Source organism: Lipophrys pholis (genome assembly GCF_963383615.2).
Source record: "Lipophrys pholis genome assembly, chromosome: 13".
NCBI classification, from domain to species: Eukaryota; Metazoa; Chordata; class Actinopteri; order Blenniiformes; family Blenniidae; genus Lipophrys; species Lipophrys pholis.
Window position 1 is genome coordinate 6,794,301 of NC_137632.1, and position 144,179 is coordinate 6,938,479.

Here is a 144,179-nt window from a genome sequence, read left to right on the forward strand (position 1 = left end):
TGTCATTGTTCTGGGTTTTGACAGGGCAAAATATGATAATTATTCTGTATTAGTTTTCCCACAATAATGTTGGCACAACCTGAAATCAACCTTTATCAGTGTTCAAGAGCATTCAATCCATCTGACTTAAGCACTCAGGAGATCTCATCGTGGTATTTTCCATGTGAAAGCACCATTGCACACCAGACCAATGACAAATAACGCGGCTCACACCAATAAAAAATGTCAGTGTCAGCCAGTGTCTGTGGCTTATTTAGGCTTCAGTCTCATTATGGCAACCTGAGACGATACCATCCATCCCGGATATAATGCTTTTTTGTTTTTGTTTTTTTTGGCGCGGGGCTATGCAGTGCAGTCCACTTCAGCACAGAGGAAATTCAGATTTTAAACACATTTTTTTTCCCTTTTTTTTTTTTTTTTTAGAGTCAGACGTAAACGCTAATGATTGAGGGCAAGCAGGCACCTTCAGGCTAATGCTAATCTGCCTGCACACAGCTCGGAGAACGCCGCGTACATTGATTTGATCTCTCACATCAAAAGACAAACAGTGGTGCAAGTCAGCACTTCCCCAGTCAATGTCATTCCTTGAAGTGATTCCCTCACACGTGCATCTTTATGGGCCTGGGGAGGGTAGGAGGGAGGGAGGCAGGGAGGGAGGCAGGGTTGGGAGGGAATAGAGAATTAGGCAATCAGATCTATTGGCATTTCTTTAAAGGAGATTCATGGTGGGAGGAAAGAGGAAAAGTGAGGAAAAGTGCTTCCCCATTCACCTGCTAGCCACAGCCAGTTCTGAGAGGCTTGCTGTGTTTAGATTGCATTAATCCCTCTGTCTCTACCTGTTACAGAGCTTTCATTAATGTTGTCTTTTAACATCAAGTCTCCTGCAGAGTGGGGAATAAGTTGAGAGTGCTCAGAACTCTGCAGAAAGTTCAAAGCGCCACAAGAAACCCTTTATGTGTTCCCTTAATCATTCAAAAGCCCATCCTAGTATGCCACTTGTGTAGCTCCTCCATATGACGAGAAGAATTAATATTTGGCCTCTGATGCATTCTTTTTGAAAGAATAAAGGAATGTGAAGGAAAGCATTATCTATTCAAGGAGCGGAGGGACTACTCTGACTGTGTCTCAGTTCTGTTGTAGCTGCTGCGTCTCATTTTGTCTGTTGCAGATCACAGGGCTGCACACTGCTACGTTTCTGAGGGAGAATGGAGAGTGGGAAATTGTACTGTTTTATTAGAACCCTGTGGGAGAGTTTTGTAGTGGCAAGCATGCCGTTGAGCCTATTTACATCATGCGAGCAGTGAATAGATATGATAATGTTGTGATTCCGCGGATATGATGGCAGCACTCCTACAGAAGTGGTTTATGTGAGGATTTTTGTGTCGTGAAAGCCCCCCTGGCGGCGCCCCGGAACAAAATACCAGTCCAGATTGCTGGTTTAGATAACTCAATTTTACTTGAAACATGAAAGAGTGAATGAACATCTCTTCTATGTTAAAGACTTGTGATGATGATTTCACGACGACACCGATCATTTGTTCAGTACCCGTCTTAGTATTTTTTTATTTTTTTATTTTTCCGGGTCTGTATTCCTCCCCTGTGTTAATGTATTAACTCTGCTGCCTTAGGCTTTTCATTTCATTCAGTAAAGGCTCACTGCTATAGAGTTGGCCTTATGCTTACTTTATGCACCAAGGACCACACATTCAAGTTCACTAGAGCAGACCTGCGCTCTTTTTGAAGCATTTGGACCGCGTTATTATGAAAGTGTAGTGTTCCTACATTTGTAGCTGCAATTGCAGCCCAGCCATCGGTGTAAAATTTGCCATTCTGAGTTTCTTGAATGCAACGAGACAGAGAGAGGGAAAAAATGTGTGTACCCTTTGTTTTCACACATAATGCCACAACAGAGATTATTATTCAGGGGGTTAAACCAGTGAAAGGCTATTCAGAGCATTTGTTTCAGTGTCCTACTAAGAAAAAAAAGAGAGAGAGAGAGCGAGAGAGAGAGAGAGAGAGAGAGAGAGAGAGAGAGAGAGAGAGAGAGAGAGAGAGAGAACATTAACAATTAGCGTTGAGATTTTAAACATTGTATGCATTCAGCACTGACATTTAAAGACATTTTGATCTGTTTTGATGAAACCGCATTGAACGATATAAAAAGAGGGCACTGTGGAAGAAGTATGTCTGCTAGGTGGAGGGCTAAATTGTGTGGAGTGAAGAGATGTTACGGAGAGATGGGAAGCCCAAGGGACAAGCAGGAGGACAATGCTGTCTCTTGGGAGAATTTTATGCTGCTGAAGTGAATTTGAATACATAAAGGAGAACTCGGGTAGGAAGGAAAGGGGGGTACAACATAGCCTGTGTTCTCCCGGTCCCTTGTGTGGGAAAAGAGGCAGATTAGCTTATGTCTTTCGTTTTCCATTCTTCGCCCGCTCTTGGCTACTAATTTAGCATTTTTAGGTCTGCAATTGTGCCAGGAGTACATTAAGCTTGAGAACTGCATATTTAACCTCCACACACCATATTTCTTTTAGTATCAGATGTGTTTTTCCTAAGTGGTAATTAATTTCTTTTTTTTTCATCAAAGGATTCATTACCACAATACAAATGTTATATGGAACTGTTGCGGCACAAGAATTGCTTTGATTTATTGCTTCCATTAAAGAAGTTACAAGTTTCTGCCTAGTTAGTTAGTTTATTCGGCCTCATGTGAGCCACATAATTCAAAGCTTCGACAAAATTTCTCTAAAACCACAATTGGCCTTTAGGCCATGGAGCAAAGGATTAGATTTTGGTACTGCTCTGAATTTAGAGTCTCTTGATACAAGACTGTGTTATCTTAACTGTAAAAACTATAACAGGGACCTGATTTACTTACGACAATTTTAAAAGTTATCAGCGTTGAAGAAGTTTGCGTTTCATAACTCTGCTGATGCCCTGATAATGTTTCCAAAAGTTAAAATGGGACGGGCTTCGTGAGCGTTTCTCTTATGAAGCCCAAACAACAACAAAAAATATATACAGCAACACAAAAACTTAAGAAGGAATGCAATATATTCGTATCAACACATTTTCCTGCTCAGGCAGGCAACGCCCCGCACATTCTCCCTTCTTGGTTTTCCTGTTTGGTCTGCCCTCTTTACTTCGTCCCTTATCTGAGCATCATTCATTCCTCCTCTGTGATCCTGCACTTGGCTGTGGTCTGTGCGGCTTGGCACCCACCCACTCTTCCTCTACACCACTAAAGACACTGGTCCACACACTGTTCTTTGTCTCCAGCTGAAAGCCAAGCGGGGATGGGGTTTGCGAGGGCATTACTTGTTGATATGCGGCAGCCTCACCTGTTTGCGTTACACCTTGCCTTCCCCTAAAAATTCAGCCCTAATTAACCTTTGTGTCAGATCCAAGGAGATCATATGGTAAATAGCCAGAGTCGCAATTCCATACTCATCTCTTGAATAACAAGGCAGAGAGCTTTTAAGGACGTGGATATGTCTAAATGCAAAATAAATGCGATGTGCTTTTTGACAATAGCGAGCAACAGGCTCATCAAATTAGAAGGGAAAATAAGTACATTGGCATAGGCACGAATATTGGTGATTAAGTGTGTTAATTTATGGACTCAGTGAACTGGAAACATTTCAGAGATGTGTCATGACATGGTTTTACAGTGAGCATGAACTAGATTGCAGTTGATGCCCTGTGCGTTCCTGTAGAGGTCACTGTTGTGTGGTGTCTTTGTGTCAGACTGGGATACTATCAGCAGCCCCAATACCTTCTTTTACAAAGTCTGCAAGTGCTGTGACATTGAAATAGGCCAAGAGAATGTGAGCCAGAGGATTACAAAGTTAATTTTGTTTGCCGAGCCATAATGTCTCACACAAACAACACTGCTGTAAAAAGAAGAAGTTTGTTGACGCTTAATCTGCACAATGATGAACAGTAATTATTTTTTTGTGCCAGTGTTAATCACACTGTACCAGTAGTAAGTTAATTTGGACCATATGAAGAATCTTATGTACATATGTCTGAAGGCATCTTAGAGTTGTAGGATTATTTCCTCTGTGGAAGAAACATATTATGTTAATCACAAAATCCCAATATTTGTGTATCTGGGAGATGATTGTAGTGAGCAATTATGTGCGGGCTTATTATTACCAAGAACACAAATTAGGCGCTGTGAATGAGTTCATCCCAGGCATTTGTATGTGCCATTTAACTCTGAAATCCTTGTTTATTAAACACCAATTGCACATATGAATCAACTCTTTGGCATTAATCATGGAGTACAAGGGCCCAGATGGTACAATCTTAGCCAAGCTTGAATTAATACGAAATGTTGAATTGCTGCTGCATCAAGCTCCTCTCAAGGACCTTTGAAGAATGACATGAATAATCATTGTTGTTGGATGCATAGTTTATTAAGTCAGCAGAGCATAGTGACCTACTGCAAACTGAGAGATATTATAGCACATGGTGGTGCCCTGCCAAGACTTTTTGATGTATTACTGCCTGGATGCAAAAAAAAAAAAAACAAGAAAGAAAAAAGAAGAAGAAGAGGAAGAAGAATGACTTCCTGTGGTCACAAAATAAGATGTTGGTATCATATCACACAGCGTCACGTCACGATCATATGGTGAACTTGGACCTGACCAAAGTGACCCAGACGCACTGGTTACACACGACGGCTTCATCCATCAATACAGCCTGTTGAAGGTGTAAGCCAGCTGAGCAGCTTCTGTTTGGCTTGGCTTGTCTAATTGTAGATAGATTAATCTTGAATTAAGAGAAAGGTCCATCGGTGCTCATGTTAATAATACAATGAGTCGACATACTGATGGATTCCAGTGCGAGCACTGACCTTAATTAATGGAGCCGTGGCCACACACCAGCGCATTAGATAATATTTCATCCACTGGAAGAAATAATATCAATAAAAATGATGCAAACCTTTTTTTTTTTTCTTTTTGCAGTGGCAAAGAAATAAATTGTAGCGACTTGTTATAAACAAACAATAAGGTGGTTCTTTTTACAAGGGTTGCAGTGGCAAATCATTGAAACTTGCTCAGCAGATTTTGCTGGTTTTCTTCCCCCACAATCAAGGTCAAGGCTTAACTTTGAAAAGAAAAAAACAATAATACATATTAAAACAAAGATCAGTGCTCCAGTGTTGATTGCCAATACTTCACAGAACTACAATTTTACCCGGAAATCCTGAAGAAAGTAAAGAAAACAAAACAGTGGAGCCGCGGGGTTAATTCAAGTTTAAGTCACCTGCAATCATCATCTATCCGTCAGCTATAACAGTTTATGTAAGTGAGGGTGGCGGGGGTCCCGGGGCAGATCCCAGCAGGCTATGGGCGAACGCAGGGTAACTCTCAAGAGAACGCCAGTCCATCGGAGGGCAAACACACACTCATGTTCACATGCAGGGGTAATTTAGAGCCAGCACTCAGCCTGTAGGACTCCTCACAGAAACAACATGAGTTCAACTCGACATACCAATGTTTTTTTTTTTTTTACTCTTAATGTTCCGTGTCGTAATAGTGGAATGCATCTTTCTTGCTTCTTCATCTGTATTTTTTATTTTTTTAAAACCTGAGATTGAAAATGAGAAATAAGATCAAAAAAAGAGACTAATGAAAGGTTGCATGGCAAAATGTTTTCCTTTGTTAACTGCCTTGAAATGAAATCACACCTGAACATGAAAAGAAAGAAAAATAAAAAGCTTAAGTGGGATTACGACTTATTATGTGAATACTGTGTATATCCTGTCATTGTCTTTTGTTCTCCACCTAAACAGTGCTCCACTTTGCTTTGGCCTCGCGTTTAATGTATTCTAGTCGAGCTGATCTCCTGATTCCAAAGGACATTGCATCTCATTTCTTGTCACTTGTCTTCTAAATTCCTAAAGGTACAATTAGCATTTTGTTTGACGAAATGTTGAAAGGTTCATAGATTGATATTTGCAAAAAAGAAAAAAGAAAAAAAATGTACCAGAGTGGGATTTTTTTTTTTTTCTCTCCCCCAAATGCAAATTCTGACATTTATTAACGTTTATTACAGATACTCTGTTTATGGATTGTAAAACTCTGCATAGATTTAATGGGAATAAAGTAAAATTACAATGTTTAAACACAATCAGTGTGGCAAACCAGCAAGTGTGTAATTTAGTGTTGTGTGGCAATGAAATGTTTTACGGGGCCTTGATTTATGTCCTGTGCATGGCATTTCTAATGAGAGAGACCAACATTGCAGCACGCCTGTGTTCCAGGAAACTACGTTTACAGCAGATCTTTTTTCTCAAGAGTGTTTTTCCCCTGTGAAATAATGTCAGCACTTTCCCACCTTCAAAGTCCTTTTGTTTCCAGATCTATTAACAATTCTAATTGTACAGGAACACTTGTTAAGTAAGGCTGGTAAATAAAGCAGGAAACGCATTATTTCCTTTTAGTGCAGATTAAAGGTACAGCTATGCTGGGTTGAAACACATTAATGAGGTTTTAAATAAAAATGCTGGCAGGGAATTTACACCGCTGACTGGTTTAACTGCAGTAAGCAGTTGATTTTCCTTGATGTTAAAGGGGAACATTATTTTACCCACTAATGAAAAATACATCTTTCCACTTTCCTATCTGTTAATTAACATGTTTGTGTTAAGGGAATTTCAAAAAGGGATACAATTGCTTTCAATCTGATTAAAGTAAGTGATACATAATAGGGAGGTTGTTTTCCTTGGGTCCTTCTGTTAATTGAATAGCTTTGTATGACTTGGAATGTTTTTCCTAGTCACAACAGTTTGCCGGGACCTCGCCGCTCGGGATGCCCCTATCTTAATTACGGATCATTTTCCAAATGTGGTTCAATTTCCTCAGCAGGACAGTTTCTGTTAACTGCTATTTTTAAGGCCAATAACAACGTCAAAGCCAGGGATGATTAAAGCAATTAAAGTTTCCCTTTGTTTTCAAAGCACAGCGAGATAGGCCTGCCTGTTTGCACAACATTTATTAAACATTTACTAAACGGAATTGAATCTGTCATCGATGAAGTTTTCCGAGACAATTACCTTTTAGCATGGCAAACACTCTTTCACTCAGCTAACGTCTCACAGCTTATGGCTGTGATTAGCCATTTGATTTCATCAAGCCAAACTACAAATCCTCCAGCAGAAACAGAGAGAGAGAGAGAGAGAGAGAGAGAGGAGAGCGAGAGAAGGGTTTAAATATAATTTTACCATTGGAATTTCTCAATTAGCATACCACATTTTCTCCATTAGATAAACTGCCTTTAGAGAGCTGGCTGGTTTAATCTGTTTAATGTCCGTGTAAACTATAATCTCCTGATTCTAAAAAGAAATCCCTTCAGGACATCATTCGCATACACTCTTCATAAGACAGTTTTTGAAAGACATGATCGAGTGCAGCTTTTAAGAGGGGATTGAACAGTGATGGCTTGTTATGCCTGTCATGCTTTTCTTTTCTGTGGCACGCAGATTTCGCGAGTTGCGATACACTCGCTTGGATTCAGCCCATCATGTGGCATTAGGCTTTTGTAAGCTTGTCCTTGCGCGACTATAACAAACATAAAAGTTTTGCTTAATATGACCATTTTTCCGGAGTGTATGAGAGCTCATGAGCTCATCCTCTGGCTTGTTCACTTTTTTGCAAGTACGGATGTGTCTAAATCAGTGGTTTCTGTGTGGGGGGACTTCCAGCTGGGGCGCTACGGCCGGGTAGGTCTGGTGTCGGGGGTCTGCAACCTGTAGGACCAAAAGAGCTTTTTCTGTGATTTTCCACCACATAACATTTCTTTGGAGCTGCAAAACATGTTAATCACAAAACTTCTAAAACTTCTTTACATGCTGATAACTCACATTTGTGATGTTTTATGTCTATGATTAAGATACTTTTTCCCCACTTTTTTTTTTTTTTTTTTTTTGCTCTTGTTGGCAATCTTAGCAATTCCATGTCTTTTTAATGGACTTTGCACATTTTAAATATCGTAGGCATTTTAGCTATTTACAGCCTCTGTGCATTTCCTAATGGGTTAAAACAGTTACCCTTTTTTGACAGTTTTTGATGATGTTTTGCTTCTTTTGCGAGATTAGACTTTTTTTTTTAAGTAGTGTGGCATGCACATAAAATTTAAAAACAACATTTACATGTTCTGGAAGTTTCAAGGAGCCACTACAGAGGGGCTGAAGGTTGCAGATTCTTGGTCTAGTGGGTTTTGGGGGGCGAAGCCTTTACTTAAGATGATTTTAGTTATTTTTTATTTTATTTTATTTAAGTCTTGATTAAAAAGGAACAAATGGATGGTAAAACAAACGATTATTTCATAGAAACACATGTTTTATTGTTAATGTAACTGAGACTAAATGAAAAAGAAGTTGTGACAGAAATACTTATATAGAGAGTCTAACTAGCCAGCAAAGCTTTTTGCTATTTATTGCTTTTTCATTCCATCCATCCATCCATCCATCCATCCATCCATCCATCCATCCATCCATCCATCCATCCATCCATCCATCCGTCAACACTCACATTCACACCTACGATTTGTTGTGTTTTTAAGACGTTTTTTTTCTCTCTTATCTGTTTTTATCTGTTTTTACTGTGAAGCCCTTTGTGACTCCATGTCTTTGAAAAGCGCAATACAAATAAAATGTACTTACTTACTTACTTACTGACAATCAATGTCGACTGACCAAATTTCCTAAAAAGCATATTTTTCAGCAGAAAGCCGCCACCTCTGAGTCTGGTTTCTGCAAAGGTTTCTTCCTGTTAGAGGGAGTTCTTCCTTTCCACAGTCGCAAATAAATCTGCTTGCTCGTGTGGATTTGTTGGGGTTTTTCTCTTTTCTCAGTTAAAAGCACCTAGAAATGACTGTGTTGTATTTGTTGCTATGGAAATAAAGTTGAATTGAATTGAATGTTTGAGCTGTACTTGGAGAAAAGCCACTCACCCAAAAGGAAAACATGCAAACTCCACATGGAGGCGTCCTCAAGCACCGACTCGAACCAGTGATATCCCCTTCTTTTCGATGGGAGTGCTGGTAACCACTATCCAGCTATATATACTATAATCCAAAAAAAGCATTCTCAATTCTGGCATTCAACCACTTTGAGCTCAAAACCTCTATTTGGCGCGAGGCAACGCATGTGTGGCGTGAAAGTTCATACCTCATATCTCATGTTCATATCTCCCCCCCACTTTTTCACTTTGACTAAAGAGAAGTGTAATAATCAGTCCCTCTTCTGGGAAGACGCAAGTGGCTGCTTTCTGTTGGGAACGTTCGAAAAAGTTATCGTCATCGCTCGTGTTTCAAAACTCACACTCTGATGTCAGATTGACTAATCAGTGTCTACATAAACCGTTTGTGCTGGTACATCACTGCCAATCACGGAGTGGGCTGTTGGAGTGTATAGATACAGAAATCAAGATTTGTTGTTATCCTATTGAACGATGAGCAGAGAGAAATCAGAGTGTTTACATGCATATCATTGCTTTCCATCATACACTGCGGGCTGTATGAATTAGGGCCTGCAAACACAGCCTCATTCTCCTTGCATCACGCCAAGAGTCACTCCATTGATTACCCTTCTCCGCTCCCAGGAAATGGCTCATGCATCTCGTGTACATTATAACAAATGTTCTCTTTGCATTACAATTGAATTGTGATTGTTATGTTCAATCAATGGGGAAAGGTCACGGGATCGCTCCTGCCAGCGCTTTAATGGAGAAGTCGATGAGGATTCATTTTAATCACTGCGGCTGTGGCAGAATGAGCACAACACTGAGAGACTGTCAATGGCCCGGTAATTACCGCTGTTTATACAGGTTTCTGCTTTAGCAATTTAGATATCCACAAATCTCTCTGTTTCTCGCACCCCGGTTATATTGGGAGCTGCGTGGCAGCAAATGAAGTACCGGAGTATGTGGGCCGTGACTACTCTAATTGTGGCACTATTGGTGAGGCTGACTCTTCGGAAATGAATTGAGCTCCATTTGCTCCTCCTTTGAGCAGTTATGGGACGAGAAAGCTGTTATTTTGCACACCCTGTGTGAAGGAGCATTTCTATTAACTCAGCTGGGTCCGGGCCTCAGACAGTGGCGGCACGACCAACACACAACCGCTTCCATTGGACCCGTTTCTGGATCTAAATCAGTGGCCCTCAAGCGTGGGGGCGTAAATCTCTGTGATTACTTTGTTATCACATACATTTTTGTTACTGAATCTTTTTTTTTATGAAAGATATGGCAATTTATAATATAGAGTAAAGGGCACAAACGTTACTTGTAACCACTGGATCAACCAGATTTTGCTTTATAAGTTTGTAACAAACTCAAGAAGAGTTCTGTGTTTACTGCCTCTGGATCTCAACAGCCTTTAACAAATGTATTTTATTAGAGAATCCGCCATTTAACCATGTATTACCACTTCGCGTGAGACAAATCAAGAAGTTGCTATGGGGCGAGCCAGGGCTTCTCGCCCAAATCACAGTAGTCGTAAGTGTATGGGAACGCCAAACTGACATAAACAAAGATAAGTAAACTCCTGGTTAGATTTCAATCCAAGATGTACAGTAGGTGATCCTGCAGGCTTCAAACCTGCATGGCAGGAGGTGCACCGGGGGTAAAAACTAGTCCATTCCATGGTGCAGGTGGCAATGACTTGTTGGAGCAAACCCTGTAAGAATAAAAAAAGGAAAAAGGAGCCGTCAACTAGACACGAGGTAAACAAACAAATAACTAAAGAGGGAAGAAAACACATCAATGTTGCTCACGGGTGACGTTAACAAAAAAGGCAAATCCTCAAAAAGAGTCAGTTCGGAAAATATAAATAAACTCATCATAATAGTAGCGGCAATCCCCACAGAGAATATCGAGTATACAAATAACCATAATGATTAATCATTCAAATGTATGTGCATTTAAATCTCTATTGATCCACCAAGCGATTACTCAAATCATTTCTTTCTGCGACGGCAGCCGAAGGAGCTGGAGGAGGTGAAAAGTTCTGGCTCTGATGGAAACCTTTCACACACCAACTCCCGATACTCTGTGCCTGAACGTAGCGATTGGAAGCTTCTACTTTGTAACCAGAGACACATTGAAGTGGACAGTGTAGAATATTTCCCAGTCGCCCTCCAGCTTCAGTGTGGCCCCTGACATTCCCCCTTCACCCCATGTGACATGTTTGTGTTGGCCGGTGTCTAAGGATAGATGGGGTCAAGGCAGTATAACCTTGAAGGAGCAAATATTCATGATCAATAAGTGCTTTATTCCGAGCATCTAAATGATTCTTATGTCTGAAGCTGCCCCCCCCCCCCACCACCATTTGCCTGTGTGGAAAAAGCTGTTTGAAGATTTACGCAGACTGGGTAAAAGGACATTTTAAAAGACTACACAGTATCACTGCTTTCAAATGTCATGTAATCATAGGTTAGGGGAGAGTGCTGGGCACGGAGAGCTAAGTGATGTTACAGATAATGAATTGCCTCTGAAATATAATACATCGTAAGTATGATTCTTTGTTCCAAGCTCTGTACACCAACTCTGTACAATTAAAGTTATTTATCTCTCTCGTTTTTTAAGTTCATCAATTATATTGTGATACACTTAATGTCCATAAGAGGATGATGTATGATTGGTCTAATTATTTCTTATTCACCATGCTTTCTAAAGCATATCAATTTTGTTAATACCATGTAATTAAAACACGTCAGTGCGCTACAAGTTGCTGGCTGTATTAATGACTATGAAAATTATTTTAATTAAATAGCCAATTATAGAAAAATCCTAACCATGAGAATTGACATTTAAATGAATTCAATTTAAATTGCTTTTCAACATTGTTTTATCAAAGCTTTATGGGGTGAATAAATTATTACATCAAACAATATACTGTGTCATTGATCATACACAAGTCTTGTCCCATATCCATACACTTTCAAACGCTTTCCTGATGCCATACATCATACAGGGTGATTACATTTTGACATAGTCATTTGTTTACCGCAATCTCATCCACATGTACTGTACTTCTTTGTACTTTAAGGAGAACTGCGTTAACTGTTTGTGTTACTCTCGGAACAAACTTTATCCCTGCTACTTTCTTAAGCAGCACAACTTGGGTCTCCTGTGCCCAAAGAAAATACGTGACACACAAGATTTCACATGCACTATTAATGATCGCACGTTTGTGCTTGACTAGATCAACAAAGTGTACTGGTGTAAAGCACAGCACAAGTATACAGACTGCATGTTTGTGTTCTGCAGTGTTTTCTTAACTGGGGTCAGACACATGCAGCCCACCCAGTCTGTTGAAGGGCCTTTGTATCTAAAAACATCATACGTATCCTGTGGTGCCTTTTAATACCTATTAGGATACCCGGCCTCATATATTTTCCTTTTTGCCTGCATAATGTTAATGAAAGTCATTTTTCAGACATTACAAGCGCAATGATTTGCAGTTAACCCATGCAAACAAGAGAAATAGTGGGCAAACTGTTGTGACATTCATTGTATATAATGAAATCTTAATATGGTGCATATTTAAGTGAAAGGTTAGCAACATAAAGGGCAAATGGATTGCCTGGCAATGAATTTTAAGCAGCTATTGATTTTACACTACAAGCTACCTCTTCCCTGAATGATAATTTTGAAAATGGCACACTGCTTATCTTAAAGCTGATCTGACACAACAGGACGCCAGAAATACACAGAATATTTAGGCAAAAAAACACGGGCAGATAAGCAGCGCTCCCTCTGCATGGGTTACACTCATTCCCCTCAATCTGATTACATACTGAGTGCTGATTAACGCTCCAAAACTGAGTTAAGACACATGTAACAAGAACTATACAACTGCAATTTGCTGCTGTAATGCTAATCCTAAACTAATGAAACCGACATGTACTTGTATTTTCATTGTGTTTAACATTTCTTTTTTCATTTTTATTTTATTCTGGGGTTCCAAATTGCACCAAAAAAAGTTACAAAGTTTTGATAATAAAGTTTATTTTTGATACTGAATCAGAACTAATAGTGTAATTTACTAGTATAACCAGTAAAACCCGAAGTAAGGGAGTGTATGGTACTTTGTGACGTAGCTCAGTGCTTATATACACACGTGAAGTCTATATGAGCTGCAGTAATACACTGGTCCATGGCCCTGAACCCACCAAATTATACAGAGATCACTGCCCCCCCTCGCAGCCTGGATCCTTATTTCCTGCGCCGTCTGGGGCTCATATGGAGAGAAGGTTTGAGAGTTCATGGACAAGCCGGTTAAAGTTTGGTTTAATATTCGACATGATAAAACAGAACGGAGATTGTGCAATATGTGAACCCTTCCTCTTAATTCCTTTGCAGGTCATGGAAAAACAATGCTTAACTTTTTAGAACCTGTTGTTACTTGTACACTTTTTTTCCCCCATTAACTTAGTAGACTCTCGTATCACTTTCAGTTGAGGTTTCAGATGAAGAAAAAGACGATTTAATCTTAAAGTATATATAATCATTACTGCAAGTTTTGCAAAGTAGCCCGGTGGAGGTGAATCATTAATAACTGTACATCTGCATTGTTTGCTGATGTGTTACTGCTGTGTAATATATGCAGTAATCTAAAGGGGTATTTAATCTGCATACAAAGCTTGCATCTACTTAAAAACACCCATCATTAAAAGTTGTTTATTGGAAGAAGGTGCAGCCACTTGGGCTGTAAAAGGCAATAACCACAAGCGTCTCGTTGAATGAAACACATCCTTTCTCACAGACTGGGTGTACCATCACCACTGACTCACACTGGCACGCTCAGTCAGAAAATATGCCGTTAGAATTAAAGATTATAAAGCTTGTACTAAAGACAGTTCCACATGTGCAGAAATAAGAGAACAAGAACAAAAACTTTCATAACTTTAGATTGCAGTGGTAATCTGGGATTTTGTATTATTATTATTATCATTATTATTATTTTTACTGTGTTGGATAATAGAAGTGACCTGCACTGCTGCTGAGGTGTTCAAACGGGATTAACTGTTTTCTGTTTTTTTCTTTTTCTTTTTACGCACGTAGGTCCAAGCTGTGTACTCCAGCGTGTTCGGACACAAATGTATCAGACCTATAAGGAGAAAAACAATGTAATATTTTTCGCAGACCTGAAACATTTAAGTGGAAGCCGGAGCCCGGTTATCAGTTCTTCAAAGGCTTCCACTGTCCCCTAGCTCCTCCCTCTCTGTACCGTGTGACAACAACAACTCATCCACAGAGCGGAGCTGCACTTTTCAGCTCATTTTCCTCCTGTCATTCCTCCTCCTATCTTTGATCATTGTCCCGCCGCTCGCCCCCCCTCAGCCGTCACTCAGCACGCCTTTTTTCTCGGTAGCTCTTTTTACTTCCCAACTTATCCGAGGAGCTAAACTCTCGTGGATTCTTTCATTCAGGGGTGTCTCGGCAGGCTGGGTTTTTATACTTTGAACTTCGGCTGCTCTCTTCCCCTCCTTGTAGGTGACCATGGCCGTACCGGCTGCGCTGATCCCACCAACTCCTCTCGTCCCGCCGCCTCCGATCTCCACTCCCTCCGCCACCACGTCCCCGCCGTCGACAACTTCATCCCCATCTCCATCCCTGGCACCCCCATCCGGACCCGGACAGAACCTGTTCAGATCAGAGCTCCTCGCCACCAGCAGCCCGGGCATCCCGAACCCGAACGCGGCGCTCCCTCCCGGCAAACCCGTGTACTCGACTCCGTCGCCTGTTGAAAACATACCGCAAAACAACGAGTGCAAGATGGTCGAGTTGCGCGGTGCCAAAGTGGCCTCTTTCACCGTGGACGGCTGCGAGCTCATCTGCCTTCCGCAGGCGTTCGACCTGTTCCTGAAGCACCTGGTCGGCGGGCTGCACACGGTGTACACCAAGCTGAAGCGGCTGGAGATCACGCCGGTGGTGTGCAATGTGGAGCAGGTCCGCATCCTCAGAGGGCTCGGCGCCATCCAGCCGGGTGTGAACCGCTGTAAACTCATCTCCAGAAAAGATTTCGAGACTCTGTACAACGACTGTACCAATGCGAGGTGAGTGCGGCGCGTTTTTTTTTTTGTTGGGGGGGTTTAAATGTCCTTTCAGACGGCCGTGCGTAAAGGCGCAGCAGCGAGAGAGGGGGAGACATTTTCCTCTTTACGAACCGAATGGTTCGAGCGATTTAATTTGTACGCTTTTTAAAAAAATTTTTTTTTGAAATAATTGATTTGTATATTAAGCGTGTGAATATGGCTTCTAGTTTGTGTGAAACTCCACGTAAACGTGTGTGTCGGACAGGAAGGGAGCAGCGCGCTTCAGCAGCGGTGGGAAAAGTTGAGTGAAAGTTTTTTAACACGTGCAGAGCGAAGCCGTGCCATGATGGATAAGCCTGTCAGCCTCAGCACGAAGGGATCGATAATGTAGGCAACACCTCAGCTGAGTTTCACCAAGCTGTTGAATAAACTTTGGGGTGCAGAACCGTCCCCAGATATCACCCTGTCATCTGATTTTGAACCATGCACTCTCTCTCTCTCTCGTTTTTTTTTTATAAGAATTGTTAGACGGCTGAATTTATTTTACAATGATTGAAATAAAATTAGCCTGTGCCTCATTGTAAGCCCTTGCCACAGGGGTGGTGTGATTTCAATTATGATAATAACTACAAATTTTCTCGAAAGTAAACAAGAAATACCCAGATTGTTAGACGTGGAGGACAACAAATGTCTGTATAAATGTTTTCACAGCACATTTCTGAAGCAGGCACTCATGCACCTTGATGAAAATGTGTGCATGATACATTTCTCATTCCAAACCAAGGGATAATTCAGTTATATGACAGCACAGCATTCAAACAAGCCTGCTCCATTTATTAACCAGCCTTTATAATAAAACAAGAGGATAATATACACACCAAATTAAACGTATTTGTATGAAAATTAATGCACCACGATATATTATCAAATTAAATTTTTTTTGAGCCTCATGGGTTTTAAAATTGAGTGATTTAAGCCAAGATCAATATTTGATTAAAAGCCATTTTTATTGTCCTGTTGCACCTAGCTTTGATGTATCGCTCAGTCTCACTGGATGGTTCAGCCTGGTCAAATTTACCATCTCACCTGTCACTATGATTGATTCCATATTGATCTCCTACCCAGAAATGAGCTGGAAATGCAAATATGATGGAAAGGCTCCCATCACTGAGGGATAGCAACAAACACATTGAGTCTCAGTTTATAAGCAGGCTTGCCTTCGCCAAAATACACTCTGAGGAGACTGAAGTGAATTTGGAGTTTAAGCTGCACACTGACGTGAAGCACAAGCACAAGTTGGAAAAGTTTTTCTTTTCACTATATTCTTTCACGTATTATTTTGTGTCAATAAGATCCACATGAGACTGAGTGTATTTAGATTTTTAAATTGTGTATGTACATGAAGAGTTTTAATTTTTTTAGTATAGGTAAGATGACAATATAATTAAAAAAAAACGTATGCGTTATTTTAAACGAGAAGACAGCTTGATACTGTGAAAGGAAAACATTCTTTCTGAAGATTGTTTGTCTGTGGTTCATTGATTAAATCTAAAATCGGACTTAGAGTTCCTTCTGGTATCAGGAAACTCGGTTCCCGGTGCCTTGCTTCTAAACATGCGGTGCGGAGACCTTATGAATATGCTGCAGCTTCACATTTCCATTCCAGTAGCAATCGTCTCAACAACTCACCTGTGCACTTTGGTGCTTAAGCATCATTTACATAAAACATCAAGGGAGCAGAACGTCACCCCCCCCCCCCCACCCACCCTCTCTCTCTCTCTCTCTCCATCGAGAGAAACATGCCGGGCGGCGATCCCCCCCTCCAGCTTGGCGTGGGGCTTCAGGTGACAAAGTATGTGGTTGAACTCTTTAGGTTGTCAATGGGGGGATGGCCAGCGATGGGGTTAAAGGATAATGCAGTGCCTCGCGTCGCTTTAATGACGCTAAAGTGCTGGGCTATTACGGGCACACGGACAGGACTGTAATTGTCTCTGAAAGCAGCCAGGTTCTCCCGGTGCTGGGCTGAAATCAATCACTCAGACCCGGCCTGCCCGCCTGCCTGCCCCATTTGGAGAATTACATCATGGAACAGTGAGGCATCCGCTGGATAAAAGGCTTCTGTTACTTAGAAAGAGTTGATTTTATTTGCGGGGATGTGTGCTTTCCTCCGTCTGTCATTGAATTGCTGCTGACAAAATGATCAGTCGGAGTAAACAGGACACAGGTTGCCCTGTAGGTGAAAACAGGTCCCCCCCCCCCCCCCCCCCCCCCCCGCTCCAAAGTCGATGTTCCGTTTTGCAGCGACTTACTGTCAGATAAAAAGTATCGCCGGTTAACCCGCTCAGGTTACACAACAACAGCCTGCTGCCTGAGATAGTTTAGCTTTTCATCTCACCCCATTACCACAATGTCACTACTCCTTTTATACAGTGGCAGAGTGATAACAATGAAGTGAATAATACTCCTGTACAATGGGTCTTACTATTTCACATGCTGTTTTCTCCCCTCCCACAGTCTATTGTGTTAAAACAACACTCCTCTCATTTTGCACTCGGTGTGAATGTGAATAGCATCACAGAGCACCACTGCATCCCGCTGCTTTAGTTTTGATGTGGACACAAACAAGCTCCAACCAAATTGTTCCCCACCATGCTTACTTTAGCAGAACTTTTTTTTTTTTTTTTTTTAGGATACACAGCACAGGAAAGAGTGTTATTCACAATTGTATTCATGTTTTTTTTAATATTTTTTTTATGGTTTTGATAAATAATTCACAAGGGAAAAAAATATAATTAAAAATAGTGAAAGAAGTCCTATTTCAGATTTACAGCAAGTGTTTGAACCGTGCCTTTAGCACTTAGTAATTATTGTTCATTTTTAACAAACACTAGAAATTCTCGACCCCTTCATTTTCTTAAGGACTCTCGTGCCAGATTAGCAGTGTTCACTTGTGCACCCGCACTGATCCAGGGTCCGTAATCTCCCTTACATTATGACTCTGGCCCTCCAGGAGCCCTCCAGGAGCCCTCTGTTCCAGCTACTTGTTTTCCTTTTCATTTTCCCTGCGGTGGGATGAAAAAGGTTCTTATTGCTGTGTGACACTTGAACTCTCTGAAAGGTTATTATAACACGGGGGGGGGGGGGGGGGGGGGGGTGCAGAGATATCGCATATCTCTCATTGGCCTGCTTTGTGGAGGCAGGCTATCCGATGCTGGGGCGCAGAAATACAGCAGTTAATTGACAATCATTGTCTACCCCTGAAGGTTAACCACACGCCCTAGACAATGTCCCACCACTGGGAATGGGATGGCTTTTCACTTACATGCCCTTCTTAAATAGATTTTCCCCGGCTTGTTTCAGTCAAACAGATCTTTCTCTGAAATGTTACGGGTGACAGGCCACAGCCGAAGCACTTTTTCTTTAACGAATATATCTAATTGATGCTGATATGACAGCGAGTGTTATGAGAGCTATCACCCCTCTTGTTCCTATTTCAAGAGTGTTTATGCCTAAACACACATATTTGCAAATGACGGTAATTGTTTTGTTTAGCGCTCAGTGTGAGCTGCCACTGAGGGTGCCAGCTTGTCTCTCTCCCTCCTCTCCTCTGCTGAGCTCTCTTATAATATATTTGTTTTCTACAAGGCACGGATGTGTTTACAGGTACTCAGGGGAGATTTCTGGATTCCATTCAAATCATTCCCAGTCAGAGTGGGTGCTAAGATACCCGTCACCCAGCAACCACATCCAAGAGGGAGCTTGGGCGATAATAACTTCAAAAACAGAGTGACAGATGCCTGATTAGAGAGAGAGAGAGAGAGAGAGGGAGGGAGGGAGGAAAAGAGAAAGAGAGAGGGTGAGAGATAATGCTATACAAAGCTTTTTAAAATCCAAATCTATTGAAGTAGTTTCTCGAAAGCCAAATTGGCCCCTCATATTGTCTGTTGTTTCCTGTATTGAAGTAACAAAATGCAGTAAAGTTCTCGTTCCCATTTATTTTTTATTTCTTTTTTTTGAAATCCTTCACTGGGTCTCCGCTAAATTTGATTAGGTACTGTACATGTGCTCAAGTCAACTGTGCAGTTGGCAGATGGCAGCAAGGTGGTTTTTTTTTTTGTTTGTTGTTGTTGGGGGGGGGTTTTTTCTCCCGCAAACAAATAGTCTCCTTGAAAATCAGAATTGCTTTATTGACTCGACATTCACCCAGTTGGAACGAGAGCAAATTAAAGTTGTTTTTTTTTTCTAAAAAAGAAAAGTCCACGAAATAGCTCAGTTAACAAAACTACCACTCCACACCTATCCATATCTCTTCCAGGATCATATTTCTGTAGCTTGAATTGAAGCCCAGCCAGGACTGTTGAAACCACAGATTTCACTTGTTAGGGAGGCTTTGTTTGACACCGTCTAATATCATTTGTGGATTTAGAGGCTATTTGCATGGCAAAGAGGCCTGGATTGTTAATTTGTCTGTTGGATGCATTAGTTGCCATGCTCCTATCTTATTTGCATGCCTTCACTGGATCGGCAGCAGCAATTGAATTACCAATTAATTCCTTTGCAGAATGAAATGGTTTAAAACCCTCATTTGACAAAAAGGGGTTTTGTACTTCAACATTTTTAATATTATTCCTCAGCTTCATTTTGAAATAAAAGATGGTTAAAATCTGTCAACATGACTGATCTTGCATGTTAAATTAGTGACTCTCTAACATGCCAGCAGTGGATTTTTTTTTTTTTTTTTTTTGGGGGGGGGGTGGATGGCACTGATTTCTTTCCTCCTCTTTCCTCCTCTTTCCTCTGTCACAGCTCCCTGGCTTGTCTTTACTTACGGGCTTCTTCACATTACAACACATTTAGGGAGCATAGCGGAAGTCACTGACGCTTGTACCAGGATGTTAAACGCTACTGACAGAAGTTAGAGGGAGCAGATGAGATTTCCTGATTGGAGAAGGAATGCAGGCCCTTGCCTGCCTCTGTCTAATATGGTCACATAGAGAAATTGATTTTCCTCAGAAATTAATTAATTTTTCATATAGCCCAAAGCTGGAGTTTAAAAAAGAGTGCACACTTGCTGGTTTCCTATTTTCCCCCTTTTTTAAAGAATTATTGCCTAATCATATTAATACTTTTGCCCCAAGGATGAAAAGATAATTGTACAAATGCATTTGGAAATATGTATCACTGAGTATTTATGATTAAATTATGCAAATAACTCCGCTCCCATCCTTCGTGGGCCCAGATTGTCTAATTAGGATTGATATGGCGAATAGATGTTGGGGAATCTGAATACAAGCATGTCCAAAGAGCAGAAAATTGAAAATGACAAGGCTGGAATCCTTAAAAAGTGTGTTGGGTTTTTTTTTTTTTCTCTCTCGCTCTCCCTCTCTCTCTCTCTCTCTCTCTCTCTCTCCTCCTCTCTGTCTAATTCAGCGTAGCTGTATCAGGAGTTAATTTTCCCTGGCTTCATTTCTCGTCTGAGCTGACAGGAAAAGGAATCCATCAGGGAAGCAATCTCAGATGGGATTCCACAAATTTCCTCCACTTGTTTTTTCTCCACCCCCCCACTCTTCATTTTGGTGGAGGCTATCAGGGATGAATCTTCTCCTGAGTAAACATGCAGATGTTTTTTTCTCCAGTGTCAATGTTGTTGGAGCTTTATGCTCAATACAAAGGACTCCTCCTTAATAATTGAGGTATATTAAGAAAGGAATGTCATCCAACAAAAAGCCTTTTGTACTTTGGGAATTCCAGTGCAGTAAAGCTCCTCATATTATACAACTTTTACCTTCATTTCACTCAGAGTAAAGGACGTTCTCTTCCCAAGCAGGGAATTATTTGTTCAATACGGAGAAGTTTCTATTTTTCAAAAACTGCTTAATGTTGATTCAGCTTCCACGTCTTCATTATTAACAGATTTCCGATTAAATGCCAGAAGCGAGCGAAGAAAATTTATTCGAAGCATTCTTACAAGCTTTTTGAAACGTTTTAAATGTGTTGCAATTTAATAACCCCCACACAAGTAATAATCCCAGACGCGGGCAGACAGACGCACTGCACACTGACACGGGCATGAGCCAACAGTTACATGTAATTTAACAACAGCAGCGTTCCTCGCAGGGCTCAGCGGTACATCACAGCACAGAAAGCAGGGAGGAAATGACATCGGTCTCCACTCTTTCTTCTTCTGTTGTTAGCTTCAGATGAACGGCGCGGCACAGGAACGGCTCCGGTGCCTCCAACAGTATCTATTAAAGGGCTGATTGTTATCTAATCTTTACCTGGCGCTAGCTGGAAAAGCCCTGAAGCTAATGACACTTGAGACTAGCAGCACATTCTGGCGGTTCAAAGCATCTGCTCAGTCAATACTTTCTGATGAAAAACTAAGAAAACAGGCCCACAGCTATTTATGTGAATCTGAATTCACTTAGACACCAGAAACACTTTATGCAGTCAATTTGTTGCATTGAATTATAACTAACAATGTGCATAAAATACGCTCCTGTTGAGCCGGCAGGCGAGACTGCAGAGAGTTCTCTTTTGTGTCTGTTTATTAAAAAATAAATAAAAAATTTAAAAACTGCAGTGTTAATAATCAAAGTGATGTCTGAACAGATGACTTACAATTCAAGAAAGACTAAAGCAGCTTGAGTAAAAATATCGAATGATGATCATTTATTTTAACACCCTTTCGTAAGATCAGTATATTCTAATTCAAACTGCCACAAAAGACGGACTACCTCGCTACGCTCCTCGCTTCATACATTTATAGGTCATATTCAGACGACACATCTTACAGCAGCATTAAATGTTTGACACTGATTGGCACATTGTTCCAGATCTGTCTTTCAAATAGTGGAAAAACCATTTTAAGCTTTTTACTCAGTGGATGTCCGGTTATTTATCTTAAAGTAATTGTCAGCTTAACCTTTCTTTTAAAAAAGAAAAAGAAAAATCATTTTCCACATTTAATAAAAGATTTGCTGACTTATCAACTTTTTTTTTTTTTTTTTTTAAGAACACCGATCCATACTTTTTTTTTCTAAAGATTTAACTTCAGACTGAAGAAGACAAAATAAAAGAAGAATGAAGATCTGCTGTCCTGTGCATTATTGTGTTGTTTGCACAGTCGTTTTTTTTTTTCCCGGGACATAATATTTTCATTCCGTGTCTGGTGAAACGACACGGTCTGCAATTCTGGCTTCCATCCACGGCGAGAGCCACACCCAAGAGCCGCTTCCTGATGGCACTGCACACCTGTAGAGGTTATGAACGGGGTATCAATATCACCGGGTCAACACATTTTCATCTAACACTGACATCTCGCTCTGGCTTTCACCCTCTTCCTCTGCCTCAGTGTCTCTCTCTCTGTGAGCCTAGTGAGAATATCGGTGGGAGTCTTTATTGGTTGCAGCGCTTGGGTTTCTCTCCTCGTAGACTCAAATGTCACCGTCTCCCTGATGTTTCTTTAAAATCGCCTGTGCCACCACTTGCTGTGGCGCCTGGCTATTATTACCCTCCTCTTAAAGAGTGACAGTCGGGTCCTAAGAGACATGACACAAACCTCTGCGGATGGAGCTGTACTGCTGTGTCAAGCCAACGCTCCCAGCCAATCAGATAGCCGGAAGCAGACCACTGTACACCAGGTGTGCTGCGAGGTTAGTGGGAAAGGAAGGAGGCCATTTTTGGTTCTCAGCAAAATGATGCAAACCATCAAAAGTACAAATCGCCACCACAACGCTGGAGTTACTTTAACTCTCTTAAGTTGTCAAACTCCGTTAGTACCTGCAGTAATGCCTTTGAAAGCAACGTGTTGTCGCAGTTACTTGTATATGTTTCTAGTAATTCCAAGGTAGCAAAGAAAACACAGTCAGACATGTACTTTATGGAAATAAACATGGTTATGATAATAAAGCGGCAGTTGGCTGAAGTGGTCTGTCTACCTACATTAACCCTGTGCAACTTTCACATTAGGAGTGTGTGTGCAAGTATGTGAGGGGGCTGTGTGTGTGTGTGTGTGTGTGTGTGTGTGTGTGTGTGTGTGTGTGTGTGTGTGTGTGTGTGCGTGCGTGCGTGCGTGTGTGTGTGTGTGTGTTTGTGCGTGCGCGTGTGTGTGTGTGTGCGTGTGGGTGTGTGAGTGAGTGAGAGAGAGAGTGTGAAAGAGAGCGACACCCTTGCACAACTTCACATATGAATGGTCTTGTGTGAAAAGGAGGATGAATTGAGTCAAGCTGACATAGCATGCCAATAAGCTTTGTCTCATTTCCAATGCCGTATTCATTTGTGCCACAGAGAGATTTATTGCATGATTGACAATTATGAGAGGGTGACCTAGTTCTTTGTGATGGAACAAAAATGGTTTTCATCAGTTGCTTTTGCTGTCTTCTGCATTGTGTGTGTGTGTGTGTGTGTGTGTGTGTGTGTGTGTGTGTGTGTGTGTGTGTGTGTGTGGACGCACCCTACTAAAGAATAGGGATAGCCACCATGCAACGACACCCCCCCCACCCCCACCCCCCTTCCAACTATTGAAACTCATGCATTTTTCTAGTAATGGCTTCATATATTTTGCATAGAATCACATCATCCACTATGTTCCACTGCAGAAAAAATGAATTTCCTACCCCATTAAGCAATGTGAGCTGTCCAAATGGATCACGTTAAAGTGACGTTTTTACGAATGCTCTTCAATCTCCAACTTTTGTGTGGAAATAAAAGAAAAGGAAGTAATATTGCTGCCGGTGAATATACATATATGTTCAACATACACTTGGGCATTTTGTACCGCTGCCTCCTGTAATATATTATTAGCCACATTATTGTTGTTACTTGATCACCCAAATCACATCCTCTTTTTTTTTTTTTTTACTATTGTCACTGTCAGCAAAGGGCTTCATTTGAGCCATAGATTTCCTGATTCCCTTATTCCTTTATGGTTCATTCTACCTGTCTTTTAGTTGTGTATCTGTCAGTGTGCCTGTCTGTGTGTGTGAGTGCGTGTGTGTGTGTGTGTGTGTGTGTGTGTGTGTGTGTGTGTGTGTGTGTGTGTGTGTGTGTGTGTGTGTGTGTGTGTGTGTGAGTGTGTGCACGCCTAGTCAAGCTTAGATTACTACGACTGTGAGGAGGAAGTCTCTGCTCCTCCTGGGACTCCTGCTTGACTGGCCCCACAAATGATACAAGCCAGGGTTTAGTTGGGAGTTAATATCCTGCAAAATTGTCCTGCACAGCCTCGGCAGAATGTGGATGATTAAATGACACAAGCATATCAAAAACATTTTTCTCAGACTAGTGGCTGTTAAGTGTCGCGCCGGTGCAGCCCGTCTCCCAAGGTTACCATTAAAAAGAAAGGAATATTCAATGGGAAGTGGGTGTCATTGAGCTGTGATTGTGTGTGTGTGTGTGTGTGTTTTTGCATGTGTGTACCTGTGTTACAGTGTGCGTGCGTGCTTTAGATGTTTCATGTAATGCCCTGTTTGAGTGGTAATAATATCTCAATAGGATTTCAGGGTCTCATTGAGAGGTTTGGTAGAAGGTTGAGAGGACATATGCTAATTGTGCCTGAGAAGACTCGTCTCTCTCTCAGAAACATATCCCACTAGAGTTTTCCTTGTACACTGGATGCCAGACTTCCCCTAGTGACAAAAAAAAAAAAAGGCTTGAGGCTCCAAAGCGATCCATTTTATCCTTTCTTTTTCAAAGGATGCAATGCTTTGTTTTAACCTCCGCAGGAAAGGAGATGAAAGGCAGTGTAATAAAGCCGAAAGGTCTTTCTGTTGTTATCAAATGGCCTTTCACTCCTGACCTTTAAGATGCCACAGTAGGAACTGGAGACAATGCTAGAAATACAGATCGGATTTCAGAGATCAAACACCTCTTTGTATAGTTTAGTTGCACAGAGGAAGAAGAAAGAACAACCTTTCACAGCACATCATTTCAACGCAGGGAAAAATAAAACCCCAAAATATTTGTAAAAGAATGAGCCGCCCTGTCAGCACCTGCACAGATCAAACAGCCCAAGTTCAGGTAACGCACCATCGAACACCTTTGAATTTTAAAGCATTTCTTTATTTTTTCTTTTATCCAGCCTGATCTTGGCCTTTGTTGGAGCACATTCTCTTCCAGTTACAGTACAATGCGAAGCACTTTATACATTATCAATCACTATAATAGAAACTTTTTTTTCTCCTCCACACAACAATGCCATTTTGCTTTCCCTACTGGTGTACGTTAGGTCGGCTAACATTACCTCAATTGCAGCTGTTCACCAAAAAGCTTTTCACAATGTACCGTCGGACAGGTCCAACCGAAGAGTGACAAAGCTGCAGATGAAGTGTGGCTGTAAGCTCTCAGGTCTACTGCAGTTCAGCTCTATTAACAGGGGCTAATGTTAAGTTTCCTGGCTGTTCCCATTGTAGGCTGAAGTCTTAAAGCCCCAATTTACACGCACGTATTAACTGTACATTAATATGGACACTTTGGGGAGGCACAGTTTGCAGCTGGTGGTTATATGTGTGATGTGGGAGGTTTAGGTTCAGGTTATTTGAAATGACAAGCTGCTGCACTGTAGTGACAGGCCTACAATATCCAGCAGCCCATTTTCTCGATCACGTCCATAGACGGGCCGACTACAGAGACCACTAATCATGCTCTTAGATGTAAAACGTTATCAGGATTCATGATGGCACCCAGCATTCCTGTCATTCTCGACATTCTGTGAAGGGGCACTCGCAGTCTGAGCGCAGAGTGTCAGTGCCTGTGGACCCTGAAGGGCTCTGTGTGAGAGACCCAGTCGGGGCCCTGCTGGGCCAGGCCTGTTGACAGTTCCTTGGCGCTGTTGTCTCAGCAGGAAGACATCAGTTGGAGCAACAGAGAGGCTGTACATGAAGGCTGTCTGGTCAGCACGGAGAATGGAGTTGGAGAAGATTAGGCTTCACCCACGGGTCATTGTGTTCCCAGAGCAGGCCCGAGCCCAACGGCCTCAGTATTGTTAAAGGGAAAGGTCAGGTCCAACGACCAGGCTAAGCCTATTAAACAGCCCACACCACTTCTTCCTGGAAACCTGACTGTGCTTTCTCTTAACTACCGAGTGGGGGAAAAAATCAGCTTTGAACAGCTGAGGTCGGCCATATCCTGATGTGAACTGGAGACCGTGAGCTAATTGAGAAGAATATTACTGTATACTCATATAAAAGTATTGCAATCGTGCGTCTTTGTAACGCCAAGCAGTGATTTCATATCGCATGTTTCATTTTTTATTTTTTTTTTCCAATGTAGCTCTAATTGTTTCACTGAGTCCTCTGGTTGGTATGCTGCGTGTGTGCGTGTGCGTGTGCGTGTGCGTGTGCGTGTGCGTGTGTGTGTGTGTGTGTGTGTGCGCGTGTGTGTGTGTGCGTGCATAGCGGCTGGAGGTTTGCTGACGGATCCTAGCAGTGTCGAACAAATCCTCACATTTATATCGTCTCAGTGCTAAATGCTTATGTACCGCATTCATAAGGTCGTCTGAGCCCCAACACACTCCCATAAGTCTCCTTTAGCTGTAGTGATGGCTGGTGTCAGGGATGTCTGCTGAATGAAAGGAAACACAGGCAGATAGCGTTTGATCCGTGATGGAGATGAGTCCACATAGGAGTAGAGCTAGTGATTAATAACGGTGCATCTGGGTAAAAAGGATGTCATCCCCTGGACGTCTAATGAAAGCTCTTGAACATATCTGGGAGAGGCGATATGTTGACAGTGGATGATGCAAATGAGGCTAAATGTGAGAGGAAACCTGAAATGAATCACCCCGCTGTCTCGGCGGCGTCTGTGTGTGCCGCGCACGCGTGTGTGTGTATGTGGCCCGACCAGCAGCCAGCCGTTTACGTCGTACAAAGCTCGGTTTGACACTCTCCCTCCTTTGTCTCAAACTGCTAACTGTATTTAATTTCACATCTTATCGGGCCGGGCTTTGTCTGTCTGTGAGTCTCTGCACAGTGGAGGCGACCCCCGGAGATAAACTCTGTCAGGCTCTGGGGTGATTTATTAAATTCTGATTTCTGTGAAGGACTTTAATGTCGAGGGGGTGGGAAGAGTGGGAGGGTGGACAGGGATGGTGGGGGGGGGGGGGGTATTCGGGGGGAGAAAATATGTCGCAGGTGTCTCTGCCAGCTCCGGGCACTGTTCTCTCTCCATTACCAGCATTGTTAGGTATAGTGAGGCAGGAGAAAAGAGAGAAGTAGGAATCTATGCTGAATTTCCTGTCTTTGTTGTGGCAGCGGGCTTGTTTTTTCCCTCTGTTCCAGGCCAGAACAACGGTATCAAATCTTACATGTTTGGACTGGAGATAGCAGGGAGAGTGTTGAGCGTAGGTCAGTTTCTGTGCGAGCTCGACCCAGCCCTGGTTAACGGTTGGCGCTAATCTCCCTCACGAAACCTGAATGGGGCTCTCACCATCCATACAAATCTATTAGGAAAATCCTTTGACCTTATCGGCCTTCTTATCCCCGTATATTTGAATAAAGCCTGATGTCAGGACTTGGGGTGACATTTTCTGACGAGTTCAGCAGATTTTATGGGCGGCTATTATAGCCTATCTGGACCCAGTGCTTCAAATTTAGAACATTTTCTTGTTAAGCACACTTCACAGGTCAATTGTGACTGTGGCGAAGCTCAACATGTTAATTTTAATATCATTTTATTCATCTCAAATGCATCAGCTCCTCCCTCTTGAAACCTATTTTACATTTCTCTTTCATATCACCTTAATCTAAATTGATGTGTTATCATACATGGATCTTGGAGGAGGGGATCAAATAATGACTGTCAGTGGTGCATAGTGAACTGTGTTTTTGAACATAATTTGGTCCTCTACATTATAAAAATGTACTTTCAAGCTAAATCACAAGGTGCTTTTCATATGACCCTTCCCTTTGTGAGAATTGTTTTTAAACCGGGAACAGAGCCGTAAAAGTGATGTGTTGCTTCCTCTGATATCTCTGAAGCGGCTTGATGAAAAGGTAATATTGGAGAGGGCGCTGCTGCTTCTTGTCTGCTACACGTTACCTCCCAAAGGGCTCTTTTCTGTGTGACACTTCGATTCTCGAAAGTGATGAGTGGATGGTAAAGAGTTGTGGATTCTATATATTTATTTATTGCTCGTATTGAAGAAGTTAATAGAAGACTGTGGGCTGCGATGCGTGAAGGGCTGCATGGGACAGGACTTCTCGTCTTAGACGCACACGCATAGAAAGTCGGGCTGAACGCATATATCAAACCACACAGACGTGCGCATGTACAACTACCCACACACACACACACGCACACGCCAAGGCTTTATATCAAACAGTTTACCCCCTCTCTTTCTGTCTTATCCCATTTTTCTTTTCAAAAACAGGGCATCTCCCACTCTCAGGACAGCCATTAAATCAAACTCGGGAAGATGAGTTTGCAAAGCCAGAAACTCAGTCCGGTGTGTACTTGTACCAAACTAAACACTCAGGACTCAGCAGCTTCCCCGTCAAAAAATAGCTCAATAAGATCTGTTTAAATACACTTTCGCTCTCGCAGAAGCTCAGTTTATTTGGCCTAGTGCGCAGGCTCTGGTGAGCCGGTTTGATTGAGCGGTGCCGGGGATCTTAGGGCCGACTCCTCTGATACCTACATCTCCATGTCTCCATTGTTCTCTGCAAGTCAGCATCTTTTGTCTTTGCCACTGATTTGTCTTTTGATCTGTGCGAGTGATTTATCTGCATGGAATCGTTTTTCTCTCTGTTCCCCCTCAGGAAATTTGGAATGAGGCTGGCCTAACCTTGCCAGGGCCAAACAAAGCCTGAGAGCTGATCTCATGTATTTTGATGCTGTTTGTGAAAACGACACACACACACACACACACATGCACACACGGGCATGCACTCACACACACACGTACACACAACCCGGACTTGGAGAGGGATGGGGAAAAAAAAAAAAAAAAAAGAAGAGGGGAAAAAAAGCACCCTGGTGTCCGTTGTTTGGTGTTTTCCTCCAACAGATGTAAGTACCTCCAGCACAATTTCCATTTGGAAGTGACATGTTTTTCAAACTCAAAATGATTAAATGGTAGTAAGTGGATTTAAGTGGACACTTCTCATGCCGGCTACTAGACGGCTCTATCCAGAGGCCCCGCGGCGGTATAAACTCTGCTCACGGTGGCTGAGATCACCAGGTAGGGCTGATCGAATGGGGACCCCGATGTCTTCCCACTGCAACAGTTTTTCCCCCTCTGTTTGCCTGGTTAAAAAACGCCAGAGGTTGGGGGGATTCGAGTTGACAACCCTGAGGGGATTGGAGCTGTTTTCCTTGTGCGCTTTTTTTTTTTTTTTTTTTGCTTTCCACCCGCCCTCATGTGCAGCTGTTACAGCCTCCTCCTTCCTCTTACCAGCTGCCAGAGAGAGAGAGGGAGAGAGACACCCGCAGAAAGACGGAGAGAAAGGGAAAGAGAGCCTTACCGAGAGGGACGGGTAGGAGGGAGGCAGGCGGGGGGAGTAAACACAACCACTCAACACCTGCTGCCCGGTGAAGAGAAAAGGTGTGTGCAGGAGAGAGGGGAGAGGGAGGGGGAGACAAAGATAGGTGGTTAGGGAGAGGCGACATGAGTACAAAAGCTTCTGAATGTGTTAATGTGGGAGTGAGGATTGTGAAAAAACAAAGATTAGAGGAGAGACAGGTGGGGGGGATATGCAGGTAGGCTACAGTATCACACTCCCAGCGTTTGGTATTCTAAGCGCTCCCTTATGCGTGAAGTGTGGTTATCTTTAGTGGTAATCTTGGAAAAAAAAAAATATATAAATAGATATCTTTGTTCCAGTAGCAGCAGTCTCATTGCTCCAGATGTTTACGTGCTTTGATCAACATTGTTTTGGGGTAGAGGCCCAGCATGTTTGTCTGAGATCTCGGAGAGAGGAAACTTTTCCTCGGCAACACTAATTATTTTTCCATCACCGCTCCGTCAACAGAGAGAACTTTTCACGTCCACGCCGCCTTGCAGGCAGCAAATACGGCACGTAGCACCGGAGAGCTCAAAGTTGTTGTGAGCATGTTTGCACAATTAATGTTTGAGAGATAGCTCACTTTGTTCTCCAGTCTACTTCTGACTTTAACAAATACCACAGTGTGATATGAGTCAGGCGACGCAGATAAGATCGGGGCTGAAGGTTTGTGCATGCAAAGGTATTTGACTCCTGTCCAAAATATGTGTATGCATTTAAAACAAAATGAAAATAAGCAATCTTTTTAATCAGCCATTTTCCTCTGTATCGGAGAAGTGCAGAGCCTCACCCCTCCTCCACACCTCTTCTTCCCCTTGTTCCGTTTGGGACTGAATTGTCAATTGGCTGACATTATCTAAACAAGAAATATTAAAACTAATTAAAGAAATGTCTCTGTAAAATCTTGATAAGACTGAGGGTTTTTTCTCTCTCTCTCTCTCTCTCTCTCTCTCTCTCTCTCTCTCTCTCTCTCCCTCCGACGGCTGCAGTGTGCTCTGTTAGGAGACTTGCCACAGGCTTGTCTGAGCAGAGGAAGTTATGAAACTCCTACTGCCATATCATTTGCACAAGGAAGTTTCAGCCTGTTCCTCTGGCTCTGTTGACTGGAGTCCATAAAACAGCTTTATTAAAAATGACACTATTCCACTCTGTATTTGCTCAGTGGCTGCTCATCTAGATTAGGTCACATGTTGCCGTGTAGTGTGGCCAACAATAGCCAGAGTTTATGACAGATAGCAGCTGTCTGGGCTGACTGCGTTGTGATAACATATTGCATACTGTACATCTCTAAATCTGCTGCCTTCTCGTCAAGATAATCTGCTTCTGTTTCCAACAGAAAACTGTCTCGACCACAATTCAAAAGCAAGTCAGCACCGTTTCAATTTCCTGTAACCAACTGCACATGATAGTAAATCATGAAGCTGAAGTGACATGGCAAATGCGGTACCAACTCCACAGCGACGGAGGCGCGCCGCTGAAGAATTGATGTAACGTTGTTTCTTTGTGTTGCACAAGTTGAATTCTTGGGTTGTGTGCGCGAGTGAGGCAATAGCCCCACATTTCTCAACCATCGTTTCATCCTGATGAAGACTCAAAATCTGTACAATCAAGATAACGCAACGCACCGGCACCTGCAACATATATCCTTGTGCCTGTGTGTGCATGCCCATGGATGTATAACACAACACCACAGAGGAAACACAGAAAGGGAAGGGGGGGGGGGGGAGCATTCAGAATTATGTTATGGCTGCCTCCTGTTTAGCTTTTCCCAGAGCCCCAGGCAACTGGAAGGCATCAAGGACACCTGGGTGCGACTTTATTAAAGTATGAAATGAGAGGTCAGTGACGCGACGGTCCCGCACATGACATCCTGCTGCTGGCCCTTTCTTCCCTGCCTCCTCCCCTCAGCCCAGGGCTCTGATGACTCCGCTATGAAAGTCTGTTTCATTAATCCCCCTGAGGGACCCCTCAACTGCTCTTTCTGCCGCTGATACAAATTTAATTCCTGATAGGTCTGTTAGATGGAAGCCGCGTCTATCAAGGCTTTTAATTAATGTGGCAGTACTCTCTGTGTATCGCAGTGTTTATCTGAAATTCATGACCAGGGTGAGGACGGACGGGATTGTTCAAAGATGGCTTGTTTTCCCTTTTTGGTTGAAATGTGAATTTTAATTAGACACGGTTGTTACTCTAAGGGGTTGTAAAAGGGGGCTCTGTGCTTGTTACAAGGAGTCATGTGTGCATTGTGCGCGTATGTGTGTGTGTGTGTGTCTGTGAGTGTGTGTGTGTTTAACTGCGTGCTTTATGTATTCACTTACTGTCACACCTTTCCAGCATGTTTATTTTTCTTTATTAATGCGCCAGTATTTGGAGGGGAAACAATGTTTTGAATGGGTCCAGGAAACTACCTACAAAAGTGCAGTTGACTAAATTCTTTGGGCTTCACTGTAAATCCACGGCCCGACAATGGGCTGGCCCGACAACTGTTTGCATTGGCAGGCTATTTCCAGTCTAATAGCTGTACAGTATCATTGTCAGCCTCTTATCATGGCAGCCACAGCCCTTTCTGACACGCTGACACCTCAATGGTGTGTGTGTGTGTGTGTGTGTGTGTGTGTGTGTGTGTGTGTGTGTGTGTGTGTGTGTGTGTGTGTGTTTACATGCATACATCAATCCCGGGTAATTATTTTGACGTTCATATGTGCTTGTTTGTTTATGGGCGGCTTTATTTTCTTTCTATCGATGTGAGTTTTTTTTTCCTCCTTCCTAGAAAAAGATGAAGATGCCCAATAATGTCTGTTAATTTCTTTCCACCGTTGTGTTGTGAACAGGCTCGGCATGAGAGCCAGTGAGACAACGTGTCACAGAGTAAGGAGAAATCATGAAAAGCCCCTCTCCAGCTGTATGCCCACTCTCTAATAGCATGGACGGTGCCTTGAGATGACTCTGATGGAAGATTATCATTTGCTTCTTAGGCGCAGCCTTGTCCCTGAGTCTCCTTCCTGTTAAGGCTAATTTGTACGGTGTCCTTAATGGTTGTGTTTGGGTTAGTTCTGGGTAGCAGAAAGCCTGTTAATTGTAAGGTTTAACATTTTGCAATTAAAATCTCCCCTCATTGCTCTGAGGAATGAATGAGCCCTCTTTGATGTGCTTTAATCAGCCGAGATGCATTGTAGTTTAAGAAGCATAAAGATGCTAGATACATTTCTGATTTTAAATTGACACACTCCTCCACCTTTGAAGATGATAGTATTTTCTTTCTTTTTTTTTTTTTTACCCCCCTCTCGCTCTCTTGCTGGCAGAAAGCAGCGAAAGCACAGTCCCTTGAACCCCACTCTCAGATTCTGGGGCACAGATCTCTATCTTTCTCTCTAAAGTGGCCAAACAGGATTAAGAAGAGGAGCGCTTCTGTTTCACCAGGACCAAGGAAGCGTACACAATTCACAATTCACCAGAGCTTGACTAAAGATCTTAGATGCACACTGTGACTGTATCAGCTGTTATTTTCTCACCTGTTAGAGGAGCTTTTAGGCGTCCTATGTAACACATGCTGATGTGATCAAAGGAGCATTTTTAAAAAGCAAACTACTACAACTTCTTGTTTGTGATATTTACATTTTTTCTTTTTTTTTTTTTTTTTTTTCCACCTCCAATTTTTGGTGCATCATTAGCAAATGCAGAAAAAATGTAGATTATAGTGCCCCTCTCCAGAGGTGTGCTTGTTTTGCATTATTGTTGCTGAACCAAAAAAAAAAACAAAAAAAAAACCCTCATTAAGATCAGAGGAAAAAAGGAAAAAATATATGTTCTTGTTGGAGTAAAAGTGGTGGCAGTTTGATGAAGGCTGATTGGGAGCATCTGGAGGCTGTTTTCGGAGGACGTAGCCCTGAGTGAGCAACCCTGGCATTTAAGTACGGCTCGCTCCTAGAAACTAAAAATCTCCCAGCAAGCAAATTAACGGGAGCAGGGATTTGGTAATAATGGAGGTTCTCGGCTTTTGTTTCACCGTGACAGATGGACAGTGTGTGCTCAAATTGAATTTGGCTTTAATTGCATTGTGGCGTTTATAATTTATCTGCTCCACAGATTTTGTTTACAGGTTTATGGGGTCTTGAAATGCGTGTTTGCTCTCTTTTTTTTTTCTTCCTCTCTCTCTCTCTCTCTCTCTCTCTCTCTCTCTCGCTCTCTCTCTCTCGCTCTCTCTTTCTCTTACACTTTTCCTCTCTTTTTCCCTCCCTCGCTCCGTGTGTGTGCGCGCGTGTCTGTGTGTACGTGTCGGCCAGATCCTTTTTCATCCTCCACTACAGCGGGATAAAGGACACTGTAATTCTCTGAGAGTGTGGTGTTCATTACCGTAGCAGTTTGCCCTCCAGGGTGAATGTGTTCAATAAGCGAGATTGTCTTTTTTCCAATATACACTTAAACGGTATAAGATTGCAAATGTAAGCTCTGTAGTGCCCGTCTGCTCCGATGCTCAATGTTCAAATCATTTGGATCACTTGGATAGGTGAACGCAATATAATTAAATATCTCTCTCTTTGAATAACTCCTGCACGTGGACACAAGGACGTGCGGGCGAGGAGGACAGAAAGGTTAGGCCGGCTCACGCTCGGACACGTATATACGCACGCAAACGCTTTAGGTTTTTTATTTCCTCCCACGTGGCCGTGTGACTCCACGCATGCTGAAGTTCACCTGTGTCCCGGTGGGCCAGCTGGTTGCTTCCGACATTTTTTTGGGTGCCGGAAAGACGTCAGTGCAACTAAACTTAATATATCGTCTCTGACACGTTGATCCTTGCAATTCAGCCAACGCTGGAATCCCACCCAAAACACTAATAAGAAGCCTTTCTTTTGTCTCTTTAATTTGTGTGACGTTTTGCATTTTTCCACCCATGGCGGACCTCTTTGAGCGTCTTGCAGTGGTGATAAAGATTATATGCTTGTCTCCTACTCCATCTAGCTTCTCTCTTCTCTCCTTATCCTAGCCTCTGCCACCCTCTAATTGATGCACCCCTGCCAATTTACACTTCAGCCCTGGCTCTGACCCCTATTAACTACCTGGCCTCGCTCTCCCAGGGAAATCACTGTGTTCAGGGAGAATCCTCCACCCCCAATCAACTCCTCTTAAGACCGCCGCTAAACACATTTTCATACTCAGCCAGCGAGAGGACTCAGCGCTCTCGCCAACTTTTATCTGGATGAGTGAAAAGAATAAGCCAAGCCGTGCTGTTTTTTTTTTTTTTTTTTTAAACACGCACCGTGCTTTATCACTGGCAAGCCTCACGGTCATTTCACAAAGGTTATTTATATATTTATTTTTTTCCTGTCCTCAGATTACTGTCCTAGTAACACCGCGGCAGCCACTTGTCATTGTCTTTTCTTTTTCTTTTTTCTTTTTTTTTTTTTCAGTTGTCCTAGATCAGGAGTATTTTGAGGAATGTCCGCTGTGTTCTCTGTACCTGCCCCAGAAGTCGGCCCATGTGGGTTGTGAGAGAAGGAAGAGAAAATGCTCTGTGCGCTTTCGCAGTATTCAGGCAGCTCCAGCTCCATCAGCTCCTGCTTGTGTGCAGCGGGCGTTTGCCCGGCGTTCCTGCTCCAGGTTTCACTTGACCTGATGTTATGTCATCATGAACGTTCTCCGGGGGTCCGGACTCCGTGCTGATTAAAGGACAGCAGATAATGTATGTGTGTGTGTGTGTGTGTGTGTGTGTGTGTGTGTGTGTGTGTGTGTGTGTGTGTGTGTGTGTGTGTGTGTGTGTGTGTGTGTGAGAACTGTTGATTGTCTGTGTGTATAGTTAGATAATGCAGCCAACTGAAGTGCACATATTTAGAATTGCCATTGCTGGGATGCGGACACTTCAGAGGAGGAGGGGGGGGGGGGGGGTTGTCACGTAGTTGCTTTTTTTTTTTTTTTTTTTTTTTTTTTTTGCTGCAGCAGACATTATATGTGTACAGGGTAATGAAGTAGCGAATCATTCTGTGTTCTCGATTAACAGTAATCACAAAGCAATTGAAGCATGAAAAATGAATTTGTTTCTTCCAATGCAGAACAGTTTCAGAACATACACAGCAAACTTATTAATTATACAGTGCTGTTGAGGTAGCGCAATATTATTTTTAAAAGCTGTCATGTTTCCTCCGCTTAATTGTAAGCTCCTGCACATTTCTTCTCATTAAAGTTGAGGAGTGGGAGAAAGTCCACCGGCGAGTTTTTCCTGCTTTTTTCCCTCCCCGCAGCCGCACCGTGTAGCATGGTGGCTCTTTAGCCACTTTTCTCTGGGCAAATTGTTTTTGTGACCCATGGAATGTTAGAGGAAATGCTTCTTTCTCATTGGCGGTCCCCCGGGTGTGGAGGCCATGGCCCCTGTCATCGGCCCCAGTGCACACACAGACACACACACACACACGCACGGACGCACGCAGACACACACACACACACACACACACTCACACAAACCCGAGATCACTCTTTGCGAGAGGAAAGCAATCCACCACAAGAGAGGGACCTCCAGGCCTTTTTATAGCACCAGTACTTTCCCCCCCAGACTCCCAGACGTGACATCACAACAACCAGAGATCATTTTCAGGGGGATCATCATAACCACACACACTCGCTCGTACACACACACACACACACACACACACACACACACACACACACACACCTACACACGCTTCGCTAGAAACCCTCAACATTTTTTTTCTTCCCGTGTATCCATTCACCATCTTCCTTTCTTTTTTTTTGTTTGTTTTCATTTTAGTTTATGTACAGTTCTTAATTAAAACTCTCTTTGCAGAAATAAACAGACTCCAGACAGTGTTGGGTTTTTTTTCAGCTCCCTGAAAGAGAAGTTAAAAAGTAATCATGGACAGTCCCAATTCGAAAAGGATTTCCCAAGAATGTGCAGTGAAATATGCTCCTCAGATCAATTAAGTGTTTACAGCCTGTAAGAATCAGCAGCACAATAGAGGAGCTGTCTCTTCTGGACCCCGGAGGCTACCGTAGCAATGTTTCATTAAGTGCACTCACTCCTGTGGCCCCCTATAAACACACATTAATTAAGGCACACAGAAACCCAGTCTCTGAGCTTGCACTATGGTAATGATGATATGACCCCAAAAGGAGAGGTGCACCAGGGGTCAGGGAATAAAAGCAGGGAGCGTTTAATGCCAGAGCTTGGCTGATCTGCAGAAACACGGTCTTAACTGGTCCAATTCAAATTAGGCCAAGATTTGCTTAACTGGCTAATTTAGATGTGCATGAATGTAGATTCATTTCCAGCAGTGAGTATGGCTGGGGTGTGTTTTCTCCTTCCATAAAAATAATGATGAGGGTCAAGATGACAATTTTCTCTATGTCAGCAGCAGTCAGTGCCTAATATAATAATTTCTACACACTGACAAAATGGCTTAATGATAATAATAATGTGACAACCCGCCTTGTATTATCATATGAAAGTCAAAAAGAAGTTTACCACTCATTGTTAAATTTGCAGCCACAGAATGAATAGTCGCATAACCATCAAACAGATCTCCCATAAATTTATTGAAGAGCGAGGCTTAACAAATGTTTTATGTCTACTTTGACCTGCTGCAGTGTGAGATTGAAGGATTTGCAGTGCAGGGACCTGTGTTTAAACCCCAACACAAACTTCCTCTGTAGACATGCTGCGCCTGACCCCAGATCAGTGCTTGGTCATCTCTCAAATCATTTCGGTTTCAACAGCAGTCGCCGCCCATCGACAATTTACGCAGATTTGACAGTGGCAAATGGGTGTCATCAATATGATCCCACACATTGATATTTTCTTTGTTGGGCTAAGTGGAAAGAACCATCCCATCCTCTCAAGATCTGCAGCTAGAGGCCAGGGGGCTGGTATCCATCTTCGTAACAGTGACTGTGGTGGAGGAGGAGGTGAAGGAAGAGGAGGCGAAGAGATGGAGGGGAGGGAGGCAGCATGTCAATGAGCCTGCCCAGTGTCACTGAGCACCACACAGAACAGCCATCTGGAGAATCAAAGACTCCTACCATCTGGCTGCCTCACCCACTCTCTACCCCCACAGAATAAGAATCAACCAGATAGTACATTGCCATAACACTGCTTGGCCTTTTGGTGGAAAAAGTCAGGTGATATTGTGTTAAATTGAAAACAACCAAACGTGTTTTTTTTCCAGCTCTTCGTTATGAAGCAGTGAGGAGAACAGTCGCGTGTGTTTTCCTCATTCTTATTTCTGTAATATGGGACCGTAAGCCCTGACCTTCATTCTTCAAGCCATCATATGTTAACATCAGCCCTGAAAAATGAACATATGCTCATTGTGCTGTCACACCTGATTTTCACTCATTTCACTTTTCCCTCACCCTTAAAATCAATGTCACATCTGTCCGACGAGCACATCCCTGCTTCGGGTCTTTCGGTAAAGATTGATTTGAACTATGCGTCGTACATTACGCGATTGCAGTTTTTACAATCAACATTGTTGTTGTTATTTTGAAAACATTCAAATATTTTAAAAGGCAAAACGGGTCACGATAGCCGCTGGTTATGTGTTGAACTTTAAAAGAGCTCTCTAAAAGGACTACACAGTTCTTAAATCATAGCCTTTGACTCTGCAATTCCAAGGATCATTAGATACTACTTTTTTCCGTGATGGTTTTGTCCTTGATACTTAAAGCTGTCTGAGACTTTAATGAAACCTCAAGTTCTGCTTTAGGAGGTAGAAGCTGTAACGTATCACAAACTTGCAGCTTAAAGGGTAAAGCCTAAAGGAGATCTTTAACATTAAACCGGTCTTGCTGAGTGGGCCTTCAAAGTCTGGATTTAAATTATGTATGCCCTGTAAGTATGTATTTGGCAGGAAAGAGTGGGTAGAGCAGGAGGGATGCACGCTGAAAAGTCGTCAGCCATATTCCAAAATGCCATTTCCGTGTTGCTGAGGTACCATTGTTTACAGGGCTTTGATGGAGAGGTGCCCTGATCGCCACTAGCTGTTTCTCTGCCTCTCTCTTTTTCTTCCCCCTCTTAGTTTGAGAGAAATCTCCTGACGCTGTAAAATGGGCAATGATGACATATGTGGATGCAGGCCTGTTCATATCTTTGTGGGGCCTTTAGGGAAATAAATATCTGAGAACATTCAGTGAAATGAAGCTCACTCAATAAATCACCATGACACAATAAACACTTCTGGCACATGAGCACCCCCTCTACCCACATCCCCTGGTGCCCAGCCCCCTCGTACACACACACACACACACACACACACACACACACACACACACACACACACACACACACACACACACACACACACACACACACTGCTCTCAGACACCACCTACCTCTCCCCGCCTCTTCTTGTGCTACCAAATGGTGCCTCCCCACAGGCCAGTAAATCAAATCCCAGCACAAATACAGTGGGAATTTATTTGGAATGGGCTTTTGTTCTCTTTAACGCCTGATTGTTAGGCCGACTAGGTCGCATGATAAATTCTGAGCCGGTTGTTTCTGTGCAGTAGCTGTGTGTTTGCTGCCCCCTGCACCCAACATGAATCACGCCGCCTTTAAACTCTCTTTTGACCACTTCCACTCCATTGAGGTAACGGCTATTTCCTTATGAAAGATTATAAAGAGATATATATATATATCTCAAGGCTGACTCACTCTATCAATAGAAAACATAATGATGGCGTGCATCAGTGGGAAATGCTCTTACACACTTTTTCTATGCATTTTCAAATTGCACATAAAAGACTTAAGGTTACGCCGTGAACCAGCTTGGCTTGAGGTGGAAAAGTTGCAAGCAAAAAGCCACAAAAAATACAGTGAGAAAGTAAATATGACACTCAAGAAGCATTTAGTTTCATGTAGGAGACATTACCTTCAGATTTCCGAGGATCTATGAAGACTGCAACAGTTCGCGTTTCAATCTTGATTGTAAATTCTATTTAATTGCACTTGACTGACAAATCGGCACCAACTGCTCCCAGTGTTGAATAAAAACACAACTGGATGAAAATATGCATTCATTTTATTCTTCTAAAACTTGGGTGAAAACTTGATTTGAGTCACAAGAAAAGTTTGGCTTATGAAGGAGGCAACAGCAGATTGAGTGTGATTTAAAATTATTATTTTTTCTTTACAGAACGATTTAGTCAGTGGAAATAGGAAAGATTGTTCATGTCTTGGCTGCGTTAGCTGCACGTCAGGACACCTTGTGAGTGACACAGTTGGAGGGATCGGAAGGCTCAGCTTTTCCTTTGACTCACGGACAACCAATCAGTCTCCTGTGGCAGCCGCTGTTTATGTAGAGGTAAAATAAGCAGTAATATAACAGACTAATTGGTTTATCAGTGTTTGCTATGGTAACCCACATGGAAACAGCCCCCTTAAATAATTATATTTTTAAACTGCTGGCCAGAATATATTTTGCTTTATCTATGGGTACCGTGGATATGATTGCTCACTGTTATAAATGGCACATAGTTAGTACACGGAGAGAAAGACATTGTTTACACTAGGCCTCATGCGGTGAATCTGTCCAGTGTAAGGTAATCTGCAGTAATAAGCTCCATTTGTTTTGTTTAGCTTTTAAGCTGAGGGAGAGAGGAAGGGAGAGGGGAGAGCAGGAAAAAAAAAAAAAAAAAAAATCTCATTTCAAATCCTACCCACCTTCTTATCTCTATTTGTTCAGTTGTTTTTAATGCCACATACTGAAAGAATTTCAATGGCTGTTTTGCCATGAAGTCATTTGTTATCCTTCAGCGGGCTTTCGTCTCCCTATTGTGTGACAGCCCCTGAGTGCTCGAATCCTCCAGATGGAGCAGGTCAGACACACACACACAACTCACTCACATACACAAGGATGCACACACACACACACACACACACACACACACATTTACACACACACACGCAAACAGGCACACACAGCCGCAGACTCCCAGGCAGGTTCAGACACTTTCTTTTCAGTGGCTGACATAGATCTACTTGCCTTGTGACACATACAGAGATGATAATGTCATTTTCGGCAATTTGTCTTTTCCCCACTTTTCTGTTAGTTGGAAATGTGGTTGTTAAGGACTGCCTGGCAGTTACACAGCTCACGCCATGTTTACAAACAGTCCAAATGAAAATGTTTCACAACACTATTCCCGTTTTACACATATTGTCAGTTGGCTGAAAGATTTGTGGCGGCCTAACAGAACAGATGCATCAGGGTTTCCTTTGTTTTGCTGTCATTATGGAACTCAGCATATTGGCTTTTGTCTTGATTCCAGAGATAAAAAAAAAAAAACAGAACGATTACTTAATTTCACTGGCTTCGCTAACAGAGGTCAAACAAGTAAAAGTTAGCTGAAATTTTATATGATCGTAAATACTGATACCATCAATCTTCTTTGCTGCTTTATCCGACTAAGTGTTGCAGAGGGCTGGAGTCAATCCCAGCGCACCGTAGGTGCAGCCGCTTTAAACCCAGGACAGGTCATGAGTCTGTCACAGGACTGTTGGAGGTACCTGGAAAAGAAAAACCCATGTCTGTACAAGTAGAACATGCAAACTCCGTCCTCCCCAAGCCTGGATTCAAACCGGGGACGCCCTGACTGTGAGGTGACGGTGCTAACCACTGCACCAGTTTTGACTCCTGTCTCCTTTGTTCTCTTTTCACATGTGCTGTTCTGCTCCATTCCTCTGATTTGCAGGTGAGTCATATTTTTTTTTCTCTCCCAAATTGCAACAGAAAATCTTGTATTTACACTTCGTCATCTGATATAATATTAATTCATTCATTTTTATTGAGCTTTTTCATAAGACATGACCTCATCAAGCACTGTAAAAACACATTAGTGCAGTAATGTAAGACTTCTATTAAGTCCGTGTGCGCAAGAGACATGAATACTTTCTTTTTGTTTTGCATGATAGTCATCATAAAGCCCAACTCTATGAACATTTAGCGCGGCCTGAAAACAACAGGTGCGTTTCACTCATCATTCACTTTGACTCACCAGTTGATGGTAATAAAGGTAAGAGCAGGTTCCATAACAAGTAGAACGTAATAACCATAACAGCCATCCTTAAATGATTTGATTGACTCATGCAAGACCTCATCGCTCTATTTTAAACCTAATGGAGTCTGGGTATAATTTGACCAAGCGCTGATTGACAGCCCCTTTCTCTATCTCAACAGTAACCCCTGACGATGTACATTAGAGTCGGATTAGAGCAAGGTGCTAACGCATATTAAAAAATTAAGCCAAGCCAGTGGACTGGCAAAGCTCCTCTTCTCTTCTTCTTTTTTTCCTTTCTTTTTTTTTTTTTTTAACCCTCCCTCCTTCTCTTTCCATTGTATCCCCTTTTGGATGGTCTAACATTAAAATTCAATGGCGTCAAGTCGTGATAGCGTCTTGTTAATACAGCTGCAACTTGCCCTTGTGGAGGAAATCAAATGACACAGTGCAGCAGGCCACGGCGGAAAGACTGAGAGGACATTATACTGCTTACACACAGAGCCGTGGAGCCTTGCAGGAGAAAAGCAAGGCTACAACATCAAATATAACAATGTAGCCTTCATAACTAGGTGCTTAATTTGTCAAAATGCCTCACTTTTGTCTAGGGCATATTTTACCGTGCCTCGAGCCCTTGGCATATTTAAGAGGACCATGGTAGTTTTTCCTGCGGCAGGATAGCAGCCTTATTGTACTGCTTCAGCTGCTGTAAATAGTAGTAAATCTCCGGCGTAGCATTTATTCTAGCATGACACCAAAGCCTCCCACTCAGAATGATTGAATGTAACTTATTTGATTCTGCTTCCCTTCATTTGGGGATTTTGTGAAGAGTCTGGTTTGAAGACAATGAGCTAACAAAAGATTGTTTTAACAGCTGCGTGTCTTTGATTACGCGCGTCTTTGAAGTATCACTTTAACTTAGCCTTTGAACTTGGATAGAGATCAGAAATGAATCGAGCTCCTTTTTGATGTAAGAGGAGGGGATTTCATTGTTGAAATGTTCATAAACTGCTTCCAACTGTTTAGCGAACAAGTTCAGTGTTGATTTTGAAATGGTGGCAGGAGAGAGGGGAGGGAGGCGCAGGAGGGGGGCGAGTCTGAAGAGTAGAAAGGAGGTGTGTGGGGAGTGTGGGAGTGGGTGGGTGGGTGGGGGGGGGGTGGTTTCATGTTCACGTGCACCCAATGACAAGGATAGCAAAACAACGGCTTTTATTCCCCTCAATGGCAGAGGGCTCTTAGATACGGTCTTCAAGTTACTCCAAAGTCTCAAGCTCCACATTTGCTTGTGTGGCTCATTAGGACAATATGCCATCCATATGTTTCACTAAATGATCATTATATCAGTTTTCCCACTTGTAAAAGAGTTGCACGTGCACAGAATCCGAAGCCTTAAAACCTCCTGTAACAGTTATACTTAATCTGCTTGTTGCTTTTGACAGGAATAATAATGTGCATTTGAGGTACTTTGTTGTTTTGGACAAAACTCAAATTCTATTAAAGGATTAAGTAATTGAACACTAATCTAAAGGACTTGAGGTTTCTGTTCTTTTTGGTAATGCCTTTAATCTTGGCACAGTTTTAGAAAAGGCAGTGAAGTAGCGAGTCACAGAGGGAAAAGCAGATTAGTTCAATTTCATGTATTTTAGGGGAGAACTACACTAGCTTAGATGGATTACTGTTAAATCAGTGAAATGAAATGTAATGACGCAAAAATATGTCCGATTGCATAAACATGGAGCGTTGCCGTGTCTGAGTGAAAACTGAGAGCAAAAAAGTGAAACACAGGAATGATGTGGGACGTCAATACTGAGTAAAACATTAGCCACGGCGGGATGAAAAGAAAGTGTGAAAGCATTCTGGTCCTAGTCAATGAAATCCCCAAACTACAAATTTCACACAATCCCAAATGTAGTAGTATAATGCAACTGTGGGTTATTGTGTCCTTTTTTTTTTTTTTTTTTCATCATTTCCAAATTAATCATGCTCCAAATCCACTTCCATTGTTCAATTTTACTGTTACCAGTAACAATAAAGAAACAAAAGTTGTAGAAATGGCTTGCCCTACATCTGTCATTGTCATTGAGAGACTGGCCATAATACTTTATTTATATTCTGCACTGGAGTTCCATGGTTTCTCTTGTAAATGTTCATTGATTCAAGGGCAGACAAATATACCCCCAAAACCCGACGTGACCCACATAGAGCGATATGTGAAATTCACCATCTATTAGAATGACATGACAGACGCAAATAAACTGTAAAATACATTTTGTTACCCTTGCAGTGAACTCAAATTACATTTTCAATGTCGTCCACTCAATCTCCTCTCGTCTTTTGTGCTTTCTTTGATATAAATAGACGGACTTTCAGGGGTCTGAAGAGTGGAAGTTGGAAGAATAAAAAAGGAAGAGGAAATTTAGATATTTTTAAATGATGTCCTACATTTTGTCAGCTAAAATCAGGATATTGCCTGAGCGGGGAGAAGCCATGTTCTTCAGTTGTCAAAAGGCAGTAAGTAATGATTAAAATAGCAGTGTGAAACGCGGGGAGATTAAAGTGATGCTAATGATAAGTGAGAGAAGAAAAGGGCAAGCTATATTTTAATTCCTGGGAGAATGGTTAATGACTTCTATTGCCTGAGATTAAACTAAACCTGTCTCATCAGCTTTTTCTGCTCGCTGAGGAAAAAAAAAGCCCCCTGCACTTTAATTTATTAAACTCTTTTAAGGAAGCACATTGATCTACATAGGTTAAACTTTCAAAATTTGGGCAAAAAGACGCCCCATAAAGCTGTCATGCGGGGCAAAGCTGTTGAGTTGCTCAAGGCACACTATAAAGAATTCATTATCTCCAAACTGCCACATTTAATCAGAAAATATCAATTATTTAAAAGGGGAGGTTTGCTCCTGTTTAGAGCATCAGGTTTTACTGACACACTGGATTATACTGACACGTTGAATATATTTTCCTGCTGTCACTGTAATAGTGCTGTGAACCTTTCCATTTTCAATACACCCCTGTTCTCTTTTTTTTTTTATATCTTTTGGCTGGCTGAGTAAATCTACATTTGGCCACTGCAAAGTGGCCTTTGTAATCACATCAATGGCGTGGTATAATCCAACAAGTAAAATATTTATCTCCTGTTTTCAGCTTGCTGGAAGGAGTTCGACTTGTGCTGTGTGAATTTCTTCACATGGCATTAACACTGAAGCGCCGGTGACCTCTGTAATGAAATGTATGGTACTGTTGACATGGCATTACAGCGATTCAACGCCGTTCATTAATCTTTGTTTTTGTAGAGCCCTTCTGGCGTATCCTTCGCCAAGGTGCGGCGCAATGCCAGAAATTGTAAGGCTCACCACATATTTCTGATGGCAATTAGCATGCATTCCGATCCACTGAGCCCCTCGCATTACAGCCCAATCCTTACAGCGGCCCGAGTCTTTATCAGCAGCCGGGTGATAGGAGTCATTGAACATTCTGCTGACAGCAGATTATTTTTGTTTTTATACAGATGTCAGGCTTGAGTAGGTGGTGTTTTCCACTCTTACTGCAGGACTAAGGGCCCCATTTGACACTATCGTGCCCCCCCCACAGATGACAGCGAAACACTAAGTTTTTACCTTTTCACTTCTTTTTTTTTTCCCTCTATATGTATTTACCCCATTTGTATCCTTCCTTATCTTAACCTCAGTCATTCCGGGTCTAGAAATAGGTCTGATATTTAAAGTGCCGGTAAAGAGCAACTGTCATCCCTTGGAGGACAAATAACAACACTCCAACAGTGCTGAATCCTGTGTGCCTCTCAATTCTCACTGGATCTATCAGCAGGAAGCAGGCATGCAATTAATAAGCCTTTTACCTCTAAAATCACACGTCTGCCAAATGGGGGGAAAATGAAGAGCCGTTCTTACAGATAAAGGGACCATTTCTACAAATGTCTATAAGGAGATGAAGCACCTTTTTTTTAAGTGCCAACTGATGGCTCAGGTATAATCGTAGTAGCCATGATTCTGATCGATATCATCAATGGTTACTGCTGCCGCGCAGAATTTGATCCAGGAGTCTCATGCTAATGTTCACGCCTTGTGTCAGACACAATGTAATCTCTTCTTTTGGATCAATGGCACTTTTTTATGGTCTCATCGCTTTTCCAGACTCTGTAGTAACACTATTCTTAAATCGCATAATCTTTAGCGTGCAAGAGGCTCTGAATATGCTGACAGCTGAGTTAACACTTGAATCAACATTTCAACTGTACAAACTTAATAAAGGCCGGTTTTCTCAGCTGTCTCAAGGGTAGAATAGATAGTTTTGCCTTTATGACACTGTGCATAACTACCAGCTTTTCATCATAGAAATTCAAATTTATCTTTTACAATATTAATACACAAAATCTCATGGTTCGCCTGGAGTGAGAGGAAATGTCTCTGTAATATTTTGTTGACATATTCGGGATGAACTGAGATTTGCCCCCCCCCCCCCCCCCCCCCCCCCCCTAACTTCTTGTTGCATGAAGTAATATCTGTGTTTCTGGGGACACATTACAATAATGCATTAAGAAATCACATTAATAATGCACATATTTTGTCACATATTTATAACTATATCCCCAAGACATCAACATGTCACAGTTGTTGTTAGATTCCCCTTTGGTTTCAATTAAAATGTCGCTGAGGCAATAAAAATAGCCAATTAAATTGGAGCAGGCTCTTCAGAGGTAGAATTGGTCTGATTAGATTAACCTTGAACATCAATTAGGGTTAAAAATAAGCTTAAATGTATATTAATAACTGCCCACCATAGTTGATGCTAAAGTATATTACACTTGTATCGCTCATTTCTCCAGCATCAAATCAGTAAGTGGCATTATTTTGACTTGATTAGCCGGCATTATCATCTATTTTCTCTCATGCTTATTTGTAGCCTAATCGTTTTGACCAGAGTTTTTTTTTTTTTTTTATGGCACTGTCGTAGTGAAACAGTGAGACTTCATTACCTAATTATAGGAGTGAGTTTCCAATTTACAGCAGACAATAGAGACGTAAGGATGTATAACAGGTATCACTCGACGAATCGCTCAACACAAGTCTCTAAAAAGCAGGGTCACAATCCAGCTTTTACAGCTGTGCAACCTCTCGCTCTCCCTCTTTTCACACGCTAATAGTCGAGATACGCTCTCAAGTCTATTCAATATCTGTGGCGTGTCAAGCTTTTCTCACCACCACCTCCTCCACCGCCTGACTGCCTTCAGTTTACCCCCATCCCACCTGGTAACTAAGAGCTGAGCATCCAGACGCTAAAAATATGCCTGACACTAATGTCACACCCCTCTGCCACCTCCAGCACCCGGTTCCCAAAGCCCAGACTGGTGTGAAAGGCAGGGAGCCGAGCAGACATCTTTGTAATTCTTTTAATAACATGTGTAAATGGGAATGGGGCCTATCGGTCTTTATCAGGCCTGGCGAGCAGAGCAGAGCAGCTGATACCTCCTAGGGGCTGGGAAATGCCTGATTCATCTAACAGTCCGTGAAGCTGATTAATTTCACTCTTCATTAGGATTGTGTTGTGGTGTCTTCTCTGGACTCCAACACATCCAAAGTCTCGCGCTCATATTGGTGCCTCCTCCTCCGTTCCTTTTTCCCTTCCTTCGCTCCTCTCGCCTTCCCCTCTTTCCTGGGCAGCGTCAGCAGCAGCAGCAGCAGCGGTGGCGGCGGCCACCACCCTCCTCCTCCTCTTCTTTGCGCCCTTGGCAAATGAAAGGTCAAAGACGCTGCAGTGATTAATGAGCAGTAGACTCTGGGATCTCTCTGTCAACCCCCCGCCAGTCCCCCTCCCACACTGCCCTCCCTGCTCCTTGCATTATTTCATCTGCTAATCTCACACAACACTATTTAGTTAGTACGTTGCGGAGAAAACAGCACAGTGTGCCTCTGCTGAACAGCGTGGAGGGCAACTCTGATGAACTTTTCCACCGGGCATAAAGGCGAGCCGGGGGAGAGCATCATGAGAAAGAGGACGGGGAGGAAGGGGGCAACGCTCACAGAATGTTCTTTGGGCCAAAGAAAAGGTGCTGTAGTTTAAATGGCGAGCTCTCAACTCCGCTTTTCATCTCAAGATGTTGCTACCAAGTCTAATGATTTTAGTAGTGTGCTCTCAGCACAAAACCTCTACTTCAGGAGCTCGGCGGTTTTATGGCGTAATTGAATGTGAACGTCACAGCTCCTTTCACCGGATAGATGACACTTCATGGGCTCAGACCAACTGTTTATTTGCAAAAGTAATGAAATATTTACTCTCCATTGCAGGACAGATTAGAAGCAGTAATTGACTGTGACAGAGGTCTATGCACAAGTATGTGTGCATTTTTTAGTGAGAGTGAGAGAGAGGGAGAGAAAGAGAGAGAGAGAGAGAGAGAGTTAGAGGGCCCCTCGTGTTTGAATGCAGATCTTCAGCACACAATAGGCCTGTTAGTGAGGCTGAATTTCTGCCTGTCACTTTCTCTCCACATGTTGCTTTTTCTTTCAGAGATAAGTGGGCCTAATGCTGAACAAATAGTGGAAATCAGAAGCCACTGAGAATCATTTGCCTCTCCTTTTCCCATGGCTCCCAAACAGACACCCAGACACACAGACAGAGGGAGTGACGGAGAGAGAGGGGAGAGCAAGATGGAAAGGAGGAGGGGGGGGGGGGGGGGGGGGACCGAAAAAGAAGAAGAAGGGGCAGGAGAAAAAAACAAAAAAAACAACCTCAATGAGCAAAACAATTTTGTCACCACAAGCAGATCCAATTGAAAAGTCTCCTGGATGGGGAAGAGCTGGAGTTGTCAGATCAGGCCATGGCAGTGAATAGATCCAAGCAGGCTAAATTGGCATCAGGTGTGGGCTTCCCCTGGCCGGTGATAGGCTCCCACATTGTGCTGCCTAGACATTTGGCCATTTTCAAATATAATGGGAGAAATGAATGCAAATGAGTGAGTGAACTGAAATGTATTTAAATGCAGATTGAATGGGGGGCTCTGCGTAGCGCCTGATAACAAGTTGCTTTAGGAGAAGGGCCACATTGTGTTGGATCATCCCTCCAACCCCCACCGCCGCGATCCCCACACCAGCAGTCCTGTTCTCTCTCCCTCTGTTGCACTTGTGTCTCATAAGGGGCCATTGTTCACTGGGTAAACTCTCTCCAAACTATTTACATTACTCATTTATTTGCATTTCAAATATTTTGGGTCCTTTCTCTCGCCCATATATAGCCGAAACACATGCAGCCCGCTGCCCTGGGCTATCCAGTAAAACAGTAATTGCGAAAGGACAGGGGGCTCTGGCTGAAAAGGGAGAGGGGGGGAGACGAGAAGAAAAAGCCGGAAAAGGAGGGGTTCAATCATTAATGATAATGTTGCTTATGTCCATAGTCCTCATTAGAAGCAGTATAGCAGCTAGTAGCATGTGTTTCACAAACAAGTCCCCCCCCCACCCCCCGTGCCCACTACCGGTCCACCGCTAGCCCACGGCGATCCATCTTCTCAAACGTCTCCTTCCCATATTTAAGGAGCTCTCGTTACAGCCTTTCCCAGACCTGTGAATTTATGGCGCACTCCAAGCGGTTAGCATAATCGCTGGGAATGCAGTCATTTCGCCACGAATGTGGGAATTAGGGCAGGAGAGAAAAGGAAAGCTGTTGGTGTGTTAATTGAATTTCATAAGAATCCTCCGCAGCAGCTTTTACCGTGTTCGCAGGGCAGCACGGACATGGAAGAATCAATCAAATCCTCTCGCTAATTTTTTTTTTCATTTTATTTTCAGTTTTATTAATTTCGAATCTTTGTTATAGTTTTTTTTTTTCTCATTACACCTAACAGACAGAAATGTGTTTATCTACGCAAACCTTGATGTGAGACAGCAGCTGGGTGCGCAGCTTTTACTCCTCATTTCTCTTCTCTCTGATCTCGCAAATAGAACAAGTGAGGAGTAATAAGAGGGTGTGTTCACCCCTGAAAAAACTGCTTTTTTTTTGTTTTTTCCCCTCATCTGCATTTAAAATACAATTTACATGCAATTAAATTTGATTAATTAGAGACACTAACCTCTGCCCGTCCTGTGTGCAAATATTGTAACTGAATTTCAATGTCAACCAACTCATGTTTCCTTCAACTTTTGTTTTTCAAGAGCTTTCATTATGTCTAGTTCTCATAAAGGCACCGAGGCATTTAAAAGGAATCTGAATTTCTGACCTTTAACACATTAAAAGTCTTATTATAAAGATAGTGCTGAATTGTGGAAGTTTACTTGAAGAAGCAAGTTCATAAAAGTAATTGATCTTAGTCTTATTACAAGGTATTTTGCAGAATGCCAGTTATGTAAAGTTTGCCCTGTTAGCGCGGGGGGGGGGGGCAGCTGGGGCAGGGGCAGCGACTGCAGAGATGCTTCAGTGTCCAGAAGTTTCCATGCAGTGATTAATAGGAGAGGTAATGTAGTGGGGAAATGAGTAAACACTCCCTTGCTCCTGGCTTTGTGCTTCAACGGCTTGATGACAAGGGCAGAGCAAGGTGAGAATTAAACAGACCCGCAGAAGAAGAGAAAAAGAAGAAAAAAAAAAAAAGGGGGGAGCAACGGGCTGCAGGGAGGAGTGAAGCATGACAGACCTGGGCAGTGAGTGGGAGTGAGGAAAGGGCGACTGGGAAGAAAGAAGGCCGCCTTGACAAAAGTGGAAGTGGAAGTTTCTCCTGAAGAAGAATAATTAAAAGCGCTCAAGGGAGGGCAGTTTTAATTTCACATGTAAGGGGCTAAAGATTTCATTTAAAGGCGCGGCGAGCGGAGAGGAGGTTAATAAGATGAACAAAGCAGGGAATGTGAGAACATACAGTATGAGGAAGCGCGTTGGACTTTCACCTGACACGTTTTTAATTATTGAACCTCTGATATTTCTCCGTTGAAGAGAGGGGGTAAAAAGAGAAGATTAACTGATTAATGGTCATGGTAACCAATTACTCACTCACGGGGAAATAGATTTAACCTGAGAAGAGTAACGCTTCTCCTGCAGTGGTAAACGTCAGCGACTGTAGCGTTTCCTGCGACACCAGAAGCTAAAAGTGCACTCTTGGTTGTGCTGGCAGTCTCACTGGGACACAACCAGAGCATTGCATAATGCCTCCTTCTAAAAAAGTGAACTTCCACAGTTGAATATGTGCTCTTGATCACTGAAATCTCACTCCATTAGTGCTATCTGAAGTTGATGTATCCCAATTATCATAATAAGATCAGCTTGGTCCTGTTCTCCATGGGACTCCAAACTCTCTTACTGCCACAAAATGATCAAAAGGACTTTGTGAACCAGACCCAGAGTCCCAGCTGTGGGCTGATTTGTTCAGTAGTGGTGAAAAAAAGAGCTTTAATTGAATATGATGTATTTCTTTTTCTTCTACTTTTGGACTTAAGCTGCGAGAGGAGAACAAGAGAGATTTTCCGGCTTCTCCTATCTCGGCTAGATATCGACCGAATCGTTTTATTTTTTTTTTCCTCGGGTCACCATTAAAGTCAGTGATATGATTCCATATTGCTCAAATTGCACCCTTCCAACAGCTCAACAGGTCTCGAGCCGGTACGCTGCACTCCTCCCTCTTTATTAAAGCCTAAACGTTGTCAGTGCAGATCATGGGAAGGACTGTTGCACCGTGATCCCGAAACCCCCCCCCCCCCCCCACCCCCACCCACCCCCCCACGTCACAATGCACACACACTGTGTTTGACACTTATGCATTATATGTTTATCAGTCTCTAATGAAACACTGACAAGTTCTCTTCACAAGGGATACTGTGTTCCATTAATAGCCCTTAACGAACCTTGGGCACTCACAAAAAGACTGGTCCTATTGCAGCTGACAGCAGTGGGGCCCTCAGCCCCAGCCCCCTGGAGAGGGAAGATATTAAGCGTTAGCAACGTCTGCACTTGCTCCTTCAGTCTCTTTTTCATTCCTCTGTCTCTCTCTCTCTCTCTCTCTCTCTCTCTCTCTCTCTCTCTCTCTCTCTCTCTCTCTCTCTCTCTCTCTCTCTCTTCTCTCTTCTCTCTCTCTCCCTATATGCATCCGTCTCCCTTGGAAGTAAAAGGTGTCTCATTCTATTTCTTCAGGCACACGTTACTTGACCATGGTGTTTAGCACGGAGCTTGACAAAGAGAATAGTGTCAGTTAATTTGTCAGAGAGCATCCGTGATTGATTTATTCATCCGGGGCTCAACAAATGTTTGTACTCCGATGAATCCCCTGAACCACAGTTTATTCCTACTGCAAATTAAATTCAGACCTCTAATCACAGCCGTGCACACGAATGTCGACGCATTGGCTCAAAGGACATTGTTTATTTTGACTATTACTCGTTCCGTTTGATATTTCCTGGACATAAAAAAGATGAAATCGCTTTCAGATTTCAGAATATTTGGTCATTTCCATGTTTTTAGTACCTGATTTTTTTTGAAGCCAGCGACTTCTGCTGCTTTTCATGCACAGAAGATTTCACAGTTTGCAGCCTGCTTTTGTAGTTCTGTAGTTTCATGCTTTTTGTCTCAATGTGAGACTCTCTTTTTGCCTTGGCTTCCCTCTAAAGAGCCGCATCTCCCACATGATGCCTGTGATCTCTCTATTAGAATGTGACAAAACATTTGTTCGCACTAGGAATAATGGTCTGTAACATCCTCTAATGTGATTCACAGTTTATTTGCAAGTCCATCGCCGTGTTAAACAAGGGGTTATGGGCGCGTCACACATATGGATAATTTTAAGCAGATGCATCTGGCGTGGCTACCATGCTATGATTAGTTTCCAGAGCGTTTGTGAGTGTGTAAACCATTGCCGACATGGATGAAATATAGCCTAGGTTCACTGGGAGTGCAGAGAGAAGAAATGTACCCCATCTGTAATACACTGTGTAGACTAATATCAGCTCCTTTTCTCTGATATTGCAGTGAGATATCGATCTGGTAAAATTGTCCCATATTGGAGCTGTCTGTTGTGATATTCATCATGCTGTCACCTCTCCCCAGCACCTACGCGTTATTAGAAACCCGGGTTTGAAGAGGTTGAAGGGTTTTAGTCTCCGAGATGTAGCAAACAATTCATCATGAGAGAGAGAGGGGGAGAAAGAGAGAGAAAAGAATTCAGGTGAGATGATGCTTGGGTAAGATTTATGTCTAGTCAAGCTGTACATTAAGAATTATATCATCAAGCGAGAGCACACCAGCAGCTTCACAGCTATCTGCTGAGTAGGCCTATTTGCTCTCCTGCCAGGCTTAAATGGAGTTTTAGCTTTTAGAAGGAGAAATCTGAAGTCTGGAGGAATGTGGTAATCTCACCCAAACAGAGTTATTTGTGAAATGCGAGGTCGGCTTGTCGAAAACAATTGTCATGTGCGCGGGGATTTTAGCGAGTCTGACGTTTTATTTAGCACTCGACGCCAATCACTCATCTGGAATGAAGCCTGTAACTGGAAGGTGCCACCTTCAGTTTGGCCCACTTCGGGGTGGGATTTGTTATTTCTCCTCTTCGCTTGCAGTCAGAGATTCTTCCGGAAGGATCACAGAGCTGTACACAGACGGAATCCAATTCTTCCGTGTCTTGCAGACGAGCCGGTCTTTGATTTGTCTTTAACTCAGTACAAATGCTCGTCTGGGAATGCACAGGCTGGGGGCTCCCTCTGAAGTTGTGCCTCTCTCTCTCTCTCTCTCTCTCTCTCTCTATCTCTCTTTCTCTCTCTCTCTCTCTCTCTCTCTCTCCCTCTCTCTCTCCCTCTCTCTCTCCCTCTCTCACCGTCTTCGGGAAGTGTGTGTTTGCACGCTAGGCTCTGCTCGGTTAGCCGCGATGTTATTGTTGTAAACAGCATTTAAAGCACAGCTGGCCAAATTGATCAGGGCTTGCGTTGGAGTGAACTTGAGCAGCCGAGAGTGGGGCTGCATAAACAGGGCTGCTTGTATCTAAATATGCAAACACTCTCACAGCAGTCGACACTCAGGGGAACAGACACTGTTACTTCTGATGGGGAAACAGTGAGAAACAGGCCCCAGTCCTAACCTTTCCATGTATACAGAGGGAGAGAGAGAGCGAGAGAGAGAGAGAGAGAGAGAGAGAGAGAGAGAGAGAGAGAGAGAGAGAGAGAGAAGACAGGAACATTTTTACTGATTATGTAAACACTTCTTTTCCTCCCCAGATCATTTTTGGACTCCTCCACGTATTTACTTTTCATTAATTATTGAAAAAAAAAAGAAAACCAGGAAAAAAATGAATAAACAGTAGATAATTTTTGTTTAATGTTTCACACAGGATTCCAATCCTCAGTGCAATTAATGCTAATCACCACGGTCTTCCTGTTTAGCTTGAACTCCGAGTGTGTTTGTGAGCCGCCGCTGTGTCTTTTCCCCTCCCTCGTTTTCCCTTGCACTCCCCCTCTTTCCCCCCCCCTCCAATCTCTTCTTCTTCTTCTTCTTCTTCCTCCATGTCTGCTGTTAGTCACTGTGTCTCCTCATGTTATGATTACATCACCCTTTCTGTCTGTTGTGTCCGTTTTGACCTGAAATTAATCACTTCTGACAATCTAGTGGTGCTATTCCCAAAGTTCAAAAGCTTTGGTGAGGGAGTGTATAGTCTCTCTCTCTCTCTCTCTCTATATATATATATATATATATAAAAAAAAATATATATATATTTGAGAGCGAGATAGATGATAGGAGAGACAAAGTGAGATAGAGCGCATCGGGCATGTTGGGGGTACTTACCATTTGTTGAGTACAGTATATTAATTGCTTATCGGTTTTTGATTCCAGAGTCATTTAGAGTCAATCGAACGCATAATTTTCACAGCTATTGTTCTTTGGGGTTTGTTAATTGTCACCCCACTGGCAGAATTAAAAGCAAATTAAAAGCCTTAACTATTGACTCTATCTGAAGTCACTCTCCACAACAATTTCACAAAACAATGGGGAGGATTAATGAAAATGCAGCTTGATTTCTGTTCTCCAAAGCTTTTGCTATGGGGAACCAATTAACTACCCTTCAGGATGACTTTCACTTCTAACTGCCGGTCTGTTCCACTGCCAGAAACTGGGATTAATTCTCAATTAATCCCTCCACCAGAACAACTCTGCCTTTGTCTGCTGGGGAGGACATGAGCATACAACACCGAGGTTACCCCAAGCCTGTTTGGTGGAGGAACTCCACCCCTCCTAAGATTGATACACCCTGTAGACTAGCTCTTCTCAAGCTGAAAATAAGAGCCATTAAAAGGGAATGGTTGACAATGATTTTTGTTTTAGGATTTTGAGCTTTATTAGCCATGCATATTAATGAGTCAATTAATTCCTTTCGTCCTCGCGAGTGGTCTGTTTGTTTTTGCCTGACCTTTTATCTTAGATGCGTTCACGCTCCGCTTGCTTTAAGCACTTACTCCATACTGTGTTTCCCATAGCCTCATGTCCAAAAGGGGAGTTTTTATGTGTTTAGCACTAAGATTCTCCCCCTCTCTTTTGTTTTCTCTCCGTCCCTCTCTCCCTCTCTCATCTGTCCACCCTCCCCCTCCATCTTTTTTTTTCTTGCGCTCTCTCCCTCTGTCAGAATGCCTGCTGGATGTATTCCTCTCTAAATGTGACAGGAAATATGCTATTATAGCATGCAGAATATTTGCCTGATGGGATTTGCAATAAAATTACTACATTTCCTTTCCATTAGGATCTCTAAAACCCCGCTCTCTAATTTATGATTACCCTGGCAAAAAGACATGTTATATACATAAAGACTAAAGTAGCCCCCAGTCCACATTTAGCCCGTCCTGCTTTCAAAGTTAGTTGAGAGGACAGGAGAAATAATTGAAAAGTGCAGCTGGACTGTGTACAATCTTGTAAGGGATGCCTAGAAAATGAGATTAATCAGCGCACAGACATTGTGGGGAAAAGTTTGCAGTGAATGCCTGACAGTCGTGCTCTTTCTCTCATTTCAAATGTTGGCAGGCTAGCAGGCAGCTCCAAGGGAAATGCGCTCCTTTCATACTTGAGTAATTGATGAATTGTATGCAATATGCAAATGAGAATCCATAAATCTTATGAATGACAGCTTAATTTATGTGAGCCTTAATGAATGCAGGATTAGATTTTAATTAAATATCCTCAAAGGCACCCTGACTGGGTAAGTTTTTAAAGCCTTGTTTTGAAGACTTGTTTCATATGCATCGCACTTCATGAAAAAGAGAGATCAGTGAGAGTGGTTAGATGAAATTTCCTCGCAGTTTGAAGATAAGACCTGTTCTGTTTTGCTAACCAAAGGCACTTGCAATTAATAAATATTGGAGCAAAATCATATCTACCAATCTCATTTAGGCTTTCCTGGAACTGCTCATTCTCATACATTTGATTAACTGCATTTACTTTAAGCACTATCTGATTTCTAACATTTGGTACAGTATCTTTTTAATTAAGAGAATCATCCATTAGGCATGGAAAAGTCAACCAATTAGGCTTTCCTCATCAGTTCCCGTGATGTAGGAAGTCTGCTTACTCATTATCAGAGGCTGTTGATGTGATACTAAACAATCTTATACTCTGTAGTTATGGGACATACAATTATGAAATCAGATTTTAACATTAATGATGCATGAGAATAATCAGCAATTTATCGTGTTTTAGATCCTTTTTAGATTCCATTTCACAGCTGAGAGGCTTCAAACGGCTCTAACAGAATGTGATTAAGAGACTAAGCTCTTTGTAGCTACTGTAACAGTGGTTTTCCCTCCTAAAGCCCGGCTGTCGTTTCATGACACAGACTTGAGGACAGTGGAAGAAGCGTGACTGGCTCCCAAGTTCCTCCGTTCTATCTGACACTGTGCTGGTCTCACCCAGCGTGGCTCTAATCAGGCCTGAGCCCAGACAAAGGCACCAGGAAGGCACCCACTCTCCCAACTACTACTGATCTCAACCCTGCACATTAGTCCACACAGGGATCAGAGCACAGACAGCACTTTAAAAGGGGTTTTAGTGGGATTGATGCTAACTCTCCGCCGCCTTTGATTTCACACCATTTGATCTGTGATATATTGTTCCGTAACAAAGGTTCACAGTTTGGAGGCGGATGCAGCTGTTCCTAACCCTAATAAATAAAACTCTGTGTGTGTGTGTGTGTGTGTGTGTGTGTGTGTGTGTGTGTGTGCATGTGTGTTTTTTTTCATCCTCCCCTCCTCGCACTCACAAACTCGCAGTAATCCAGCTATCTAGATCAGATAAGCGTGCTGTGGCTACCTGTGCGAGGCGGTGTTTGACAGGTGCAAGGGGAAGCTGATTGAGATAATCCAAGAATAGGTTCAATGCAAATACAGATACAAGATGAGGGTAAGGATAGATGGATGCATGAAAAAGATGGATGAGTGAATACATTCCCATGTATCACACTGTGACTCTGAGATTATGATCATCACAACGAATAGACTGCCAAGGTCAGCAGGAAATATAAATCATCCTTTTTTTCCCTTTTGGTTGAAGGCAACATATATTCCTGTCATTGTCAGTGGTTTGGCTTTGTCAAATTGTCATGATCTTACACATGATTCCTCCCCCGTGTCCGTAGCATATTTTCATTCATCAGTTTATCTATAATTAGTGGTACTGATTGCTTGGTAAACCGTTGTCATTGTTCATATTTTTCCTAAAGCTCACAATGCAAATGTAAATGTGTAATGCCACCACAACCTAAAAGTGTACAGGTTACACTGGAGGCGTACAATATATAGCAAATTCATGATCATCACGGTATCCACACGAACAATTGTAATCAGTTGACAGCCCCAATGTTTCCAAGTCAGAAGCACAAATATCAGGCAAAGATTCTCCTTCGGTGAGATTCCTGCTGAGAGAAAAAACAAAACAAGGTTCAATCACAGTTGTTGTAAATGTGTGAATTAGGGGCAAGAGAAAGATCACTGTTATTTGGAGGAATGTATCTCAAAGCACAAAGTATTCATATATATAAATATATATTTAAAGCAACATGATCACATTCTGCATGTTCACCCAATAGCGTGCGGTTCCAGTTTACTTAATCGAGTTGAACGCAGTTTTACTCAAGATGTGACTATAAATTATGAGCCGGCTTTTATCAGTTTTTAATATTGTGAAAGGTTGAAAAAAAAGAAAGAAAGAAAGCTCTCAAAATATGTAGGTTATTAACAAGTTATTATTTCCTTATCTTTTAGTGTGCATGGCCAGCGATGTTATCGGCGCCTCTGTTTTCTAACATCACTTTTATATCTTCCAGAGCAGATCTTAAGGAAGCTGATTAAGTTGGGAGCCAGAGAGCTGAAATCGCATCCTAATCAGCTGATAATTAATTAGACATATATTTTATCATCACAAATCCACTGCGGGGAAACAGTTTGTTCATTTCTCTCAACTGAACTGTAGTTTGAATATAAGTTTCATAAGAGACACGTGCATATCAGTCTTCTATTTTATTGCCATCGGGCAGTATTTCAGCGAAAAAGCTTGTTACCATATTAACTAATGTCAAAAATTAAAGCCGGGCATTTCATCTTTCCGCCTTTCAACTAAGGCTGTTATCTCACCTACGGGAATTTTACATAAGCAGTAATACACCGCAAGACATGTTATCCCTGTCTTTCAAACAAACATAGTTAACCTCTCAGGGGAGTTTAACACATATTGTTAAAGCGTTTTGATTGGAAAAAGGAAAAAAGTATAAACTCAGCATATTGAGGCCCCTGATGGTCTGGGGCCTCTGAATTTCTGCCTGACCTGGCACTTAAAAGGTAAGGAGCTGCTTTGTTTTATCAATAAGACCTTGTTTTCATGGCTGGTCACCACCCCAGCAAACCAATCAATGGGGCATGCTCTGCTATCGCTGTGAGAGAAATGAAAAATAAACCCCAGATAATCCTTCAGTTAAAAGGTTACTCAGGGCGATAAAAGCTATTTTGTTAATTTATTTACTCTCTGCACTGGAGAGATAAAGAAAAGGAACAATTAGGGAATTCTAGGTGAGAGATTTTAAAAGGGCAATGACATTGGGTTAATATTTTATAAGGCCTGATTGGCAGAGACCTGGAGAGGCCTTTTGTTTACACAAGCCCCAGACGAATGATTCACTCGCTTGTTTTGGCCGACTGGGCGGAAATGGAATAAATATCTTCATCCTTACCTTTTAGAAACGTCAAACAAAAGCCCGAGATAAAAGGTTAATGGCTCAATCATAACCACCAGGAAATAATATTATGCTGTTTCTCTGCAAACTGGAGTCACTATTGACACAATCAGGTTGAATTCCTGAAGATATCCGAAGATTGGAGGAGCAGATGATTTTCTATCTTTTTTTTTTTCTTCCTTTTTTCTGTGTGAAACCAAATCCACTAAGCGAGCGCGCTCACTTGGGCTCAACATTACGTTTGTGGTTTCAATTGATTTATAACAGATCATAATCACTGCATTAACAGCGTTCTGGGTAATAAGATCTCACTCACTGCTTCCGTAGTTAGAAGGAAAAAGAAAAAGCGTCTGATAGTGAGATGTCAGAATTTTGCCATGAGATCAAAAAACCATCCCGATGTCTCATGTGATATTATACCTCTTATTATGCCTATCACCTCATGTTGGCTTCCTGTAAACGGGGTGAGAATGTGAATTTAATTATTGTGCTTTTATTGCATTGTAGTGCTGAAATTGGACTCGTGTGGAGTGTATTGTTGGGCCCCGTGTAATCTGATTGCCTGTGCAGCGTAGTGTGTTGGATAGTATCGGGTTCCAGCCGACTCTGCTGGGTCAACACACGGCCGGGCCATTAAAGGAAGTCTGGTTCAGGGAAAGTTCACCACTATTTTCTTTTCACCATGGCAGCAAAAACAAAAAAAAAAAGAGAGAATAGATGTGTAACATATTTGTGGCCCCAGCCCAAAGCTGGCGGGGCCTGTTTTGTTTTCTTAATTGAAGCCAGAGATACCAGTGCCCTGAATATCTGCAGTACAAATATAAATAAAGCATGAAATAAAATTCTTTCATGATTGACCTCCAGTACAGGAATAAGATTGTCCAAACAAGCCCGAGTTCAAATAAAACTTATACGGTCTTTCTTCAGCGGACAGAGAGGAAAAACAAGAGGACTGCAAAAATTGGAAAAAGACAACAGATTATGAGGAAAGTACCAAAATTCCAAACATAAATCCAGTTGTGCTATCTTTTTGTGCAATAATGGCCTAGTTTGGAGCGGTTTCTGTGCCAGGCTATTTAGGGAATCAGCATCTGCTACTTGATAAATAGCCTGGCTCTTTTGTTTGAGGCCAGGTTGAGTTCCTCCCTGGACCCAGCTTATGAGCCTGGATGGCTCTGAACTATCACCGACCGGTTTGGGGTGTGAGCTTGCAGGCCTCGGCCGGGGCGTTTTAAAACACACTGAAATACTTCTTGCACTGCTTAACACATCGCCAGTCACCACGCTCGGAGATAATAACACAAAGACGGAGACTGTCGCCGCACACCCGAAGTAACAAAGTGCCGCACAAAATTCAGACACCTACTCAGCCGTAAGTAAACGAGACGGTAACAATAATTTCTGAGAGGCTTTCCTGTTGCTCGGAGGATCCTCGGTTCAAAGCGCCATTTCAGCCGGCGTATTGCTTTCATGGCTGGCTACTGTTATTTGTGTGCAGTGAGGAGCTGAAATGCTATCCCTTCAAACATACGGACAGATTCTGTTACAGTCTATCCAAACATTACCTTTACTTAACTGGGCCTTTGTACCTTGGTTCACATCCCTTTGACATGATCTAAGGTTGGTGTGACATTCTTTGTCCATTTGAGGGCCTTTTTTGCTTTTAGTATTGTTAGTGAGAAAAAAAAAAAAAAAAAAAAAAAAAAGGGCCTTTTACCCATCACATACCCTCTATTGAGGTCTTTCATAAATAATTCAGCCAGAGTACAAGTGAAAGTGATGACAGCAAAACTGTCTGCGATCTCTCCCTCTCATAAGATCAAAGAGACGCTTCTATAGAAATAGGAATTACGTTTCCAGACGTCCCTAGGTTGAGCGGGCAGTCGATTCTCTCTCTGACCCTCGCTCTGTTTCTCTCTGCCACTTCATACCTCTCCCCATCACATGTGTATTTCCAAGGGGACACAGTTGGGTGAAGGTTTGCTTTTAGTCCTAAAAACCTCCGGAGTCGGCGTATGAGGGAGTCAGCACATTCAGACAGACAGAGTGAGTGCACTCTATTAGCACGACTGAGGTAAATAAACCTCGCAAGACATGGCTGAATAAATTCCACCACTAAGGCGGCGTGGAATCTGAACTAAAACGCTGCAGCGCTCAGTAGATACTGACGTTGGGAAAAGTAGCGAAAAGTACTGGAACACAAACGGCCTCATAAACTGTACTGGTTAATAAAGTCCAGAATAAATCTAAAAATCTCATCATTAATTTACACTAGGTGTATATACTGTGTATACGTATATATAATAATAATAGTGTCAGGTATACAGTAGATACACGTATCCTGACACCATTTGATTGTTGACACTTTCTTCCTGTTAATCAGTTAAACATACTGATTAATCACTTAAGATTCTTAATTACTTGCTTTAATGTATTTATTATTTCTTTGTAAAACGCTGTGAATTCCCTCGTGTTTGAATGCAGCTCTTTGAATAAATCAACCTTGCCTTGCCTATACATATAACGATTCATTGCTATTAGATGATATAGGTTTATGTTTAAAATGAGAAAAACGGCGCTCCTGTTTGTCCACTTTTCCTTGTGGGGTTGGAGCTGTCTCCCCCTTCGGTTTTTTTAAAGATAGATTTGACCCAGTGCATGTAAAAAAGAGAACTTAGTATCCTGGTAAAGCTTGAAATGGACTATTGTATGTGAAATAATGTATGAAGCCAATATGTCACCTGTGTCAAGTCACCATAATTCATCTTCAGGTGAGACATCCAGCTCCTGGTTCATGAAGAATATACCTCAACAGCATCTTGCCCTATTACATGCTCATTGTGTGTGTGTGTGTGTGTGTGTGTGTGTGTGTGTGTGTGTATGTGTGTGTGTTTTTTTCTCACCCCGTAGGCTTTTCTTTGTAACTATAAGCCAGCAAAGTGTGTATTGATTGAAACTCGAAGCTGTATTAATAAGTGAATGAGTAAGATGTGTGGAAAGTCAGGGGTGTATCTGCTTTGAAGGCCTTTTCTCCTCCACACTAAGGTGGCACAGTCATTTATCACGGCTGGATCTGTGCCCCTCGTTTGGTGTAATAAAACTCCCCCATCAGAACCGTCCAACAGGTCTGAATCACTTTGTCACACCACCTTCCAGCTAAGGCACGCATTAAATCAAGCAAGCAGAACATTTCCTAAGGCAGCCATTGCCTTTTAATTTCCTGAAGAACCTTAAAATATCATTCATTACCAGAACTACACATATTTGGTTTTTAAAAGTCTCATAAATCAATAGTGGCCTGACTGCAATAATTATAACAAGTTAACATGTAATTTCCAGGCCGAGGGCCGCGCACTGGATTTTAGCATATGCAAACGAGGCAATTCAAATAGTGTGGGGATATTAATACGGAGGAACAGGTAACGAGGTACGGGTTATGAATTATGCATCAAAAAGTGGTTGATCTTCAATAAAGGAAATGAATTCACCGTGTAATCTAATTAGTTATGGAAGTCTATTATGTTGAGCTGCAGAAAGCAACTGTCCTTGAAAAGAAATTTATTTACAGTACATGTTAGCTCTTTGGAATGGAATTGCATACTGGAGTGCTCCAAATGTTAACACTCCCCCGCCGCCACCACTTCCCACACAACCCCCCCCCCCCCCACTGCCAATCTCATCCTGATCTCTCACCCATCTCTCTCTCTCTCTCTGCACTGTGTTTCAGCTCCAGACCCGGTCGGCCTCCGAAGAGAACCCAGAGTGTGACATCGCCGGAGAACCCCCACATCATGCCCCACTCAGTCCCCGGCCTCATGTCCCCCGGTATGATGCCGCCCACAGGTACGGTCTGGTCTCCGTCTGCATTGCTCTGGTGCGGTTGCTAAGGCTGTGATTCACCCTGTCTGGGTCTCTTCTATCTCTTACTTTCCTTCAGACACACACACGCATGGACGCACATACACACACACACACACACACACACACACACACACACACACACACACACACACACACACACACACACACACACACACACACACACACACACACACACACACGCACGCACAGGCGCACACATGCTATGAGTGGCCTCCCTGCAGCTCGTCCTCGAAATGGCAACCGGTCCAAAGTGACACATGCACCCAACCACCAGACACCAGCCGCTCACTCGTTTACCAAAAACAGATCCTCTGCTCAACCCCCGGAAACCAAGAGGGGGAGAATAAATTGGAGTGGAGATCTTTTCTCTCAGATTATTCCAGTAGATGTTGCATTTCGCCTTGAGTGCATTCTAATTAGTGCGATTAAATCCACTCCACTGGTATATGTACATAGGCAGTGGTGATGCTAAAGCAAGCTTATCGCCACAAGAATCAACAACAACCGTTTGTGCCCTAACTTACCCCTGGGCCAAGTCTTATTGCAACCAATGCTTTTGTTCTATTTGTGGCTGGCTTCATTGTGACTGCTTTGATGTTGGTGGCTGTAAGTGCTCTGATTTACATATTTTGCTCTCCTTCTTGATATGTCTTTAATGATATTGTTGTGTCGATAGGAGCTCTTTGAATGCTCATCCGGTGCACCGTGCATATTGTATTTTGCCAACTATTAACTATAGTACTTTAAAAGGAGATAAAAAAGACCAAAGCAGAAATTTCACGCTGATCTTCAGCGTGGCGCCTTTTTAACAGACTTATAATCGCCTCTCTAAACACAATATATTTGCGTCTCAGGAAAAACAACAGGAAACCAAACAGGATCCATGAGTACTTTGAAATTCAATAACATAGCACAGGTCCGTCCATGTGATGGGGCTCTGTGGACACTCACGGCGCCGTGCTTTGAACTCAGCGAACAGGTCGAGGTCACCGGCTATCTGCGCTGCAGTACAGACGGAGAACTTTAAGGACGGCGTGAACACAGAAGAGGGACAATGATGAGAAAGACTCGTGTTATTTAGTGGAACATAAAGCAACAGAAAAGCCTTTTGATATCATTCCCCTTTAAGCCCAGAGGGACTCTATGATCTTGACATTTAGTCAGGGTATTCAGGGGGCAGAGATAAAGTAATTGAGGTTTTTGGTCTTCTCATAACTGCCTTGAGCTTCCTAAGTGTGGCGAGATGGAACTTTTACACCAGTTTCCATGTTGTAATTAAACCATTTATTGTTTTGATGATAGTATTAAGCATTAAACGTCAAGGAAGTTACAGATTTTGACAGAATAGTAATTAAGTATAATTGACCACACATAAGTTAGTATCTAAGCAGGCGACTAATTGATCTTCCTGTCATGTCCGAGCGTTCTGACTGATGATAAAAAACGACATTGAGAAACTGTCTTAAATAGTTACACTGTCGTGTCATGTCATATTACTTCATTTTTCAGATGAGTTGGCGCGTGCACACAGAGATAGGATACAGGCCCATGGCTCTTCCCGAAGGCTTCACCAATTTCTTAAGACTAAAAATGGCACTGTCGTAATTTGGGCTGCGGAGAAAGAGCACAGCGCGGCGTCAAGTGTTTTCATCACAACTTACATGTTGTTCCTTTCCTGATGTCACACGGGAGAAATGACACACCGCTTTAAGTGGTCCACCTTGAGCGCTCTTGTGATTTATGCAATGTACAAAAAAAAAAACGTGGACGAAAACAGCATTTACTTATCAATCTGCCGATATAGTGTCGACATTTGCTCACGTTGTGCAATTGTTCAGATAGTTGTAAAATACTCTGGCGGCATAGCCAGCGACCTTTCAACAGGAAGCTAAATCTGCCAAAATGAGGGCGACCGTGTTGCCTAGTAACGTCACACGTCTTGAGTCTTTACGTAAGTTCGCTTTTAAAATGCATCGGGGAAAAAATAATCATGGCGTCTTGTAAGCATGTGAGGTAAAAGATTAGGACGCACAAATGTGTGAGACCTTTAAATTTAAAACCAAAAAAAAAGTTGAAAACTGGTTAGAATTTAAAATATTAGGAACAGATCAGTTACAGTCAGTTATTCAATCTTGTAGCCTTTAAAAGCCGCGAAACACAACATACAACATTTTTTTTCTCTCTAAAGGATATTTGGTTGCTCTTAAATCGCCGAATTTTGTTCCAATTAAACACCGCCGAAAAACACTCGGATCGAGTCCGATTCAAAGGAAGACGGCACAAAAACACAGTGGAAAGATGTGTTCTTCACACTCAACAGGACCAGGGAGGCGATGTGAAACACATTGTTAACATATGTATCTTTGCCCTTGACACCAGTTCCATTTAGAAAAGGACATCTTAATATGCTTAGTTTTCCACTTAAGGAAATACCCTCATATGTGTGTGAAGGCACATCTGTGTATGTGTGAGTGTTTGAATGCGTTCGTGCCCCCGGGGGTGGGGGGAGTGACGCTGGAGCCTTTCCAGTTGCTGATGCATTACAGGCAGATTGGCCCCCAAATCGGATTATTTGCTGTGGACTGACACCACACTGAGATGACATCTCCTTTAAAGTGGAGAGGGGGCCTCCACTCACACTCTGGCCACTACTTAAGCAGCAGCTTCAATATAATTCATTTATGTCCTGGATATGGCTTCAACCTTTTGAATAACGCAGGAGAAGTGCATTTACCATTAGAGAAATGAATGTCACCTACATCTTGCCGGGTTGCATCCTGTACTTTACTGATAAAAACAATATTTCCTAATGCGGTCCGGCTTTTCCTCACTGTGTGCCAGTATGTGTGTGTGTGTGTGTGTGTGTGTGTGTGTGTGTGTGTGTGTGTGTGTGTGTGTGTGTGTGTGTGTATGTGTGGACGGCAGATCTGGTTCTCCTTGCAAGCACTCCAAGTGGAGACATATTGTAATATTTATACCCGTTCAACGTGCAATTAGCATGTCATCTTCTACTATAGAGTGGATCATCTAATCCGCCGCCACTTCAGGCTGCTTTAAAATAGATCCAGTGTGCAGCAGGTAATTTAGTGTCAGTTCTTTGTGTCTCTGCCCCTCCTCTTTCAGTCCGCTGCTTGTCATAAGGTTAGCGCGCTCTGTAATTGATACTAAATTTGTCATGATGTGGATAGCACAGTTCAAGTGGTTTAGTGTACCTAAGAGTCGCGTTGTTCCCATCCCCAGTTTGTCATTGCTGTGCTGCCACCAGTCCATGCATAAAATTAGGCGGCCATGCTCATTGACATGGAGTGTCTCCCCTCTATTTATCCTACTCACCCGATAAATAAAGTGTGTTTTCATTGTTGCCTGTGGTGCCGTCCCTAACAGAGAACAGAACAGAACAAAAACACGTTGGTTTTTTTTTCTTTTTTTCTTTCTTTCTTTGTTTTTTTTTCTTCTTTTAAATCACTGCTAGAGAAAGTTGCTCTTTTGTGCGCTGATGTGAAGTTAATCTGATTTTAATTTAATTATACGAGTTAGTTGCGGAGGGCACAGGCATTGGGGTGTTTGTTGTAAGAATGTTCTGACATTGGCGCAGGTATGGGGCAGCTAGCATGTTAATTAATGATGAAGATCCTGACAATATGCAGAGGCATGACAGCGTTAAGCCAGTCGGCTGCTGCTTCCTTTGCATATTAATAGATCCTTCATTATTATTTAATATGACAGCTGCTCCAAGGGCTACCATCAGACCTTGTCTCTGTTATTTGCTGTTTTGTGCTCCCCATGTGACAGTGCCATGCTATTCTCTATTTGTTGAAATGTTCCCTTTCCCGTTCCCTCACCGGCGTGGCTCTCTACATGCGACCGCGCTGCGCTGTTTGTTTTGTGCTCAGGAGGATTCTGACTTGTGCCTCTATATGAGAAAAGTGTCTGAATCTAAAGGTGACTTTGAAAGAATATACGAGACCGGATTGTTTTGTTTGCATAGTAATGAATGCAGATTAGCGCTGAGTGGGATTGGTCTTGTTGACGTTTAGACTTCTAGTGGCTTAATAGACTTGTTGTTGGGCGCGAACATCTCCCAGGCTTCCTTATTACACCCATTGTATCGAGGTCTGTGTTATATGGATATGACAATTGATCTGGTGAAATGAAAGAATTATCAGAACAAAGATTTCGATTTATGGAGTGTGTCGCTCAGACGGGCTGCAGATTGAAGGACAATGATAAGCGAAGAATGAATCATTCTATCAGTTTCACAGTAGTACAGATCAATCCCCCACATGTTATTTACTCACTAAACATTTGATCAGAACCTATTATCTTCTTCTACATGGATTCATTCCCCCCCCTTTTTTTTCCTCCTTTTTTTTTCTTCTTTTTTCTGTTACCTCAGTTTACTCCCGTATAAAAGGAAATAAATGGCGAGGACAGACAGGCTGCAGTGCAATAAACCACAGTGTTCCTACAAGTTAGAGAGCATCAGAAAGCTCCACTGCAGCAGTCCTTTGAGCGGCACCTGATTTGTGGGGGGAATTTATCACACAAACAGCCCAGAGGTGATTTCAATATTTACTCGGCAGTCTGTTCTGCATACGTCTCATTTGGAAAACAGTTGACTCTTGCCCATTATACACAAATGAAGGCTGACCTTCAGACTGGGCAGAGGCCACATTCATTATGTGGAGAAGTATCACCTTCTTATGAGGCAATGCCTGTGGTTTCTTTTTTTTTTTTTTTTTCTCTTTCGCCTCCTGCACTGCCTATGCATATGGAACAGCAGCCAGGGCCCATTGCAAACGAGAGGGCCCTCGCTGACATGATGTATACTGTACGTCAATATGGTACTGATGTATTTTAAGATGCAAACAAGGCTTTAAATTATATGCACCTCCATGTCAGTGGCTCAGAGTGACTCTCGCCATCTGCCTATCAGCTGGGGGATGAGAGGAGAGGCTGTCCAGGCCGGCATGCTCCTCTGTGCGTGTTTCTCGGTGTGTGTTTGTGTGTGTACGCTCGCATGTATCTATTAGAGCCACATGTTTGATTTCTACCTCTCCTTGTACTCGTGTCTCCCCTCAAATGCATGGCTAATAGCTGCTTTGAGTCCCATCACGAAGACTTGACAGCTTAGTGATGATAAACGCAGACGTTGCTTTGTTCTGCGTCAAACGTTAAGGCAAACCTGCATATCAAGTACAAGCAGTCACTGTAAAAGGCCCGGTGATATACCGTATTGTGGATATGAGTGATTCCGGTAATAGGTGCACATCTTTATCTCGCCATGCGTCTTTGATTTTGTTGCCGGGGGTTGGCAAGGAAGAGTCGTGGGACTCTCCTGAGACTCGCCGGGCCTAGAGGAGCTTTAGCACTATCTGTCCCTGCTGTTTGAGACCAGCCTCATGAATAAAGAGTTCAGTCACGTTCGATACACCAGAACCCTGGAACTACCACAATGACAAACCAGTGCTTTATGATCTCTGCAGTGTGCCCAGCATATGCATGTTCATAATCTCCCACTCACTATATCAATCATATCGAGTTCGTTTTTTTTTGATGGAGGTGGACGAGCCACGGCAGACCTCGCCGCTCCACCGCGTGTTTGGAGATCGCGGCGGACTGGAAATGATTATTTAATATGTGATGTCAATAGATATTTAATCTACTCAGGAAAACAGCAGCCTTGGCCCTGAGGAGGATTCACGTGAAATTCTCAAAGCTGCTTGGCATGTTGCCAGAAATTTTCAAGTGATACGCATAACTAATCATGTGCCATAATTTCTTTATTGTAATTTTGCAAGGAGCATGGAACCAGTCGCATGTCGACTGAAAGGGCAAGGCTGGCAAACTTTTTCAAAAGTAGTTCTGGAATTTAAAAAGAAAGAAAAAAAATCCAGTGAAGTAATTTCAAGCACTGTTTGCAAGTTTTATTATCAGCCTTGAAAATACAGCATGAAGCACCTAAAGTTGTAATTTATTTTGCAAATAATAATTATTTTATATACAGTATATTTTCCCGATAGAAAGGAGCTTGAGTGCCTTCGAACACTGTCTCACTTCTTTCATCTGTTTCTTTCTCTTTTTTCTTTTTTGATAATATATTTTTAGTTAAGTGGTTCTCAGTGGTTTGGGTGGGCTTCCTCTCAAAGTAAAAATGGGGGGGGGGGGGGGGGGGGGGGTGTCTAGCTGCAGGGTGTCAGGCGGATTTTTTTGGGAGAAACAATCAAGTTAAAAAAAAGAAAGAGGTGGAAGGTGAAGCAATTCTGTATTTTGTTAACGCACCCATTTGTTTCCAGTGTACAGGAGACGTGTTGGAAATATAAGTAACTAAGTGCAAAACCATAACTGAAACAACTGTTGCAGACTATAAATAAAAACCTGGCATTTTCCCCAATTAAAAACAGCAAACAAACACAAGAGGTTTTTTTTTATTTTTTTTATTTTACTGAAAGCTTGTGTTGGGGGAACACCATGTGGTTTAATCTCTGTGAGGACGACATCCTCCCACACTGAAATCCCCTGTTTCGGGTTGATTTCCGACATGAGGCCTCCTCAGCATTGAACACACTCGAACCAAGGGAGAGAAAAAAAAAAAAAAACTTCAGTCCTTGCTATTTATCATTTTCTATTGTGCTTGATGACTCTCGTTGACCGCCACTAAAGCGCAGTTATTTTTGAGGCACTACGCTATATTAGTCTGAAGAATCTGAATACCGACGTTAAGCATTATTCAGATCCATTAGATTGGATGAAAATCATACATGATATCATTGAAACACCCTCCATAACAAGATTCGTAAAACGCAGTTCTCCGTGTGTATTTGCCCACGTGTTGAAACTCTCTTATCTCGCGGACTTTTTCTTCTCCCGTGTCACACTCTGCGTCGCTACGCCTCCATTATACGCGCGTACGTTGTGTATTCGAAGTTGTACACACAAAATGCTTGCATCGTGCACTATTATCTTGACTGCATCGGTTCCCATCAAGGCACAAATACATCAATATAGTGGCGAGGAACGCTGGAGCCGGTGAAACATTCATAAAAATCATATGCTGTCACACACATAGGGATCCATCTCATCAGCATGATAACCTGCTGTGAAGATATCCCCTGTCAGAAGATGAAAAACCAAGTCGTGATCTCATCGGAGCTTATTCCCCATAGTGTATAAAATTATTCATTGTTTTATTATTTCAAAAGTCCTTCTTCTGTGGGTTTTTTTTTTTTTTTTTTTTTTTTGTCTGTTTGTTTTTTTTTTTCTTTTTTGCTTTTCTTCACAGAGGCAGGCTTTTGAAAGGTTTTGCAGGTGCAGTGGCTGAGCCCCAGCAGACATGTAGCGGAGTGTAAGCGCTCTGTCTCCTCTGCCTCCTCTCTCCAGGCCTGACAGCGGCGGCGGCAGCAGCTGCCAACGCCGCCATCGCAGAGGCCATGAAGGTCAAGAAGATCAAGCTGGAGGCGATGAGCAGCTACCACAGCAACGCCAACCACCATGGGGCCGATGGAGAGAATGGAGACCTCACTTCCAGCGTCGGTGAGGATGCCCTTCACACTCACACACACACACACACACACACACACACACACACACACACACACACACACACACACACACACACACACACACACACACACACACACACACACACACACACACACACACACACAGTGTCACAAACAAATCCACACTCGGTAAGAAACTGTTTTGTATGCCTGGACAAACCCACACCGACTCCCAAGTCTTCTAAGCACAAGCCACCTTTTTATCCCTTTAACGCCACAATCATTGATCAACTTTACTAAGTTATTGTTGAATATTTCATTTAAGTGGATTATTTTTTTTAATGTCAGGGGAAAAAAAATCATAAATATAAAAAAAAAAAAAAGTTCCAAATGTTACTCTGAAGCTGTGTAAAATTTTATGCTTTCCTTTGGTCCACATTTCTTACACCACTGAGTACAATATCAAGTGTTATTTGCTCGAAGTATCTTAAAAATGACTTTCTTTTTCTTTCTTTTTTTTCCGCGACAGCCATATGTTTGCTCGAGTTTTATTTGCACCGTGCTCACCATCAAATATTTATGTCATTATGGGAAATCTTAACGTCCAGCACCGCTTTAATTAACTTATCATTGTTGGTTTTACACTGCAGAAGTTACCAAACATATATATAGTATAACATAATGCAGATTAGTTTGAAACATTTTTCAAACAATCTATAGGAAGAAGAACTTAAAGTATTAGCGATCACAATTAATCATTCCATCACGATTATGTACAATTAATTCATCGAGTTGAGTTTGCAATACCTGTTTAGATGCAGTCAAATAGTCAAAAGAAGATTAAATAAAGAGACAAAGTTAAATCACATAAAATCACAAACCCGCCTTTTGTAAAACAAGCTGAAAACATTTTGAAAAATATATATTTTTAAACATATTTAGCCTCAGTACTAAAAATGTGTCCATGCTCAAGTACAACTGTTACATTACTTTACTTTTACAAGTAAAGTTGCTTTTCTTAAAAATGTTTTCAAAGGAAAACATAACATCCTCTTCTGAAACTACATCAGTGACTCGTTGAATGTCTGTATTTGTGAATAGTGAGAAATATGTACGTTCAAAGCACATTTCTCCGCGGAGCACTGAAGTTTATTAAAATGTCACAGAGGTCATTGGTTTGAGAACAAATGTTGACATAATGTCGGAAGGTTGTTGTCTCCAGATCGAAAGGTTTGAATATGAGTTTAAAAGTAGCTGAGTGGATCACATGGTGTGAAATGTACTTCAGCTAATATTTAAATGGCCAAACATACTACAGTAATGTAAGTATCTCAGTTCATTACTTTCCACCTTTGTTTCGTACTTCATTTAGAAATTAAGAAGTTCAATTCTGATTATAGGTGTCGTTTCCATGAATTGGTACAGAAACCTCTTCTCCTTTTTTTGTTTCCATGATCAAACTGTCTGAAATGAAGCCGTACATGTGACGTCCGCTTCTGGTCCAACTCCACAGATTTAATGGTCCTGCTTTGATTTTGCTCGTGTGCATTGGAAATACCCCCGTCGTCATATAAGTGTTGTTTTCCCTTCAAGTATTTGATGTTGAAAGGAAGGAAAATCTTAATAGCTAAGTGAAACTGTGAATTCGGTTTCCCAAAGCTATCAGCTTTTAACAAGGTCTAATTGAATTGCTGTGAGAGCACTGGTTTTTCACTATGTGCCATTTCAATTAATTATTAGCCTTGAAAATGCAGAAGGCTTTTTCTTTCTTTCTTTCTTTCTTTCTTTCTTTTTTTTTTGTAATATCACACACAACCACTTAGTGTATTAAAGAGAATGATAACGTATGTTAGTGCAGATTCATGAGCCCATTTCAAATTATAAACCAAATGTAATCCCTGTAGCTTTGGTTTGCTAAATTGAGGTTTTGATTCACTTACTGTCATAAATGGCTCGACTCCTGAATCCATTTCTGTGGTAATACTTGACACCATGGAGCTTACGGTGCGCGAGGACGAAAACAGGATGTGTTTCTAAGCAGATTTAACAATGCAAAATGCATAAAGTGTGAGGTCATCACTCCGAGAGAATGGAGTGTGTAAAAAAAAAAAAAAAGAGAATACGAGCCTGCGAGGTCACAGAAATAAAGATAAATGTGAGCACCAACAGCAAGGCTACGGCAATGGAGCTAATAAGAAACTGTTTTATCTTTTTACAATTTAAATTGTAACCTTGAGCCCGCAGCCAGCCACACAGGCTCCCGGTAGAATCATAATTCTGGCAAGGGGGAGCAGTTCTAGGTGTGGGTGCACGGGCCACAGCATTAGCTCTCTGAGTGAAATATATGGCAGTGACGCCTCTCGGCCCCATCCACAATCAATTGGATTCTTTTCCTTTAATATTTACTCGCAGCGATGAGATGCTCGTCTGCATGGTGATGAACAGTCTGCCACTGGCGTTTGAAGGTGACCTGTCAGTGAGTATGGACAAATCTCTCGCTCGCAGAAATGTAGAAAATAAATCATTAGGGGCAGGCAGTCAGACAGGGGCCTCTCTCTCTCCCTCACTCTCCTCGGATTTAAATCAGCTCAGATTTATGATTTGAATTAATGCTTCGTTTGGTCAAAGGAATGGTCGCGGAGACAAATGATGTTTGGTACTGAAACCATCCTAATATTGATTACTGGGTGTCGCAGCAATCTCTTGTTTATATCAAGCACTCTCCTGTGACAGGGTGGCCAGCAGGAGTCATCCTGATAATACGCTGGAGATATATGGCCTGCTCTGCACCGTGGAGCCATGAAACGCCGCCAGCACCGCGTTGTCTCTCTCATCCAGTCCCTCCACTTCCACTCGCATGTTTATTTTCCATGATAGTTTCGCACGAGAAAAACAAACAAATAACTTGGAAAGAAATTATTTAATATTCCATAAGTGCTTCGCTCGGGCCTGATTTATGGGTCTGAGTATTTTGGAGTACGGATGCCTAATATGTCCAGCTCTCCAGCCTATTATCCAAAAGCAATCCGAAGGTATAAATCACTTGACTGATATAGCAGTAGAGGGGGAATTGTGTTTGGCTGTAGCATTGTTGGGACTGGAGTGACTGTTGTTCAGAGTGCTGACTGGGGAATGACTTCATGCTGTTTTCAACAGACTCAGACCACAGCTGCTCGGAGGAAATGGACCGGCGTTTTATAATCATCCAGCTTAAACTAAGGCCCACACAAACGGATGTGTTTACTTTCACAAATTATGTTACCATCCACGATAGGAATTGATATGTTAATGAGCACGCTTCTGATAATACCACTAAGGACACAGATCCATTTAATCAGAAGGAGATACTACATAAAGCCGTTGGAAAAGAAGATGAAAAAAAAACCTCTTCAGGCTAAAATACAGGTGCTTCATCTCTGTGTTTGTCTGAAGCAGATCTTGTATTGTGAAGCGCTTAAAGCGTATACAGCAGTGAAGGACACTCTGCGCTGTTTGTAGAGTTGGATTGCCCGCCGCTGTCTTTGTGTTGATTTAAATTGAACAGGCTAATGTTTCCACCTCGCATTAAATATTCATCACAATTAGACCTTCCTGTTTGCATCAATGTTATTAATTATAAGGAAAGAAACTGCCATTTTAGCTCTCTGCAAAATACCCAAACATACTTAATGAGAACTGGAGAGGCAGAAATAGAAGTGGATGAAGGAGACAAACTGAGAGATGGAGTGATTGCAAAATGTAAAGAGAGACGGAATAAAAGGTGTGTGCGCGTGTGTTTGTGTGCGGGAGAGTGTCTTTTCTTTGATTTTTTTTTTTCCCTCACACTCTTTAGTTGGGCAGAGGGAGCTCTCTCAAAGCACAATGTGGATTGTTCCTGTGCCTCTCAGGAAATGCCACAATTACAGATCACAGACCAAGCAAAACACGTGTGGCGCTTGGCCTTGAGGGGGATAAACAGCCCGCCATTCCCTCCCAGTGCATTGACCCCAGCCACAACCTTCATTACTGGGAGAAAAAATATTGTCAGCTGCCCACTAACAAACACCTGCCAATTTCAGGAGGAGGAATTGGCTTTTTCAGTCGCAGACGGAAAATAAACTGTTTCTTAGAGCTGCAGAGAAAGGGTAGGAAAGGAAGATAAGGCCCAAGGTTTACCCTTGTCCTTTTTTTTTTCTTTTCTTCTTTATCCTGTGTCTTCCTGCTCAGTCTCACTTTTGTCTTCCACCCACTGTCTCTCTTTGGCCACTGGGTGCTGCCCTGCCACTCATCTGACTCCTCACCACACAACTCTAATGGAGCTGAAATCCTGTTTGTAATTAGATATGGGAATTCCACTGTCATCAGCCAGATGATGCCGCGACACGCAGACCAAACAACTCGCTGAAAGACGGGACCACAGCAAAAGTGGATGACACTAGTAACTGCTAACTTTCAAAAATGTTTAAAAAAAAAAAGTACCGAACATCCGAAAAACCTGCAACGCCACAGGCTAAGCGCAAATCTAGAAAAACCAAAAAAACCTTTGTCTTGCAACCGTGGCTGGAGTCCAGACTGGCCGATAGGGAGTGGGGAGCAACATGCTGGGCTGAAGTTGGACGGGTGGTGACAGGTACCTGGAGTGTTGCCTGACAGGAGGGTGGAGGGAAGAGGTTCTGGGTGAGATGATGAGGAAGCATCATTCTCTTTTCCCAGGGTCATCAGGCTAATTTCTGCAAGCCCTACCCTCACACTTCCGTGTTTGCTTGTGTGTGTGTGTGTGTGCGTGTGTGTCTGCCGACGGGTGTGTGTGTGTGTGTGTGTGTGTGTGTGTGTGTGTGTGTGTGTGTGTGTGTGTGTGTGTGTGTGTGTGTGTGTGCGCGCATGCGCATGCTCGTTTGAGAGAGAAAGAGGGGGCCTTGGCCCCTGAGAGCGCTCTGTGAGGAGACCACAGCTGTACACTCCCAGCAGCTAATTGGTCCTTATCTAGCTGTCCCATTCATCTTCATTTTTTACCAATTACTGAGCATTATCTGTGTTCTCAGTTGGGTATGGGACTTAATCCTTTTTGGTTAAGCTGGTGCTACAGCTTGCAAATTTCAAATGGAGGAAAGAGGGTGGGGGGGTGTGTGTGTGGGGGGGAGGGTGGGGGTGGGGGGGGTGGGGGGCATGTGGGGAGGAGGTGGGGAGGAGGGGGGGGGGGCAAAAGTCACAGCAAAACAAACTCTGAAACTTCCCATCATCCCTCACTGGCAGGAAGCAATCAATAAACAATGACATCACATGAAGGAGAGGGGAAGAAATGGAAGAGATCAATTATTGGCGTTATAATTCAAGTCCTTGTTTGCAAACGTTGCAGCCTCATTGATTAGGCCGTTCCTGTTGCACTCTCCATTATTGACTTGTTAAAACCATATTTTCTCATCATCAGTGGTTTTAGTTTTGCCCACACAGAAAACAATTGCTTTAAGATTGGGGGGGGGGGGGGGGCGTCGTTAATTATTCAGCATGTATTCATTTTAAAGCACAGCGAGTCAAAATCATCCTCTTTACTCTACAAACAATACGAGTACAGTACATTGCTCATCCAGAAGGTACATCAAGACGCTGCAATCTGGGGCAGTTAGCCTTAATTTTCTGAGATCAATGCATAACTAGGCTCCTCTCTATATGGGGTCCGTGCTTGGCCATGTTGCCGAGCTGAGTGCAGTCAGCCTGGAGACCATGCACTAATTACTGGAGTGTTTACAGCTCGGTTGGATAGCATTTGTACTATTTTGGACCACATAAGTGAACGCCTGTGCTGTGCGATACCCTAATAAATAAGATATTAAGATGACTGCTTAAATGAGTGTAACTGTTGACAGTGTTAATGAGACGACATTTGAAATAATCTCAGTAATCAATAATGACTCGCCCACGGGTCGGCCCTAGGTGAAAATGAGCACGTATGCATGCATGTTAGTATGTTAGTATGTACGGTATATTCACAGAACGGTGGGCATGCGTGTCGGCAGACACAGACAATCACGCAAACAAAAGCCGGGCCGCATATAGAGACGCCGCTCCTGCACTTTGATAGGGATCCGTTTGGTCACACTCTCTGCGCCAGCTGTCAGCCCAGCTCCACTGCTGCGATTTAATTAGTCTGTTTATGTCCTTTCTAATAATAAAGCTCTCTGGGTGGAAGGACACATCCAACTAGCGAACCACGCGCTCCAACCTGCTAGCTGCACGAGTGCTGGTGGCCCGGCGCAGCTAAATGTGGGCCATGATGGAGGATGGTGGCAACTTCCTGCTCCTCTAGACAGAACATTGGCCCTCGGGCTCAGATCTAGTATCACCCCCTACTCAATCCTAACCTTAACCATTAGGGGATAAAGCACATACTGACCTGATATGAGTGTCTAGGGGCAACTTCATCCATCTTCCTCTCTAGCTCTCTTGTGGGAGCCTTTGTCAGCCAAGGCTCTTTGGAGAGACTAGATTGTAGCCATAGGCTGAATGGAATTCATTTCACGAACATATCATAACACCTCTTTCGCCACGACGGATTATTGTCTTGTCTGATTTATGCAATTACCGCGTGGTTTTGTTTGGATTCCTTTATTCCGGTATCAAGGCTGTTCGGGCTCAAATTGGACCTGTTTAAGCTGCCAATGTTGGAGAGGGGTGGGGGGGGAGTGGGGTACTGGTGGTGGCAACAGAGGCAGACATACTGAGCTAGACGGAGAGTGGCAGAGCAGACAGACAGCCTTCCAGTCTGAGTGAAGAGCTTGATGGGTCTCTGTCGCTCTCTTGGGCTTTGGCCCTCACCATCTCTCTATTAGTCTGCCAGGCTCCTGGGAGCCAGGTGACAGATAAGTGAGGAACGACACACACATTTTAATAGACATTTCAAAAGATAAACCTGATAATCATTTCTCTCTTTAATGAAGTCTAATGTCCTCGTTCTAATTCCAGTTGCGTCGGCTGTTAAGCATCAGCGTAATACTTTGAATATGCATGATTGGGAAATGGTGAGGTACACTGATGTAGCTACAAAATACACAAACGCAGACAACTGCAGAAATAGATTACAATAACAGGGGGAATTGATTAAACATTATTTCCGTAATGATCCATATCAAGTTCTATCATCTTTGAGTGGCAGCGGCGTTGCAGTGTTCCGAAGAGGAAGAGACACGCGGGGAAGCAACACGCCAGACACACCACGTGCCGCGGAAATATTAGTTTGATTGTCTCTAGTGGTTAGTTCACAATAGCAGGAGCAGAGCTATAAAAAACAACTGACCAGTCGAGTTGTCATCCCTCATCAACATTAGGCCTCATTCTTCATTAATTGGATAGATTAATTTGGAGTGCTTTGATGCGGGGGTGATGCATGTGTTGGGCTGTCCCCTCCTCACTATTCTCTGTCAGGTTGAATTTAGCCAGGGAAGGGGCTGACCTTTGAGAGTGAAGAGATCAACACAATTTGAAAAGACAATGTCACTTGGTGTAAATGTGATACGTGTAATAAATGACATTCAACCTTTCAGTGATGATGAGCTTTCGCAGGTCGGGGTAATGTGAAAAACATACATGGCGCGTAATTGCGCCGAATGGGAGCGGTTTTCACATCCGCGGCGAAGATGGCGCAGCATTAGCGCCTGAATATCATGCGCTCTCATTTCGTTATGATTATGTCTAAGAGGATGCATTAGCATAGAGTGATCATATTGCTGTGTACACAAGAACAGTAATGACAATGCGCTGATGACAACAACAAAATGACAATCTCTTTTTACTGTGATTACACTGAAAATATGTCCCATTGCCATCAGGGGCAGCATCTAGAAAATAGTTGTGATTGTGTGTCACAGGAGGCACTCAGTCAGTAGGTTGTTTTTTTTTTTGTTTTTTTTTTCTTTCTCTCAATTATGATATGGTAACCCTCATCCAAATAGAGCTATCAGCCACAGTGAGCCCAGACATCTTCACCATCACACAGCCTCTCCCATGGGACCAAGATAAAGAGAGAGAGCGAGCAAGCAAGTTCAAACAATGTGCAGGAATTTCACAATCAGCATGTCCTTCACAATGGGGACCAAAGACAGCTGCTTCTCAAAGTAAAACATTTTTTTTTAAATTTAAATACAAGTTTCCATAACTTTTTTATGAATCGAACATATAACATGACAAAACTGACCTGGTAACAGATCCAATCAGTACTGCAATAGAAATTAACGGAACTATTAATAAATTCCCTAATTTTAGTTGCACTGTTTTTATAAAGAATGGATTTCATACGTGCACATAGCACATTCTTCACCGTTTTTTTTAAGTTACGTTCATCCCTTCACACACAGATACGAATAGTGACTTCTGCCATGCATGGTGCTCAACCTCCATTAGTAGCAGTTTGGGGTTCAGTGTTTTTGCTCCAGGATACTTTGAAATATGGGCGATGCACGATGGGGTATCAAACCGACAACCGTGCTATTGAAAAACGAGCTGCTCCAACAACTGACCCACAGTCACCAAGTAAACCGGCCTGCAAGAGGATCGAATTGTTCGGGAGATGACCTTGAAAAGTCAAAACAAAATGTCATTAATAATGTTTTTCTTTTTTTCCTTTTTTTAAATCAATGTAACCGTTGTTCCTAATCTGCCCACTGGGTGTTGCACTGTTTCAGTAAAGTAGAAGTCATAATAATGCAAATTGCAATTTGTAGGCTTGCGACTACATAAATTATTTGTTATGAGAGAGTCGATATGTAGGTTTTTTTGTTTGTTTTTTAAGGAGTCATATTATGCAAAATTCCCTTTCTAATGTATTTCCAACAGTAATAATCGTCTCCATACCTGGAATGACGCCACAGAAGTGAAGAAAGTCTGTCCTCTCTCTCCCTGGCTTGTTTCAGTGTTTAAAAAGTGTGTTGCTCCAACCAGCCAATCAGAAATCAAACCCTATATAGTGTCATTGGGGGTTTAGCCAATCACAATCAAGGTAGGCCCTCCCTTTGACTCCTCCAACAATTAAGCAGCTCTGCTCTGGCACATGGCACCACCAGAGGAAGTACTTCCTCCTCTTCCCAAGATGGGTATGTGTGGGCGGAGCTAGTCCAGCTCACACAGACACAGCAGATTCTGAATGCAGCTCCTGTGAGCCAATATTCAAATGGAGGAAAATCAAGGTAAAGCTGGATTTGGGGCAATAAACTTTGAATACAACATTTTTAGACTAATGAGACCCATGGGAAATTGTGGAAAAGCTGTATAATAGGAGATCTTTAAACTAAACATTTTTCTATCTTGAGTTCACGTACTGGTATCTTAGTCAGAGAAACAAAGGAAAAACTTCAAATTGAAGCTTCTGTTGTACTGGTTGAGTTCGACACCTCTATTCTCAGTCCTGTGACTAAACTGCTGATTGCAGCAGTAGAAAGACGAGCTACCTATTTGGGAGAGAAATGACTTGATTATTAAATAAATACTGAGAGTGAGCTTATGAATGCTAGGTGGATGCTGAAGGCAGGAGAAACTGTGCAACCTGAGAAGCCACAGGATTTCAGATTGTACTAATACCTTTAGTAAAAAGTGCTTTCAATGCAAAATGTTCACGATGAACTTGGAACTTTTCATACTAAAACAAAAGGGACAATATTTTTATACTTGCTGCTATTTTAAAGTGATATATTTTACTACTGCTATACGACTGAGAGCAAACTGGGATGAATTAACATGAGTTGTACGCTCCTGCTATAAATAATTAAAACGAAATAGGAAAAGTTGTGTTTCATTTCATCTTAATACAATTAAATTCAAACCAAGTGTCTAAACTGTAGGGAAATAACGTCGACATGCTACAGTGAGAGGAATCACCTTGAACTCATGAGTAAACTGTACACCGCATTACGGCCTTCCTCTGGCGAGGTGTTTGTAATGGAGTACTAAGTGCACAGGAGGTAGTGATGCTAATTTTGTAATTAAAACAAATGATCTGATGACCACATGCAAACTGATCCCCCTTCTCCTTCCACTAAAGCGATATGACGGCAGAGTGGGCCGTGATTGATAACACTCGTCAATATATTTCATTTCAGGAGCCTTAGTCAAATGACAACTGGTTGTCATTGACTGAAAGCAATCTTTTTAAAAGGGGGGCCTTTGCTAAGTATCAGATGAAAATGATTCCTCTGTCTGCTTGGGTGTCACTGTCTGTAGGAGCTTTATTGATTGGGCTTGAATATATTGCAGCCGCAGTAGTAACAGCTGCTAGTAATATCTCTCCTCTCCTTCTGGTCTCCTCTTCTGCTCGCAGCAGAAGCCATCGGATGTTGGAGCTCCGGCACCGACTCCGCGCGTTTATCAAGACTGATGTGTGACAAATGTAAAGTGAGCCTGGTTCCGACCCAAATTAGAGGAGCGAGCGGTGTTTGCTAATGTGTCCTGAAGGCCTGGCTGTCTCCGCCATCCCCGGGCACGTGCATGATTGCGTTAACTAAACCCACCATTGTCTCCCCCGCCCCCGCCCCCGCCGCTCCGTGCGCCCGGCGTTATCAAGCACAAGGATGTTGGCATTGGTTGGTAAAGGTCATTTACTGTAATGAGATTTGCCACATGCAAGCATATGGCTTGATTATTGCCCTGTTCGTTAACATTTTCAGCAAAGAGACAAATAGACAGCTAAAACTGCGTGTGTGTGTGTGTGTGTGTGTGTGTGTGTGTGGAGGGGGGGGGGGGGGTTAGTAGCATTTTCTCTCCAAAGGTAGGAAGAACTTCCTTCACAACAGATCTGTCACGGAGATGATTGATCTTTCAATTTTCATAAGGAATGCATGCCATTAGAGCTGGAGATTTAAATTATCCTATAAAAAGTTGCCTGCCTTAGATTTTTTTTTTTTTCCCCTTTTTTATGCACTTAAAGGACAAACACCTCTGTCTGTCTCCTCCATAATTTCTACCACATGTTACACTCCAGTGGTTTGGGTTTGAAAGCAATTATGTTACCTCATCAAACCAGAAATGTTTTCTTATCATGTTTTCTCTTACATTACATTAGGCATTCTGGCAGGGAATCTTTGCTCACCTGAATCCCGGGGAAATGCGTATCTTCATCCTGGCGCCTTAAACACACTTTGTTTGTTGACGTGAATGAGTTTGAAACCTGTCCAACCTTTCTAAGTGTTGGAATGTAAAACATATTGTTTGCATGTGCTTGTTTTTTTTTCACGTGTGTGTGTGTCGACGTGGTATTTTTTTACACAAGCATTTACACTACATCATTGTCTGAGCGCGGGCCCGTTACGTTTTCATGTTTACCTCTCTTTGTTAGTCGTGCGCGATGTATTTCGTTTTATGTGTCCGTTTATGTGTTTGTGCGCGCGCGCGTACGCCAGCGTACGGCAGGTATTTAACAAAGACAAGATGTTTGCTTTATTATCAACATTAACTGCCTAAACACAAAAAGCTTCAAAGTTTCATTCAATGACACTGAAGGGCTGTGGGTGGCTACATCAAAGCTCAATACCTTCCTCTCTCCCCCCATTTTAATGAGAAACAGGACTCACCAGCCTTGACTGAACCTGCCATCTGTGTGTGTGTCTGTTTTTTTTTTGTTGTTTTTTTTTCTTGTTTGCATGTGTGTGTGTGTGTGTGTGGGGGGGGGGTGTATATATTCTTGTGTGTGAATATAGGAGCAGTTTTTCCTGCGCACATGTAAGCATGCGCTCGTGTTGTCTAGAGTGGCGCGGCGATGCCAGACAGCATATTTACGGAGGCCGTCTCGTGTTTGATCTATTGGGTTTTAAGGCTCCTTCCGTCTCACACAGCCGGGCTTCTGATTTTCGGAGATTAACAGTTATGGTAAAGATGAATGGCTGATTAGCGCTACGGCGAGAGGCCTCTAAATGTCTCGCCGCGCGACAGACACTTTTTCACGAGCCATTCATTTCCTTTTCGGGAAACCGGTTGTGCAAATCCTTGATACGACCACAACAAAGACTCTCCATGTGTGCGCACCACTGTCTCACCTTTGTCGGGAGAAATCCATACACAACATGGGAGCATTTTTACAAGCGCAATTAGGAGGAAAAACTGTGATTGTTTTGGCGCGCCAGTGCTGCGTACGCATTGTGCGGTGAGTCAGTCCATTTAGCTTGTGCGACTGGAAGGGCCCTGTTCGGTTTGACAGATCAGAAGTGGGGAAAAAAAAAATATCTCAACACCGTGAAAACCAAAGGCTTAGCAGTGAGCAAATCAGCCCTTTGTCTTGTTCAATTCAAATCAAAGGATAACCAGGAATGTTTGTTTGACAACAGCATTTACAATGCATTGTTCTGAAGCCCAGAGCCTCCCAAACAAAGACAGATAGGCTTTAAACAAGTCATTTAATTAGCACCGGATCCCCAGCTTTGGCTGCGCCAACCAATTATACATTCCTGAGGCATGTGCAGGTCCTATTTCACAGGAGCGAGAGGCAGATCCTCTCCAGCCCCTGTCTCTTACAGTACATCTCTCCCCTTTCCATTTAAGAGAAGGTAAATAGCCCAGACAGACAGCTTCATTAGCCAGCGTCTGAAGAGCGCGGGGCCGATTGTCGCTTAAATAGTACGCTTTTACTGCAGGCCCAGCCAGCGACCTCCGATCAATTACAGCTGACATTATTGTTTGTCGGGAGCTTTTTTCCTGGACAGAGGGAGTAAAAAACGAGATCAGGCTTGAGCTTTGGCTGGAAATGTAATCTTCCCCCTCTCTTTGGTTCTTTCGCTCCACAAACAATAAATCATTCAGTTGAAGAGATAATAAAGTGCCAAGTAGGAGCTAGTTTAATTTTTGTCAGGGGAAATCTGTCCACAACAGAGTTAAGGGGTGAGGCTGCTTCCTCGTACCGTTTTCAATGACAATGACTTAGTTCCCCCCCCTTTTTTTTTCTTTCTTATTATTTTTCTTTTTGGGGTGAGGTGGCCGGATAGGCTGAACTTCTGTTTCGATGAAGATTAACGGCTGCACAAATCACTGCAAGTTATCATTTTGTCATCGAAATAAATGACTGCTCTTTTTTTAATCATTTTAAAACAGTCAGCGTTCAATCTCGTTCGGTGTGATTCTTTTAAGTAACGGAGCCACCGTCAGCCGTGCCGTTTGAGTCTGATGTAACAGCTTTTTAATCATGTTGTTACCAAGGGCTGTTTTAATTCATTCAATTCATCCTCCGTGATTCAGATCTTTGCTTATCCATGCGTGAACTCCCGAGCACTGCACGACATAATAGCTGAGCTGTTTATATTGGTATTAAGTGATTTGTAGTTTTAATGATGGTAAATAGGAGTTCACCTTTGGAGCTCCCTCAGGCTTACTTCAGGTAAATTACTCCAAATGCATTGTTTATGCCCTTCAGGAAAGAGGGAGGGGGGGGGGGGGGGGGGGGGGGGCTTGTGGGAATTCACCTCTCATCAGGTCTGAACTTCTGTATCTGAGATAAACAGAAACTGACAAATATCTTTCCAACAGTTTACTCGCTGGAGTATCTGCACAATATCCAAGCGACTCATGAGTCCGACTAGTGTCTGTTGAATGAGAAACAAACCCCCCCCCCCCCAAAAAGGAAAAAAAAAAAAAAAATCACAGTTGATTATTGCTGGGTTAAAACGTGTCCTGAGCTGTTTCTTTTAACAAGAAAATAACAAGCAAATGAGGGGAAATTGCATATGAATGACTTGAAAACACTTAACTCTCTTGCAAAGAAAAAAAAAAAAAAAAAAAAAAAATAGGGCAGGTCCCGTGAATAAACCAATGTCCTCCTCACCTGGCTCCTTTCAGCCACAAATAAAGGGTTTTCGGTGGACCCTCGTCGCTCCGTGGCACATTCCCCTACAGTGGCCTGAATGGGTCTTTATGAGAGAAACATTGCTTTAGGATGGGGTGACATGAAAGGGGCTGGACGGGCCCTGAAAGCGAGACTAATACCCCTTCGAGCGAACAGAGCTTCAGTGTTTCTGCGCCAGGCTGTCAGTCAGGAGAGGCATCGCTGAAACTCATATACCATCAAGTACAAGATCCAATGAAACGATAAGTGGAAGAATGTGATTAACGGGGAGCCGACTTGTGTGTTTTTGAGGTGACTTCCCCCCCCTTTTTCATATTTTATTAATATGCGCGTTGAAAATATGTCTTTATGCGCCAAACTGTGTGTGATTGAATGGGTGTAATGTATCCACCTCAAAAGCAGAACAAGTCTCTTCTCTCTGGCCCTTGAGTGGCCTTGAAAGGCTGATAGGTAGCCTAGACCTCTCCATGTAGTCCTACAGTAAGTACCCCCGCAATCAGGCCCTCTGTGGTGTTTTTTAATTGAGCTTAGCCTGCTGAGTGGTAATTGATTCAGTCTGAGCTACAGCAGAGGCGCTGATACAAGGTGCTGCTTGGCTTTCGCCTTTCTTTAATCTCCCCTGCTTTATATTGTTTGGGAATACTCGCCACTGAGAAACTGCGTGCCATCTTTCTTATGGAAATCAATGCTTCTTTTGGAAGGAGGGGAATGACAGAGAGGAGTACTTCTCATGTCCTTTCATTTTCAACCAGTGTCCTTCTCTTTAGAGGCTCCGCCATGCAGATCTCCTTGCCCTTTGGCTACTGATGTTTTGTCAGAAAAGAAGAGTGGAGTTGTTTTGTGGATGGCTTTCTGTAGTGTGCTATCTTTTTTTTATTTCTCCCCCTCCTCTTTCTTCCACGCAGGTTTTTTTTTTCTTCTCTCCTTTTTTTTTTTTTTTACCTTGAACCAGGCTGCCAAGAAAGAGAGAAAAAAGGAGTGAAAAATCAACAGAGAGCCTCAATCAGATCCAATAGTGTCTATGAGGTTTTCTTTAAAGCATTTGAGGAAAAGCATCTGAGTGGTGGAGGAATGAGACCAAACTGTTCCCAGTCACTTTTGATCCTGCCAGTTCAAAGTCCCCACGGAGCAGAGGAGGGGGTGGTGGAAGGGGGTTCCATGGTTGGGAGTTGGGGGGGCTACAGACACCTAGCTTTGACCTTCTGTCTGCGCTCATGTCCTTTGAAAGTTGGCTTGTTTTCATTAAGCCAGTCAGAAGCGCAGTGCAGGGCCACAGTTTGACTAGTTACGAACCCCCTATGGTATCTTTAATAGACATTCTTTACATTTTCAGACTGCTAATGTCTTCAATTTTCCCAATTAGGCGTCCATTGCCAGACAGCAATTGAATAATTTAAAACATTTGTAAGATATCTCTGATGTTGTAATGGAATAATTTGTGTGCATATAAAAGAAGCAGGAAAAAAAAAGAAAGAAAGAAAAGAAAAGAAAATCCCATTATTGTGTGAGCCGAAAGTGACTAACTCTTTTTTTATTTGGTCTCGCTCTCTTGTTCCCTCGTCCTCCTCTTCTGGTCTGGAATATAGGCTATAATTAGCCTAAAGTCATTGCTATGCTGTAATCTGACAGTACTTGTTTGTCATTAGCACGTTTAACTAGTCATTTGGGTAATGGCTTTCAAGATTGCCTTTGTTTTTTTACTTAGATATTTTTTATATGTAAATATTGAGACAATTTCCATAATGTGCCCTTTTTATTCATCACAGAATAATTGATGCATCTTTATTGCAGTGTAAACTTTGGTCTTTGAATGACTGTGTATATAGTTATCATCCCCGTTTTCTTTATTATTATTGCAGTAGTATCTATTATTAACGTATGTTGTAAAACATTTATGTGTATTATGTTAACATGGAAAGATACCCCAGCAGTGATTTGAATTATTCCATTCTTTTCCTAATGGATGGCCGTGTAAAGCTTTAGTGTTATTGGACACCAATTTTAAAGGGGATCTCAGTGGTGGGAATTGCTGATTGCTGAATTAACAGCAGCAGGTTTTGAGTTTTCAGCCGGAGCTTCGCAAGTTTCCCTTGTGAATATCTCACTCATAATATGCATCATTGAGTAACCAACGACCTCTTCATGTGTCTCAGGCCTGGAACTCCCATTCATGATGATGCCACACCCCCTGATCCCCGTCAGCCTGCCCCCAGCCTCTGTCACCATGGCGATGAGCCAGATGAACCACCTCAGCACCATTGCAAACATGGCCGCCGCAGCACAGGGCCAGAGCCTGCCCTCCAGAATGGTCACCTCTGTTATAAAGGTAAATTTTAAATCTGAAATCCCGGGTGTCTGAACCGTGCAGCTCTACTGTGGCGTGAGGGTTCCTGTGTGCTTTAGATATTTATCTTGGTTTTGTGGTTTTTGTGGCTACTGGGGTTGCAGGAACGGGTGCCGGACAGTCCCTCACCTGCTCCCTCCTTAGAAGACCACAGGAGGCCGGGCAGTCACCCCTCGTCCCACCGCAGCAGCAGTGTGTCCAGCTCCCCAGCACACACGGAAAGCTCCTCAGATCGGATACGTACGTCTCTATATTCCACAACACCATTAACCAAACACACGCGTATCCTCTTCACATCGCTGAGGTTTCCTTCTACTTTTGGCAGCGGTACATCACAACGGTCTGTCCATGAACCCAGCCCTGTTAGGCCTGTCTCCGAACCTCGGACCCGGGCCCAAGGAGGGCGATCTGGCCCACGACATGAGCCACGAAGTAAAGAGGATGCATGCTGACAAAGGTGAGTTAAGTTTCATTGTTTAAAAAAAAGAAGAGGAATTGAGGTGAAATCTAATCCACATGAATTACTGTGTGCAAACAAGGAGGTTTCAGGATTCTCACCACAAATCACCATTAGTTTATGTGAAAGAAATACTAAGGAGCTGATATAAAAATACCAACTATAATCCTGGAGATTAAGTCTGATGGCAAAGTTAGTGGTGAATTTATCAACAATACATACAAACTTAACGTTTTCACAATGAGGAGGAGTGGAGGTTTGCTGGAGGGCTTAAAATATCTTATGTCGTAATGATGGGATTTGTTTTTTCAACAATTGTGCCACAAACATTTATTTAAGTGTTTTTTTTAATCTTTGAGGAGTAATCAAAAAAGAATGATCACATCAGATGATTGTCAGTAACAATTTCCATAATTTTGCAGTTTCAAATTTGCAATCCATAGATATCATCTATTTTTAGATATGTTAGACTTTACATTTTAATTTATCCAACTATTTTTTTATTCCTCCAGTTCATTTCACGTTTCATTTGTTATACCTTCAGTTTTTCTTCTTTTATTGTTTTCCTCATTCTATTCTATTATTAAATCAATAAATTACATGGCAAACTCAAGACAAGCACAATAGACAATCCATAAACATTCAGACCAAAGATGTTATGCGAACACCTTAAGAGGTTAATTTATCTCTGTGTTTTAATTTTTCTTTACAGACTCATTGTGTTACGTTGATTGCTTGTTGTGGATATTTCACAGCACGCTCAGCTTTATATGCACACGCTATAATGACATCTAATGACACCCTTGGAGTTTTCCTAATTACCAGAAAGGACATTTACCAGTGCAACTGTAAGTTGTCAGCAAATGTCCATTGAAAAATCATTTCTGTTGTCACATAATTTCTTTTTTCTTAAAAAAAAAATATATATATATATATCCTAATTAATGCTGATGTTTTCATACATACACAGGAAACAGGCCACATTGCGCGCAGGCATTCTTTATCCTACCGACTGCTACAACTGAAGAAATCATTTCCCAATGTCTAATCCAAATCGCACTGTGAATTAGTGTTTTGTTTTTATTCTAATTTCATTATGCACGTTGGAAAAAAAAAAAAAAAAAAGACAAAGAAAGAAAAAAAAAAAAGAATCTGATAGAAATCTACTGAGCATGGTGGATTAAATACAAAATGAAGCAAATAATAGATTTTAGTATTCTCTGTTGGTTTTATCAGAGCTGTGCTGGGTGATGCAGGGTGGGGTGAAGCTGATAATGATATTAAAACCACTATGGAAATCATTGGGCTGTATGTTCCCTGTTGGCTGGGCTGACGTGAAGATCAGTGTTAGACCTTCACTCACAGGGTGTGAAGCAGCGAATAGTAATAATTAGCAGGATCATGAGCTGAATTTATGGGTCACAAACCGTCGAACTGTGCACGCGCGCGCATGAATATGTGCGTGCACCGAAGTGTGTCTGCGTGGTGCACATTTGCCGACGAGTAACGCAAACATATAAAAAGAAAAGAGAAAAAAAAAAAGGATCCACACACATAAATCTGCTGTATGTTTTTTTTTTTTTGGCTGCTGGTAATCTTACTTCTTAGCTGAAGTGCCTCCTCCATATTCAGATAATCAACACAAATGGCTCTAATTTCTCGGCAATATTAGAGGAGAAAGCAAATGACCCGGCAATCCGCGGCAGTTCTAACTAGTTGACCCGCGCACATTTACTCACAAACACACGCTGTATTATCTTTGAGATTGTCAATTCCTAATATGTCACTGGACTTGATTAGGATTCTGAGCTCTCCAGTGTGTGCACCAGAGGTCTCGGGCTGTGGAAAACATTTTTATAAAATAACCCATTAATGCAGAGGAGTGCAACTAAATTAGTTACCAATTTGCTGAGCATGAATTAATGAAGAGAGCTTCTCCCGGCTCCCACAGTTGTAATTTTCATAATAACCCCAGACCTTTATTTGGCAGGTTGTTTAGTTTTTTCGTTTGAAGGTTTTCATTAGTCTAATGAGGACTGTGCAAGGGCGAGCAGTCAGCACAATTTACATGAGGAAGCTATCATAATAAATGAGGCAATTTGAATAACATGCACAGGTTTATGCAGCGAGATAAGAGAGATTGTAGCAGCCAGATACAGAGGTAACCAATACATTAGAACCAACTAATAACCAAAGTAATTCCAATAAAAGCTTTAAGTGAAGGGAATAAAATTAATGATAGATATATTGAACTGTAATGATATGATACACGACGCATTAGATTAATAAAACGAATGTGTTCTATTGTTAAAGAGGGGGAGAGGCCTCACCATCCCAAGCTTTGTTTATGGTGAGCTTTTTAATTAGGCTTGTTCATCGCATCAGTTTGTTTAGATAAATGAGATAACATTCCAATGGTTTAATGATATCTCTCCACTTGTTTGATCTTTATGATCCTGGCAGAGCATTAAATTAATCTCTCGCAATGCACTCGTGGAGGAGAGCACAGTGGGTGCAGAGGGAAGGATGCGGTGGCCCCGCTCGTATGGAGACTATTTAAATAGCCAGACACCTCAGAGACAGCCACCAGAACGTCTCATCGCTCATATCCCACGAATATGTCTCATCTTTTTCATGTCATCTCTGCTGATGAAGGACAAAGGCTGTTTGTTGTCATTTAAAAAAGACACTTTCCAAAGTTGTGTCACCCAGTGCAGAGTAGCCAGATGGTTGGGGTTTTTTTTCTTGGGGGGGGGGGGGGGGGGGGGGGGGGTTGGGTGGCGCCGTCGTTTGAACTCGATTATATTTTGTCCAAATTTTTGCTTGAGAGGAAAGAGAGATTAGATGATGTGTGAGGAAAAAAGGCTAGTAGAAAGCTAAGTGTTATCTCACATGTGACTAATTGAATTGCTTCAAACAGAAAGTCTGTGGCGATAGCTTCCGACAAGCCTCTGTCTCGTGAAACAGCAGGTAGCTGACAAACAAGGGGAAATTTGAAAGGTACGGAAGCCTTTGGCTGTAAACTCACTTTGGACATCAAACACGGGATATCATTTTATTTCCTTGGGGAAAAGGTGTTTGAAACACAAGCCATATGTACAGTATGTATGTGGAAGTACAAGAGTTTTCTGTAAAAAAAAAAAAAACCCAAAAAAAAAACCCATGTGGCAGTTGGAACATTTTGCCAGCAGATCTCAGCACCACACACACCAGCCCTCCCTGTGCAGTTGAACACGTCACATCTCTTTTACACGGAGCTAAAAACGCCTGACAGAACAGCCAACGACAGTATGTAAACTGATTCTGTAAACCATATTTTAAAAGCGGATGAATCATTGGTAATGCGATATCGCCACTTCCCCGGCAAATGTTATATATTCTTGTTGACACAACAGGAGATGCACTCATAACGTCCTCCCAAGCACAAATGGAGGCCCTGCGGTGTATTATGTCACCTCGAGGTGCATTCTTTCGTACCTGCTATCAGCTGAGCGATCGCTGATGCACCGAGCTCCGGTGTGACCACAGTGGACAAAGCGGATTTGCCACGCCTTTTTCTTTGTCAGGATGCTTCGGCCCGCTGCACCGTGCTCCCTCTGCAGCTCCGCTTTACACTTCCACTGGAGTGGAGCAGGAACCACTACCGTAGTCTATTACCGTACGGACCTGTGGACGCCGATGGGCTCATGTAGCGAGGGAGAGGACGTAGTTAAAAAAAAAAAAAGATGAAAAAGACCACAAAAAAAAAAAAAAAAAAAGTGACTTCAAGCCTTTGTAGCCTTTGTTCTGTTCCTTCTTTGCATAAGCATTTGCAATGATAAAAAGCCAGTTAGGGGACTTTGGGTCAGGCAGAAAAGTTTGGAGTTCTCTCTCGCGATGTAAATATTTCACTGACGTTGATGGTATCTCCGAACACTATCATTAAAAGTTCGATATGTTCCGTGTAAGCTCCTTCCATTCATCTCCCTGACTTTAATGCGGAGTGTTTTGTTCAGTCCTCCTACTCGTGTCCTTGGCATTGCGAGCTTCAAACACATGCTGACTACCTGACTTTCCCTAAGTCAGGAGGCAAGATCATTAGCCATCACAACCCTGAAATGTGACTTGGCAGACAATAATGCTTTATGATCAAACAACTTGTCAGTGCGTCCTGTTGAAATGAAAGAGTGCAAAAAAATAATTCAATAGAGGATCAATCAAATTTCCCCAGCCCATGTGAGAGAGATTGCTGATGGTGCAGAGAGGGGCTATTCCTCGAGGACATGGGAGTTCATTTGGATATTTGTTCTCCCCCTCATGAATGTTCCATTGCGTGACACCATCTCCTGCTAATCACATTTCACTGAAAAAAGGGGGGATGCTTTTAGGGACGTTGAAAAGAGAGAGGTTCTTTTTAATCTTTGAAATGCCTCAAAAGTGACAGAATGCTTTCTCCTGCCAAGACGTGAGCCTCGGATGGGGAGATAAATATGCTGTGGTCAGCTAAGTGTATCTAGTGAGCAGAGAGGCAAATTTAATAATGCATTATCATTCACTGGCGAAGGTGAAATCTCCCTGTCCATCAGAAGGCTGAGGCCTGTTTCATGTTACCCTTCACTGCAAATGAACAAGTGCTTTACTCAGCCATACCAGAGATGCACAGTAGGCACCAGTGCTTTACTATATGTGCCGCTCTGGACTGTCAGGAAAACAGGTCTGTAATCAAAGCAATCTATCGGTCTTGACTGGAGACATTAATGATCACGGGCTCCTGTCCTGATAAAAACAGTTTTAAACAAAGGCCCTTCTTTTCTTTTCTTTTCTTTTCTTTTCTTTTCTCTTTTTTTTCTTTTCCCACCCCCCCCCCTGCTCCCTCTCTTTGAGAGCACAAGGTGCGTTTTACATATCGGAGCATCTGCTATTATGCAGATTGTGGGAACATATTTACCTGAATGCCCTTGGACAACAGCATTAAACAATTATGAAGATTATGTACAATGCAGCAAATTTGTGATTCAAAACAATTCATATCCTTGCTGTGGCAACTGTTGCAGACAGATAAGGTTGACCCTGAATATGTATTTCTGTATTTTTGGAGACATTCTGTGGGGTTGTTTGTATAATTTAATATTTACATGTAAACAGTAATTAAGTGATGCCGCCGACATGCCAGGGCCAGGCTCTGCCAAGGTAAACACCAGCCCTCGTAGTTTGCCACAGTCCATCATGTTTACAGACTTGCAGAGCCGAGTGCTGCTTGTGTGCTCTTCCTTGGCAAAGCCCATAAAACACAACCGATTGGATGCCGAGTGTTGAACACAGTCACTCTTATCGTCTGGCAGTCTGCTCGCTGACTTGAGGACATTGTGAGTCAAACCTTTAAATTTTCACTCTGTGATAATTACGCCGCTATACTTGAGCTTTTATATCCTTTCACTGAGAAAGTAAATCATTCCTAATAAAGAGAGGAAGAATAGGGGGCGGAGGGAAAAGTGCTTGAGGACTAATTCTCTTCACTCCCTCCTTACTCTGCTCTCTATTCTGCTTTTTGAAAGCCCCCTTTTTTTTTCTTTTTTTTTTCCCCGAGTATCCCAGTCACCTTGACTTTGCAGCTGCAGCCTTATAGTCTGTTGCTTATCCTGCCTAACCCCAGCCTGTCAATTAGGTCTTTAAAAATTAATCTCTTTAACTGGAAATACCATGCCAGCTTTCTTCCGTCTGTAAATGAAGTGTTATTAATTCACACAGCGCAAAGCCAATGTTATGAATAATGTTATCAAAACAGATTTCCACACGTTTAACACGTCGCTCCTATTAAAACCCCGTAAGTATTTTTATAACTGTGAAAACAGGACTACTAATGGATTTGCATCAGTTCTCCAGCTCCTGCAGCAGGCGGCCGCGGAGCAAGTGCTCCTAAGCCAGGCCTTTTAAAGTTTACATTTCCCATTTCCTCTTTTGTTCTTTCATCTTCATTTAAAAGCAGCTCAGTTTATCCAGTCTGGATTAGCGCCAGCCAGCGTCGACAGTCGTTCAGCAGCGACACAACGGCAGAACTTCTCCCTGTAGGATTGCAATGCCAGGCAATGACACCAATGTGACTCTCTATGCCCCCCCCCCCCGCCAGAACCCGGAGACGCTCTGATCTAGCAGCAGGCTATCTGGCCAACCACACCAAGTTAATGCTTGTTCCATTAAAACCTGGTGATTATGGGGGATTTCCTCTCTGTTTGTTTGTTTGAATGCTTAATTATCAATATGTAATTGGCATGTGTATTGTAATGTTGGGTGCACATTCGGTGGCATATTTTGCCGCGATGCACATTGCTATCGGGCGGAAACAGGACTCCCCAGTCACCGTTTAAGTTAAGCTGCATGAGAAGTTGCTCTAATGAATTAATAAATGCTAAACAAAGACCAACTGAACAAAGAGTGTGAAAATAAATGGCTTGATGATTAGTGGGTCAGACAGATTAGTGGGGTATACAGTACAAATGATCCCCTTCTGAAATGGGAATGATTCAGGCAAAATACCCAATCAATAGCTGAGGCCAATTTAATCTCTGGGATTCTTCTGTCAATAAATGGACCTGGACAACGGGGGTCAATATACAAAGACAATCTAAACACTTTCAAAGTGCGCCACAATAATGTCCTTCCCCGAGTATTATCTTCTTGGCAGTTTGGGCTTGTAGTCAATAGGTGAATTACAGGAATCTATTCAAGTCGGTCTCACTGTCATTTTCTTTTTCTTTTTCTTTTGGAGCCACTAGTTTACTTTTCCCACCTCCAGATTGTGCCTCACACTCCCGGTTTAACCCCAACCTGCGAAGGTCGGAGATTAGCCACTGTGATCTCCTCACCTTAACCAAGTTGCTGCTTTCTGCTTCGTCCACTCTTAACTGTGACAGTCTCTACAAAATGCCATTTTGTCTGCACTACTGTTCTCTTTAAGAGCTCATTTGAAGGTGTGCACTGGCAGAAACAAAAGTCCTGTATGCTTTTATGCAGTCATCACAGTCAGCCAAGCCTGTAATCCTCAGAGGTCCGATAATGACATAGCCCCTGCATTTATTACATGGAGGAGAGGAGAGAGGGAAAACGCTGACTTTGAACAAATGAACACTCTGACCTTTATGCAATAAATATGACATGGGCCGCATAAAAAGACAAGATATCTTCCTCCTGAATGGAAGTCAACACGGATTCTGCTCCCTTGCCTCTTGCTCTCTCTATTTCCAATTCTCTCTCTCTCTCTCTCTCTCTCTCTCTCTCTCTCTCTCTCTCTCTCTCTCTCTCTCTCTCTCTCCCTCTCCCTCTCCCTCTTTTTTCCGAGCTAACAGTTAAACAAACGATAAAATTGACTGTAATTGTTTTTAGCCGCACCACATTATTGAAATCTATGCTATTTATGCAACAGTACAACTTGTAGTTATTAATTCTTTCCTGTAACATCAGCCATAATGGACTCTGCCCACAGTTACAAACAATCAGCACTCTAATTTTTGTACATGATTTTTTTTTCTTTTTTTTTATGAAATCATTAGCATGCATCAGCAGTTCAAGCAACACAAGATATTTTCTATGCAAGCCAGTAAAAGACGGTTTTACCAGCATGAATCAACCTTTCTCTGTGTCTTTTGTAATCTCAGTGTGATCCCAATTGAGGTTTGCGATTGTCTTCTTTTGTCACTTCCGACCGCCTCTCTGACAGTAAAGGATTTATGGTTATTTCCTCCATGCAGCCTGTCCATCTGTGGCTCTATCTTCATATGGCCTTGAGAATACGATTCAATTTATTAAGGCAAAGCAATGGACTCATTACTTTAAAAAGGTGGCTGGAGAGAGAGTGGGAGAGAGGGAGAAGTGACACACTGAATTGGTTATTAATGGAAAGGCACAGCCATAGGGCAGTTGAAATTTAATGATATCCTACAAGAAAATATGAGGGTGTCACTCTCCAAAAAGTCATGCTAAATGTCAACATTTTAAGGTCCCGGTGCTAATTTTATGCCTGTGCACAGTAATGTTTTGGAGAGCATTTAGGAAACACGGCCCAGTGGCCAGCCTGATTATCCCACTCACCTTCTCTCCTCTCTCCAAATGGGTTTGTGCAGCAAGCGATTTCATCTCTAAGTGAAGGGAACATTAGGGAGGGGAGAAAGAGAGAGCGATAGAGGAAAACACGGGGTTTGATTTTCATGCTGTGATAAGAGAGTGGGAGCCAAATGTTACCTGTTAATCTAGCCCAAACCGACCGGGGCTCTTGACTTTGTCCCCCAGCAGGGATGGGGCAAACACTCATTTTCCTCTCTCCGTGATGAAAAGGAAATTAGCTTAAATGTGATGAGGGCACATTAGCGTGTGTGCCGTGCATGTGTGTAATGAGTGTGTGTGTGTGTTTCAAGGTTTTATGTTTGCATAAATCTGAGCATCCTCTGTTTTCCTCTTTCTTCCCTGTGCGTACAGTACGTTACCCACACATGTGCACCGCATATGCAGGTGAGAGTCACTCAAAAGGAATTTTGTCTTGTATGGCTCATCACACACTTTCTTCTAGGTCCTGCAGGTTTCTGTTTCTTTGGAAATGTCAGACAATACCTCCAACTTATTTTATACGAGAGACTTAACTTGTTGACTTATAAACGTCTCGGGAAAAAGTTTACCTATTTAAAACTATACCCCGGGCAAAGTTTTATCTCGTGATAGCAGTGTCAGAGTGCAGACATCATTTGCAAGATCAGCTCGGCTCATGTTTTTTTCAAGTGCTCAAATTGCATGCAACTACTTTTCTTTTTCTTTTTTCTTTTTTTTTTTTTTTTGCTCAGCTCTGCATCACTGCATTTATACATCACTAGACAGATATTTCCCTTGACAAGATTTTCCAAATCCGCTGCTTTAAGTGCAGGTGGAATAATGCTGTGTTAGCTGCTAATGGCTGTCCGAGAGGTCATAACTACTCCATTTGAAGGAGGCTGGTTTCTCTGCAGCCCTGGCAGGTCAAATCAAATGTAATTGTGCAGTGAAAAGCGGTGCCTTGCTTTGTGTTGCCCGTGCTGACAACCTCCAGGTTTAGCATTCAGTTCTCCTGCTGGGAGGAACACAGGTTTGCAAGGACAAAGGCTTCACCTGTCAATATATCACACTGACTGGCCGGCCAAATGTACCTCTGCTCTCTCCCTCTCCTCCTTCCCTCTCTCGCCTATCTCTCGCCCTCTCTGTCATTCTTTCATTCTCCGCACAGCCGTTCTACCTCAGACTATGCCTCACCTATCTGTCCAGCCGTCTTCTGTCTCCAACCATCTATCTCTCTTTCCTGGCATCCTTCTTTCTTGCTCCCTTTCTTTGTGTGTGTCTCTCCGTATCTTCCTCTCCTCCAGCTCACACTGGCTTCGTGTGAGTACTCAGCTGAAATGTCCTGAGGGACCCAGTTTCAAACACAGCAACCAGAAACATATGGCACATTTTCAACTCCCAAGGTCAATTACAGCTATTTATCCAGAGATTGCAGCTAAATTTCCCAAGGTTTCTTCTAGATTTACCACAGATTGCAATGTGTGTCTGTCACATTTTAAATCAGGCCAGTTTCCGCCGCTTCTCTCCACTCCCTGTGACTTTCCATCAAATATTTCAAAGGCTTTCAAGTGGGTTTTAGACATGTTTTATCTCTGGTTATCATGTGCCCCATCTTTTTTGCCTCAGCTTTGCTAGGTCCAAGTGCCGCTTGCAACACAAATCTAATAACATGTAAATTGGAGATAAGCCCAGATCCCTCCAAGTGATATTTTTTACATTCATAGTTTGTCAAGTCAATTCCTGGGCCCCTGTTTTAGCAGCACAACACATGAGGAGTGAGAAAATTAACTGGATAGGTGATTCATCATTGCTAGCACACTGTCAAGGACTCCCTCTGCAGCTATTGAGAGCAGGGTGGAGGAGGAGGACGGAGAGAGGAGGGTGGGGTGGCGTGTTTTAAATTATGGCATTTCATTCAGAATGCATTGTATTTACAGCGTCCCATTTTTATTTGTGGCTCCTATTATCCACCGAAACAGTTGTGCATGAAATGTTATTTGTGACAGGGGTGACCTGCGAGTGTTTTTCCACACAGTATTTCATAGGTTGGGGGGGGCGGGGGGGGCCTTAACTGTACCTTCACCGTACGGGAAGCACAAGAGGCTGTCACAGCTGCTGTTGGCAGCTTTGCTAGTGTAGAAATATCACCTGGAAACAGAGTACTCCATTCCACCGGCCCCCATCACTCCAACGCCTGTCGCTGTAATTAAGTTGAAGTCAATGATTCTGGAGCGATGGTGAGAAATAAACATGCAAACACTTGCCAGCATTTGCAGCCAGGCACAGAGCAAAAAAGGGGAGGGGGAGGGGGGTGGGGGGCAATAACATTAGAAGCATGGAAACCACAGATCTAGATCTTGGCCCACTGAAATTTACATTTGAGTTTCATTAAGCCGGTTTTGATTATATTGATTAAATTAGTCACTTATTAGCTCCCTCTTTCTTTCTTTCTTTTTCTTTCTTTTTTTGGGGGGGGGGGGGGGTAAATGCCGGTAGTTATGCATAGCTCCTGGTGGAAATGTTATCTGACAAGAGGTGCTGTACGGTAGTTGGAGTCTGTCGAACAAAACATGCTGTTTGCTTTTCCCAGAGCATGACAGGTTGTTTCCCCTGCAACAAAGCCATCAAATATTCTCTGTGATCCAACATTGTGTTGGAGGGGAGGCCTGCTGAGTGGGAAGCCGGAGTTTGTTAAAGCAATGATTTATGATTAATGCCAACACTAAATAAGGGACAAAGTGCCTACAGTACAAATCAATTACAAAGCTACAACAGCAGACCTTTCCCCGAGGTCTACTAACGTCTCTAGTTGTTATGGTGATTTTATTGGAGGTGGGTGATGCATGCATATAATGCATGCAATACATCTATATCAACCTGAGCAGGAGCCAACTGTAATGCTTTTGATCTTTGATTAGTTATTTTATTGAGATAAAATGGGACTTTCATGTTGTGCCACTGTATATGGAGAGTACATTTTCTATCTCCACCCAGACGCCCACCTCAAAATGCAGACAGGACTGCACCAAACAAAATAAATTACCACCGGAGTGGCTTCTTAAAAGTAGGCAATTCATTATTTTTATGAAGTCAAATTATAAACAAATTTTAATCCATTAGGCAACCATCCATTCTAATTAATCAACAGGAGTGAACTCCATCTGAAAAAGGAGAAAGGTTGTTTACTCTCTCCACGGACCAGCGGTGCATATTTCACCATCTTTCCCACTCGGAGAGAAGAAGAAAAAAAAAAAAAAAAAAATGTTCTCCAAATTACAAACCTAAACTGTGAATCCTAACACTCGACTTTTGGCGCCGAGATGTTTCCAGGGCATTTGCAGATGCTTGAAATAATCTCCAATGTTTTTGCTCAATCTGCTCTGAGGATGGGTGAAATAAATACTTTAAACTAATTAATGTAAGACCAGCTGTTCCCAGCACTTGGCTGGCGTTGGTGAATATTGATGGGAGGGAGAGGCAGGGCTGCTCAGCTCCGCTCACTGTTTGTACAAGATTCAGCCTGCCACATAAACAGATATGAATACTGGATGAGAGCAGAGAGGTGCTGTGCACAACGCAGCCAGGGTTCCACATTACAAATAAAAACTTTCGCCCCCTTTACATTAAATTAACTATTAAACAGCTGATGGTGCAGACTTCCTGCAGAGATCCTTTTTTTTTTTCTTTTTGGGAGACTTAGTGTGTTTAATAAACGGTCCCCATGCAAGATGGTAGCACTTACAAATTCTTGGCCTCATAAGAGCTCATCAGACAAAAACATGTGTCAGATCTGATCGGGCTGCAAGCGGCGGTGTCTGACATACTGTTTTAGTTTGACCAGGCTGTATGTATGTCTGCTGGTTCGCCTCCTGCTTCCACTCCCTCCCGCTCCTGCTCCTCTGCTCCTCCTCTGAGGCCTGCTGGAGAGGCTGGACAGCAGATGGCAGGGCCCTACCCTTCTGCCGGTGATGAATGGAGGATGATGTCATCCCAGGTTTGACAGGCGCCCGTGCGTGCGTACACAAAGGAAGCCCGGGCCTCTGGGGTCGAACTGCCGACCTGCTTCTGATTTTGGAGTCCACATGACATCTTTTAAATGGGGGGGAAGCTGGATTTATGTCCGGGCTGATATTGTTTAACCCCATGCTAAGGCCTTGCGGAAGAAGCAATATGAAGGAATCTCCAAGGGACCCCGTCAGTCCACTATGTTTTTGAGAGATGGCGGGGGAAAGCACCGGCTGGCTACTGGAGATCAATACAGATCCAATAATTGCCAGTGGTCAGCCCTGGACTCAGGGTCAATGCTTGTCAGCATGGTCAAAAACTACTCTAATACACCACTTACCTTATTTATAATGTTTCATGTCATGAATTAGTAATCCGTTTTTACTGTAACTGTCTTTGCAGAGGACAACTCCATGTGCACCCCAACAGCAAGAGACAGCTACGAGCGGTTGTCATTGGCTGGACAGACTCTGCCTCCTGGTTTCCCCTCACCATTCCTCTTCCCAGACGGCCTGTCATCGATAGAGACTCTCCTCACCAACATTCAGGTATTTTGCACTCGCTGAATGGTGCTTTCTGAATCTGGTTCCACGTACCATCAAAATAACTTCACCAAGGAGTTATAGTGACCTAAACTCAACCACAGGCCTGTCAGATGCAGTTTTTGACACGTGACTCTCAAAAGCAAACCCGCAGGGTGGCTGTGGCTTTGTTGCTCGAGCAGATTGTCTGCCAATCCCAAAGATTGTCGGTTCGATCCCCCATCTCACTCTGTCTATGTTGAAGAGTCTTTGGGCGACTGATTGAACCTTAGCTGCTGCCATTGATGTGCACATCTAGTGAAACTCTTGGACGGGTGGACTTGGAGGGCGAGATTCACAAATGAAAGATACAAAGTGTGCAATGACGTATACTAGAGGTTCCTGATCATGCATCGATAGCAAAGTTGATTGTTTGTTTTTTCTTTGTAAAGAAAAAACTACGTATGATTATTTTTAGGTTTGCAACAGGTGCAAACGGATATTAAGTGCACACACTGTGGAAGCTGAGCTATTTCCAGGTCACACTGACTGCCGCTTCTAACAGGTGAGAAAGATAACACACACTCTCTCTCTGGTGAATATGGAATATCGGTCGTCTCTCCCAGATCGTGCAAAATACTGGGAGGGGTTTAAGCTGATGGATTAATGTCCAACAAGGATGTGCTGCCTCTGGAATCGCCTGCCAGTGAGACGTTGTTGCTCCTATGTTGCTTCGAAGACGCTGCTGTTATTGTGAGGAGTCGTTTCCTCAGCCGGCCCTCCGTGGCTTTTGCTTGTAGACTTATGTTCAGTGTTGTTTGACCCTGTGACAGATGTTCTTTCAACTGATTTATTCCTCCACCAACATGTCCAACTGTAACAACTGGTGTGTGTAAATGTTGTGGAAAGCAAACAAAACCACCTCCGGATGTCACTCCACTCATGGTGTTATTCTTATTAAATCACCTGCAAAATAATCCCAATTTAGCACGCTTTCTGCAGGATCTTACCTTTCAGTATTTACATTACGCCGTTTGTGTTAAGTTGTCTCTTTAACATTAACGGCACAAAGTGCGGACCATCCTCATCGCTCTGTTGTTTTCGTCGCCGTCCACTCAAGGACCAGAGATGTACTTATTTAGTAAATCTGCACTCCTTAACGACGCCCATCTACTCCGGGTGCTATTTAGGCTTCAGCTCCAACCCCCTCAGTCAGAAAGATGAATGTATTTGCCTTTTGTCTGAGTGTAATGATGTGTGTACACTGCTGCCCTTCTCATTGCACTTGTACCACTGGCATCAAGAGTCCCCGTCTCCTTTGGCTCTGCATGGCAATTAGAAAAAGCCACAAGTAAACTCGTCACAGGCTCGCCACCACTCCTCTAAGTCATCTTTGATAATGATCTTTGCATTGAATATTTATATACAAATCAACAAAATGAAGCCAAGCAGAAAATTAAGATAAAGCAACTTAGAATAAATTGGGGTTAGAAGAATCAACAATTAGTAAGCTATAGCCCAGTGCATTTGTTATAATTGCATGTGGATGGGGAATAATTGGAATGAAAATAGCCACAATAGTGTACAGGAACGCGGGGCTGTCAGGAGTATATTTGGAAATGGCGGTAATGTAATTGATACATGATGAGATACTTGTCATTCATATTATTCATTCCCACGGAGCGCCAGTGTGACTGTGTGAGCGGAGCTTCACGTGCGCCACAGAGACCGATGCTGCACATTTATCCACACCCAGATAAAAATGTCAAATGGAGGTTGGAAGATAAGTTGTGAAACTCGAAACTAGAGGTGGTGGATATGAAGAGAATAGAAGCCGTCGGTATTTATTCAGATTTTCAGCCTTTCTGCTGAGCAGCTGAGTTACCTGTAACTTTTCCAGGTTCCTCCACTGCTTGGTGTCGCGTCCCCTCCGTTACGCCCCTACTTGTATTTCACAGCTTTGGCCAAAAGGGGTCCGATTTACCCAGCTCTCTCGCATCGGCTGTCATAATAATGTGGAATAAACAAATAATCGGCGCAAAAGCTGGAACTGTGCTGACGCCACTGGATCTCTCTGAAGCGATGGACCAAGAGGTCGCGCTAAAAGATAATGACACCTTTGGAGATAAAAGGAACCGGTGCAGATGGCAGTCTGACTGAAAGGAGTCATGTCGCAGCAGTCGGCTTGTGGCTTCTGCGTTCTGCTTCACGACTGTGGGCAGTACAAAGCACCGCGCCGACGGTGACACACTTTCAGTGTGGTTTGCTGCCACTTCATTGTGAAGTTCTTAAATAGCCCACATCACTCTTTCCTCTCTTTGCTCCCCCTCTTTTTCTCTGTGTCTTCATGTGGATATACTCACAAGCGTGTGTGTGTGTGTGTGTGTGTGTGTGTGTGTGTGTGTGTGTGTGTGTGTGTGTGTGTGTGTGTTGCAGGGCCTGCTCAAAGTGGCGATTGACAACGCGCGGGCTCAGGAGAAGCAGGTGCAGCTGGAGAAGACAGAGCTGAAGATGGAGCTGTTCAGAGAGAGGGAGCTCCGGGAGACTCTGGAGAAGCAGCTCGCCATGGAGCAGAAGAACAGAGGTACTGCCTGATGACAACCTGGCATTGATTCCTCCCCCGTCAGGCATGCGTGTGTGTGTGTGTGTCTGTTTCTGTGCGTGTGCACGTCGGGCATGTACGCAGGTGCATGACACACAAGTGTGTTCACACTCTGCAAGCCGGCGATGGTGAAAGCTCCTCGATGTACCAACACAGTTTCTTAATGCTGATTGACACCGATATAAATAGAATTGTAACTTTGTCATGCCCGTTCTTTCACAATATTCTGAATACACACATCCAGTTCATGGTTCTCTCCGTCTCATGTAAAATGCAGCAGACGCTGCGTTTATGTTTAATGAGAGAAATTCATGAAAAATATCCCAATAAATTTTTCACTTTGCTTTAATTCCCTCTAGCAGTTTGCTAAGTCTCAGTATTTGCTCATATTTTCATATTTAAGGGAGATCTTTTATATATTATGAAATATTTAATTTTAATTGATTTCCCTCTTTGCTTGATTTGGAAAGCGGCTATTATCTTTCCCCGTTAGAATATGGCAATAATAAGATTGCGGTATCAAATAAGGCGCCGCTAATTTGCCCTACAGCTCATTTCTTGTCACTGTGGTCTTGCCCCCCCCCCCCCCCCCCCCCCCCCCCCCCCCCATTGCAGCAATCATTCAGAAGCGTCTGAAGAAGGAGAAGAAAGCCAAGAGGAAACTCCAGGAAGCGCTGGAGTATGAATCCAAAAGGAGAGAGCAGGCGGAGCAGACTCTGAAGCAGCCCTCGCCCTCTGACAGCATGCGTTCACTCAACGGTCAGAAAGTCCCCTGTGAGACACTCGCACTGCGCTACCTGTTTGCATTACCGCATTTAGTGTGGATGTAGTGGAACAAATGAGGCGAGGAGATCAAACAGTTTCCTTCCTGAATGTTTAGAGGTAAACGTTACCGGAGGGAAATACTGTCACCAATAAGTTTATTAAAACCTGAATGCATTACCTCTATCTTCACCTGGATGTTATTAACCGTTTTAATTACAGGAATGTCGTTTAGCAAAAGCTGTGAATGTTTTTTTTTTTTTTAAGTTGCTTTAATCTGCCATTTATAGATGATCCACTTTAACTGATTGATCGGTTTTAATGGATTTATTGTTTCTATAAATGCTGTTTTGCACCTGCTGTGAAGTTTAATTCTCCACCTAAGTAAAGCAACTTTCTACTTACATTATTCATTTGCACAATAGTGCTTCAAATACAACTTATCCGTGCAATTAGTCCATTAAACTGAATGACTCGTTTTAATAGATTGCTGAGCTTGTCTAAACTTCCCAGTGTGAGAAACATTTTTGCATATTGTGCAAACTACCATATTAATGTAAAGTATTATTTCTTCAGGTGGCCGTGTTGAGGAGCTGTGACTGTCATGCATGCTTAAGAAATGGCTAAAAAATGACTAATTCATCACGAAAATGTTAGCTAATAAATTGCTCCGTCTATCTACTAAATTATTAAGAGCCAATTAATGTATTAGTGTCAATTCACTGTGATTATTCCGTCTTTATTGTGCAGAGAGTGCAGGAAACGAAGCCATGACGCTCTGAGTGTAGCCAAGTAATGCGTACTGCGCTCGTCTCACTGAGTCGAGATGTACAAACAAAACACTTTAATACATGATATTTTTCCCTAATCTGCCTTGTTGAGGACATTGGTGTACAGCCAGTTGTGTACAGTACAGAGTTATTACAGCAATTCAAATCAAAATGCATTTTGTTGCCCTGTTTTTGGGGAGCTCCTTTTTTTAACAGGTGAAGAATTGAATTGTGGGTCTTACCACAAAGGGTCATTGTTGGAAGTGTTAAATCAAGGATTTAAACACCTTCTTTTCATCCCTGTCAGTAATCACACGGAGAAATCCAATTCATCCAGCGCACATACTCACACACACACTCACACACTCTCACACACACACACACACACACACAGACGTATCCATTCAGTTACAAGCGGCAGAGATATAGCTTGAAGGCTTAGTCTCTTGTTTTGAATGAACGATGCTGTGAAACTGGCATTGTGATAGGTGGATGTCAGGGATGTTTAACGGTGGTGATCCCTCTCTTCTCTCAGACTCTCTGACCCCTGAGATGGAGAGTGACCGCAGCAGTGGAAGAACAGATGCTGAAAGGACAATACAAGGTACAGGGGCTCAGATGAGACAATAAATCTCTCTCTCTTTCTCTGGCTTTCACTTTTGCTCCCCCCCTAACCCACCCCACCTCACCTCCTCCCCCTCCTCTTTCTCTCTATCACACACACACACACACACACACACACACACACACACACACACACACACACACACACACACACACACACACATGCATGCACAGCTTCAGTTTATGAACATTAGTGTTCCTGTGCCTGCTGTTCAGACATACAGCTCACCATCTGGGCCACAGCACTGGGTCAAGATCATTGGTTTTTCTGCAGGGATAATATTGTTCTTTTACTTGACTTTTTTACCGCCTGCGAATGCTTTTAGGAAACGGATGGATCTTTGTCGGAATTCAGCTCGTCTGCAATTCAGCTGGCAAAGCAGCCAAGCGCCGAAGCTGGAAGGCTGCGGAAAGAAAGCTGAAAAAAGCCACTTATTTACAACTCTGGAAGCATTAATGAGTCATAAAACCGCAAAAAGCAGTGGAATTCCTCCTTTGATAGTAATAAACAGGGCAAATCAATCCATTTTATGAATAAGCCTTGTACATTTTTAATGGTTTGTTTGTTTGTTAGCCTTGGGGGTGCAGTATGTGTTTGGGGAAGGGCGCTCCAGTGATAACCTCTGTAGACTGTCTGCTATCTGTGTTTACCCAGATACAAGACACCTTGCAGAGGTTGAATATCCTCATTATTACTCGAACGTCTTGCTTTAATACGCCTCAGCTGCGTCTGTTCAGAACCGCCCTTATCAGTGAGAGGGGTCCCAATTTATCCGGCAAAGCGCTCCGTGTAATTTGCTGTGAAAAATGGGGAAATATTCATCTTTCTGTGCGCAAGTAAGTTGGGTCCTTTTAACTCTTTAATGTTTGATTAGTCTACTTGAACCGATATTTTGTGAAAGGGTGGGGGGGGGGGGGGGGGAACAAGGGAAAAGGCACTTAGAGAAATGATGACTCTTCCTTAATTAAATGTCATTCAGTCACTGCGGGGATCTGAAACAGTTTGATGTCCAAAAAAAGCAAATACATATGTCATCATTTAAACGCAAAGATAACGGCCAGATACAGTGTAATTATAGCCCCTTATTTCATACCAAATTAGTATATTTAGCTCCTTTGATTTCTAATATTTTAACACTTTTATGAGAAACTGGCTCTTTGTAGTGTAATTGTTTCGAATTAAATGTTCTCCAGCTTTATACTTAAAGTGACAGCAGCCATTGTCCCTCTGAAATGTATAGTCGGAGGTTGAAAAGAAGCACAATTACTCCCCTTTCTTTTTCCTTGTTTCAATGTTTTGTTTTTTTTGTCTTTTTTTTTTTTAATCTAATCCCTGTTCGGAGCAGTGCGATGCGACCACGGAGCATATAATTTTTTTGCGGGCTCTCAATCATTCTGATCATTGCCTTGAAGAGTGGAATGAAGGCGGAAACCGAATAACAGGCTGCACTTTGTGTTTTGTTCAATTAGAGAAGCATTTGTCTGCCACCCATGTCTCCTCTACTCTACTCTGCAAGCCTCGCCGTATAATTAACCTCAAATGGCAAAAAATGATGTTGATAAATTACACAAGCAGAAGGGGAAAAAACAAGCCTATCACTCGCATGAAAGCCGAGAGAAATGTGTGGGTATATTCTCAACTCCAAACTCAGGCAGGCGAACGGATGGAGGGAAAGAGCGAGGGAGAGGAGCGAGAGAGAGAGAGAGAGAGAGAGAGAGAGAGAGAGAGAGAGAGAGAGGGGAAAAAAAATAATGAGGGCATAATTTTAGAGAACTAATTATTTCTATTTGTCTTTTGTCACACTTCTCTAATTCTGCGATATTAACACAGTCTGTGTTTATTAATTGCTTTTACAGTGTTTTGAATCGGGTCCAAGAGGGAACGTGGCTCTTTTCACAGGCAGGCGAGCTACTGGGACTGTACCTCGCCAGTACTGCCTGGCAACGGTGCACATGCCAATATCTAGCCCCGGTATCTCCTCCCGGTACCCTGCCGCTTCCCACTCGATGTGTTCGGCAAGTTTACACGACCCTGTGCGCAGAGATAAAGTTCTTTGTTGCAAGATTAAACATCAAAACAGTTAAAGTGAAATTAAAATTAAATGAATGAATGTCACTGAAGCAAAAAAGACTGTAATTAATGGATCCCTTAATTGTCTTCATAAAATATTTGCATGGGCATAATTTGCATAATTTACATGTATTAATTAATCTTTCAAAGGAATTTTATGCTGAGAGAAGCCAAAATTCCCTTTGTTTTATTTAGCATCTAATGAAATATTTATTCTCTTTAATGAACTTTTCATCTTGATTTGAATATAAAAATACTAAAGTTTTAACATATTTTAATGAGCCGGTCTTTCATAAAACAACGTGTCAAGACGTCACCAGTTTTTTTTTTTTTTTTCCAGACGGGTATGTAAAGCAGATGTTTCAACATTTGCACTAATATTACACGCTTCCTCCGAAGTGGATTCAAATCTGTGAGACTTTCCTCCGTCAAGCCCCCCTTTTTTTTTCTTTTTTTTTCCTCTCGACTTTCATGTTAATTCCATCTATTAGAAGTAAAATGCTGCGGTATTTAACATTCTGCCGACAGTGTTGATATATGTCAACCTCATCAGGTAATCAGAGTGCCTTTGTTTTCATTAACACCCCTATAAATTGCTCCGACTGTGACGCCGGGACGACAGGCAGGCGAGGTGACGCTTCCATCTGTATGTGGGGAGGGAGGAGTGGGGGGGGGGGGGGCACGAGGGGGACGGGGGGGACGTGTGTGCGTCAAGTTGTGCATCCCGGCCCACACTCTTAGCGCCGTCCGGCCCCCTCATTGGCTCTCTGCTCCTCGTCGCTGCTGCGTTCGTGCGGTAATGACTTTTACACAGAACTCGCTGGTTGTTGCTTGAATGGAGGCAGCCAGAGTGCAATGCCTCCGAGACCTACGGCAGTGCTGGGTAATTAGCCTGTGTGTTTGTGCCCCCTCCTTCCTTCTCACACACACACACACACACACACACACACACACACACACACACACACACACACACACACACACACACACGCTCTTGTTTCGTCACTCCCCGTGCACAACTCGTAAAGCACGGCCTAAAAAGCAACGGGACAATTGCATAAAATATTGATAATACGATGAGTATAGATTATGAATTGTGCAAAAGCGAATTAAGGCTCGGGTTGATCGGATAGTAATAAGAGTTTCTTTTTTAATTATAGATAATAACCTGATGCTCGGATGAGTCCCAGCAGAGCTAAATGTGCTCTAAGACCCTGTAAGCAGGTGTAGTCTGCAGGACCGCCGTCTCTGATGTCCCGCGCAGCTTCTGTCATGTCCAACAACCGGCGCTGCTAAATGTCTTTGTGTGCGTTTTCTCTTTAACGTTGAATTATTTAGGCGCGCTGCCATAGAGAGGTGTGCTTCTTCAAGGCATTACTGTAGCGCTCTCCGGCAGAGGAAATGTGAAGGTAATAAACGTCAAACATGCTCCTGAGCTGTGCCTAACAGATGCTTTTACCAGCTCAGCGTCGAAGCAGCGCTGCTCGCTCAGGCGAACACTCAGACAAGAGTGTTCACTGGAAATGGACAAAGCTCGTTAGGTTGGAGGTGTCTGGAGATAACGCGGCGGAGGAATGTCTGCCGTTTTCAATAAACACTATTTCCACGAAGGGAATGTCACTTAGAGAGCGCGCCGCGTCATGAGTGCAGTATTATGTTCAAACAAGCATATCGTGGAGATGTCTCAAACATGTGCTGCACACACTCCTCATGCTCGGAGAGCAGTTATTATCGCTGCTTTTACGTTGTGTGCTTTGTTGGTGATAAAATATGCATGCAACAGTGTAATTATGTTTGTACATCCTGGCTGATGTACTGCATATGAGCTTAAATGCTAAAAAAAATCAAACTCATGACACCACTAACTTTCTCCCATTGTTGTAATAGAGCAAATTGCTCGACATGATATTTCATCTTGTTTGTCACGGCTGCCGGCGCTATCTCATCCTGAAATCGCCTTTTAAATTCGTAGTAGGTTGAACATTCCCCCTGACTTGAGGGCAACATTTCAAAGTGACGTTTCATCAACAATCACATCCTGAATAGTGCATTTGCGTCAGCAAGTTGTTGGCTGTTGGCTAATCTTTGGCTCCTGTGTGTCCTCTGTTGCAGATGGAAGACTGTTCCTGAAAACCACAGTGATGTACTGATAAGGCCGCCAGGAGCCGGAGGAAATAAGAATTTCTGAATAAAAGGGAAAAAAAAAAAAAAGTTGGGAAAAAAAAAAAAGAAAGAAAGAAAGAAAGAAAAAAGAAAAGAAAAACCCCCCATGAAGATTCTCAAGGGTCCTAATCCAGGCCGGTAGAGTGGTGGGAAGAAGTCAAGCTGCTTGTAGGAGTTCAGTGGAAATGCTTTGTTTCATCAAAACGCTGGAGGAGGTTGTCTGAACGTAGAATAAGAAAAGTCTTTTTCTCATCATGGCGGCCAACCCCAAATAGTTTGATAAAGCAGGTTTTGACATAACAAGTTGGCCGACATGAAGGATCAACGTATATATACTGAGCACAGTCAAAATGTACCCGTGGTGCATTGTTGGTAATAACTAATAAAATTCACAGCACTGAAGATTTTTTATACTGTCTCTCAGCCAGCGAGAAAAGCTTCGTAAAAGAAATTCGACTGAAGATTTTTTTTTTTTTTTTTGGTTTCGTTTTGTTTTGTATTTCAAATTGAATTTTTTTGGAGAAGCTAAAAAGTGGAGATGAACCCCCGTGGAGGAAAAGAAAGAAAGAAAAAAAGAGAAGAAAAAAAAAAGCGAATTTATCCACGTGTTCATCAAATGAGAAGACTGATGTTTGATTCTCGTGTTTTCTAAATTAGATGACAATACAATCAAGTTTCCTTTTTACCATTGTTGTATATACAAGATCTGATGCTAATGATAGGAAAAACTCCCTGTATCGAACCCCAGCGGATTGATAAGGTATGTGTATATAACGTTAAGAGGTATTGTGTATGCAGTAGAGCTATTAGGCGAACAATACCACCATTTATATAAACCTACCGTTCTGTTTTGTTCTATCTCTGAGCCATCATTCTTTCCTATAGCTGCCATTTTGGTGAGAAAGCATGCAGGCATGTAAATGTTTGTCCTGGAATTATGATATTTAATAAATCCTATATTGTGCTGAACAAATACAAGGGTTTTACTCACTCGAGCCCAGATGAGTTTGAAAACATGATTAACAGACATTTCACTTTCAAAAATGAAGACTTTTGCTGTCAATAGTACTGTAATCTTTGTAACAGAGGTAATATTTCTTGGAATTTACTGTACTTTTTTTTTTTTTTTCTTTTTTTTTTGTCATGAGACACACTCAGAAATCAGCACCTCTCAATGCTTTTTAAAAAAAAAAAAAAAAAAAAAGATAAATCGATAAAGATCCGATCTAAACGTTATCAGCTTGAGAAACAATCAATCATGACGCAACTTTTCCAGAACTGAAGATCCCATTTATCGACCCGAATCCTTCTTTAACCCGATGCAAAACACACCTTTTCGTTTTCTAGTGTTTCATATTATCTTGATGAGGAAAAAAAAATAAATAAAAGAACAAAAAAAAAAAAAAAAAAAAGTTCATAAGTTATGATTTTTCTGTTACTTTTCCTAAAGACTTTTTTTTTTTTTTTTTTTTTTTTTTTTTTGCAATTTTTGGTGCTGAACCACATGTATATTCTCTAGACATAAGCTGATGTCAGTCCTTTTAACCGCGGAACCTTTTTCGACCCTCTGTGTTACAATCAGGAGCGGCGAGCGCGAGGCGTGTCCCATGTTCACACTGTGTTTGTTCTTTTTCGTTCTCAATGGAGTGTCTCGGTCTGTTGTCACCGATAACTTATATAGCTTCTCGAATCATCTCTTCCTTGTACTTCGAAATTCAAAATAAAAGTTAACATGTTGATGATAAACTATATGAGTTCACTATGTCGCCCTGCACATGACACCGGTGTAACATTCCCAATACAACACACACACACACACTCACACACACACACACACACACACACACACACACACACACACACACACACACACACACACACACACACACACACACACACACACACACACACACACACACACACACACACACACATACACATGAACACGTAGATGATCACCAGTGACGGTGATGATCTGACACAGAAACGTCGGAAAGTGTGGGTTGGTTGGTTTTCTTTTTAGGGGGGAGTGCAGCCACTTTCTTTGCAATTCTACATCATTGTTGTGTTTTTGGTGTACTGGTTTTTTGAGACATTTACAATCAGCCCTCAGTCTTTTAACCCTTTTCTATGTATTATGTATGGCCTAAAAAAAAAGAAAGAAAAAAAAACATTGCAGGTATGCTGTACTGTAGAAACATGAATGAGCATATTGTTCTTTGCTTTGTATAGCAGTTAAAGAAAAAATGTATGCATAATCAAATGATGAGAATATCTTGTGTACTTTTTTTCCCCCTTTTCTTTCCACCGAGTGTGTGTGTGTGTGTGTGTGCGTGTGTGTGTGCGCGTGCGCGTAACCTTTGACTTGCATGTGCGAGTGTGGATTTTTATTTTATTTTTTTTAAAGCGTAGGCTAATCCTAGATAAAGTATGTAAATGAGGGTGTGACCAAGCTCACTGTAAATAAATTATTTCATGTGTACTTTAACGTGTATGACGTTAATTCATACTATATTACCATCAAATAAATAAACAGCACCTCTTTTAACCAGTTCTTTCATGCCGAAGGGTCCTGCATTATAATATCCACTTTATGTAGCACTGAGGCTTTGGAGAAGCTGTTCGGGGAAATAATGAAACTGTTATGTCCGTGCTGCGTTCGTGACATTAGTCCGTTTTGACAAGAGTCTCGTTTGCAAACTTCCCGACACTTTCCTGTGTGTTTCTTGATGTTTTCTAATGACGAGCGGCACAAACTTTTCTTGAGTGACATTATTATGCTCTGCAGACACGGTGTGCATATCCACGGGGATTATATCAAAACAACTGTAACAGGTAGAGCTCTTAAAACACATTATAAAAAATGAAATCGACATTGAGAGACAAAGTTCTCCAGTAAGCAATTCTGAGTAAAATGTGTTGACACAGCATGCTTGGCCCATTCCCATTTTGCATGCTTTTTAAAGCATGGCCATAACACCGCCACAGAGATGAATAATTGACTGATTGCTGCATAATTCAATGCTGTATTGTAAAAATTCAAGGCCCAGAAATATTTCAAGCTTTTCTTCTTCTTGTATCAGAATAAAAAAAAATGAGGTTAAAGTTTCAATCAACCTTGAAAGAACAATACGACACACAATGAGCAATCAATCATGAACGCACGCTCCTCGTGGCGTCCAAACTCTGGAGCCGGAGTGAAAGAAAGTCTGACACCACGTCCACTTCATCCGTTTAACGACTCGCTCGCTCGCTCCTTCTCTCTCTCGCTGCAGCGAGAGATTCACTCCCGCTCACCTCCAGTGGGCTCGGGAGACGCAGCCCTCGCTCAGATATTCTGTTTATTTCTCCATCTGATGCCTTTTCCTGCACTGGCATCTGAGGGGGGGAAAAAAAAAAAAGAGGCCCCGCAGCTACATGTTTCATATCACTGCACATTTTGTAATAAATTCAATTCAGTACAAATATGACCATGAGGCACGAAGACTTTAAATACCAAATGTGCATTATAGATGTGTTGCTGCATTTTACTTCGCTGTAGTGTGGAAAGCACATCGCTGATTGCATATTCAGAGCCGTGTGTTTTATTTACTTGGCTTGACGTGGAGATGTGCTCATGAAGACATCATCCAGACGGGATTATTCCGCATGATCCTGCCTCCTTTTGGTTCGCCTAATGTCACATTGCGCAATTTGTTAGTGTTTTCGTGCTCGCTTGACCAGAGTTGAAGAAGCGTCTTCCTGCCCCCCCCCCAACATCCTTTAGAGGATAAAAAAGTTTCATCCCGGCGAAATGAAGTTGTAATTATACTTCAACGTAGTGTCAACTGCATTGTTAACCCCGACTGAGCTAATTTCTTGCTCATCATCACGACCAGGGGATGACCATTTAGTGAAAGCAGCAATATTGTATGTCTCTTGATAACGGCGGTGCCCGGAGTCTGTGGAGAGACATTAGGAAGGTGCAAGCTGATCGTCTGAAAGATAAGACTAATGTCACCTAATCAGATAGACCATTATGTATTAGCGAAACTACAAAACAGTTTTATCTGACAAGGGCCAGGCCACATTACCTAAATTAACATTTTGCAAGCATGAACATGGAAGAGCACAGAGGCGAGCGGAGGGCTATAGGACTGCGGCCTGCGCTTAGACATTCGGCAGTAATTATTAATTTATGATTGTCTCTGGTCTTAATGAAAATGAAAGCCAGGAAAGAGAACAGGGAGGGATAATGTGGCGTGAAATTGAGTTTCATTTGTACAGGGGCCACCTTTTAACTCTGCGCTTCTTAGGCGGAAATGGAGACGAGCTCTTCCCTCTCTCTCCCCAGAGAATGTATTCCAGTGTGTTTTTTCTCCTTTTTTTTTTTTTTTGCTATCATGCTCGCTCTGCTTTCAGTCTTTCAGTCAAAGCGTGTTCATATCCTCTCATGCTTTTGTGATATTTGGGGCCAACACGCCCTTTAACATCTCCATTACTCTCATAAGGCCTTTTGAAAATGACACGGGGCTTTCTGATGTCTGATAAGTATGTCAACAAGTTTCCTGAATGGAAATGTCTCCACGCTGCGCTTCTTTAATGTCAACAAGACGACGGAGAAAGGTCTGAGACCAGGTTGGCATGAGAGTGTCTGAAAGAAACGTGGATTGATTTGCACAAGATTGCAGCGAGTATAATACAGCCAACTCGTACGTTATTCTGCTCTCAAATACAGGCAGTGTTCGTCTGTGTCGGGAGTGTCGTGATCCTCCGGCTAAAACGCCGGAATGAGACAATGTCGGGGTCCGGGGGCTGCCTTTTTCATGTATGACTGCCATTTATACACTGAGATATGTGTATATATATATACAAAAAAAAACTATGACAAAAAATAAAAACGTGTAGAATTCAAACAGATTGCCTGAAATACAAATATTCAGTATTTTGGAATATGCTTCCGCCAGTAAAAAAAAAATAGTGTTGGGTAAACCTATCTATTGTTTATTACAAATACACTATATGTAGAAGTAGTACTGAAAGAGTTCTGCTTTTTAATATATGTGCATCCTGAAAGCCGTTCACAATATCTTACAATGTAAAAAAAAAAATAAATCACAAAGTCTTGGCATGAAACTAAAAAAATGACTACCTGGCATGAGACAAAGCATGTGCAATAGTTTGATTCAAGCTTTGTGAGGAGGAGCTCATCCGACACTTTGAAAACCCCGATGAAGGATGAAGGTTCCTGCAAAAGCACACACAGGCACACACACACACACACACACACACACACACACACACACACACACACACACACACACACACACACACACACACACACACACACACACACACACACACACACACACACACACACACACACACACACACACACACACACACACACACACACACACACACACACACACACACACACACACACAATATGCTTCAAATAACCCACTGAGCGTTCTGGCACCAATGTCCAGCCTTTAAAGTTGGTGGAGACTTTCTGAAATAAGTCAATATACATAACTTGTTTTTGTGCTTTAAACTCAATTCCTGTGTGATTCCTCATTTCAATACTTTTATCATCAAAATCATCAAACTTGCATTAAGCCTTAAGTCGCAAAGACGAAACACAGAAGGTGAGGCAGCTCCAGACTCTGCCCCCCCTCAGACCACACAATCCCCCACAAACTGAGTTTAGTCTTTGGGTTATAGGTGTATGTTTTCATTAAAGCTTGTCCAAACTCTCATTAGCCTTCATGTCCTTCAGTAGTTCTGACGCTCATCATTTACATACACAAACATACATTGAAGTTTCATGGGTTAAAAGCGATACACGAATGGCAGGAACTACTGAAATCCTGTTTAACGTGTGCTAAATCGCATTCTCTCGCAAAAAATATTGCGCTTTTTCTTTATGTTTGTGTTTTGGGTGATCACAGAAATATATATCACGAGTGACATTATGTGCAAACGGGAGCACTCACATCTGGATTTTGCATGCATTGTTACTTGTGTAGAGTTTGGATGGAGCGTTCCAGCAACTAAATACAACAAAGGAGAATATCAGTATTAAAGCAAAAGTTAAAAAGAGCAACTGGGAAATATCTTATAATAAAGCCTTAGAATAAAAGTTGTGGGTAGCCATCAGAGGAAGCCATCCTATCACCATAATACAGCAGAATCTCTATTCATTTTCACCTTCATTTTAGTTGGGTTGAGCCTCCATAGACTTGCATGCAATATCAAGTTTACCCCCCTACATTAGGCCCATTGTGCCAAAGCCACCAAAAGATCATGTGGGGATCACCTCTTCTGGGGAAGCCAAAGGCTTTAAGGTCATACCTCTGAGGCCACTGAGATAAATGTCCCTAGTATCATTCTTCTTAATTTTTGTGGGAAGAAAAGTTGTTAAATTGAACTATTTTACCATTTTTATTGTGTCTCATTCAAGCGCTAATAATACTGAATTATGTTAAAGTAAGCAAAAGAGTCTGGTGTGTTCAAGACTATACACACTTTATTTCATGCAAATCAGTGACAGGCAGTCGTTTTCATTGGAAATGCTAAATAATAGAATAAACAAATACATTAAATTGTTATATTTATCTAATGGTTTGAGCCATATATTCATTTTCCATTCAACTTAAACAGCTTTTATTGTTTTTTAAATATTGATTGCTAAATTTGCACTTGCACTCTGATTGTGCAGTCCCTCAACCTGCACAATCGCTACTGACTCTGTATGTCTTCAATCAAATGTTTAAAAAAGTATTAATATCTGCCCCCAGTGTGCTGTGTTTACTGACCGCCCAGCGGCGGTGAAGCAGGTGAAGCAGGCAGTTCTCCTGCCTCATTGTAGGGGGCGCCCGAGAGTCCAGAGACTTTAGAAGTGCAGAGGAAGAAACCTGCAAGGCGTTTACAGTGTCCACATTTTGCACAATGCAGGATTATATATCCAAGATAAAACTATTTTCTAAACTGGACTGGGGGTAATAATTCAAGGGATGTTGTGGATCAAAAGGACCTGCAGATTAACTCCGTTTACAAGTAAAGGTAAGACCGTGAAATTTGAATGAAATGTGCATCACGTGGTCTACAATTTATAGCTGCTGCCTGTTTTCATTCATTCTTTAACATTTTTTTTTCTCCATGTTTGTGAGTTTTACTGTGTTCTGTCCTACCTGCTGTTATTTCTCAGACTTGACCTTAAAGGTGGCCCCAGCTGGCTTGTTTACAGGTGATCAGCTGATCGCTTCTTTGTCAATAGTTTTTACTGTCAAGCCCTTCACAATGTGTACATTTATCAACCATTTGCCTTGTAAATATGAATATTTCCTTGCACATATTAGTATTTACTCACTTATTTCAATATTCTACTATTCTCTTCAATTAATATCCTACCCTATTCTGTGTGAAACAACTATAAAGAATTTTGATTTTGTAGTAATTAAGTAGGGCGGCATGGTGGTGCAGTGGATAGTGGGAAGGTCGTGGGTTCAAATACTTGCTGGGGTGTTTGGGTCTCCCTGTGTGAGCGCAGGTCTCCTCCCACAGTCCGTAACCACGCATGCGAGGTCAACTGGTGACCCTAAATTGAACCTCAGTGTGACTGTGAGTGTGTGGGTGTCTGTCTCTGTGTTTGCTCTGTGATGGACTGGTGACCCATCCAGGGTGAAGCCTGCTCTCGCACATCGTTAACTGGGATTGGCTCCAGCTCCCCACGACCCTGAAAAGGGTAAATCGGTATAGAAGATGGACAAAATAATTTTCTCTCTATTATGAGATCTGAAACATAAACCCCCTGCTGCCGATCAAACGGTGAATAATCTACTCTGCTTGGAGGCACATAGTTGTGACTCTGATTCGGATGGAATCAGTACCCAGTACCCCCGCGCCTCATCAAGATGGGATCTGACCGCATGTCAATGAAGCCAACTATATTAAGAAGCAATTAATAAACCAAAATATGCCAATATATACCAGTTGGGACCACTAGATGTCACTGTATGACAAAAGAATAATGTCACGCTGTGACCATTGGAAAACCTCCATTACTACTGTGTTTGACTGACAACACGAGTAAAATGTTGTGAGAAAGCTTAAGACGCAAAGCAAAATTTTGACTAACAATTATCAAATTTATAGCAAAAAATCTGAAACATAGCAAAAGAAGGAGACTTCATGATGTCTTTGTCCTTTTTTCCCCCTTTCATAACACATCATTAGACCTATGCGCCAGAGAATACAGTCATTCAAATAATAAAATAAAGTTCAGCGCCACACCACAAGTTTAACGGCTACGGCAGATGGAATTTATATAGAAATACTTATCACATCAACAATTTCTAACTAATACAAGAAGAGTTATGCTTTTTTATTTTCTATGGATCCCAACAGCTGTTTACTTATCATTTGAAAGACATTAGGACGGCTATTAACAAAAAATTACAATCTAGTGTCAGACAAAGTATGTGTGATGTGAGAGCTTAGAGGGTTTAAGGGGCTTGCGGTGTCATTCAGGCTGTGTGATTGGTGGGGACTAAACTATAAATGAGACATGTCACTACAGTGCAAATGAGGGAGAATGCCTGAGATAGACGGCAGCTTTCTGCAGGTTTATTGCTAAAAGCCGGTAGAAGTACAAGTAATCTATGCGATGTGCTGCTAATAGAAAAATTGATTATAGCCACTGGGTGCAGTTTGCCACATTCATACCAAGACATAAGAAGAACCTGAACTGCTCAATGTTTACAACGGCTATTAATCCAATTCTCTTTCATCTGTGTAAAAACTGATTAAAAGGGTGACTTATTTGAAGAAGGACTTACTGTTTTTAATGTCAGGAACTGGCATCCTGCCTTGTTCCCCTGAAATCCTGAAAATGAGTTGTGAGCATAAAGCTTGCTTAAGATTTCTAAGCAGCTACTTTATGTGCTGAATTATCAATACAATATTAGACGCTGAGGCTACTTCATATCTGAAGAGGCATCTGCAAGCTTTTTCAAAATTACTCACAGCCGGAGTATCCAAATCACCAGGGTTGGTTATATTAAGTCAATTACATTTTTACAATTGTGAGCGAGGGATGGTTAATTTAGTTTGACCCGAGAGCCTCCGACACTCCCCCAGATAGCAGATGGATGAGACGAGTGACCACAGGCGTAAGGGAGTGTGCGTCTGAGTGTGTGTGAGCCCACTGGATTAGTCTTCATTTGGTGCCTCTGTCATAAGGGAGGGGAAGACTGAGCACTGCGTGGCAGAGCAAAGAAAACACACAGGGTCAGTGGAACACACACAAACACAAGCCGACGCTATTAACCTCCCCCCTAGCTCATCAACTTTATTTTGCAATCTTCCCTCAGAACCATTAGAATACCCTGAAGAAATGACTTTCCAATTAAAGGGGATCTAGGAGAACAAGGTTTTTCTTTTTTTCCCCCCGTCCTCGGCTCCTGGAGTTCTTTATTCCAATAATTTAAATTGGAATTGATTTTTCAATTTACCCACTGACTGTTATGGACACAGAGCGCACGGCCAAATAGAGCGACGTTCTTAGAATATTTGTCATGACCGAGTGCAACATGTAAATTTTCACAGGCTCCTTAAATAGTAATATATTTCCTCCTGTGAAAACAATCAGGCCGGGAAACACATTTGTGTGATTATAGCACCAGGTATTTCTGCTCTGATTGTCCCCCTAACAGGTCACTGAAAACAATTTCCTAAATTATTTCCTCAAAGCAGCATGTTCAATCACATGAAAGAGTTCAGGTGCATAATCACAGTTGTATGTTTAACTGGCAGACTGCTAGTGGATTTAGTGTTTATGGGATTCTCTGTGTTAAAAATCCATCACACGGGCCAAACTTTACTGTTACACAGCATTTCCCACAAGCCTCCGGAGCTGGAGGAAACGGTAGTCTGTCCCAGGCAGGGAGCTCCAGCCTCGTATGTTTAAGTTTGACAAACTGTGCCCATGAACTCTGCAACAACAGCAGTTCCAGCTGCTTTCTAATGAGCATTTATTGTGTCTCTAGTACAGCGAGGCGCTTTGCCGAGCCTGCTTCAAAGCCGACCAGATTCTACTCGAGCTGTTTTACAGATGCGTCGAGAATTCCGAGGCCGTTCTTCTGTGGACGAATGGTTCTGTCTTTTGCTCCTGACAGCTGCGCGGGCTTGTTGTTCGCTCTCTCCTGAGTTGTTTTAATAAAGTTGTGCTGCAGGACTAGTGAGAGAAGATTAATGGACGCACAGGAAGTGTGGCAGTTGTGAGAGGATGCAGGACAGAGCGGGCCAGCAGCCATCTGTTCCCTCTCCTTTACAGCTCTCTTAATGGAGAAGCAAACCAAACAACATGGATCTGAGCCCTGCAGACAGACACACACACACACACACACACACACACACACACACACACACACACACACACACACACACACACACACACACACACACACACACACACACACACACACACACACACACACACACACACACATACGTGCGCGGAGAGACACACATGCACACCTCTATCGCACACAGCTAAACACAAAACATCACTTTATATGACAGAGATGAGAGCTAGGCTTTTGTCATTGTATTCCCCCGTGTTGGATGTGTGCGTGCGTGCGTGTGCTGGAGTGTGTGTATGCATGTGTGTGTGTGTGTGTTTGAGTGTAGATCTGAGTGTGTCTGAGCTTCTCCTTTTTTTTTTTTTTTTTCTACCTTTCAGCGAAATAAAGTTGGGTGTGAGCCACGGCTGTGAGATTTAGATGAAAGACACAGCCTGGATGGAACGTGATTAAGAGATATGTTCTTGAGGCAAAACAGGACTTGGCATTTGCTGAGACAAAACCTAATCAAATTAAAGCAAAACATGGCCATTGTTGTGGAGTGTGTTCTCTGCCTGTGTCACGTTTGAAATGAAACAGTGTAAAATAGATATGGGATTGTGTCTGCGCAGCATCACCAGCACAGTGGCTTTATTCAGATTTACACACAGGCACTGACTAATGACGGCGGTGCCCAATGATGCCTAAAGCCCTTTATAGAGCTGTCTGGGTTATAAAAAATGTTTACTGTGATGGAGCGGAATGGCTCACTGAAAGAGTATTATTGTTTACAAGTTATTGTTTTAGATTAATTTACTCAGCAGAACTGTTAAATTCTTTACCCAGCAGGCATGTCGACCTCCAATTCATTCTCCTGCTTAAAAAAAAGGGGGGAAAAAAGAGAAAGTCTCCCGTGTTTCTGGCTCGAGTTTCAGCTCCATATATGTTATTAACCTATAATGAAATCTATAGTCCAACTGTTTCTCATTCTGTTTGTTTGGAATGGGCGCAGACCATGTCACATTAAATGACAACATGCGTCGTCTCCCTCTTTTTCCCAGTGAAGACATCTGTACGACATGATGAAGTTTCCTCTCTGAGTATCAATCCTGTAATTGAGCTCAGGGAGAGGAGACGTGATGTGCACACAGAGGAAGTGAAAAGGCCTCTCTCGCGTTCCCTCCCATCCCTTCTTCTCTCCTCTTTCCACTCTGCATCCCTCATTCATTCAAAGCCCACCCACACACACACACACACACACACACACACACCCACACAAACACCCACCCACACACACACACACACACACACACACACACACACACACACACACACACACACACACACACACACACACACACACAACATCTTATTTTCTCTCTCTTTCTCTCAACCTGTTTGTACATTAAATTAGTTTGTCAGCTCTCTTTAGATGCACATCAGCTCTCATAAGTGCATGAGCATTAGTTCCCCGGGTGTCTCTGGCTGTTCAGGGAGCGCTGCACTGTGACCCGGGCCTCGGAAGGGAAGGGAGAGAGACAAGTGGAATCTCATAATAGTGTCTTCACAAGCTTTTCACCACGCAACATACTGAGTGAGGCCACGTCCTGGAGCTACGGCGTCTTTATACGTGTCTCTTTATCCTGCTTGTAATGTTTCTATCTCATTCTGCGCCCACAATGCCATGGATCATTGGGAAACTGAAGTGAGACCGGATTAAATATTAACACAACCTGACACAGTCCCCACCGGAGCCTCTATTCCACTTCACATGATACAATTAAAAACATTCCCACATGCGCAGTGGCACACTGTCAAGAACATGCTGCTATGCACACCTAAAATAAATCTTATACTGATCTATGGAGAACTTGACAAGCAGGAGGCCAAGGTTTCCATACAGGCACTTAGCAACCAAGAGAGTTGGAAAAAAAAAATACACACACACACCCACACACACACGCGCACGCACACACACGCACACACAGTGAGAGATGAGAGGCTTACATTATTTATACGTGCTAATGGTGGCTGGCTGTGTGTGTGAATCAGCAATACAACAATCTGCTAAAATAGACACACAGCTGTAATCAGGGCCATACATTTCCTCTCCCTCTCCTGTTCCCCGCTAAATACAGGGTCAATTGGAGTCACTTTAGTAGCATTTGAAAGTCTTGCAGTAGATTATCTCCTTTTAATGGAGACGAAAGACAATGTAGAAGTAGATTGCGGTTGCCAGAGGAAAAGATTACCTCCCAATGAGACACTGTTGCTCAATACGTGCAGTGAAAGGATACCTCACACCGTTCCGACTGTACATAAGATATCATTGTACATCTACCGCAGATTAAAACAATGGCTCGTGTGCTTAACCTAGTTTTTGCCCACAAAAGGAATCCATTAGTCTCATTGTGCAGCCCTTAAGCTCAGCATCACAGGGGGGAACCCACTGTTGCACTGCTACATCCACACACATGTGCCTCTCATTTCCTATGGCAGTCCAGAAGTATCCTTCAACATCCTATTGTAAAGTTTACCAGGGGAGAGGTTCAGTGTATTAAAGTGCCCTGAGAGAAACGCTAAATGATGTAAATGCAGGCAGCTGCTTGCTGCTAATGCCGTACAGTAGACGAGGAGGCCCAGCTGAGGCTGGATGTGTACAGTATCTATATAACATTATAGGCTCTCTTTCATGTCCTTGTGCTCTCTAATGGGAACAATATGAAGACTAATGGTATAGTTAAAGTGTAGGGAGCGGAGCTTCAAACCAAACTGAAGCCTATTCAACTCGTGCTGTTGTTTCAGATTCCTATTTGAAGTGAAATGTGAATTTATTTAACATTGTTGACACAACAATTTCCACATTTACTCTCAGTTTTTTTGCTTGGTGTTGTAATTTTAAATGTGTAATATGTAATATTACCACTTTAGGTGCAAATATTTTTCGATAGATCATTCATTATTTTTGCTATTCCCTTCCCACTTCAAACTCCAACAAAGGTCAAGATGATGCTCGTCAACACAACACTGTCCATGCTTCCTTCACATAACACGTGTCGATCACAACCGCCCCTGGTTTCCATCCACTTCGAAACTCTTCTTCTCACATCAATAACCTCCACATCAGCTCACCCGGCCATACGTATCTGCCTCCTCTCTCAGCCTCACTGCCCCTCCAGCCTGTCTGACCACCATCGGGTCCTTCAGCCACTTGCCGCTCGTCGCCTCCACAACTCCCTCCCACTTAACATCCGAAACATTTAATCCCTACATGCTTACAAATGCTACCTGAAAACAGATTTAAACATGCCCACTCATGCTGAATGTCATTGGTTTGTTGCAAACTCTTAAATGTCTTCATATCATTGATGTTTTTTAAATTTTTATTTTATGAGCATGGTGACCTTTAGTGACTTGAAAGGTGCTTATGAATAAAAAGTGTTATTATTCTTTTTTTGATGACTTGTTTTCCTCACCTTCTCCAATGCAAAACACACCGGTGACATGTTTCATCAATCTGTGGAACTACAGCCTTGGTTAATTGCTATTTCTTCTTTTTTTTTTTTCAATCTGAAATTAGATGAGCTCCTCCACCATCTTTCCATGTACTGTAAAAGGCCCCCCGGGCAACTGCAGATGTACTTCCTCCAGTAGAAGGACTCCTGGTCGAGAAGCATGGCTGCAGGCTGTTTACTTCTGTATTGTTCTCATTTTTAATTCAGAGCGGTCATTTGTCCCAAATCTGCTGCAGTGTTCATCACATAATGGAACACGGATGAAGATATAAGGCTGAAACTCTTGAAGAATACTTTTAATCACGCTCGAGGAAAGCACCTAACAATGCATGATTTGGAAAACAAATACAGCGCGACTGTCTCTGATCATCATTTGATGGTGTGCTGACACGCAAACTCTATTAAGCTGTCTTCAAATATGCAAAAATGATATGATTTTACAATGATTACATATTCACTTCCCCAGCTGGCTGGCTCCAAGCGTCTCCATTTGTCATCGACTATTGTGTCCAATTATATGATTAGCTTTGAACACTCCAGCACTTCGAGAGCTCTCGTGTGTTCTGCCGCGCAGAGTGATTCACAAACAAAGTCATTACAACATGTATTCACACATATCAAATAACAAAACAGATGGCCACTGCGCCCGCCGCCTGATTTGTTTTCCACACGAGTGGTGGAAAAAAAAAAAAAAGAAAAAAGAAAGAAAGTATTTTGCGCGAGCTGTGTTTAATGCTGACTGTTTTTATTCCCAAAGAAGAGCAGCTGGCTGTCGCGCTGTTAGATCAGCTCCTATGAAAGACAATCTTGTTTTCATTAATTTCTCTACAACAAAGGCACTTGTTGGGAAGATTTAGAATTACAGCGGGTAAAGCTTCCGGATAATTCATCACAGGGACTTGACAGGAAACTTAATTGTTTTAAATGCCAGTTGCTGTGAGCAGTGTAGCTGGTTTTTCTTTGATGTCTAACAGGTGGGACAGATAGACGACCCTCTGATGTTTCATTTGACCTTTGACCTCACGGTTATAAATCCACTTGTAGCCCACCGGCCAATAAACCTATCAACAAATGATGGACTGCACTTCCCAGAATTCCACATTAGAGGGATTTCTTGTCGCCTGCCTCTTCTTATTTAACACACTCTATGTCTACCTCCTCTCGATTATGCAGAACCGCTCCTTCTTCTCTCATGAACACTGAACAAATCAACCAAACACCATATGGGCTCCAGTCCTGTGCATCATCTCTCTGCCTTACCCCGGTGAGGATGAACTGAGTTAAATCCATCTTTAAAACACAGAAGGGTGTCCATTGCATGCTGGGAGGAGGGAGGAAAACGTTACCACAGTCTGAATAATTTCTTCTTCTTTTTTTTTTTTTTTAAGGAATCGCATTGTGGTTTATTTAGCTGTGTTTGCAATTGATCAGCCATATGATAACAGCTTTTAGAATTGCTTTGGTACATGTGGTTACACCACAGGGCGCCTTGACTGTCTAATTGAAAGAGACACTGCGTAGTTACCCCTCCACACTGACTTACTGTCTAATGCAGTTTAAACTGTGTTGCTGCGACAGGAACAGTAACTCAATTATTTTAACTATTGGCAACACCGAATCAATCTGTAGCATGGGTGACGTGTGTGTGTGTGTGTGTGTGTGTGTGTGTGTGTGTGTGTGTGTGTGTGTGTGTGTGTGTGTGTGTGTGTGTGTGTGTGTGTGTGTGTGTGTGTGTGTGTGTGTGTGTGTGTGTGTGTGTGTGTGTGTGTGTGTGTGTGTGTGTGTGTGTGTGTGCGCCCTCGCTGGAAACCATCACCCTCAAACGGCACAGGATTGCCACGCAATCGGTCGCAAATCACTACTTGCCAATCATTTAAGGAATAAAAAGCAGACACACTGCAATGTGACACTCGCAGCAGACCTGACACCAAAGTATCTCCACACAGAAAAAGGTTTTCTCTCTTAAGGTTAAGGTTGCTCTAAATCTAGTAAATAGCCTTGCTGTCATCTCTTGAGCATGTTACTGTAAATGCACTCCAAGCGACTGAATCATTTAACATCCAATCAATACTATTCACATTGCGCCATAAACACACTTTAGTCTGATTCCTGCCCGGGGAAGCCGTTTGGACTATTAAAAAAAACTTCTCTGTAATGAGGAGGCAGAATTATTTCATAGAGGGAGAAAAGGAATACTTGAAAAAACTGAGAAAATTGAAATAAATCAAATGAAATAACACGAATGGTTAAGATATTCTTGAAGTTAATGAGGAAATAGTTAACACAATCCACTTTGCAAGAGTGAAGAAAGCATGGCGTCGAGGCTCTGCTGGGTAGATAGGATCTAGCTGTGCCATGCTGCCATCAACTGGTCAGTGATTTTACAGCAGTTTTCAGGAAACTTTCGGTCCTCATTGATCTGTTCCCTACACTGCTCCACGCAACCGAAGACCACAGCAGGGGAGGGACGCTCTGAGCAGGTTACCGGTCAATCACAGGCAGTCAAACACACTCACATGTACAAACATGAGCTATTTAGGGTCAGCAATTAGCCTGGAACACATGTTTTTGGACTCAAACTCAAAGATATTCTCCATCTCAGGCGACCACTGCACCACCCTGCGGTGTGAGGAGATTGTGTCAAATAGCAAGTGGCTGCTCTTTAACCCGGACTCGACAAATAGGAAATCCATCCGTCTTCCAAGCTGCTTCATCCAGCAGGGTTTGCAAGGGCTTCAGACCAGTGGACGGAGGTGGAGCACACGCATAGCAGGTCTCCAGTCCGTCACATAGCAAACACAGCTAGCTTCACATGTATGTTTCTGGACCGTGGAAGGAAACAATAAAATATTCACATGCCCATGAAGAACATGCAGACGACACACAGAAACCCACGTGGCTGCTCCGCTTAAGTCAAACGACGCCCACAGTTAGATCTGCCCACTTCCACCTCTGTAAAACTGAGCTGCTGCTGCAGAGGCTGAGTTACAGTGACACTGCGGGGGCCAGACAAAAAAAAAAGCAACCTTTAAAAAAAAAAGAAAAAAAAAAAAAAAGAAAATGGTTTCCTCTAGGTTTCCCTCCTGTGGAGGCTGTCAGCTTGTTATAGTCATTGGCTGACGTAGTGGGGAGTTTAAGAAGAGTTTCCGTGTTTATGCATGACAAACGGGGGACTGCCAGGTCACCTTTTAATTGACTATGAGCTTTATTTTCATCTGCATGCGTTACACCTGAGCCACAGACACTCGTGCTTTGTCTACCACAGTAAAGACGCACTGAAAACATCTCCAGTCTCAGGGGCGAGTCAATCAGCTCTGAACACAGATGTTTTTGCCACAACAGCAGCACTCCCATACTGTGAGTGTAAATTACACCTTGAAAATTAATTGCAAATTTTGATCCTTCTGATAATGAACCACGTACACAGCGAGGCGTTCAGTGTTACATTGTGCCGAAAGCGTGAAAAAGTATGTACATGAGCGAGGCTTTTGTGGAGGAGCCTCATGTTGGTTTTAGATCATTGCACTGGTCAGGTTGCTCGATCTGATGCTGCCCGTGTTTGTGCGCCTGCTCTTCCTTCTAACGCTGCGCAGATAGTTCCTGTACAGAATCACGCTGATCACCCTGTCCTGAAACTGCTTTGAGACAATGTAGTAAAGGATGATGTCCAACACGGTGCTCAGGTTCATCAGGAATGTGGTGAAGACCGCCCACGTGCTGAATCCCTCGTCTTCGCTGTTTCCCAATAAGCGCAGCACTAAACTCACGTGAAAAGGCACAAAACAGACCAACACCTGGATTATGAGCGTGACTATAATACGGATGGACTTCTGCTTCACTTTAGGTTTGAGCTTTGAGGTGCGGCCATGAATTAGATTATCTACAATGACGATGTAGCAGCCAATCATGATGCATATGGGAACCAGGAAGAAGAAGACGAGTCGGACGAAGTTGACGGCGTTGTCATGACGCATGTAGATGATGTCCTGCATCTTGATGCAGGTGGTGAAGTGAGAGATGCGATCGGGATCATCCTGAGAGAAGAGTAGAGGGACGGTGCTGCCCAGAGTCATGAGCCACACTCCCAGACTGCCAATCACAGCCTTTGGGACGTTCCTCAACTCCTTCCCTTGCTTCGGCTGGACGATGGCCATGTAGCGGTCGGAACTGATGAGGGCAAACAGCCACAGAGCCATGCAGGGGTAGAAGATGGTGAGGGCCGCGCTGATCCGGCAGAATACGTCTCCAAAAGGCCAGTCATCGTGACGGTAGTAAACCATCCTGAAGGGAAGCAGCAGGATGTAGGTGAGGTCCATCAGTGCCACATTTATCATGTAGACAGTGACTGAGTTCCTCTTCTTGGTGGTCAGGGCAAACACCCATAAAGCAGTAAGATTAACAATAACTCCTACGATGAAGACGAAACCGTAAAAAATAACTGACGCCAGGCGGTACTCCTCCGGTCCCAGCTCCGGCTTCATCGTGCCCGACTCCACAGACAAGTTGGAGGAGCTCATATTCACCATCGTGCTGAAAGGGACAGAATGCAGAAATCATTATCTCAATTTACCTGGAACTCTTTAACCTTCAAGAACCAGGCTTCCATGATTTAATGACCCCATGATGATTTGACTTTGTGCTTCTCTCAGCGCTCTAATATGAGAAAAGAGATACTTTATTCAATATTTTAGTCTCTGTGAATCCTGATGAAGAATGCGAGGCTGAGTGCTTCTGTAACTTATAGCCAGAAACAAGAACCATGTGAAAAGAGGGTAAAGGTGCATTATGTGTCTCTGCCTTTCTCTGAAAGAGTTTTCTGAAGAAGAGGAACGACTCATAGTGTTACTAAATATAAGCTTTATTAGTGTAGCACATTGTAGCAACAAGGCTGTTTAACAATCAGCAGAGATGAAACAAAAGCAGATTAATGTCGTAGCGAAAAGAATAAGCGTTAAGAAGTGAATAAAAACAAAACAAACCTCCACATAAACACATCTTCATTTAATTTTTTTTTTTTTAAAGTAAAAGAAACTGTATAATGGAATAAGAGAGTTAACTGTCTGGGTATAATTTGTACACTTTGCATTTCATGCTATAAAATGTTATTTTTCCAAAACTTATCGCCAAAATTTAATAAGGTGCTCATTTCTGCATCACATTTAAAACTCTGACTCACCACTTAAATCACACCATTGTCACGAATGGAAAAACTAGCATTCATCTCTGTGTGAGTAAAACATTCTTATTGTTCCAGAAGCCATCTGTCCATATTCTGGGAGAGGAAGCCAGGGAGAAAACACATGCATGCATAGGTAGAACATGTCTGAATTTGTCTCATCACAACATGTTGAACATGTTTGATGTCACATCATGACAGAGAAAATACATCGAGACATGGATAATTACTGATTATCTTCACTCCAAAAGTCAGTCAAAATTTGAAATAAAAAAAAAAAAAAAGTTCTCTGAGTAAAAACAGTGGCTGAAAAGAGATTCCTCCGAACAAGGATGCATCTGTGTTTCACAGTTTGCAGAACCTGTAGTGGTAATCATTTGAATGTATATTTTTAAAAGCAATGTGAAACAGAAACTCGGATCATAAAAAGGAACATAGAAGCAAGCACGATCTAAGTTGACCAAACAAGAATAATAAGAACGAGCGCTTGGAGTAAATGTCATTTTCTGTTGGGGTCAGATAAAGATTTTTGTCAGTCTGTGAGAATCACATGTCTGATAAGAAGTCATGTGACCCCTGCATTCACTTCTGCTTGACTATGCTGTCTTTCTGTATGTGTCGCGAACACTGGCACATCAGTGAAAACAATTACAGTAAAGTAGCAGACCGAATACATTTGAGTCAGTTCGTATCAGTTTGTAGAGGAAATCACCACCACCATCAATACGCAGAGCTATAAAAGCGTTTCCCTCTCCCCCCCCCCCTACAAACACAAATGTGAAACAGATCAGGTAGCTTTTCCCACACAATAAAAGTCTGCACTTACCACAGAAATCAAACAAACATCTTGACAAGCTCACACCAACAGGTTTATGAAGTGAAAGTGAGTTCATGAAGATTTATCTGAACACTCAGCTTCTAACAGCCAAAACAGGGAAGTGAATGGTAATGTGATGGAAATGGTGGTGAGACGGCGTGCAGCGTAAAGCCCCCCCATCACTTCCTGTGTGTGTGTGTCGACTGTGAGCTGTAGTTTCTGTACTTTAGATTCCTTTACAGTAGCTACATAGTTGGAACACAAAGGGCTACAGCTTTCCACAGTCTGCAATTACACCCCCTTAAAGAAAATGATGTGCCATTAGAAGTGGGAGTGTGTTTGGCAGGCAGAGAGATGGCAGATTTAGGGCGAGTTATTGATTGGAAAAGTGGGGTCTGTCACAGCACATTAGTTCTCAGGGGAGTAATCCACAGCAGGTTGCTGTGAGAAGCATCTGCTGCTGGAGAGAAGTAATTAAAAACAGGATGTTGAGGCAGTTGCCATATAAACAGGAAATAAGACGGTGGTAATAGACACTTCACGCTGATGCTGTGAGATGGTTTTACACCACATCGACTTAATGGATGCAAAGCGCATACCTCAGGTGAAACGCCCAAGGTCAGTCTGGACTGGGATTGAATACAGATTAATGTGTGTGATTAATGTTTGCGCGGGCGCGTATGCGTGTGTGTGTGTGTGTGTGTAACAACTATGAATTAGGACATTTGGCTCAAAGAACATTGTGCAATCAAAACTTCCCTCCTTGATCTCCTAACTGCTTCACTTTTCCTCCCCGGCGCACACACACTGCACGCTTTCCCACGACTATCAGTTTGCCACTGTTCGATTTGACCCCGACGAGAGGTTACATCGACTGCCACATATTTGGTTTTGATTAAGTTGTCAACTTTGATGTAAACTTCTTTGTGTGTGTGTGTGTTGTGTGTGTGTGTGTGTGTGTTGTGTGTGTGTGTGTGTGTGTTGTGTTTCAGCCATATTATGCTGAAGAAGCTCTGATTCTTATTCCATGGTTATAATTATCTATCGCCTTATCCTCTTGATGTGTCTTAAAAATCTCATACCAGATGGTACTTTGTGTTCATTGCAATATGTTGTTATGACAACAGTCTGTGTGATGTTTTCCTCTCTTTGATACTTGTCATGTGGCTGCCTCCATGAGAAAATCACTCCAATAGACATTTCTTATTAGTTATCTATAAAATGAGCAATGTGCGTGTATATATCACCGTAGCCTTAGTTATATCTTCCACTTAAGTCTATTTTATTTCCGTCCTTTTACTCAATTTATACTTTATTGCCAGTTATTCAAAAGTGAAAGCGTAAAAGCACATTTTTAACAAAGAAAAACTGACCTTGTGGCTCAAGATTTAGAACTGAATCAGGATGTAAAGCTTGTTCTACTTGGTTCATTATGGCCTCGTCACTCAGTTTTATACTGTCCTCTGCAGGCTATGAGGAAACACTACAAATCTGAAAGACTGCCCAGAAACAGAAAGCGTTGTGCAAGTTGAGGAGTTACTGTACTTGTTCCTCAAAATAACCTGTCCTATGTGTTACTCGATATCATCTCTGTTAGAATGTGTAAATGCTGTGTTCGATAGCTGTATCATTGTACTGCTGCGGTGACACATTAACTCAGCAGTTGATTCAACTGTTCAGTTCAGCTGAAAGATCTTCATGACTGCAAGGAGAAGCAGCAACAAAACACCCAACAACATGCACACAGCAGCAAACAGGTCTTATGAAGGCAAGGCAGCGTTTACTCGGCTCAATAATCAGGTTTTCGTGTGGAGTTGAACGGCTTTTGAGGGGCTGGTTCCTTTTTTTTTGTCAGTAATTTGGGTTCAGAATGACCAAGCGTGTATGCAAACGATATATTTGATGATATCTCTGATTCAAGATCCATATTTTAAAACTATATGTTCAAAATTGTATCCAGGCCATTTTAACACAAACACATTTCTCTAAGAAACGGGAAGCGTGATGGAATTAAAGAATAGAGTCTTTGTGAGACTTTGTCAGTTGGTTGAAGTGTTCTTGAGCAAGACACTTAACCCCGGACTGCTCCCAGTGGATGGACTTTGTGTTCTTTGTGTTGTAGCCGCCTCCATTGGTGTGTGAACGTGTGTGTGTGAATGGGTGAATGTGATTAACAATGTAAAGTGCTTTGGGGACTGTTCGAGCGGGGAGAACATTTTAGTTAACGTTAAAATAAAACACGGGAATAAATATTTCTGTTAAAGCTTGACAAAACATTATTCCATATTTATATTGACTTATGTGTCTGACTGACTCCATGATTCTATTCCAGAGACTTATGTAACATTGATAGTAGTACTTTATATCACTCACACTGATTCCCTGCATCCATTGTTGACAGGTTTTCCATGCTGAGCATGTTTATATTTCCTCGGTGGTGCAGCGGGACAGCTCTGGGTTTGACGCCTTGGCTTTATTATTCACTGTATTCAGAGCATTTGTGGCTAAATTCCTGTAGGATGCGAATGGGAGTCAGCCGCATACTGAGTTTTCTCCTCCTCATAAGTAAACATCTTCAAAGTTCAAATCAGAATATAAACTTTCCTCCGGCTCAATCAGTTTCAAATGTTCTTAAGTGGTATTTCCCTCCGAGAAACTCCGCTTCAATGCCTTTTGTTCTTCACTCTTCCAGCTCATCCCTCTGAAACAAACACAGTTCTGTAATCCCCAAAGATGTCAGGTGATGGAAAAAAATAAAAAAGACGTGATAAAGCAGATGGCAATTATATGTGTGAATACAGTGTTTACTGCAAACAAAGTATCTCGACTATCAACAAGGGACACGTTTCAGTGACGCCAAATGGGAAGAAGTGAAAGTATGAGATAAAGCATATGAAGAGGTTAGGAGGTTAATAGATATATGATTATACACTATATAGTGGGAAACTTCACAGCCATGAATAGTGTGTCTCGGGGGTAATGTATTAATTTGCCGACCGGACCAGTTTGTCAAGAAAGTTAAAGGCAGCAACGGTTCAACAAAGTGTCTGCTCGTGCGGAAATATTTCTGATGTGGAGGGCACACCTACGGAGAACAACAGCAGCAGAATGAGGGGGTCATTGTGAGGTTTTCCTGTTCACACTCAAACTCCCAACACCCAGCAACTGTCACACAAAGGAAAACCAACATTTCAGAATGTCGAACATCAATGATAAATCATTACTCGATCACTGTTAGCCACGCGATTGATGAATAACCTCTTTTTTGAACTGATTTCTGGCTCTGAATTCTGTGTTTTCAATCGGCTCATGTTTTCTGGAAATAAAAATAGAGCAAGTGGAAAACTGGAACAAGTTACACACCGTGGTGTCTGTGACTCAGCTGGCGGAGCGACTCATCTGGGGTTCTTGAGCTAAACACCTTGCGTGCCAGTGTTAATTTTATTTAATTTTTTTTAGACTGCTGAAGTGGTGAAAATAAGCTCATTGGCTGATGTTCGTATTTTCAAATTGATCAAAAGGACCATTCTTACTATTTCATTTCAGTCTGACTTCATGTTTTCGCATTTAAATTGCATCCTGCAAAAACCTAATTTCCCAAACACATCAAATAAAGAGAAATTCAATAGGTTTTTCAAACATTCCAATATTTACACTTAAGCTTAAGACTGAAGTACAGGATGTGTCGACTCATGTGGTGAATTCAAAGAGTCACAGATGAAACACAGCAAGCGGGTGGAGGAAACTGCTTCAGAACTTTGTGAGCAGTGTACAATACTGGTGGATGGAGCATTCTGCAATATTGAAACCTCACGTACGTTTAATAGATGAAAGCCAAATTGAGCATTTCATCATTTTCATCACACGCTCCTCTACACGGTGAGGGCGGTTTTACCTATAACATATGGGGTCATAATGTTAAGCGTGAAAAGAAATACAGGTGTGATAAACAAGAGTGCTTTTCCAGCCATGAAATGACTCATCTGGATAAACAGCTGTGAACATGATCAAGTTTCTGGAGAGGTTTTAATTGTGAGCTGCCCTGAAACTGACAGGAAAACAGAAACAAACAAAAAAGAACGCAACCAACAGGTAGGAAACATACACGAGACTGCAGATTTGATTTAACGTCTTGTTTCATACACACGTCACATTGGGTTCAGATATGAGGTCACTGTGCATTTGCAAAATCTGTGTGTCGTGTCTTTGAGCATATAGCCTAATGCTTCATAGTTCTAGGTACTGAACTTTCTTTTTTTTTTTTTTTCTTCAAGTCTAAAGATGTAACATCTGAGTATTGGCACGTGTTTCACCTCATAGATATCCAGACGTATCTCTCAAGCATCTTACAGTCTGTTTAAAAAAAATAAAAAAATCAATGACACCAGTTAAATAGTTGTGCGAATCGCAATGCTTTTCTTCCATTTTGAGATCACCAATCTTTCTTCATTTGTGATAAATGAGCCACTGAAATCCGTCCTGGAACCAGGTGCTCAGGAGCTGCTTCACATCCGTCACGACATGGCTTCGTCCATTTCAAAGTTCAAAACCAGCTTATTAGAGACATTGTTCTGATCGAAGTCGCTCCACTGAGATGTGACCCAACTCCTCATCCCATGTCTCAGTTCCTCGCTTCACTCGTGCCGGTTGAATCTCCGTTCTGTGAGTCGCTCGCTGACTGTGCTGTTGAGTTGGATCTTGTTGCCATCGAGGAAGTCCTTGGATGAGCCTTCGGGCGACATCCTCACCGCGCTGGAGAACGACAGGCTGACCTGCAGCTTCAGGAGCTTCAAGATCTTCCTCTTGTAACCCTTGCACGCGAAGAAGTAGATGAACGGATCCAAGCAGGAGTTGAGGTTCATGAGACACACCGTGATGTGCAGCGACACCTGAAAGGCCGTGAGGTCGGCGCAGTCCGGGTTCGACACCAGTTTGCGGATCATGTATTGCAGGAGGTCAATGTGGTAGGGGCTGAAACAGACGACGAACACCAGCGACACGCAGCAGATCACGCCGATGGCCTTGCGGCTGCGGCCGGACTTTTCAGTCAAATGGTTGGCCTTGGCTGTGGCGTGGAGTTTGAAGCACAGGACAGAGTAACACACCAGAATGGTGACCACAGGGACGACGTAACCCAGGAAGACGGCGCCGATCAGTATGGAGGCGATATGGTCCACCGTGTCAAAGTTGGGGTATTCCATACAGGTGATGAAGCCGTCGGGCTCCGTCTTGGTCATGCGCATCCCGAGAAGAGGGAGGGTCTGTGTCAAAACCAGCAGCCACACTCCCACGCAAATGTAGCGCACGTTGCTGACTTTCCTGACTCGAGCGAAGCGCAGAGGCAAAACCACGGCGACAAACCGGTCCACGCTGAGGCAGGTCATGAAGTTGACTCCTGCGTAGGTGTTGATGTAGAAGATGAAGCCCGAGATCTTACACATCACCTCGCCCAGAGGCCAGTGGAAGCCCATAGCATAGTAGGCGATTCTCACGGGGAGCGAGAGCGTGAAGAGGATGTCTGACATGACCAGGTTCAGTGAGTACAAGGTGGTGGAGTTCATCTTCTTCATATTGGGGCGGATGACATGGAGAGCAAGGCAGTTACCCGATAGCCCCACAACAAAGACAACGCAGTAGACCAAAGGCATTAAGACTCTGGCGTAGTTCCTGTGGGAGTAGAGGGTGTCACAGCTCGTCGTATTCAAGTCGCCGCTGGTTGGTGAAATGGCGAAGGTCCCAGGAATGGTAGTAGAGCCCATTTTGACGTCTTCGGAAGCCGTTTCTACAAAAGTAAAGCACAGTGAAAGCTGTGGTGAAACAGGGATTTCAGTTTTTAGTAAGCGACCAGACCAAGGAAATAAAAACCAGACTGAAACCTTCCCTTGAAATGAAACCTGTTTGCTCATTTCAGACCTTCTTAAAAACAAAAGCAAAATGATTTGCATCATTCCACATGATGTTTTTCCCCCTACGCTTGGTTGTGCAGTGGTTTAGTGGTGAGCGTTCGCCCTTCATTGTGAGATTGTTGTTGAACTTTGGCCTTTCTGTGAGGAGGTTGTATGTATGAGTATCCATTTAAAAATGACACAATGCAATGGGAGGACATGCAGATTCCACCCAGAAGGGCCTCTGACGCTACTTCCTGTGAGGCTGCAGGGCGAACCACTTCACTACAGTACCAAACCGTTTCCAACATGTACACGCTTTAATCAATTTATTCAGTTATTTCCTGCTTGTGTGGCTTCAAACAGTCTTGTGTTAAAATGCATTGAATTTTAAAGTTCATCATGATTTTTTTGGTTTGTTTGTTTGTTTGTGTAGGATTAGTTGCTAAGTGAGTCACCAATCTGCAGTTGGCGCCAAGTTGTTGTTTTCTTTTTTCTTTTTTTTTGAGTCTGCACTGCCATCTTGTGGTACTTTTATTTTTTTTGCAGCTCCAAGCAGAAATCAAACTTTTTTTTTACATTTTTTTTGTTTTAACCTTTTCCTCAGTTTCATAAATTAAGATTTTGCAGCTGTTGCAGTTGAGAAAAATAAGGTACGTAAATTTCAACATTTAAAAAAAAAAATTAGGAGAGTGACTCAGAACAGATATATAAAGAAAGTCTATTGTGTTTATAGGTAATATTTTATCACAAATGTGATCATTTTTGGAAACATGACGCTTGTTATTGCCACATGACGATCAGAGGAGTGTTCATATCAGTAGAACTCGGTTGATGGTTTAAAAAAAAACTAGTAGTACTCTCAGTTTGACATATTTGAGTCACAGGACCTCGCTGGGCTTTCATAATGTTTTGAGGAAGTCTGTGAACAATAACTCTCAATGCAGCTGCAGCACCCTCACATTCACATCACAGGAAAAACAAAAAAGAGAAAAACATGGTGTTAAGAGATGGCCTTGTCTATGAGGAAGTCAGCTTCCCCAGGGTGCTCTGCCTTAAAATGGTGGGCAGTTGGAAAGTCATATTGTTTGAGTCCAAATTACACCCGGCTCTATCTGCCTGTGCACATGGTGCAGGGCAGAAAACACCTTTCCTGGTCAATTAACAAGCGAAATGGCATTTGGGGGGAAATATCTGAGAACACCGCTCCCGACGGGATCACACAGAATTGTAAATGCTTAAAAATGTGGAGGGTTTGTCTTTCCCCGTAGTTTTCCAATCTGGATTAAACAGCTTTTAAAGTGGTTTTCTTCATATCTTTTAATATTTTAACGGGTACTGATCCCTTTTGACTCTAGTTTAAATGTATAAATTCTGACTCGTCCTACTAAAAGACCAATTTCTAATCAAAATCTAATATAGAAACAACAGAACATTTTTCTTAAATTATAACAGTGAGTCCAAATGTCATGCTGATATTTAGTTTGTTACAGTTTTGCTAGACCTCTGCAAATAACGGAAAATTCCAAAAAAAGACATTTTCACAATATCAGAGGAACTAATGCAGTCTTACCCCGTGATGAATTAACCACCTAAGAACCATAAAGGCTGAAACAAAAAGCACTTACCTCCGAGGGGGAATAACTTCTTTTTTTTTTTTTTTTCTTCTTGCTACAAGTTTGCTGAAGTCACATGAATCCAGAGGATCTGAGAAGTTTTGTACAAAGTTGATGACAATAGGAGGAGCTGCTCTGAGCGCGCCACCGTTACAGCGCTTGGGGTGAAAGCAGCATGACATGCAGCAATCAAGGTCGTCTGCCAGAAACCATAGTGACAAAATATCCTGTTGGAGCGCGCTCTCTCTCTCTCTCTCTCTCTCTCTCTCTCTCAAATGCTCTTCTACAGATCAAACTCTTATGAAACCCCTTCAAGTTTCCCAGAACGTCATCACGTGACACATAACTGTTCCCCCCCGGTGGTTGCATGCGGTTTTGTGATCAATCCAGTTGTGACAGTTTTGAAACATCTGTATTTTAGTAAAATATTGGTTTCGTACACGTTGGCATGCCATGTGTGTGTGTGTGTGTGTGTGTGTGTGTGGCCATGGGAGGAAGTGGCTTTACAGATGAACCTGACCCTCCAGTTGCTTCTTTTTAATTGCTCAACCTCTACCTGTTTTAGTGATAATTATCACAAATATTTCGTAACTGTTGCTAGTTTGTGAGAAGTTTCAGTAGAGCCTTCTTCTTCTTCTTCTTCTTCTTCTTCTTCTTCTTCTTCTTCTTCTTCTTCTTCTTCTTCTTCTTCTTCTTCTTCTTCTTCTTCTTCTTCCTCTTCTTCTGCTTCTTTATGCTTTGCATCCCAACATCTAAACGATAGAAATGAATGGCTCTGAAGTGAATGGTTCGCCCTCAGTTGAGAATTACCATAACAAAATACATGTGCCCAACTATTCGGCATTTTAAATTGCCCCGGCGTTGAAGGCACCGTTGTCAAACGTGTGTTTATGTTTTGTTTTGTGGAATAAGTTTCCTTGTGGTTTTAACACTTTAAAATCTCACCCGCCCTTTTCGAGTGCCGCTTCCTTCTGAAACATCGTCTTCTTCAGCTACAGAATGTGCATTACAGTGGCACCTGGATCCCGGAGCGCACTAATATGTTTCTGCACCTTCTTTTGTTAGTTTTTTCAAGTCAAACCATTTCTTGACTTATCAAAATTGACACCGGGGGGGGGCTAAACTCAGAGGAAAGCATGTGACTATTGGGAAACTCTTCACTGGCAGCAGTCATGAAACTGTTGCTTTGGACATCTGCCTAAAAGCTGCCAAGCACAAATACAAAGAGGCAAATGATAATTTGTCCCTTTAATTGAACCCAACCTTCGTCAGTTCAAAACAAGTCCGGTGGTGAGGCAGAGGAAGAAGTTCAACTTCCTCATGTCCCCGGCCTTGTGGGTCTGAATCACTGGGCTGCAGACAGCCAGATCACACCCTGCACTGATACACACCAGACATGGTATCGGGCCAGCGCTATTCATAGAATACAATGGGTCTCAATTCACATCTACCATGACTTTACACTCGATTCTTGTATGTTTGGATTCGACTGAGCTACGAACGGGCTGGCAGTAAAAATAAAAGCAGGGGCATGAGCTGGACATGGTTGACTGGCGTGAGAGTAAATAACGTCTGTAAGTTCAGAGCACTAGATTCCAATCAATCATTTGTACATCCTGTGCGTGATGAAGGAAGTTTTCAAGCAGAAAGTTTTAAAAAAAAAAGAAAAAAGAAAAAGGGATTTCCTCTTGAGCAGTAGGTGATGAAGCAGGCTATTATGTGCCCTGGGTGAACATTGCATGTCTGATAATGAAATAAGTGCTCAGTGACACGCTAAATCATCTGTTTGGAGAGACTATTAACAATCACTTCAGCAACAACAACAAAACAAAATGTACAAAGGGTTTTTAGTTTCTTGACTTTGTGACTCTGTTTTAAACACAACCACTTGTCTCTGGTACTTAAATTTAATCTGCATATTATGGTCCAAATTTGACACAGTACACTTTTCAAAGCTGCAACTCATCTTTTCATTACCTGGCATTTTTACTCAAAATGTGATACAGCAGTTCTTTGAATATGATATTTATGTATTCTGTTTTTAACCAAAATTGTTGAAAGAAAAAAATAAAAAAAAAGGACATGAACTGTGGCAATAAATAATAATAATCCAATAATCTGTTCCTTAACACATGTACAAGACAGGATTGCAGCAGCACAGGAAACCTCTGCGGTGGCTCTAAAAAGAAAGAAAAAAAACCCATCAAAAACATCTGTTCAAACCGGAATCAAACAAACAAATGACATTTTACCATGTTTTATTGACGCCCGAAGGTTGAAGTTTGACTGTCCGAACAATTGTTACGGAAATTACAATGTGGAGAAAAATATTTTAAAATTGAGAATTTAATGTTGATTTCTACACAGAAGATATAAAAGTGTCTGCAATGTGCTTGCAACATTTATGCCATCAATAAGAGAGTACAGGACGGATGATGATAATAATAATAATAATAATAATAATAATAATAGATTGTTTGAAATGAAATGCACCTTTAATGAAAAACACTCAGTGATAGTTGCAGAAAAACAATGACTATCAATGTTGAAAAAAAAAAAAAAAAGTGTTTGAGCAATTTGAAACAAACCGGTAATGATGGCAGGCATATTGTGTATATTGTGTAAGATGTGTATGTGTATGTGTAACTGCAACGCTTTCATACATTAGAGCTGTATCCACCAGCTCCAGTCAGCAGATGACACGTTTACTAAAACTGTATTTTCTTTCAGGTACATATAGTCAGTAAATATGTAATAACACGGATATCAAGTTTTCTCTGCAGAGAAGACAGGATGTTTTTAAGTCATTATGGAACGGATTTTAGACAGACACTGCCCTCTCCTGGTCACTAAGATGTACTGCAACCCTTCAAGCTTGAGGCGCCGTGCACATTTGGGGGGGAAATTCTCAGTTTCAGTCAAATGCCTGTGCCCACATATTGCTCACAGTTCACAACATACAAGGACTGCTCCTCAGAAGTCACAGGCTGGCAGTGACGCAGTGATTTGCAAAATGTTTCCTGCCAAATGAAGAGGCACAAAGGCGTTAATTCATGAAGGCGCCTTGTTCATCGGCGCATGTAAAGACCCTCCCAGGCCAGAACCAAAGTCAATACCTGTCTGTGACTTTTATGTATAGATTTGCATGGTTAAAGAAACAATCCAACACATCATCATTCAGCCTGTAGAGGTATGCATAAACAATTGAAATGAATAATTCAGAATAGAATAGGACATAATAGAACTTAATGGAATAGAATGCATTGTTATTGTGTCAGCAATGATGAAACAATGCTTAGTAGTTACACCTGGAAGTGCAAAAACACAATATTTATGTGGATAAAAAGTGCAAAGCTTCTCTAACAATTAAAAACAAATGCCCTTATTCAGTCGACCTCACCACTCCTGAGCCTCCGTTTATTTCCGCCAGGGAGCATTAGAACAATCTTTCCAGACACGACATGTCACAAATATTTAAATTAAAGAAAACAAGCATCACACTTTTCATTTACGGGCGTCGGACAAAACATGATATTTCTACCCGTTTTATTAACCTATTTCTATTTAATCACGATTTTAGCTATAAAATAAAACATTACGGCAAAAAGAATACCTTTTGGTTTCAAGTTATTCACTCATTTTATTTGAATGTGCGTGTTCACTGCGCGTGCTTTGGTCTCTTGCTAAAGAAACCACAGAATAAAGGATGGAGTCAGTTGACTGTGTATCTGCCCTCAATAATGTTCCCCGAACAACAACACATGTCTAAACACATCACCACTGCCGCCCGCGTTGTTTGACTGGGACTGACGATAGCAACGACCTTTCTCGAAAGTCTTCATTTACATAGATGAAGACAGAAAAATTCCTCCTGCACAGTTTCAGTCCCAACAAAGGACTGAAGATCTTTAACATTAAAAACACGATTTCATCTCCTTTGGTTAAATTTTGTCATGTGTGACAACGTAATGTGATCACTGCATCAAGTCAGTACGGTGGTAATTTTTTATCTTTGAAGCTGGATGTCTTTTCTTTGACATGCCTGGTGAATCGTGTCAAAATTTTGCTCATAAACTGCAGAGATCCTGTTTCTTGTTAGAAACGAACTGCGAGCAACAATATGAGAAAGTGATCCTCTCGACCGCAAAACGGTTGAAGTTTGACCAAAGTGTCACACACAAGAATGTCACACTGTTAAATAAAGCATTCACAAATACTAAAGCTTGTGCTGAAGGATTGTGATATGGTGTAATATCATTTCTTGAATGTTAAAATAACAATTGAAATATTTAAAGCTATTTTTGATTATAAATTGTAATTGACTGATCGAAGGTTTTCATGTCAACACGAGAAGTGAATTGTTATAAAATATAATGTAATAAAACCTGAAATGTAATAACTGGTCAATAATGTGAAAAGATTTAAGAAGAATTTAAATGTGATCTTAAATGATTATACATTATTTTGTACTGATGATTGGAGAAATAGATTACAGATTATAGAAAACAGGAAATGACTTAGACAAGAGCAATCATACATAAATACCATAAACCGTATATAAATATATGTATAAACAAATAATCCAAACTTTTAGAATTCTTTCACTGTTCTAAATCTAAATTGAAGCAGTTCAAGTCCAAACCGTAAATCATTGACTCACTTTATGACGTAATAAAATTATTACAATATTAGGAGAAACATAGTTTTCCTGTCCCATAATGTAATATTTAACATTTTTAAGTTTTTGGCTCAGGGTCTATTTACATTATTGACCAGTTGTTACATTCTAAATTTTATTACATGATGTTTTATCACGATTCTGGTCGTTGTTACAAAACGGGCTCCGACGAGACCTCGTCACAAACTTGAAGTTAAAGCTGTCATATGTGTACGTTTACACTGCCACAGAATATTTAGGTATTTGTTTAATAAGACTAATGTTAAGTAGAGGCGAAAGCAAGTATCCTTCAAAAGCTGCCACTGTGACAAAGATATCAAACCCTTCAATCAAACGACTAGAAGATGATTATTAAAACCACACATCATTTATGGATCCACAAAATTCTGTCTTAGAAATATTCTGGTTTATTAGCATGTGAATCGATGGATTTATTCCAGGTATTCCAGTGTGATCACGCGATCCAAAAACATCAGTGTGACCGTAACTGGTGACTCTAAATTGCCCATATATGTGATTGTCATATGTTTATGTTTCTCTGTGACAAACCGGGGACATTTCCAGGATGTAACTGACGAATGACACGCAAAGGAAGAAGCGTTTTAATTTTGCCCGAGATCAAATTAATAATCTGGGGTCCCGGGGTTAGTTTTTACTATATAATGGATTTTTTCTCTTGTTTTTTTTTTTAACACAGTGTAAAAGGCAGATTGGCTATATGTAGAGACAGAGAAGATTACAATCATATTATGGATACTAAAGCCATGAGAAAGTTTTGTGATCTATTCTATGATCCAGATGAATAAATCCGTCTTCTTCTTGTTTAATAAGACGTTCTTTGATTTATCGATATGATTCTTGATAAGTTGTGTTTTCTTGTTTCCATTGAGATAAAATGCGAGCGAGCCAAGCAGCCAACATCTTAAATGAAACCATGTCTCACTTCTCCAAAGCGTTGGAAAGTGTCCCTACTTCGTTTACATGGATACCGTCTCTATGTGTCTGGTGCCAGCTCTGCAGCCGTGGGCTGCCAGGCGCTCAGGCGACGGTTTAAACGTGCGCATAATGTAACTGCGATGTTAATGATCCTGGAGCCCAATGTTTTTTTTTGGAGGTGGGTGTGAGACCGTGAAACTATCCTGCGACACATTTGCCTTCTTGTAAATCCCTGGAGAGCTTTCAGTGAATGTCCTTGTTCCTTTGATTTAATCTGCGTTTTGCCACTGTACTTGACAAGAAAACAGGGCCTCGGTATTAATCTAAACGTCTGTGAACACTTCTGTTGGTGTCAGGATTATTAGAATATGCCTGAATAATTCTGCACTTTGACTTTGACTTTAGATACTTACACAGTGCGATTATAAACCACATTACAACAAGCTTACCTTTTTTAGATTTGCAAACAAATACAAGTATAAGCTTAATTAGTCCCTTTTAGAAAAGTGAATGTGTTTTAGGGCTGGTTTACCTGAAACGACATTTCTTCTGAGTTTAGGAAAAACTAAAGGTATATCAGGTATATTTTCACACATCACTCCATCTGATAAAGCATTTTAAAACGCTTTTTTAGACTCTTGGATTTACAGTCATTCATAAAATATGAGCATTTCTAAACATTCGTCAACATTAACAAACCCGAACACATTTGGAAAAATTCTCAACACATTGCTGTTTTTGTTCATTTAAAAATATCTATACTGGAGAAAGTTGAACCCGTTCCGAAGCGTTTCAGCCAAATCTCTCCTTTCAAATGAGTAAATTAAAAAAGCTGTGACAGGCATCTTGTAGAAACACACGAGAACGATCCAGAAATGACTTTAAGCCAATCTCCGAGCAGGTCTGGCGATGTTCGATTTTAAAGTCACACCAAGTGATGCTGATTGGTTTAATTTGATGTCAGACGCTTATATTGCTGATCAGTGATTGGTGAAACCACGACTGAACCCTGCCTCCTCTGGGCGAGATCTGGAGCACCGAAGCTGGATAGATAGATAGATAGATAGATAGATAGATAGATAGATAGATAGATAGATAGATAGATAAACTATTTGTACTCCATATACTAATACGTTTTCCTACAAACTACTCACTTTATGTCTCCTTGGTTTTCTGCAAGATGTTGAAGTCTTCATGAGTGACGGCGGGTCAAACCCTGGGCAGGTCACGCACACTCATATTCACACCTACTGGCGATTTATGGCGGCCAGTTAACCTCAAATGCATGTTTATCGACTGCGAGAGTGTCCGCCCGAGACCAGAGCGCTAACCACTAAAACCCCGGTGTGACCGTCGCACGATGAGGTGTTGGACTTTGCTTTAACTTTACTCCAGGTTGAACATCTGAGATGATCCAGAGGATTCCGGCTTATATCGAAGCGCTCACAGCCACCGCCTTCGTTTGTGACTAAACGAGTCAAAACACGGCTTCACCTATTGGTTCAAAATCTTTTTAATCTTTCCTTCGCGACACAATTTTCACACTTTGCTTTTGCAATGCATAATCATCGTAGCAGCTTTCCCCCCCCCCAAAAGAAAACCTCAGGAAATGTGAAAGGTTAAATTGAAGCGTGCAACTCTGGCACTATAAACAGACAGCGTGCACCTGCTCGAGCGTACGCGATACGCCGCAGCCGCACCGCGACATGTGGAAGTCAGCAGGATCGAGGCCCATGATGGGGGGGGAGCAGGAAAGGTGGGTGAGGAAGTGGTGATTTTTATCTACGCACTCCCACTCACAACTCAGATGTGGCCATGAAAGAAAGCAAATGTGGCATGTTCTCAATTTTCGGCGCACTAAAAGATCTTGCATATTGTGAAAAGCGTGATACTTTGGGGACGGTATCTATTTTCAGAGAAAGACCACACGCTGCAATTTTACATGAAGGCTGAAAAAACAACAGAAGCACAGCAGATTAAAACTACTTCCACTGCCTCGCCGTGTTTCTCAACAAATAGGAAGTGAAAGTTGCTCTTGCATTGCAGAAGGACCATTTAAAAAAAAAACAAAAAACCATAATATTAAGAGAGTTGTATTGACTAAGATGTTTCCTTCTGCCTGCACAAATATCTAATCCTACGAGGCCATTCACTACTTTATGCCATCATTTCACAGCAGGTTATATACGTTTTAACAAGCAAAGAATCTACAGCATCGCTTAAGAAGATATTTGCAATGAATTATTAATCCGACAAATACAACCACTAACATCACTTTGCCGTAAAGGAGCAATTCTGAGCTATTCATTCCTTACAAAAAAACTGCATCGTGTGCTTACTAATTATTTCCATAAACAGCATCAGCACGAGAGGTTAGAAGACGACCGTTTTGAGTTCGCCGTGGAAAATTCGGTCTGCCGTGTTCATAGTTTTGTGAATGCGTGACCCAGAAGCTGAGCTGTGGTCGCGCTCAGGTGTTGCTGCTGCTGTTCTCAGCTGTCATTTTGGTGGAGGTGGCGGAAGTAAAGAGGTAGTCTTTAAACAGGCTCATCACTCGCTTTTTGTAGGTCTTAATGGCGAAGAAGTAGATGACTGGATCCAAGCAGCAGTTGACGTTCATCAGCGACACCGTGATCTGTAGGGAACAAACGAGGGATTGTGAAGGGGAAACTCGACAGTGGCTGTTGGTCACGATTAAAAAAAAAACAAATAAAAACTCGTCAGTGTTACCTGTAAGGACACTTTGAAGGCCTTCAGCTCTTCGCAGGTCGGCTGGTGGTGAATCTTCCGGGACATAAACTGCATAATGTTGACGTGGTAGGGACTGAAGCATAGGATGAAGGTCAGGAGGATGAGGAGAATGATGGTGTTGGCTCTGTGAGTTCTCCTCGATCGGCCCGTCACAGAGTTCTGCTTGGCCGCGCCTTTCAGTTTCAGGTTGAT

General features: G+C 42.3%; 4 protein-coding genes across 6 annotated transcripts in view; 1 reads left to right on the forward strand and 3 right to left on the reverse strand.

The window, feature by feature from the left end:
• Window positions 1-14,461: 14,461 nt before the first annotated feature.
• dachd (dachshund d) lies at window positions 14,462-109,652 on the forward strand. Its single transcript, XM_080477818.1, has 11 exons — window positions 14,462-15,076; window positions 62,469-62,584; window positions 70,004-70,156; window positions 86,068-86,240; window positions 86,363-86,498; window positions 86,584-86,715; window positions 99,178-99,323; window positions 101,733-101,880; window positions 102,514-102,672; window positions 103,966-104,034; window positions 108,238-109,652. Exons 1-11 carry the CDS (start codon window positions 14,520-14,522, stop codon window positions 108,273-108,275), a joined length of 1,827 nt encoding a protein of 608 aa, XP_080333944.1. The 5' UTR covers window positions 14,462-14,519; the 3' UTR covers window positions 108,276-109,652.
• Window positions 109,653-125,316: 15,664 nt separating this feature from the next.
• Window positions 125,317-128,263, reverse strand: gpr18 (G protein-coupled receptor 18). 2 transcript variants are annotated; one of them, XM_080479253.1, is made up of 3 exons: window positions 128,131-128,263; window positions 126,572-126,658; window positions 125,317-126,409 (listed from the first exon to the last, which is right to left on the reverse strand). In XM_080479253.1, exons 2-3 carry the CDS (start codon window positions 126,652-126,654, stop codon window positions 125,641-125,643), a joined length of 852 nt encoding a protein of 283 aa, XP_080335379.1. In that variant the 5' UTR covers window positions 126,655-126,658; window positions 128,131-128,263; the 3' UTR covers window positions 125,317-125,640. The 2 variants fall into 2 exon arrangements, with proteins under 2 accessions (XP_080335379.1, XP_080335378.1); XM_080479252.1 differs by having other exon boundaries at window positions 125,317-126,658.
• A 3,865-nt stretch (window positions 128,264-132,128) lies between these two features.
• Window positions 132,129-135,931, reverse strand: gpr183a (G protein-coupled receptor 183a). Of its 2 annotated transcripts, none has more exons than XM_080479254.1 (2): window positions 135,635-135,931; window positions 132,129-133,903 (listed from the first exon to the last, which is right to left on the reverse strand). In XM_080479254.1, exon 2 carries the CDS (start codon window positions 133,878-133,880, stop codon window positions 132,756-132,758), a length of 1,125 nt encoding a protein of 374 aa, XP_080335380.1. In that variant the 5' UTR covers window positions 133,881-133,903; window positions 135,635-135,931; the 3' UTR covers window positions 132,129-132,755. The 2 variants fall into 2 exon arrangements, with proteins under 2 accessions (XP_080335380.1, XP_080335381.1); XM_080479255.1 differs by lacking the exon at window positions 135,635-135,931 and adding an exon at window positions 135,580-135,626.
• Window positions 135,932-142,727: 6,796 nt separating this feature from the next.
• Window positions 142,728-144,179, reverse strand: part of LOC308118393 (G-protein coupled receptor 183) — a 3,047-nt gene continuing 1,595 nt past the window's right edge. The window contains exons 3-4 of the mRNA XM_080477793.1: window positions 143,967-144,179; window positions 142,728-143,871 (exon numbers count right to left, since the gene is read on the reverse strand). The exon at window positions 143,967-144,179 is cut by the window's right edge and continues 302 nt beyond it. Of these exons, the coding sequence (XP_080333919.1) occupies window positions 143,707-143,871; window positions 143,967-144,179 (378 nt within the window). The 3' untranslated portion in view covers window positions 142,728-143,706. The remainder of the gene's footprint in view (window positions 143,872-143,966) is intronic.

What these genes read in the sequence shown, in the direction of transcription:
- dachd (XM_080477818.1), top strand. Translation starts at nt 14,520, where the DNA reads ATGGCCGTACCGGCTGCGCTGATCCCACCAACTCCTCTCGTCCCGCCG. An exon ending in CGGTATGATGCCGCCCACAG is followed by an intron (nt 62,585 to 70,003) that starts GTACGGTCTGGT and finishes TCCTCTCTCCAG; the next exon opens with GCCTGACAGCGGCGGCGGCA. An exon ending in CTCTCCTCACCAACATTCAG is followed by an intron (nt 99,324 to 101,732) that starts GTATTTTGCACT and finishes TGTGTGTTGCAG; the next exon opens with GGCCTGCTCAAAGTGGCGAT.
- gpr18 (XM_080479252.1), bottom strand. Translation starts at nt 126,654, where the DNA reads ATGGTGAATATGAGCTCCTCCAACTTGTCTGTGGAGTCGGGCACGATG.
- gpr183a (XM_080479254.1), bottom strand. Translation starts at nt 133,880, where the DNA reads ATGGGCTCTACTACCATTCCTGGGACCTTCGCCATTTCACCAACCAGC.